Source organism: Schistocerca piceifrons, chromosome 1, assembly GCF_021461385.2.
Source record: "Schistocerca piceifrons isolate TAMUIC-IGC-003096 chromosome 1, iqSchPice1.1, whole genome shotgun sequence".
Taxonomy (NCBI): Eukaryota; Metazoa; Arthropoda; class Insecta; order Orthoptera; family Acrididae; genus Schistocerca; species Schistocerca piceifrons.
This window is the reverse complement of record NC_060138.1, coordinates 1176582115-1176726293: the sequence shown is the minus strand read 5'-3', so window position 1 is coordinate 1176726293 and position 144179 is coordinate 1176582115.

Below are 144179 nucleotides of genomic sequence, written 5' to 3'. Positions count from 1 at the left end.
TTTGCTGCCTATTATTCAGATTTGGGCAGTCCGTTTCGCGTCATTTTACCACATCACCTGTACCACACTTACAATTCTCCATTGACTATTTATCTGCCCTCATTGGTGTATGGCAGTCCTTTATATTATGACTCATATACTGCCCACTTTGATTTTTGACAGTCCCATCTTTTATTTGGCTTGCAGCATTTACCCTTTCTTTTCAGCCCTTTTCTCCATACATCTTTACATTTACAGTACATTTGGTAATCTGAAACTCACATAAGTACATTAGCACACTGATATTGGTACACGTATATTTACAAAGATTAGTTACATTTGGAATAAATTAGTTTCAGCATAAGATACATCACATTTACTGCAAATTGCTCTCTGAGAGTACTTAGGTCACTCACTCCTAGGAACATACAGTTTCAGGTGCACAACATTTCTTACACCTAAAGGTCTTTTGGATTTTGGGTAGATCAGGTAGTAAGCATTATCGTGTGGAATGTTTTGTATTATATATGGCCCATTATAAATATATTTAAATTTGTAAATTTCATCGTTCAGTTCACTAGACTTTTCGTGGGTTTTTAAAAGAACATAATCCCCAATTTTAAATTTTGAAACTTTCAGATTTTTATCATGTCTTTTAGATCTAGATTCAGCTTTTTGCTTTGCCCTTTTTCTGACTAATTCTTTCTTTTGACTCAACCCCAAACTTCTAAAAGGTGGAAACTCTAGTTTTTCTTCAATTAAACTTTTGCTTCTGCTGCCTAACAAAATTTCTTAAGGTGGGAACCCAGTAGATTCATGATGTACTGTGTTCATGACGTTCTCAAAGTCCAATATAAATCTGCCCCAGACTCTAAATCATGCCCTTCCTGTTTTTTCCACAACGCACCTTGGTCGACTGTGACATTGTCCTAAGATACGTTCCTGACCCGTGAACCATTTCTATCTGGCGGCTTTTTCGGTTTCTGGAGCTCAAAGTCTTTGCTTACTTGAACTCTTTGCAAAATAAACCCTGAGTCGTCAGGTGGCTCTTTTTTTCTGTGTTCAGTCTCAACATCTGGGTTTTGTTTTGAAACTTCATCATCAATAGATACAATATCGCAATTAACTGTATCCCCATTATTTTCGCTAGTACCGAAATATTCGTCATTTGAACTATCGTCAGAATCCGACCATTCTGTATCGCTTTCAGGTTCCAACACAAAAGCTTTTCTGAGACAGGCACTAAGTTCTCCCTCTGCATTTTCGTCAGGCTTTAATTTTAATTCAATATCCTCTTTTGGCGAAACGGCCTCATTCTCCACTTTACTCACATCCACTGTTACTTCATATTTAGTGTAATCCTCGTGGACTTCACTTACTTTTAGGTAATTATCTGCCCCTACTCCACGGTGCCTTTCGGTAGCAGCTTGTACTGTTGGCGGATCATTAACAGAAGTTACTTCCTCGTCAACGTTTAGGATTTCATCCTCCAATTCCTTCCTATCTTTAACCTTCGACCTATCGGCAGCACGCGTACTTTGCGCGGCGCTATTTACTCTCTCCTCTTCAAATTCGGGCCACGTCACCTTATCGACGTCTCTACTATCTTCTTTTCCACTAACTAACTTCCTTGTCTCATACTCCTTCTTAAAATCCTCGCATTCACATCGCTTTAGGCCCTTGTACAGATCGTCGATCTGCACACGCCAATCAGTTACTTCTGCTAATTCATTCTCGCCATTTACTTCATTGCTAACACTGCTAACCGCACCTCTCTGTGTATCCACAGTTTCATCTTTTATTTCCTTCGCCACGGAATTACCACTCGTAATGTATTCACCAATTCTTACGGCAATGTTCGTACCTAATGCTGCCGCATTGCTAACGGCTTCTCTATGAACAGCTGTTCTGCTAGGCTGGGCCGTTGCCCTCTGATGCTCCACTCGCCTGTTAACATGCAGCACTCTGCGCAGCGAAGATGAGTCATCTGTGTGCGCACCTGACGCTTGTTCCGCAACGACACGTTGCGTCGTTCCACGCCTGTCTCTAACCTGTCTCATAACTTTACTGTCAGTTCGGTAACCTCTCTTAAATTGGGGCCGGTATGTACTGTCCGCTTCCGTTTGGCCCGCAACGTCCGCGGAAATCAGTTTCCTGCGTCGTCATTATTTTGCGTGGTGTACCCTCTACCGCGACCTGGATAACTTCCTCTTCCTCTTCCTCTACCTCTACCTCTCTGTATCATATTGACGCAAAACCCATCGCCGTCATTTCTCTCGTCATTATTACGGTTATTCCTGTTACTAAAATTTTGATGATTGGCACGACTTTCGCGCCAATGGTCTTCGTCTTCGACCCTTTCGAGAAACGCTTGGAAGCTGCGATGATTGATTCCTACGTATCTCTTCGAATCTTCTGGAAGCTTTTTATATAGCTCCCATATGATTTCCGAATCGGATCTTCTCCGTCTTAAATGCGTGAACTTCCGGTACCAATATTCGCAGAAATCTTTCAAAGAATTCCTGCCCCTGTTATCATGAAGCTTGGCCATGATAAACTCGCGCCATAAATGATCCTGTTTTTGTTCGGACCAATATTCTTCCGTAAACTTTTGCTTAAATTCTTCGAACGTCATTCGTTCGGTATTCAAATTAATTCCCCAGCGCTTAGCATCACCTGCTAAGGCGCTAATTACTACGTTTATCTTTTCCTGATCAGACAAGTGTTCAGGAAATCTCCTCTCGCAATTTTTGATGAAATCTGGATCGAAGCGTTCCTCACCTTCTAACAGCTTCGTAAGTGGTGTGCCACTACAGACAACACCAGGTCTATCTTTAATTTTACTCTCAAGATCGAATATTTTGCCTTGAATTTTCGAAGTATTTTGTTCACAATTTTGTACACATCCGGTAACTTTCTCACCTAAATCTCTATCAGTGCCTGAACTGCCTTTTTCAATTGTGAGATTCCGTGTTGACATTCGTTTACGATCTCAGTTTTAAGACCGAAAACTTTTTCGTCTACTTTTGTTTTAACCAGAGGCTCTACTTTCACTGGGATGTTGAGGATTTCAACATCAAATCTACTGTTAATGTTGTCAATTTCCCCCTGCATAGTATCCATGTTCTTGTTAATTGTGTCAATTTCAAATTTCATAATATTTACTACAGAGCTTAAATTACCCACTTTTTGTTCTACCTGTTCTGTTTGTTTACTAATTTTAATTCCTTGTTCTTCGTCCTGTGCTTTAAGCTGACCAACGTGTGTTTTAAGCTGCTCGTCAACGTGTGTTTTAAGCTGATTATTCTGCCCTGCAATTTGTTTGGTTAATTGTTCACATAAATCGTTCATGCTCAAAATTTTCACACTATTTTGTTCTATGGAATTGGTGTTTTCCGATCCTACTTCAAAAGTTTCTTTCGGTTCTTTCTTTATCTGTGGAGAATCAAACATGTCAGTGGACTCGTTCACGTACCCACTATCATCTACAAAGTCATCCTCTACTTCCAGTTTTAACCCTTGCTGTGTTCGAGGCAATCTCGACATTTCAATCTGTTCGTTAACATGTTCGTGATATTGTATATACGCCAATGGTCTACCGCTAACGCCATCTGTTATCTGGCTGCGTACACTCCTGTCATTGCCAATCGCATTTTCCATTTCGCTCGGCACATCTACTGTTTCTACGTTCTTGTCCATACTGAATGCATCTTACACCACACTACCGTACTTGACGTTCACTGCTATTTATTTTACTAATTATTATTGCAATTCGTGCCACTGAACATCCACTGTTCGGTATTCACATTAATTTGTGACCGACAACAACTGGACATTAATTTGTGACCGACAACAACTGGATGTCCTGTCACCGGGAGCCACGTGTAACACTACGCTAGTGCGCACGATACTTATTACAGCCAGTACTATGGTAAGTTACCGGGCTTCACCTTATAAGAAAGGATTTTGGTATATATTTTGGCCGCGTGTACCTGAATGGAGGCAAAATCAGACTTTCACCAACTCAGTAACAACAATGATACGTCAAGTAAGTCTGAAGTGCAACTACACGTTAGGACGGACAAGAAACAACACATCAGATTCTACCAATTTGTTAATAATACGGCCGCCTGCCTAATTAGGCATTAACTGAGTTTTTTCCCAGTACAAGTTGAAGACGTTCATACTAAACAACACGTAATAACACTGCATACAATGTTAAATTTTAGAACCAGAAAATTTACTGAACTAATGATTTCACTTTCTGTACTAATATGGACAAGCCATAAATACACAACAATACACTATAATGTTTACTACAAACTTCGTACTGTCTATTGATCTGATTAAAATGGGGCATAGGTCACCCTAGAAATAGCACTTTCGAAACACACATACAATATCAATTTTGAAAGAGGTAAAACTCTAATAAATTTTGGGTTCATATTGACTTTAACTTTGTTGGTCAAATCAGTTCAGTACACTTCAGAATTTAAATGAATAGAAAAGAAGAAAGGGGGGGGGGCCCTGAAACTGTTATGATCACTGTATTGAAAATATTGATTAAAGGATTCATTAAGCACTCAAGATTTCCAATAGGTGAGTTACTATTCTTTTTACCTCATTTCCTGCTCATTTAATTACCATTTTATCTGCCTCAAGTAATTAAAACTTCATTACTAAACCAATTTCAACATTATCTTCAAACTTTGCAAGACCTATATATTCATTAACAACAAAGTTCTTTAAACATCATTCTAACATAGATAGGTCTGCAGGTAAGTATTATTAACATAAACTTTAAATCTTCATCTCGGGACACTCGGATTGCACAACATGTGGAAAGGACCCTGTCTAGGTTAGTGATGAGGATAATTAAATGATAGGACAGTTCTGGTAAAAGTTAAGTTGTTATTGAACAGTCAGGAACAAAAGTAACACTGGTCCACACGAATACAGTACTAAAAGTTTCAACCTGTTCGTATCGAAACGGCGGTTGGCGGGCGGCGAGATGACGAGGCGCAGAGCACACATACAACCACAGCTATGGCTCTTGATGTATCGGCACTTTACTTCTTCATAGCGTCGCAATATTTTTCCATTTAGTGCCAATGGAATACTGCCATGCTGTATAGGCGTCGGAAACGGCACATCCGAGGCTCAACGAAATCACGTTTTCCAGGAGAGCCTCCTCGATCCAGAACGTGTTACTCAGACCGATGTCCAACTCCGACTACTACTGCTGAGCCCGTTATGCCGTGCAGCGCCCGTGTGCATTTTCCCGCGTTCGCCTGCCATCCACCTTTTACCGCTCCCCTACAGACAGGGTATTCACCAAAGGTTTTGCATTCTACATATCCTAATACATTGACTACGTATGGACCAGGCGCACAATTACAACTTTAACATCTTACAACAGTTTCAACATTTCTTACATTTCCATTTTGTTATAACATTGCTTGCAATTTAACGTAAACATTAATATTCTTATCGAAAATTGTTTACAGTTTCTTTAACATAATGACATGAAAAGAAAAAAGAAATGAAATCAGAACATCGCTAACACTAATTTATCGAAAATCAGAAGAAAAAATTATTATATGTACAGTTGCTGTTGTTACATCACACACCGAGAGAGGTGGGGCAGTGGTTAGCACAGTGAAGTTGCGTTCGGAAGGATGTCTTGAAACCCGCGTCAGACTATCCTGATTTAGGTTTTCGGTGATTTCCCCAAATCGGTATATGCCGCAATGCTTCCTTTGAAAGCCTTTCCTAATCGGAGCTTCAAGAAATGGTTCAAATGGCTCTGAGCACTATGGGACTTAACAAATGAGATCATCAGTCCCCTAGAACTTAGAACTACTTAAACCTAACGAATTTAAAGACATCACACACATCCATGCCCGAGGCAGGATTCGAACCTGCGAACGTAGCGATCGCGCGGTTCCACACCGAAGCGCCTAGAACCGCTCGGCCAAACTGTCCAGCATCGGAGCTCCTGCTCCGTCTCTAATGACCTTGTTGTCGACGGGACGTTAAACACTATCTCCTCCTCTTCCTCCTCTCTCTCTCTTCTCTCTCTCTCTCTCTCTCTCTCTCTTTCTTTCTTTCTCTCCCGTCGTAAGAGGTACTGTTGCCACATCTGTGTGTTAACCTATCGGGTGGAGAGGGGAGGGGTGGATACAGCCAAGTAGATAAGCTGTCTGTGAAATGTGTAAGATTTGTTCGTTTATGTCACCAGTGCTCCGGTTTAATTCTGTGTTCCACGATTCCTCTCCCTCTGCCAAACTCTTCATCTCATATCTCAAAGGAACATTACGCACAACGTCCTCCATTAGTTGTTGGCTGCTTCCTATCCCTGTCTAACTCTACAATTCTACAACCAATATCATGAAAGTTATGATGAGCTGTCTTAACCTATGTCCAATCATTCTGTCACTTCTGTCAGCGCTTTCCACAGTGCAAGTTTCATATCCATGCAATGCGGTTCCCCAGATGTACATTTTTCAGAAATTTCTTACTCCAATTAAAGACAGTTTTTTATACTAGTATACTTGTTTTGGCCAGTAATACTGATGCTAGTATGTTTCTTCTGTCCTCTTTGCGTCGTTCATCATATTTTATTTTCACATTAAAGGAGCATAAGTCCTTCATTTCTCCTCCTTCGTGGTCTCCAGTTTTGATTGCAAGTTACTCACTAATCTCGTTTCTGCCTGTTCTCATTACTCTTGTCTTTCTTTGCTTTGCTCTCAGTACATATTCTGTGCTCATTAGACTTTTCATGCAACAAGTCTTGTCATGGTATGATTTTCAGCGAATCTTATGTTGTTCTTTCATTCCGAATGTTAATACCATTCTTGAACTATGTTTCATTTTCGTAGTTGCTTCTTCCATGTGCAGAGTGAACACCACTTTTTAACTCGAGCACTCGGTTAATGGTCTTCCATTAATTTTTTCCTTCTTGTTTCCTGCACATATTTATAATTCCCATCTTTAAATACAGTTGACTCCTATCGATCTGGCATCGTCATACATTCTCGAACGCTTTCCCTAGATCGAGAATACTTATGTTTTGATGCCGTGATTTTCCTTAAGCCCAGTTGACATTATGATGCTTGTCAGCCTCCCATTCCTTTTTAAATTTAATCTGGGGAAATTACTAGTTTGACGTTGGCAACAATGCACAGAAAGTATTACCCTTTTATATCATAAACGAATATAAACACGATCTGGTTTCTTCCTTATGAGACATTCAGACGAAGTAAAAGCGTACATCGTAAAACTTTCAATTCAGTGTATCTGGAACACATGCTCAAGCAATACAAATATTACGTCGAATATGCTCGTACTTTACTAACACGATATGAAAGTGTATAGCATCCTCCCTTGCAGAGAGAACACGTGTTATGGAGATGCGGACTCCTTCTTGTATAAACTTACGATTAATTCCCGAGAAAAGATTAAGGAAGGCCCAAGACACATGTTGCCTTCATCGACTTAGAAAAAGAATTTGACAGGGTCGACTGGCGACATCTTTTTGATATGCTGAGAGAGATTGGCATAAAGTACATGGACAAAAAAATAGTCCAGAGACTGCACAGAATAGTGGTGTTTGTGATAAGATGTTGACAACATCAAGAAGAAGTTAGACGCAGCCCTCAGGTGGAAAAATCATGGTCACAGTGTTCTGGGACGCAGTTGGTGTTATTCATGTTGATTTTATTTAAAAAAACTTGTTCATCGTTGTCAGAAATGTATCCAATTGGCTGGTGATTATTCGAAAAATTGAGTATTGGTAATTAAAGATCACATTCTATGCATTATTTCTGCGTTTGATTTATTGAAATATTCCCATCCAAACCCAATTAACGAAGGTGGAGGCATTACTTTTCCTTCAACCCTCATATTAAGCAGAGTGTATGACAGGGCTACTCAATCTCTCCTAAATTGTTCAATGAGTACGTTCGGAGAACAATATATGATTTATATTAAAAATGGAAAATTCCTCCAGCTGTATTTAAGGTGTCGATTTTACTTTGGCAGCTAGTTTCAACATTGTAACAACGTAATCTTCAGTCCCATACACTTGTTGACGTCAACTGCGTGCGGCTGATGCCAGATGTCAGTGGTGAGATACGGACCGTGACAAGGTGCCCTAGATCGCGCGGATACATAGATCGTTTTCGAATAGTAAAAAAGCCCGCTACAAATTTCTCTCTTTCGCCAGCTTATTAATGTCAGGGTAGCTCTTGCGACGTACGACCTCAATTGCATGTTGGGTGTATTCAATATCTGCCTTCTTCTACAGTTTTTACCCTCTGTTGCTTTATGTAGTTCCCGGATAGTTACTCGCTGATGTCTCAACATACCTTCTGCCATCATGTGCCTTTTCCTAGTCCATATTTTCCATATATTCCATCGCTGATTATGTCGAAAGCTTATTCATTTTTTACTTTAGCAGTCCACCTAATTTTCAACATTCATCTGTAGCACCACATCTCAAACGCTTAGAGTCTCTTCTGTTCCATTTATCGCACATTGCTGTGCTCTAATAGTACACATTCAGAAATTTCCTCCTCATATTAAGACGTCTGTGAGACATGAGTACACTTTCCTTAGTCAGGAATGCTTTTTTTGCCGGTGCTAGTCTGCTTTTTGTGTCCTTATTACTCCGTCCATCACGAGTTGTTTTGCTGACAAGGTGGCAAAATTCCTTAACGTCGTCTGCTTCGTGATCCCCAGTTCTGATGTTAAGTTCTCGCTGTTCTCATTTCGCCTACTTCTCATTACTTTTGTCTTTCTTAGATTTACTCTCAATCTACATTTGATACTCATTAGACAGTTCGTTCCGTGCAACAGATCGTGTAATTCTGCTTCACTTTCACTGGGGATTGCATTGCCACCAATTAATCTATCACTGATATCCCTTAACCTTGAATTTTAATCTCACTCTTTAACCTTTCTTTTATTTCTGCCATTGCTTCTTCGTTGTGCAGACTTAACAGTAGGGGCGAAAGACTACTTCCCTGTCTCACACACTTTCTAATCCGAGCACTTCGTTCTTGGTCTTCCATTCTTATTATTACATCCCTCTTTGTTCTAGTACATATTTTACATTTTCGTCTTTCCCTGTAGCTGACCACTGTTTTTCTCGGAATTTCGAAGAACTTGTACGATTTTAAGTTATCGAAAGCTTTTATCAGATCAGCAAATCCTACGAACGTGCTTTGATTTTACTTCATTCAGGCTCCCATCATCAGTTGCAACGTAAGAACCGCCTCTCTGGTGCCTCTAACTTTCCTCAAGGAAGAGATCATCAATTGGCAGACCCTCAGATTTCTTTTCCATTCTTCTGTATGTTAGTATTGCCAGCAGTTTAGATATAAGGGGTGTTAACCTGATTGGGCGATAAGTCTCTCGGAGTTTCTGTGGATGATGTTTTTCAGAAACTTCGATGGTATATCGCCAGTCTCATATATTCTGCAGACCAATGTGACTTGTTGTCTTGTTGCCACTTCCCCGAATATTTTTAGAAATTCCGATGGAATGTTATCTGTTTCTTCTGCCTTCTTTGATCTTAAGTTTTCCGAAGCTCTTTTAAATTCTGATTCTAATACTGGACCTCTTATCTCTTCCCTACCAATGCCTGTTTCTGCTTCAATCACGTCAGAGGAATTCCCATTACACTCTTAATGTTACCGCCCTTGCTTTTGATTTCACCGAAGGTTGCTTTGATTTTTCCATTTTCTGAGTTCCGACAACCATTTATTTTAAGATTTCTTCACATTCTTAGTGCTGCCATGTGGTTTAGCATATCTGCACTTCCTATTTATGCACTTCATTGTTAAGTGACGAGGTAAGCAGAACTAAATTATTTCAGACCTTAGTAGTGAGAATAATGGAAAGACTTAAGTAAGGGGTCATCTAACACCTACTTTCTTTTATTTATACATCTTGGTTGTAATAAAACAATTGCAGAAATCTTCCGGAAACATTTTAAAATAAATAGCGCTACTGCAGATACAAAGCTGTTTGCAGATGACGAAGCTGCTTCAGCTAGGATCGGAAATGATATTCAACGTGGGTTTCACCGCCCTCTGACAGTAGTAAATTATTATAAATTAAATATCTCCACATCTAAAATAAAAGTCATGGCTCTCAATCACTAACAACGAATCAAATTATCAAGCTAACATGTCAACAATCTTCTTTACATAGGATGAAAAATTAATTGCATATAATATGTTGATGTAAGTAGAAAGCCACAAACTTTCCAGTACTTATTTGCACACTCAGACGACACTTTGAAACGAAGACACGAGATTTGTAGCTTAAATTATATCACGTGATGTCTGTACCGACGTCATTGTATGGGTGGAAATATTGGACACTTAACAAAAGATAGATCCAATGGATAGAAAGCGCAAAAAGCGAATTTTCTGAAGACAGTAGCTAGTCACATATTATTTGTTAGGCGTAAAAGGAATGTATCACGAAAGCTGAAACATACTTTACCTCAAAGAAGATATAGGGAAATACAGGAATAAACTGAACAATACTGAGAAAATTTAGAGAACCGGCATTTTAAGCTGACTAGAGAACGACACTACAGCCAACGACGTACATTTCGTGTAAACACTTCGAAAATAAGGTAAGTGGAGTTAGGGTCCGTACTGTGACACATAAACAGTTATTTTGCTCACGCTCTATTTACTAGTGGGACAGGAAAGGAAATGAGCTGTAGTGGTTCATGCTACCTTCTGCCACGCAACATATGGTAGTTTGCGGAGTACGTATGCAGATGTAGATTTTTACCAAGAATACTTGTAGGTCAGACGGGTCTACGGTTGTAAATCTTCCCGACGCTTACATTCCATTGTGGGATTTGCTGTTGAAAGTATTGAATTGTTCACAAAAAAGTGAAACTTTTTGAGAGACGTGTAGGCTGTTTTTAAATTGTGAAATAAACTATTTATTAACTAATTTAACAGTTAGCTAATGTCTACCCCTTGGGCATTATCACACTCTTTCACAGTATAATGCGTTTTGTACGAAAAACTCCACACATCCGTGTGATGGCATCCACAATAAAGGTTTCGCACCATCATGGCAGGCACAGGCATAAATGCATCAGACGTGAAGTCCGAAAGTAAAAGGAAGAAACCAAACCGCTATACGGGTTTTGTCACTGTATTGCCATACAACACAACACAATAAGTTAGTGTATTTAAATGAAGGACAAGTAGTATATCATGCTAAATACTTTTTTACTGTAATTTAAGTTGAAAATGCGTAGCGGGACGAAATCAGCAGATCCCATACTTGCAATGGCCTGTAATACAAATTTTTTTCTGTATGATAGTAGTGTTATATAATGATAACAGATAATGATCACAGATTTTTGTTATTCTGTTATTGTTACGAAAGAAAGAAGTTTCTGCAGCGTTAGTTTTGTAAGTTTGATGCTACTTCTCATTTTGTGGTCTTGTTATTACATATGTGTTGACCTGGATTTGTTCTTTCTTGTCCTGCCTCACTTTCGGCTTTTTAGAACACATTTCAATTCAGTACTTCTCTGTGACACACGCACTACGTAACAAACAAACGGAAATCGAACTACGCCGACACGTAACAACGCAAACAAAAGACGAACGGAAGACACGCCGCGACAGTTGGCAGCTATATATACAGTAAACACAAAAAACCAACACCCAGTGAAAGCGAAGTCTTCAACTTACATGCACGGAAATCACCGAAAACCGGTAGTCCTAGTGTATGCAGGCCAACTAATCAGGACTCCTGGACGCCACATATGCAATAATTCAATCACAGTACCGTAAATAGAACCAAATACTAATTTAACCTTACTAAATTTTATCGCCTGACTATAAGACAGAACAAAAAAAATGTAGTAACTTACCTGGAATCATTACATGGAAGTCCGTTTGGATGGCATAATCCTGAATTCTCGAGAGCTCTAAGGGGCTGCGAGCCAATGAGGCAGAAGATATAGCCTAAACAAAGTTCTCTCGAAATTTATATCAGTGGGGAAATGGCAATTAGACGTTTATTCATGTTGCTTTGTAAAATTTCATCTATTCAATTCCGAAAAGAACAAGTGCATATAACTGCGATAACCATCGTACAGTCAGCTCAAGCATCCAAGTTGCTGACAAGAAAACTATATAGAGGAAAGGAATAAACTGAGAAGTTCTTAGATGAAAAACAGTTTGCTTTGCGGAAGGTAAAGGTACCAGATAGGCACTTCAAATGTTACGCTTGAAAGTCGTTCCTTGCTAAATGCCTTCTATTGCATTTATTCTTACGTGAGATACAAGGTTCTGGTAAGGTGCAAAGACAAACTATACGCCGGCTTCGTCTGTTATGAATGCCACAGACGCTGGCGACATAGCTCAAGCACATATTTAAGCTATACTTTGGAGGCGCTGACTGACTGACAAGTCCTGTGTCAGACCATATGAGAATTAAAATAGAATGCATATGTGGAGTGGGAGACAAAATGCAAGCGTTTCTGAAATCGCTAGAGCGACACGCATCCGGAGGACGATGCACGGTGCCTTCATTTTCATGGTTCTACTGGTTCAAATTCATTGACTTTCTAATATTTCAGTTTCATGCCTCGCTGCAATCTATAACAGTTGCTGGTGAGAACGCTTTCCCCTCGCGCGCTTTGGCGTAATATTCTATTTATTTTTCAGCTTTATAGATGCACTTCCTTTGTGATCAAAGCCAGATCAGCTGTTCAGAGTGAGACATCAATATCAGTACTTCATTAAATCACCTGTCTGAGGTCGGAGTCCACCCTCGGGCATGGTTGTGTGTGTTGTCCATAGCGTAAGTTAGTTTAAGTTACATTAAATAGTGTGTATTCTTAGGGACGGATGACCTGAGCAGTTTGGTCCCATACGACCTTGCCACAAATTTCCAATTTCCATCACAGACAAAAAAAACCTTTGGAGCAATTAAAAGGAAAAGCATCAATTTTAAGAGTGCTAAAGTAATTCCGATGTTAAATTCAGTAGGAGAGAGTGGATGGGCCGAATACACAGAAGGGCACTACGAGAGGAGGAACATTGTGTTAATGCGAGTCAATATTGAGGACACAGGGGATCCAGTAGAGTTTAAGAGAGCTTCGGAAGACTTTTGAAGAGATAAGGCGAAAGCCAAACGTAACGTTCCTTTTGAATTTGTAAGATCAGTGGGAGGAAAGTGGCGATCAAACGACTCTAGCCACTGTTCGTCGTGAAAACGCCTTCCTTCTTGGACTTGAATCTTTCGCCGATCGAGATGTCATCGCCTACGAGACCTGGCATCGTGGAATAGATCCCAAAACCCTAAGTAGACCTAGTTATGTGTATAGTAATACGCCATTTACATTGTATACACGCTCTTGTAGAAAAGTTAATAATAGTGAAAAAAATACATTTATGGATGAAAGGACTTGGTGTACTTGCTTAAAATGTAACTGTACGAGTAACTGGCCTTGACTTCTGTAACCTGTAAGTGTACATCTGGTGAACTGGTGCTCAAGGATGCTGTGATCTGTGAGCTGTATATGCAACAACATTGAAGCACTATGCCTCGTCGACGTGTGTATCGTCATCACCGTCACCGCATGCCGGTCTACAAACACATTGTTAGCCTCGAGATTAAACTTGGAGGAAGTGGGACTGCCCAAGCAGTTATAGTGAATGGACCTATTTCATTTCCTGGCTGCGGGGTTAACTTTACTCTCGATGTCTAAATTGAAAGCCGTATTAGGGTTGATACAATGAGTCAATGTCTTACCACAAACTGAGTACGGATCGGTAATTAAAATTTTTATGGAACCCTCTCTGTTAGTGTCGCAACCAACTGATCCACAAGCTCTATCAGGAATCCACCAAGTCCCTAACGTTGTGTGCCAAGACAAGAACAGGCACTGAAGTAAATGTCGGTGCACTTCCCAAAATTGAGTGGTAGAAGACCACGAGTAACAATAGTCTGTCGGTTACTCAAATAAGATCAGGTGTTAATAATTACAAAGCCGCTTTGCCAAACCCCGAACAAGGGCATTGGCGCTATTTGCATAAATTGACAAAATCCGTGGCAAGTCATTGGTATCTTGGCGCCGTATGTAGCTGGCCTACTGATCGTATCGATGGCTCTGGCGTGCTGTGAAGTGTGTTAGCTGGCAGTAAATGAAATAAGAAAATAGTAATAGCATCTCCCTTCGCCGTCTCGTCAGCTCAAACCCCTTCCTAACTCAGCGCAGCTACTTGGTGTAGTCCTCGTTGGCGGTGCAGTGAGGGTGACGTCGAGGGGGTCGATGAGAGTAACGGGGGCGGCTGAAGCGGGGGCGGCGGGGATGGAGGGGGAGGCGTGGGTGGCGGCGGTGGCGGTGACGCCGCGGGCAGGTGGCCGCCGCGGCAGAGTGCCTGGCTGAGCCGACTGTCAATAACATATTTCTTGCGGAATTTCACGCTCCGCTTCTGCCCAACTTGTTTATTCAAGTCGAAATTTCAGCGGCGCGCCCACCCCACGGAGGGAGGGTAGGGGTGCTTTACATAACGCCAAGTTAACGTCGCGGAGGCTGGTGTTGCGCCCTCGTTGCCGCTCGGATGCGCCGCTAGACGGCTGTTCGCCAGCCGCGAGGGTATTTTTGCCTCCCATGATGTGTCCGCAAGACGTTCTCTCGCCCTGTCATACGAGGCCACAGCATTCCTTCTGTGAGGGCTGTCTCCCTCCCTCTCTCTCTCTCTCTCTCTCTCTCTCTCTCTCCTCTCTCCCTATCTCTCCTCTGCTGTCTGTGTGTGTGGCGGGGGAGGGGGGGGGTGATATGTGTATGTTTGTGTGGATGGGTTGTGGGGCGGCGATTAATTTTATTATTTACTGTTGCATAAATGTTTTAATGTTGAATGTAGAAACACTGCATTTCCCGGCCGATGCACCATATGTGGGGCGGCGAATTAGTTGTAAAAAATATAATGAATTGCTGTATAAATGCTTGCATGTTGAATCAGTTTCTGGCTTTTAGAATGTTGTTAATGCTGTCTTTCGCCGTTCTCAACACTGGCTCTCTATTTACTTTTTAGCACCCAGAAAGTGATTTAACAAAACGTGAAGCCAGTACTTAGAGATCCTAGTGCCCACTTCATCTGAGAATACCATTATAGCAGCAGCTTATAGCTCTGAGGAATTAGGAGATTGTCCGGGATTTCTAATCAAAAACGGTTTTCCAAAATTAGTTGAGTATATTCTGAAATTCACTGATAAAAAACACAGGTATCCCTACAACCTAACTAACAGAGCAGTTCAGAGTCTAATGCGCTGATGCAACTATAAATGTCCGAATTAAATGTTAAAAAGAATGCTCGCCATAATGTGATGAGATTATTTCATCAAACGCCACGCTAAATATCTGGTAGATTGTCTGTCCCGCGGCGGCACGTGAAAATACGACAATGCGCAAACTGAAGCTAGATAATGAAAATCATCCCAGAATTAACACTTCACTTGAAATGTTTTCATGGTTCCGCTTATCTCTAGTAACTTAATACGGCACCCGAGGCTGTTTGTAGCAGTGATACCGATGCGACGCGACTCCCGACACCGATGGCGTGTCATTCAGCGTCTGGAGAGAACTGGGGCCTTGCTTCCTCGCGCAACGTTCTTATATATAAAGCCGCGGTGCGGACGGCTAAGGGAACGCCTGATCAAATCGGCTCTCCCGACTAGCCGCTGGGCTAGTAACGCACCACTTCAAGTTACATAATAATTTATAGCTTCTTTTGCTGATGGCCGATGAAGCTCTTAATTTAAACGTGCATTCAGCACGCAGGTAAGTATTGATAATAAAATTCTGACGTGGCTAAGTTAAATATTTTGGGCGAGAGAATTAATTTAATTACACTGCACGCTCTGAACTGGCCCTTTTGAGATCCGCTATCGCTATAATTTTATAGGTATTCAAAAGAAACTTTTCACATCTTCATAGTCATAGCGGACCTCCAACCTATTTAAATCTAAACATCCTAGCCTTATTTATTAGCCTACTTAATCTATCTTGCTTCCTTCAGTTTTGAGACGAAAACCAGAAAATCATGAATTTCCACTAAAGTCTTAATTTGTGAAATCCAAAGTACTGTTTTTATTAAATCATTATGAAAGATGAATCTAAATATAAATTTTGAAGTCTCTAGCTCTTTTCTGTTGCGCCAATGATTTTTTCAGAAAAACGTCCAAATATCGAAAATGGCTGAAGTTATCGAACTGATATTTAACACACATTAATTTAGTATTATTCCTGACATGCTAGAAAAGTTTTAGGTCATTTGCTTGATTTTTAAGGTATTGCGCAACATTTATGACGTCAGAGCTAGTTACAGCAGACTGGCTGGCACACAATCGAAACTGATGTGAATTTACTACAGCGTGAGTAGGCTGCTTCCCTACAGGGTGTTTATTTGATGGTGTGCGCATTGCGCACCTGCTTCTACATCCTTATACTTTCAACACTGAGAAGTCTGTGTTTGCAATGCGAATGATGTAACACATATGAGATATAAATATAAAAAAAACTGGCATATTTTGCTTCATTATGTCATATGGTATCATATTTTGGGGTAACTCCACAAACAGAGAAAAAATTTTTAGAGTACAGAAGCGTACAATAAGAGTAGTGAGTGGTGTAAATCCAAGAACATCATGTTGTAGCCTATTCAAAGAATTGGTCATATTAACCACAGCTTCTCAGTATATTTATTCCTTAATTAATTTTGTTGTAAATAATACATCTCTTTTTCCAACTAACTGCTTAGTGCACAGTATCAATACTAGGAATAAGAAAAATATACATAAAGATTTAAAATCACTTACTCTTGCCCAGTAAGGAGTCCAGTATTCAGGAACGCATATTTTCAGTAAGTTACCAGCAAACCATTAAGAGTTTAGCTTCAGACAAGGCACAATTTAAACATAATTTAAAAGAATTTTTGGTGGCGAACTCCTTCAATTCCATCCATGAGTTTCTCAACAAGTGCCGTAGACCATTTGAATGAAAATTTATTATACTTTAATTTTTGACAATATTTGGTTGTAACAGCCAAATAACTACCTACTGTGTGAATGATGGATGTATGGAAAGCAGATGTAAGTCTTAAGTCTATAAATAGTGGAAGTTTAATTTTAAATCTTGTACATAATCTGACTGTTCTTAACTGAGGATCACTGAAATGAATAATTTACTTTAATTTTTGACAATACTTGGTTGCAATAACCAACAAACTAGCAAATGTCTGAATGATGGATTTAATGAAAGCAGATGTAAGTATTAAACCTGTAAATGTTAGAGGTTTAAATTTAATTCATGTACGTAATTTTACTGTTTATTGACTGAGGATCATTAAAATAAATGAAACTCAAGTTTTTCTAATTACATTTTAGTAATGTATTTATCTGACATGTTCCACACCCAGGAGGATTCCCTCTTTTATGGGTCTATGGAATGAATAATTAATCTAATCTAATCTAATCTAATCTAACAGAGGGAAAGACCATTTGCACCAGGTATTTGGGCTTCCTCCCGTTCCATTCACGAATGCGTGCTGTAATTACTCTGATCTTCTCTTCATGCTGACACTGTAGTACATTCCTAAGTTCACCATTTAAAGCTGGTTGTTGGAACCTTGTAAATAACCTTCCTCGGTATAGTTTGCAGCTAAGTACTACAACACCTTTTTCTAGGCCTATTTCGATTGAAAAAGTGAGGGATTTGTTGTGGGACATCGGAGAATATACCAGCTTCTGCACCCATCGTTCCATAAAGTTCCGATAGGTGACGGCGCCATACGTAGCCATTAAAAAGGCGTCTGTAACGAATGTCTGTTCCAAACAGAGATATATTATTGAGTTTCTGGATGTGGAAAACCTGAGCATAGTAAGTACTGACAGGCGCTTGCGGAATGTCTTCGGTGATCTGGCAGTGAACAGAAACACGGTGAGACGTTGGGCGACGCAACAATGTCTCGAAAACTTGCCTGATCGGCCGCGTGCCGGCCGGCCACACGCAGCTGTGACACCAGCATTGTTGACTATACTTGTGGTGGTCTCCACAGAAATGCAAACAAGCTTCTGCTTCTCCATGACAAAGCAAAGACTCAAAGAAGTCTGCGTACACGACAGGAGCTGTCAGAACTTCATTGGACTGTTCTTCCTCATCCAGCCAACCCGGATTTCGCACCTTCCGATTTCCATCTGTTTGGCCGAATGAAGAATGCACTCCGCAGGAAGCTGCACGTGGATGATGGGGAGGTTATTGATGCGGCAAGAAGTTGACTCCGGCGTCGACTAGCAGACTGTTACCATGGGAGCAACAGGCTTTCCTACACCCGGGCCGCTGAAACATGTCACTTCGAGGTCACCCCCCAAGCGTCGTAGAGTTGGTAGTATAACTAACAAACAAGTGGGGAACGGGAGGCGCCACGTCTTCTGAACCAATAACAGCACCGAACAAAAGCCGGTTCCGGCGTCGACGCTACCACGTTTTATGTACGTCTGCAGGCTTTCGTGGCCGTTGTCACTGAAGTTAAAATCTTCTGGGTTATTAGGCCGCGTCAAGTTTCTTCTAAAATGTTCGAGGTTTTGACCCCTCTCCTGGGATCTTCCTCAGGATCTTTTGGTGTCCACTACTGCTAGAACACTGTCAGAGACGAGTGTCGCGTCCACTTGTAAAGGGGGAATTTTCTGGCGTTCCTGCTGGAGAAGTGATAGTATTGATTAAAATTCATATGGCTACCACTGGTGGACCATAGTCATAGGCTAATACAGAAGAAGGGGCGTTGGTAGCTCATCTCCCGTGGATACCATTGGCGGTCAACGTCATCGAATAGAAAGGCACTATTCCACACTTAGCTGGAGAAGTGTTATTGGTGGAAATGCCTGCTACTGCTATTGGTTGGTCGTCATCAGTTGCTGGCATCTGTCTAAACACTGTATGTTAGTGTGCGAACGCCTGCTGTTGTGTTGTGTTACCACCACGACTACAGTTTTTGTTTGTTAAACAATGTCACCAAAACGAAGTCGTTCACCAAGCGACAATCCGTTTCGCCGTGGAGTGCCAATAAAAAGTCAGGCTTTGGAATTGCTAAGGAGGACTTATGAGTTTTACGAGCAAGAAAAAGAATTTGTTTCTCTTCATGGGCATGCGTCGATTCCTGGCGATAAAGTTATAGAGCGTACCCCAAAATCGCTAGGACTCAGTGAAAAAACAGTTATAAGGAAAAGGGTGCTACTTCAAGACTAACAAGACAGTGAAGTAAACAGTGTGGAGTAAAGCCCCTGTGGAAGAAACAGCGTGTTTTTAAGTACTCCGGGCAAGACAAAAAGCAGCCTCGTCCTGTTAAAGATATTGATTCCTTCCAATCCTATGCAATTCGTCGGCACATATACGGATACTATAACAGGAAAGAATACCCCGCAATTGCGAAGTTGCTAATTTCTTCAAAAGAAAGTGAACTTTTCTCAGGGGGGAAAACGTCACTTAAGATGATATTAAAGAGAATGGGCTTCCGTTTTAAAAAGTTAGATGGACAAAAACTGTTACCAGAAAAAGCTCATGACGTGGCAGCTCGTACCATTTTCTTACTCAAAATTGTAGGAAAGGACATATATTCAGTCATATGGTTAGAAGAAACCTGGGTTAACGCTGGAGAATTAGTTGAGAAATTCTGGACAGATGATACTTCGAACAGCAGCGGTTATCAGCCAACAGAAAGAGAGTCCTGATTAATAGCGGCCCATTCAGGTTCTTCAAACGGCTTTGTGCCTGAAGGGCTTCTAGTTTTTCGATCGAAAAAAACCAGTGATTATCATGCGGATATGGAGCACCCACGGTTTCTACAGTGGTTTAAAAATTTGTTGCTCCAGTTTAGTGTTCCGACAGGTTTTGTGATGGACGATGCACCGTTTTAAAGAAGGAACGTCGAACAGACACGCAGAACTATAGATCTACACTCCTGGAAATGGAAAAAAGAACACATTGACACCGGTGTGTCAGAGCCACCATACTTGCTCCGGACACTGCGAGAGGGCTGTACAAGCAATGATCACACGCACGGCACAGCGGACACACCAGGAACCGTGGTGTTGGCCGTCGAATGGCGCTAGCTGCGCAGCATTTGTGCACCGCCGCCGTCAGTGTCAGCCAGTTTGCCGTGGCATACGGAGCTCCATCGCAGTCTTTAACACTGGTAGCATGCCGCGACAGCGTGGACGTGAACCGTATGTGCAGTTGACGGACTTTGAGCGAGGGCGTATAGTGGGCATGCGGGAGGCCGGGTGGACGTACCGCCGAATTGCTCAACACGTGGGGCGTGAGGTCTCCACAGTACATCGATGTTGTTGCCAGTGGTTGGCGGAAGGTGCATGTGCCCGTCGACCTGGGACCGGACCGCAGCGACGCACGGATGCACGCCAAGACCGTAGGATCCTACGCAGTGCCGTAGGGGACCGCACCGCCACTTCCCAGCAAATTAGGGACACTGTTGCTCCTGGGGTATCGACGAGGACCATTCGCAACCGTCTCAATGAAGCTGGGCTACGGTCCCGCACACCGTTAGGCCGTCTTCCGCTCACGCCCCAACATCGTGCAGCCCGCCTCCAGTGGTGTCGCGACAGGCGTGAATGGAGGGACGAATGGAGACGTGTCGTCTTCAGCGATGAGAGTCGCTTCTGCCTTGGTGCCAATGATGGTCGTATGCATGTTTGGCGCCGTGCAGGTGAGCGCCACAATCAGGACTGCATACGACCGAGGCACACAGGGCCAACACCCGGCATCATGGTGTGGGGAGCGATCTCCTACACTGGCCGTACACCACTGGTGATCGTCGAGGGGACACTGAATAGTGCACGGTACATCCAAACCGTCATCGAACCCATCTTTCTACCATTCCTACACCGGCAAGGGAACTTGCTGTTCCAACAGGACAATGCACGTCCGCATGTATCCCGTGCCACCCAACGTGCTCTAGAAGGTGTAAGTCAACTACCCTGGCCAGCAAGATCTCCAGATCTGTCCCCCATTTAGCATGTTTGGGACTGGATGAAGCGTCGTCTCACGCGGTCTGCACGTCCAGCACGAACGCTGGTCCAACTGAGGCGCCAGGTGGAAATGGCATGGCAAGTCGTTCCACAGGACTACATCCAGCATCTCTACGATCGTCTCCATGGGAGAATATCAGCCTGCATTGCTGCGAAAGGTGGATATACACTGTACTAGTGCCGACATTGTGCATGCTCTGTTGCCTGTGTTATGTGCCTGTGGTTCTGTCAGTGTGATCATGTGATGTATCTGACCCCAGGAATGTGTCAATAAAGTTTCCCCTTCCTGGGACAATGAATTCACGGTGTTCTTATTTCAATTTCCAGGAGTGTATATCTCTAACGTCGATCAGTTGCAGAATTTTGCAACAGGTATTATGTTCGAGTATAATGACTTTTCTGGAGACTAGAAAACTACTCTGTGGGAATCAGCATGGGTTTCGAAAAATACGGTCGTGTGAAACCGAGCTCGCGCTATTCGTCCACGAGACTCAGAGGGCCATAGACACGGGTTCCCAGGTACACTCTTTGACATAAAACTTGACCGGCGGCCGGCCGCTTCAGAGGCTAAGTCCGCGCCGATCGCGACATGGGACAAAAAAACTGGCCAACTCGCTAATTCTCTAAGTCCGGTTATCTGCACAATCTGGCAACACTGTAGACTGCGGCACTTCCTGGAGGAAAACTTGTCCTATGATAGAGAAACTCTAGGCTGATTACGCCTGTGGTCTAGCGGTAGCGTGCGTTGTTTCTGTTCATAATGTCAGTGGATCAAGAGCATCTGGCATAAAATGTTTTTATAGCCTCTTCTGTCTGAATGCTGAAGACGTGAATGTAATGGTAACGCAGATTCAATCTATTTCGCTTTGTGACACACCGATATCAAAATTTTATCCAGTAACGATTTTGCGGCAGATTTCCTGCAGACTGTCCTCCTCTGGGCGCCGTATGCGGCAAAGCTCCGGGATCCATTTGCTGGCTACTGGCAGCGGCCGTGGCGACAGCAGCGGCGCTGCACTCCCCCGTTCTTTAACGAAAGCGCCTGCTACCGCTCATCGCTTTTGATGATTTAAAGCGCTTTATTATTAAATGTTGCTCCACAGAAAATTTCTACAATTTCCATTCACGCTCAAAAGCAACGGAGACAGACGCCCTGATTAGTAGGCGGGTATTATATTACATTAATCGGCAAGAGCTGAGTATGGCCCGAAATTAATTTTATAGACTGGGACGAAATGAAACCACCTCACTACATTCGATGAATTTATAAATGCTTCATACCTCTTTTCTTTTCCTTTCAAACTCAATTATTTGTGCAACTTTTGGTCAATGTTTGGATGTTTTCGTCAAACCAGAGTGAGCGTCTGTGGTGTAAAGTGTATTACAGTTCTTGTTTCATTCCTTATGGTAAGTCTATGCGATAAACTGTGTGAATACCTTGCAATGCACGCTCTGTAGCAGTGCAGGAACACTGCACATTTGGAGTTCATGAAGTATTTATTGTTGATCGGAAGTGATAGTTAAGGTCATCAGATTTAAACCAGAAAAATTTGTCGTTTTGAAGGTTTCAGAGAACGGAAAGGAATTGCTAACGCCGGTGTTAGAAAACGTCTACAGTTAAATGCTATTGCAAAAATTTAGAAGAAGGGAACTGTATTAATGAACATGTGCACTTCATAAACAACCTTCTGACATGTTAGACCTATATGACGAACAAAGCTCAAATTTATATCGTTGACAGTCGGTTTGAATCTTTTCAGGGTCTATTTTACAGTGAAGCACCTTGGAATTTGCAATGCAGAAATCCATGATATTAACTTAATTTACTAAGTCGAAATCGGAGGAAGATTGATGTTTAAAGGCATTCTTCAGATTTCGCATAAGAAATTTTTACTAGCAGTTTGCAACTCCATTAATTAAAATGGAAAATAAAAGGTTGTAGTCAGCGGCTTCTACCGTGATTCGAACTGCTATGTCTTATAGTACAAGCACTGCAACGCACAAGGGAACCTCTGAGCTTACGACACACTGGCTGCCAGAGGCGGGCTATAGTCACTGCGATGTTGCCTGAGCCTCAAAACGCAACCTTAAACACACGAACAGAGGAGGTGGAGATTACTGTTTTAACGTCCCGTCGACAACGATGTCATTAGAGACGGAGCACAAGCTCGGATTAGGGAAGGATGGGGAAGGAAATCGGCCGTGCCCTTCCTAAGGAACCATCCCGGCATTTGCCTGAAGCGATTTAGGGAAATCACTGAAAACCTAAATCAGGATGGCCGGGCGCGGGATTGCACCGTCGTCCTCCCGAATGCACACACAAACAGGTGTTACTTATGTGAAGAACGCCGTTCTTGGAGTCCAGAAATTAAATATACTTTCTAATTGTGTCATCTTGCAGTGGATTATATCGTACGAGTCTTCGATGTGGAAAACGAATGTCAAGTGAATTTAGCCAGGTAACGCCGACCTACACCCGGAAGTAAATGCACTATGAGAGTGTTGACAAATACTTGCTACGACGCTGCCATTTCTAGGCTCTCTGACGAGGCAGCTCTTCAGCGAAATGCTTGCCGTGATTCTCCGATACGGTTCTTCAGAGTGGAGACGCGCGCGCACGTTTGGTTTTTATGCGGCGTTCTCCCCTGATGGTTTCTGACGTCGCCTTGTGGGCTATGTATACATATGAGACATTCAATTATCATTAATCCAGAATCATACAAGTTTCAGCTTCCGGCGTGGAAGAAGGTTGTTGACGCCGACATTATATCATTTCAACGTAGGGAAAGCAAAAAGATCATTCAATGTTTCTCATTCAACATAAAGAATGTGAGATAATTTTCCGTAACGTTCATAATCATCTAAAAATACAAACGAAGTAAAAATACACCGGAAGCTTATTCGAATTGAATATAACGCTTTGCACCTCGATGTCGAATTTGTCCACTTGCAATCTTTTGCAGCATACACATAGAATGTCATGATTACCACGAGAATGAAGAAATATGTTGGTAAGGATAGAAGCAAGAAGAGACGCAGTCAACAAATATTCTATTCCTCATGGCATTCATTTCATTTGACACGTAAGAAGAGGTAAAGCGGGAATTTACTTTCGTTAACACGAAAGATATGCCGCACATATTGATAACGAGGAAGTCTGCGTCTTCATACGTTTCCTCCTTGAAATCTGTATGCTCTATTATATACTAAGTAGCCCGATCATTGTTTCAGTAATGTTACCCTCTTGTTTGACCCCGTAACGATGAACAGATTCCAAATGCATGTCTCCCTTCCTGGGTTGTTTTTTTGTGTTTTATTGCTTGGAATTCCTGAAGCAGACCACTGTGCCTTCCCCCCCTCGTGGGTTAGGTCTCAAAACTAAACCGCTTTGTATCCAATGGCATAATTTATTCAGACAGCATCAGCATAAGACTATCAAACAAAGCCTTCCATTTAGAGTTGCAGCACTCTAACCAGCACGGACCAAAGTGTAATCCACGGTCATGGTCCTAAATTACCAGCTGTCTGCTACTGTGGCAAAGTCCGTACTACACTTTCGATTCCGCAGCACCATTTTATCTGGTAACACTGTGTAGTTGCACAGTTGTGCTACCAGGTCTGTCCTCACACTGTCAACTTTATGTATCTCACTTCTCCTGTAGCGTAGATCACGAGGAGCCGAAGTAAATGAGTGTATTCTGCATGACGTAACATTCAGTATTCCCTTCTTTCATAGCCACTCTTCATGTGCATCGATACCAAATAGGAATGCGAAAACTCTTGCGAGTGAGAGAATGACAATAACAATCGTAACAAGAACAAGCAAATAATGAATGATGTTTATTCCAACACAGAACGAGAATGGCTTTAAATATAAAAGTCTATATCTATATCCATATCTATTGATCTTTGAGTTGGCACAATGCAAATATATTCTGAGCATTTAGTTACTGAATTTAGTTCTGGATGTTTGCAGAGAAAAGGAAAAGTCGGTACTTCTCGCTAGTGTAATATAATGTGAACCAGCAACTACCCTTTCCTTAGAACACGACTCAAGCAGGTCCTCAAGTAGGTAGCAAGGCACTGCTGCATTCTGTTCCCTGACATTGCTCTGATGACGGTTATTGCAGATAGTTCCGATTATGAAATACAAAACGTATTGCAGGTTAATTCCTAGGATAGTAACATTAAATTTGCGTTGTAGACGGCACATGAACGTGACGACTATCCATATTACTCATCAATATAAAAAGACAATATTTTGGGAATTTAGCAGGATTACTCAAAATGAATTCTGAAATTGGGTGACTGACTGCACAGGTGCTAAACGTCGTCAAGAGTATACGATGTCCTAATCGCATTAGGAATATGAAGATCGTCTTCGACAGCTCGCAACTTTCACATTGCTATCTCCACCCTACTCCAGACAGCCCTCGGTGGAGTTGCACTACGTTGCCGATGTTATGGAAGGCCTTCAAACCGACAACAGACCACATATTGAAAAATACAAGCGAATTCTCTTGCAGCGTAAGCTTATTGTAACTAATCTAAAAATTATTGGAGAGGAACATTGTCCTATTCAAAAAAAGTAAAATGTTACACACTGTTGACGTCAAACGGACATTATCTATGTCCTGTCTTGTGTCCTACTCATCTATAATATCAAGTGTACTATGAAAATGATTATATATAATGGATGATAGGGTAATGCATTGATACCAGATGGTGGGGGCCGGCCGGTGTGGCCGTGCGGTTCTAGGCGCTTCAGTCTGGAACCGCGTGACCGCTACGGTCGCAGGTTCGAATCCTGCCTCGGGCATGGATGTGAGTGATGTCCTTAGGTTAGTTAGGTTTAAGTAGTTCTAAGTTCTAGGGGACTGATGACCTTAGAAGTTAAGTCCCATAGTGCTCAGAGCCATTTGAACCATTTGAACTATTTAACACAAAATGACATTAAAAATTAAAGTTATTCACGAGCAGCTAGTTGAGAATATGTATGAACATTAAATGACACGACGAACTGAAATAATATGACGAAGAGTTCAGCGCTCACTGGGAATAGAGCCCCACACATATCGTTGTTGACTACACACAAAGAGACGTCAGCTACCGAATTTTTCTCCACCAGCTGCTCAGAATAGCATCTTGAACTTACAGACATCTCGCAAATAGTTCTGTGTCTCACTGGGAGTTAAAAACGTCAGATATCGTTAGTGTTGACAACGAATGAAACTACATTAAAAATCAAAATTATTATCCACCAGCAGATAGGTGGTCTCCTGATAGAGCTTGATAATACATAATTAAATCTTTAGTGCCGGGCCAGGATTCGATCCCATTCACGCGTAATATGTGAAGGTGTTGAGGAATCTGCAGTTTTGAACAAACAACAAATTGTAGCCGAGCTGTATTGCCACGAAGGGATCAAATTCCGCGTTAGGGGCGGTCTGAGTTGCATTCCCAGTTTAGAACCAATTTTATCGACATACAGAAGCTCAAATAAAAGATGGAATAAGTGTCCTGTGACCATACATAGCGTTTGTGTCATCACTTGAAATAAATAACTAGTATAAGAAAGTTTACTGGTGATAGAGTTTCTACATGTCGCCACTCCAGACTTTATTGTGGTTCAACCTACCGTCTACGTGGTAAAGAAGGAATATCATCTTTAATGTGAATTTTCAGACCACGCAGCCATTATATCTCCTTCACTTGGTGTAGCCAGGAGAGAATGGAATCTGTCTCTTCCTATCTAAAATCATTGACGGAAGTGGGAATCGAACCCAGACCATAGGTATAACAACCTACCATCCGTCCAACAGACCACGAAATCCTCTTCTCTGCGGGTCATTTTTCTATCGTAACGCAGTTGCGCCACACTGGATGAGAATTCTGACACACAGGCGTCCTGTAGTAATTTGCAGCATGTTCAGTAAATTCATTTACTTGGTTGACCGAATCACCATGAACTAGCTGCCTCGGCTACCCAGTGTATACATTCGACTATTTTGTAATCACAGAAATAAAATCACGTAACTGCCACCTACACACAACTGCCAGCAGTGTAGGATGCAGAAGTTTAAATAGGAAGTGTTCCTTTCCACTTAAGCTATTCTATTGCGCTATCTGTTACTAGAAAACGTCGTTCAGTCCAAAAGAAAAGCTGTAACTGTTTGTCTCTCAGAAGTCAAGACCTGGCCATATGCATAATCTCACAGTGCTGTGGAATCCAAAAGTTCTGGAGGAATAGTTGCCGAGCTCTGGAGCTTATGTAGCTACGTGTCAGCTTGTAGCATAGATAAGATGTCGCGAGTTCGAATACATTCAGTGCTACATTTTTTAAAACCCAATTCTGCTCTCTGCTGAAGGTATCAATCTAATGGAACTTTGAACATAATTCCCTTCACTTCTCAACCCAAAGTAGTCGCATGTGGAAAAAGGGCTAACTACTGTGACATTTTGTTCTATTCAGGTTTAATAGACAGCAGGCAGCAGATGCATCTCGAAGATGTGCAGGGAGAGCGCATCGTGCCATAATATGTCAGAAAAGTATTTTCTACATTAGCCGTCGTGTGGTAGTGATATTTTATTCTTCTTCAAACTTTGTTTGACAGCTTTAACTCAGAACAAGTTTTCTACATGCATGTAATCAATAAACTGCATGTGCATTGTCAGACTGTCATAGGTAACATCAGAGAATTCGCATATATCGTTGATGATTAATTTCTCTCTCATGTTTACTATTGTTTTAACAACACTAAAGGAAACCTTACGAAAATTGTGCACTGTATTATAAGAAATGAAATAAAACTAACCATGATAACCTTACGACGAAAGTATCTGTACACAAGCATGCCTCTATCGACACGAATTAGTAAACTACTACTCACTTAGATTTTGATTGGGTCTGTGTTTAATTGGTATGCTGTGTCATACTCAAGAGGTATGCAAATGTGGCAATTCATAAATATAGTTACGTATTCCTAGAAACCCAAAATTCGCTTGGCAGCAGCGGAAAGAGGCCTTACCTGTTGTGCAGCATTGTAAGTTTTTCAACATTGCACTATGAGCTGAAAGCATTTTCTTGCGATTTCCTTACTGATGTTTGATCTGACTGCTTGTAGCTCTTTCACAGAAGGGATAAAAACGTTACAGTCAGTGAGACTGGAACTGCGAACCGTAACAGACGCTTTTTCAGAGGTCAGCACGTTACCACAGAGCTGGCGAGGAGGTATGGGTCTGAGCTTCCTATTACGAGGGCAATAGGAACTCGAACTCGTAAACCGCTATTTGAAGGTCGAGATTAGTTGCGGTTTCCACCTGCAACGACTTTCCTGGGCTGAAAACCGTAAATTTTCAATCTTTTGTTACCCTTCAAGCGATAATAACTCAGATTATTCAATGGAAATGACAGGTAAAATCAAGTGAACTTTGAGGCTCAATTCCGTGCACACCAGGAAGTAACTCGTCGATCACAGAGTTGCCAAACATACGTTGCCTTGTTGCCAAATCTCAGTTACAGTACCAGCAGGAAGAAGACGAACCGATGTGATCCTACAGCGGTCTGGGAAGTGACCATAGCTGGTGTCTCCAAGTCGCGGCTGCTACGGCCTGGAATACGTAATGCGTCTGATTCGCTTTCTGTAACTAGGTTTAGGGACTGGAGCGTAGTTACTAACAATACTCAGAACTGACTGCAAACTGAGAATCATAAATCAGTAACTCTCATTGTTGTTTTGATATTTCTTTCATAAGTGTACTCAAAACTGAGTAAGTCATTCACAGGCGTTTTCGTGCCTCGCCGATAGTCGAGCACAACATACAAATAAAAATAAAAAAGAATGTGTGTGTGTGTGTGTGTGTGTGTTTGTGTGTGTGTTTGTGTGTGTGTGAGAGAGAGAGAGAGAGAGAGAGAGAGAGAGAGAGAGATAAGTAAAAAGCAATGAGAGAGAGTGTAAAAAATTGTTGTAAAGAAATTGAATCATGGTATTTAAAGAAATCTTTCATTAAAATGACACGTTCCACATCATTACGAAATGTCGTATTCATGATCTATGGAACAAGAGTTAATCTAATGTAATCTAATCTAATCTAATCACATCATATTGATGATTAGCCATGAAGAGTCATGAATTACCGAAATTTTGTCCCATACCAGTAACCAAATCTAAACTTGAAAATAAAAGACGACAATTTTTGTAATAAACCGTGACTCCTATCAAGACCCTTTCGTCCCTGTTATCTAACCACGAAAGATGTCTGATATACCTCCATTCTGAAGTAACAAAGTGTGCATGCATTTAAAGATGAAGTGCATGATGTGAAGTTCTGTGACGGAGATACGAACCCAACACGTAATCCGATTGTTAACTAAGAAAAATCAAATGTTACGTATCGGTTTTTCTTACGAGCCGCTAGGTGTCTGAATCTAAAATAAGGATACAAACTTTTGTGCCTAAGCGACAATCGAAGTGCACACCTACCGTGCATCCACGAATATAGCTTAAGTATCAGCGGATTTTCTCGAACTAAGAAATTTGCTGAATTTGTGAAAAATCAAAATGGCTTCACATCCAGCCTATGATGCCTAGAAGAGTCTTTACATCCTGCTGACATGAGAATAGCATAATCTCTGCGTCAGAAGCTTGCTTCTACTTGACCATTTAATAGACTCGCATTTTTTCCACCGTGACTAATTTTGTAAGCTAAGCACATCATCCGTTGCAGCACACTCTTGGGGCTGGGTAATGTGGCCACAATGGTATGGTGGAACGAGCTATCACAGGTGCAGTGCGTGGGTTCAGGCATTTACTTTTAAGAGGCACAAACAGATTTATTTTACCTGTGGTAACCTCAAGAGAAAGACGTTATAATCCAGAATCCGCATTAAACATCATGTTCCTTCATTACCAACTGGGCAGAGCCGGTTTACGTTGGGAAATGACACAGCGGAAGTCATGGTAAACAGAAATACAGTCGCCAGTAAGCTTACTTACATTAGAAAATTTTATTTTATTTGATGAACCGATAGCCATTTAAAGGGACAGGGCTCTTATTTTACTTGTACTTGATTGAACTAGAGACGTTTAAAAATTTGGTGCTGGACTGTGATTCGAATTCGTATCTCCTCTTTCGAGGATCTGAATCTCTCGGAACAGTATAGTTCAGTCATTTCGTTCCTTTTCCCAAGACTGCAATCTTCTCTAGGTCTCCTCCAAAGGTAAGTATGTGGGTCTGAAACCTGATCCAGTACAAAAATATTCATAATTTCATTTCTAGCTTTATCAAGTGCACACCCACCTGCTAGTGAAAATTAACGCGCAATTTCAATGTCTGTTCATGCGTTTCCAACAATCGCAACAGGTGTCGTTATTTCTGGTCAAACACGCACACATCTTACTGTTCATGAGTAAGCAACTGATACTTAAGCTATATTCGTGGATGCACGGTAGGTGTGCACTTCGATTGTCGCTTAGGCACAAAAGTTTGTATCCTTATTTTAGATTCAGACACCTAGCGGCTCGTAAGAAAAACCGATACGTAACATTTGATTTTTCTTAGTTAACAATCGGATTACGTGTTGGGTTCGTATCTCCGTCACAGAACTTCACATCATGCACTTCATCTTTAAATGCATGCACACTTTGTTACTTCAGAATGGAGGTATATCAGACATCTTTCGTGGTTAGATAACAGGGACGAAAGGGTCTTGATAGGAGTCACGGTTTATTACAAAAATTGTCGTCTTTTATTTTCAAGTTTAGATTTGGTTACTGGTATGGGACAAAATTTCGGTAATTCATGACTCTTCATGGCTAATCATCAATATGATGTGATTAGATTAGATTAGATTACATTAGATTAACTCTTGTTCCATAGATCATGAATACGACATTTCGTAATGATGTGGAACGTGTCATTTTAATGAAAGATTTCTTTAAATACCATGATTCAATTTCTTTACAACAATTTTTTACACTCTCTCTCATTGCTTTTTACTTATCTCTCTCTCTCTCTCTCTCTCTCTCTCTCTCTCTCTCTCTCACACACACACACAAACACACACACACACACACACACACACACACACACACATTCTTTTTTATTTTTATTTGTATGTTGTGCTCGACTATCGGCGAGGCACGAAAACGCCTGTGAATGACTTACTCAGTTTTGAGTACACTTATGAAAGAAATATCAAAACAACAATGAGAGTTACTGATTTATGATTCTCAGTTTGCAGTCAGTTCTGAGTATTGTTAGTAACTACGCTCCAGTCCCTAAACCTAGTTACAGAAAGCGAATCAGACGCATTACGTATTCCAGGCCGTAGCAGCCGCGACTTGGAGACACCAGCTATGGTCACTTCCCAGACCGCTGTAGGATCACATCGGTTCGTCTTCTTCCTGCTGGTACTGTAACTGAGATTTGGCAACAAGGCAACGTATGTTTGGCAACTCTGTGATCGACGAGTTACTTCCTGGTGTGCACGGAATTGAGCCTCAAAGTTCACTTGATTTTACCTGTCATTTCCATTGAATAATCTGAGTTATTATCGCTTGAAGGGTAACAAAAGATTGAAAATTTACGGTTTTCAGCCCAGGAAAGTCGTTGCAGGTGGAAACCGCAACTAATCTCGACCTTCAAATAGCGGTTTACGAGTTCGAGTTCCTATTGCCCTCGTAATAGGAAGCTCAGACCCATACCTCCTCGCCAGCTCTGTGGTAACGTGCTGACCTCTGAAAAAGCGTCTGTTACGGTTCGCAGTTCCAGTCTCACTGACTGTAACGTTTTTATCCCTTCTGTGAAAGAGCTACAAGCAGTCAGATCAAACATCAGTAAGGAAATCGCAAGAAAATGCTTTCAGCTCATAGTGCAATGTTGAAAAACTTACAATGCTGCACAACAGGTAAGGCCTCTTTCCGCTGCTGCCAAGCGAATTTTGGGTTTCTAGGAATACGTAACTATATTTATGAATTGCCACATTTGCATACCTCTTGAGTATGACACAGCATACCAATTAAACACAGACCCAATCAAAATCTAAGTGAGTAGTAGTTTACTAATTCGTGTCGATAGAGGCATGCTTGTGTACAGATACTTTCGTCGTAAGGTTATCATGGTTAGTTTTATTTCATTTCTTATAATACAGTGCACAATTTTCGTAAGGTTTCCTTTAGTGTTGTTAAAACAATAGTAAACATGAGAGAGAAATTAATCATCAACGATATATGCGAATTCTCTGATGTTACCTATGACAGTCTGACAATGCACATGCAGTTTATTGATTACATGCATGTAGAAAACTTGTTCTGAGTTAAAGCTGTCAAACAAAGTTTGAAGAAGAATAAAATATCACTACCACACGACGGCTAATGTAGAAAATACTTTTCTGACATATTATGGCACGATGCGCTCTCCCTGCACATCTTCGAGATGCATCTGCTGCCTGCTGTCTATTAAACCTGAATAGAACAAAATGTCACAGTAGTTAGCCCTTTTTCCACATGCGACTACTTTGGGTTGAGAAGTGAAGGGAATTATGTTCAAAGTTCCATTAGATTGATACCTTCAGCAGAGAGCAGAATTGGGTTTTAAAAAATGTAGCACTGAATGTATTCGAACTCGCGACATCTTATCTATGCTACAAGCTGACACGTAGCTACATAAGCTCCAGAGCTCGGCAACTATTCCTCCAGAACTTTTGGATTCCACAGCACTGTGAGATTATGCATATGGCCAGGTCTTGACTTCTGAGAGACAAACAGTTACAGCTTTTCTTTTGGACTGAACGACGTTTTCTAGTAACAGATAGCGCAATAGAATAGCTTAAGTGGAAAGGAACACTTCCTATTTAAACTTCTGCATCCTACACTGCTGGCAGTTGTGTGTAGGTGGCAGTTACGTGATTTTATTTCTGTGATTACAAAATAGTCGAATGTATACACTGGGTAGCCGAGGCAGCTAGTTCATGGTGATTCGGTCAACCAAGTAAATGAATTTACTGAACATGCTGCAAATTACTACAGGACGCCTGTGTGTCAGAATTCTCATCCAGTGTGGCGCAACTGCGTTACGATAGAAAAATGACCCGCAGAGAAGAGGATTTCGTGGTCTGTTGGACGGATGGTAGGTTGTTATACCTATGGTCTGGGTTCGATTCCCACTTCCGTCAATGATTTTAGATAGGAAGAGACAGATTCCATTCTCTCCTGGCTACACCAAGTGAAGGAGATATAATGGCTGCGTGGTCTGAAAATTCACATTAAAGATGATATTCCTTCTTTACCACGTAGACGGTAGGTTGAACCACAATAAAGTCTGGAGTGGCGACATGTAGAAACCCTATCACCAGTAAACTTTCTTATACTAGTTATTTATTTCAAGTGATGACACAAACGCTATGTATGGTCACAGGACACTTATTCCATCTTTTATTTGAGCTTCTGTATGTCGATAAAATTGGTTCTAAACTGGGAATGCAACTCAGACCGCCCCTAACGCGGAATTTGATCCCTTCGTGGCAATACAGCTCGGCTACAATTTGTTGTTTGTTCAAAACTGCAGATTCCTCAACACCTTCACATATTACGCGTGAATGGGATCGAATCCTGGCCCGGCACTAAAGATTTAATTATGTATTATCAAGCTCTATCAGGAGACCACCTATCTGCTGGTGGATAATAATTTTGATTTTTAATGTAGTTTCATTCGTTGTCAACACTAACGATATCTGACGTTTTTAACTCCCAGTGAGACACAGAACTATTTGCGAGATGTCTGTAAGTTCAAGATGCTATTCTGAGCAGCTGGTGGAGAAAAATTCGGTAGCTGACGTCTCTTTGTGTGTAGTCAACAACGATATGTGTGGGGCTCTATTCCCAGTGAGCGCTGAACTCTTCGTCATATTATTTCAGTTCGTCGTGTCATTTAATGTTCATACATATTCTCAACTAGCTGCTCGTGAATAACTTTAATTTTTAATGTCATTTTGTGTTAAATAGTTCAAATGGTTCAAATGGCTCTGAGCACTATGGGACTTAACTTCTAAGGTCATCAGTCCCCTAGAACTTAGAACTACTTAAACCTAACTAACCTAAGGACATCACTCACATCCATGCCCGAGGCAGGATTCGAACCTGCGACCGTAGCGGTCACGCGGTTCCAGACTGAAGCGCCTAGAACCGCACGGCCACACCGGCCGGCCCCCACCATCTGGTATCAATGCATTACCCTATCATCCATTATATATAATCATTTTCATAGTACACTTGATATTATAGATGAGTAGGACACAAGACAGGACATAGATAATGTCCGTTTGACGTCAACAGTGTGTAACATTTTACTTTTTTTGAATAGGACAATGTTCCTCTCCAATAATTTTTAGATTAGTTACAATAAGCTTACGCTGCAAGAGAATTCGCTTGTATTTTTCAATATGTGGTCTGTTGTCGGTTTGAAGGCCTTCCATAACATCGGCAACGTAGTGCAACTCCACCGAGGGCTGTCTGGAGTAGGGTGGAGATAGCAATGTGAAAGTTGCGAGCTGTCGAAGACGATCTTCATATTCCTAATGCGATTAGGACATCGTATACTCTTGACGACGTTTAGCACCTGTGCAGTCAGTCACCCAATTTCAGAATTCATTTTGAGTAATCCTGCTAAATTCCCAAAATATTGTCTTTTTATATTGATGAGTAATATGGATAGTCGTCACGTTCATGTGCCGTCTACAACGCAAATTTAATGTTACTATCCTAGGAATTAACCTGCAATACGTTTTGTATTTCATAATCGGAACTATCTGCAATAACCGTCATCAGAGCAATGTCAGGGAACAGAATGCAGCAGTGCCTTGCTACCTACTTGAGGACCTGCTTGAGTCGTGTTCTAAGGAAAGGGTAGTTGCTGGTTCACATTATATTACACTAGCGAGAAGTACCGACTTTTCCTTTTCTCTGCAAACATCCAGAACTAAATTCAGTAACTAAATGCTCAGAATATATTTGCATTGTGCCAACTCAAAGATCAATAGATATGGATATAGATATAGACTTTTATATTTAAAGCCATTCTCGTTCTGCGTTGGAATAAACATCATTCATTATTTGCTTGTTCTTGTTACGATTGTTATTGTCATTCTCTCACTCGCAAGAGTTTTCGCATTCCTATTTGGTATCGATGCACATGAAGAGTGGCTATGAAAGAAGGGAATACTGAATGTTACGTCATGCAGAATACACTCATTTACTTCGGCTCCTCGTGATCTACGCTACAGGAGAAGTGAGATACATAAAGTTGACAGTGTGAGGACAGACCTGGTAGCACAACTGTGCAACTACACAGTGTTACCAGATAAAATGGTGCTGCGGAATCGAAAGTGTAGTACGGACTTTGCCACAGTAGCAGACAGCTGGTAATTTAGGATCATGACCGTGGATTACACTTTGGTCCGTGCTGGTTAGAGTGCTGCAACTCTAAATGGAAGGCTTTGTTTGATAGTCTTATGCTGATGCTGTCTGAATAAATTATGCCATTGGATACAAAGCGGTTTAGTTTTGAGACCTAACCCACGAGGGGGGGAAGGCACAGTGGTCTGCTTCAGGAATTCCAAGCAATAAAACACAAAAAAACAACCCAGGAAGGGAGACATGCATTTGGAATCTGTTCATCGTTACGGGGTCAAACAAGAGGGTAACATTACTGAAACAATGATCGGGCTACTTTGTATATAATAGAGCATAGAGATTTCAAGGAGGAAACGTATGAAGACGCAGACTTCCTCGTTATCAATATGTGCGGCATATCTTTCGTGTTAACGAAAGTAAATTCCCGCTTTACCTCTTCTTACGTGTCAAATGAAATGAATGCCATGAGGAATAGAATATTTGTTGACTGCGTCTCTTCTTGCTTCTATCCTTACCAACATATTTCTTCATTCTCGTGGTAATCATGACATTCTATGTGTATGCTGCAAAAGATTGCAAGTGGACAAATTCGACATCGAGGTGCAAAGCGTTATATTCAATTCGAATAAGCTTCCGGTGTATTTTTACTTCGTTTGTATTTTTAGATGATTATGAACGTTACGGAAAATTATCTCACATTCTTTATGTTGAATGAGAAACATTGAATGATCTTTTTGCTTTCCCTACGTTGAAATGATATAATGTCGGCGTCAACAACCTTCTTCCACGCCGGAAGCTGAAACTTGTATGATTCTGGATTAATGATAATTGAATGTCTCATATGTATACATAGCCCACAAGGCGACGTCAGAAACCATCAGGGGAGAACGCCGCATAAAAACCAAACGTGCGCGCGCGTCTCCACTCTGAAGAACCGTATCGGAGAATCACGGCAAGCATTTCGCTGAAGAGCTGCCTCGTCAGAGAGCCTAGAAATGGCAGCGTCGTAGCAAGTATTTGTCAACACTCTCATAGTGCATTTACTTCCGGGTGTAGGTCGGCGTTACCTGGCTAAATTCACTTGACATTCGTTTTCCACATCGAAGACTCGTACGATATAATCCACTGCAAGATGACACAATTAGAAAGTATATTTAATTTCTGGACTCCAAGAACGGCGTTCTTCACATAAGTAACACCTGTTTGTGTGTGCATTCGGGAGGACGACGGTGCAATCCCGCGCCCGGCCATCCTGATTTAGGTTTTCAGTGATTTCCCTAAATCGCTTCAGGCAAATGCCGGGATGGTTCCTTAGGAAGGGCACGGCCGATTTCCTTCCCCATCCTTCCCTAATCCGAGCTTGTGCTCCGTCTCTAATGACATCGTTGTCGACGGGACGTTAAAACAGTAATCTCCACCTCCTCTGTTCGTGTGTTTAAGGTTGCGTTTTGAGGCTCAGGCAACATCGCAGTGACTATAGCCCGCCTCTGGCAGCCAGTGTGTCGTAAGCTCAGAGGTTCCCTTGTGCGTTGCAGTGCTTGTACTATAAGACATAGCAGTTCGAATCACGGTAGAAGCCGCTGACTACAACCTTTTATTTTCCATTTTAATTAATGGAGTTGCAAACTGCTAGTAAAAATTTCTTATGCGAAATCTGAAGAATGCCTTTAAACATCAATCTTCCTCCGATTTCGACTTAGTAAATTAAGTTAATATCATGGATTTCTGCATTGCAAATTCCAAGGTGCTTCACTGTAAAATAGACCCTGAAAAGATTCAAACCGACTGTCAACGATATAAATTTGAGCTTTGTTCGTCATATAGGTCTAACATGTCAGAAGGTTGTTTATGAAGTGCACATGTTCATTAATACAGTTCCCTTCTTCTAAATTTTTGCAATAGCATTTAACTGTAGACGTTTTCTAACACCGGCGTTAGCAATTCCTTTCCGTTCTCTGAAACCTTCAAAACGACAAATTTTTCTGGTTTAAATCTGATGACCTTAACTATCACTTCCGATCAACAATAAATACTTCATGAACTCCAAATGTGCAGTGTTCCTGCACTGCTACAGAGCATGCATTGCAAGGTATTCACACAGTTTATCGCATAGACTTACCATAAGGAATGAAACAAGAACTGTAATACACTTTACACCACAGACGCTCACTCTGGTTTGACGAAAACATCCAAACATTGACCAAAAGTTGCACAAATAATTGAGTTTGAAAGGAAAAGAAAAGAGGTATGAAGCATTTATAAATTCATCGAATGTAGTGAGGTGGTTTCATTTCGTCCCAGTCTATAAAATTAATTTCGGGCCATACTCAGCTCTTGCCGATTAATGTAATATAATACCCGCCTACTAATCAGGGCGTCTGTCTCCGTTGCTTTTGAGCGTGAATGGAAATGGTAGAAATTTTCTGTGGAGCAACATTTAATAATAAAGCGCTTTAAATCATCAAAAGCGATGAGCGGTAGCAGGCGCTTTCGTTAAAGAACGGGGGAGTGCAGCGCCGCTGCTGTCGCCACGGCCGCTGCCAGTAGCCAGCAAATGGATCCCGGAGCTTTGCCGCATACGGCGCCCAGAGGAGGACAGTCTGCAGGAAATCTGCCGCAAAATCGTTACTGGATAAAATTTTGATATCGGTGTGTCACAAAGCGAAATAGATTGAATCTGCGTTACCATTACATTCACGTCTTCAGCATTCAGACAGAAGAGGCTATAAAAACATTTTATGCCAGATGCTCTCGATCCACTGACATTATGAACAGAAACAACGCACGCTACCGCTAGACCACAGGCGTAATCAGCCTAGAGTTTCTCTATCATAGGACAAGTTTTCCTCCAGGAAGTGCCGCAGTCTACAGTGTTGCCAGATTGTGCAGATAACCGGACTTAGAGAATTAGCGAGTTGGCCAGTTTTTTTGTCCCATGTCGCGATCGGCGCGGACTTAGCCTCTGAAGCGGCCGGCCGCCGGTCAAGTTTTATGTCAAAGAGTGTAGATGTCGTGTTTCTCGACTTACGTAAGGCGTTTGATACAGTTCCCCATAGTCGTTTAATGAACAAAGTAAGAGCATATGGACTATCAGTCCGATTGTGTGATTGGATTGAAGGGTTCCTAGATAACATAACGCAGTATGTCATTCTCAATGTAGAGAGGTCTTCGAAGTAAGAGTGATTTCAGGTGTGTCGCAGGGTACTGTGGTAGGACCGTTGCTGTTCACAATACATATAAATGACCTTCTGGATAACATCGGAAGTTCACTGAGGCTTTTTGCGGATGATGTTGTAGTATATCGGGAGGTTGTAACAATGGAAAATTGTACTGAAATGCAGGAGGACCTGCAACGAATTGACGCATGGTGCAGGGAACAGCAATTGAATCTCAATGTAGACAACTGTAATGTGCTGCGAACACATAGTAAAAGAAAAATCCTTTATCATTTAGCGACAATATAACAGGTCAGCAACTGGCAGTAGTTAATTCCATAAATTATCTGGGAGTAGGCATTAGGAGTGATTTAAAATGGAGTGACCATATAAAATTAATCGTCGGTAAAGCAGATGCTAGACTGAGATTCATTGGAAGAATCCTAAGGAAATGCAATCCGAAAGCGAAGGAAGTAGGGAACAGTACACTTGTTCGCCCACTGCTTAAATACTGTTCACCATTGTGGTATCCGTACCAGGTAGGGTTGATAGAAGAGATAGAGAAGATCCAACGGAGAGTAGCGCACTTCGTTACAGGGTCATTTAATAATCGCGAAAGCGTTACGGAGATGATAGATAAACTCCAGTGGAAGACTCTGCAAGAGAGACGCTCAGTAGCTCGGTACGGGCTTTTCTTGAAGTTTCGAGATCATACCTTCACCAAGGAGTCAAGCAGAATATTGCTCCCTCCTACGTATATCTCGCGAAGAGACCATGAGGATAAAATCAGAGAGATTAGAGCCCACACAGAGGCGTACCGACAATCTTACTTTTCACTCACAATACGAGACTGAAATGGAAGGGAGAACCAATGGAGGGTAGTCAAGGTACCCTTCGCCACACACCGTCAGGTGGCTTGCGGAGTATGGATGTAGATGTAGATGTAGATGTATTATTCCGTGATTTTAGATAAAACTCCGACCACTAGTGACCGTAAAGAAACTATGGTGCAGTTGTTGCGGGCGAGAGACATTGCTGCGGACATGAGCATGAAAAAGCTGCTGTTATACTCGCTAGTGAAACAAAATAAGGTTGTGACGCCTAAATACGTTATAGATGAAATTGCAAGTGAACAGGGTCACTTGGTTATTAGGCTACCGCCTTGTAACTGCCATTTTAAACCAACTGAATTGGTTTGGAGTGAAGTCAAGGCGTACATTTGAAGTAACCACGAGACGTTTACTATAACAGAAGTGGAAAGACTGCTACGTGAAGGCCTTGCAACTGTAGACGATACCTCATGGAGGAAAAATGTAGACCATGTTTCTTAACTGATAAGAGAAGCACAGACTATAGTTGGCATTATAAATGAAAACGAACAATTAATTATTTCTCTTAACGATGTTGATGATGACGAAGACAACGGTTTTCGTGCCGATTCCGTAGATTGTGAAGGAGAACTGGATGGAATTGCGCCATTGACATAGTAAATTGGTGAGTTTAAATGTATACAGAATTAATTCTTTTTCCCTCTGCGATCGGGTAGGCTATGCCTGTTTTGCTTTATTTCTTTACATGAGTGCGGATGGCGTGTTATTTGGAATGCTTAGATTTACATTATTACACGACGTTTTACATACAGCTATTACTGCAACAGTTTGGAACGACTTTTCACAGATATTGTCATTAACTTCGGGGGTTTTTATTTCCCTGTTTCATATACTCTCAAACCCTTAGTCGCCGCCTTCGTTCTCTCCGTTGTTAGAAAAACGTACTTTGTTGCACTTACGTATAAACGTTGATTGTAGCTTACATTTACAAAACGTACTTCGGAGTTGTGGGCGTATGCAGTGGCAGCTATTGCAACCTCGCAATCGCAGTGTAGCCAACCACACGCGAGCTCTCAGGTGACATGTTTCACCGGTCCGGGTAAAGTACGGTGGCACAAGGTCGCCGCACTGGGCAGGGATTGTGTTTCGTAGGGTTTCGTAGCCCAAAGAGAGGGGGAATAATATGGTGTATTGGAATCCTGAATAAAACCAACTTGCTTTGAGAAAAAGAGTGTAGCATTACTTACGGAACTTCCTTTAGTATCTTAAATCGTCTGCCATTTAATTTTCCTCAGGTCCTTCGGAACAGCCTCCCTTGGGTCAAACAAATCTGTCACCGTCCGTGCTACCCTTAGTAGCGTATATTTCATAGTTGCTACGCTAAGCTGCATAAGTTCAGTATCCACTGTTCGTCCTAATTAGTGCGGGTCCCACACATTTGAGCAATTTGCTGCGATGGATCACACATGTAGTTTGTAAGCAAGTTGCTCAGGAGACATCTCATTTTCCTCGTATTTCTACGAATCAACCCATGTGACCAACCTGATTTACCTGTCTTTGCCTATGTGATCGGTCCATTCCCTATCACTCGAAACTGTAACGTCCAGCCAAGTGTTTGCTGTACACATATTCATCATGTACTCTTCTGCTCAATCACAAGCATATTTACGCAAGTTTTATATCGATGAAAGTTTTCTTTGCCTTTAGGAATGTTACAGCACGGCCACTCCTAGTTCCAACGCTACGTGTGCAGAATGCTGTTGAATAGGTTTTGCAGTATTAAGGCGAGTGAGAAGTCAAGAGTGATCACTCAACAGGTATATTATTACTTGATGCCTCACATGCCGCATTCCAGCGTCAATGTCCCAGGAGGTAGTCCTGAATAATAGGCAGGCTATTACGTCCCCAGCCGGACGCTGAGACAGGGTCGGCTGTTGACGGGCAGCAAATGGTTCAAATGGCTCTGAGCACTATGGAACTTAACATCTGAGGTCATCAGTCCCCTAGAACTTAGAACTACTTAAGCCTAAATAACCTAAGGACATCACACACATCCATACCCGAGGCAGGATTCGAACCTGCGACCGTAGTGGTCGCGCGTTTCCAGACTGAAGCGCCTAGAACCGCTTGGCCACAGCGGCCGGCTGACGGACACCGACCTTGCTGATGTACTAGGGGCGTTCAGTATGTAATGCAACACTTTTCTTTCTGCAAGAAGGTCCGTTTTATTCTGTGTTGCAGTACTGTGTATTATTCCCCACACTTCTGGCTACAAAACACTATTATTCAACATAATCTCCGTTCAATGCGACGGCCTTACGCCACCTTACTGGGGTGACCTCTATGCAGACCTGGTACCTGTCAACTGATCGACGTCGGAGACAACGTCTTACTGGAGCAGTAACCTTCCCATCATGCTCGTATTGCTTCTTGCAGAGTGCATCCTTCATTAGACCAAACATATGGAAATCGGAAGGTAATGTGGACGAAGGAGAACAGTCCAGTGAAGTTTTGTGAGCTCCTCTCGGAGGGCAGATTTAAGCGAGGGCTTGCGTTGTTGCGGGGAAGAAGTTCGTTCTCATTTTGTGTTGATTAACAAGGTGAAGTCATTTCTTTAGTTTTGTGAGGGTAGCAGAGTAAAGTTTAGAGTTGATCGTGGCACCATGAGAGAGGACATCAAGCAGACTAACGCCTTCAGCATCACAGAGAACCGCCTGAAGAAGCGGCTTTGAACATTTTCTTCAGAGGAGAGGTCGTGTGGCACCACTGCTTCGACTGCCGTTTTGTTTCCCGCTCGAAGTAATAAACACATGTTATACACCCTGCTAAGCCCGCAGGACAGGACAGGTAGTTTAAGTTGTGGAATGAGGCCAAAATAAGCAGCTGTCAGTTGCACTTGAAGATACAACCTTTTATTTGATCAAACATTACAAGACCCTAGAAAATTTTCTTTAAAAAAAAACACAGCCTCAGTTTTGGAATTTAATTAGCGGTTGAATGCGCCGTACAATCTCATGCCTTAAGGGAAACACCACTTCAATTTAAAAACGGCTGAAAGCCAATAACTTGAAGCTCAACCAAAATTCGAAATTTAAAAGGCACGCCTTATCTTAAAACAGTTCTTAAATTAGGTTCAAATGGCTCTGAGCACTATGGGACTTACCATCTATGGTCATCAGTCCCCTAGAACTTAGAACTACTTAAACCTAACTAACCTAAGGACATCACACAACACCCAGTCATCACGAGGCAGAGAAAATCCCTGACCCCTCGTAAATTAGGCTGTAGGCTCAAACCATCTGACGCCTTAAGGGGAAAGCAACCGTAATCTAAAAATCGGCTAGAAGCTATACAAGTGCAAAGAACAATAACAAACAAGAAAAGGCAGTACACCAAGGGCGCCCAGAAGTTCCAAAGGTCGCCCTGGAACTCAAACACTAATGCTCGCTTAGGTGAGACAGGAAGTCGGCCCAACCATTGTCTATCCGACGACAACCCATCTGACAGACAGTCAACGGACCCACCAACAAGATAACCTCCGCTACACCTGACCAGCACACAACAGGGAGTTCAATGGAACAACGTACAAGGTTTTGGTGCCCACAACCAATTATACATATAGATGTCAAACTACACACCATGCTGGACAGCGACAACACAATGAGGAAAATACACTGCCTGAATTTACGTCAACGGCCAGGGCAGGTAACCGTAACATTAACGGCAACATGGCACAATATTCCTCTGGTGCACTTCAATCCAAATAACCAAGTACAGTTAAACTCCACAAGAGGGTGGCTAAAATTTACCAACTTGAAAGCACACGTTGTTGCTTGCAGGAATTTCTCAACAGCCGACAATGAACTCCTAATGACACATTGTGTACAGTCGTGACTTACTGGTAGATTAAGTCAAAAAACAACTTTCCTGTCCAGGATCGGTGAGCCACGAACCTCGTAGCAATGGGAACAGCACCACACACTCCGACTTCACATAGAGGCCACCAGCGGGCCCGGCGAAACTACGCACTGTGGAGATTTCCTCGGTGCTCCACGCCAACCGCCCAAGAGCCCGCACACAGCCCAACCAGAAACTATAGGCGCCAGGCCAAAGATAGTCCAAGGTGCGAATAACGATACGCACCGCTGCTGCCACCCGCAGAAGGAGAGGATACAGCATAATCGCTATAACTGTGGGAGACTAAACACAGAATAGTAACCCAGGTTTAATGCAATGCATAGCAAGAGGCAGCCACGGCTCAGCATGTTTCATCGCCTGTGACGGTGGTCGACAGAAAATTGTCACGATCAGCCTCCTCTCGTGCAAGCAGTTCCGCACATTTCGACCTTCCCTTCTCTTTTTGGTCTGTTAGGTGGCGAGGAACCCAACGGGCACACTCCTCTCCTTTGTGTACCCCAAGTGCTGGACGAGTGGGTCAGCACTTTCAACAGAGACGTTCCATTATAGAGCGAGGTGTTTTATTGTGATCCGTAGATAACAACGAACAAGAGAGTCTGCGCGTTCCAACATCGGACCCTTTGGCGCGACGTTCTTGCGATCATGACAGACGCCTTACCCAACGGCTGTGTGTGCTTTTGATCGCTGGCAGGTCTCCCTAGACACTCTGCAAGCGTCTATGAATATCGGCGATGCTCCAGTCTTCCACCAAAGAAACTCAATGACAGACGACATTTTGAAGGCTCCTCATAGCGTCACTACCTATCGGAGCTTCGTGATACTAGAGGGGCTGAAACTGGAGTATTCCATGATGTCCCGCAACAGATTCTGCATTTTTTCAATCGAAATTCAGCCGAGAGAAAAATATGTTGCATTGCTTATTGGACGCCCCTCGTATTAGTCGCCTTGTCAGATTGGTGATGTAAGGCCAAGCTAGAAGGAGTCCCGCCGGCGATCTGTGGCGTTCGCGAGAAGTTTTCGGGCCCCACGTCGAAATCAAGACACTTGTAGAACAACTGCAGTGTGGGGTTATCTACATATACATGTGTACACCTACATGACTATGCTACAGTTCACATTGTCTGGCAGTTGATTCATCAAATGACCTTCAAGCTGTTTCCTACCGTTGCGTTCTCGAAAAGGGTGCGGGAAAAAGGCACGCACAAATATTTTCGTGCGACCTCTGATTTATTAAAATAATCCTCCTCCTTACGAATGAGGGCTTGGTGAAAAGTAATGTCTCCGATTTTTTATGTGAAAACTCTTAAAGCTTTTTGGATAAAACAAACGATTCTTCATGCCTACATATACGCAACCATCTGCAGCTAGAGGGCTCACATTGAAGCGTGCAACGTAACTATGTCGGTGTGCGAGAAAAAGTTCGCATTATTGTAGTTTAGAATTCGATGAGTTCGTCCACACATGGAGCGCCCTCTCCTTCAGCATGACATTGCTAGGCCACCTAGGAGCACTGTGGCATATGCAACAATCGGACGACTTGGATTCACAGTTATCAAAAACATTGCTCTAAGCACTATGGGACTTAACATCTGAGGTCATCAGTACCTTAGAACTACTCAAACCTAACTAACCTAAGGACACTACACAAATCCATGCCCGAGGCAGGATTCGAACCTGAGACCGCAGCAGCAGCGCGGTTCTGGACTGAAGCACCTAGAACCGCTCGGCCACAGCGGCCGATCTCCACAGTTATCGATCGTACTCCATACAGTAGCGATTTGCTCACACCAGATTTTCACCTGTTGCCAAAACTTAAAAAACAATTTCGATAACTTTATTTTGACAGTGATGAAGCTGTGCGAGCAGAGATGACGCTGTGGTACCGTGACCAACATATAGCGTCGGTATCGAAAAACTGGTCGTTCGTTGGGAGAAATGTGTTCGTCACCACTGTGACAATATTGAAAATTAAACAAAAAAAGCTTGTCTTATTGAAAAAGCTTCAAGAGTTTGCACATAAAACATTTGGACATAAAACATTTGGAGGCATTAGTTGGCAGCACACTCTTGTAAATTGGTACCAACTAATTTATGGGACAGTCTTAATTTATTCAACATGGCGGACCACCATCCATCCGTGTTCCCTACCCCCTGGTGTAGATGTAGCAATGTAGCAATGATGACGTCACCAGTTTTCCCTCCTCCTCTTCTCTAGCCCTCCCATGTCCACACCTTCAATATTCCACCCCTACCCACCCTTCCCATAAAAATATTGGTGGGAAGAGTTGCTCAGTCTGTTCTCAGCCATTGGAGTGCGATGGACATGAGTGGTTTTCGTCATTATGTTGCTGTTTATTTAACATTGGAAGGTGCAAGTGTTGTAAAATAATTTGAGACTATATTCGACCTGTTAAAAAATAATTGAATACGCAGATAGATCGCTTTTTCCGATCGTATGCGCAATACAGCCACGAAATCGGCATCAGCATCAGCATAAACACTCACGGTACTTAATTACACTACTGGAGGTCGCTATCGTAGCACTAAATATAGTCGGTCAAGATATATCAGGCAAAACGGAGATATTTTTGACGGTAAATGTTACATATCACAAAATAACTGGTAAACATCATTATCACTGGTAAAAATAATTGTGGGAAACTAAAGTGACACTGATGGTGCATGCAGGAATTGGTGGGAAATCATATGTATTAGAAAAAAACATACAGTGGAAAACATAGTCACAGGTAGAAATAATCACAGGAAACTGAACTGACACTGACCATACATGTAGAAATTGACAGTTAAAACCAGTGCAATACACCATGTTAAACATGTTCCATTAAATTTCGGGTGCGTCTGCACACCCGAAACTTAATGGAACAGTCTTTGCGCCGCCAAAACCTGAATATTCACAATGTTAAACATGTCTTACATACTGCATTCTGTGCATCGTACACGCGCGTGTGATCCCGTTGACTGTTCTGCACCGTGTGTGACCTTGTGCGCCCAGAGTGCTCCCAATAGGACTTGTCTCGCCCACTGCCAGCCAGAGACTGACAGACATGCACAGAACCAGCGCTGTGACATCATCCTAATCCAGGCGCGGTCATGTCAGAAACTACCGTGGCGTTCGTGTGGCACTTCACAAGTGGCTCCCCTTTGTTGGCCTCTTGTGGCCACTGCATGGGTCCCACTTTGATCCTGTCCGATAGCTTGTACTGGTTACATCAAAGGAGTGCTCACTTAACAAAATATTTCCAGTTGTTCTTCCTGAAGGATGTTCTTCACTTGTGGAAATTGTGATCTCCCCCCCCCCCGCAAACACCAAACGTGTTTGAGCCAGCAGATCTGTGCCAGCAGCTTCAGAGGCCTTCCTAGAAAGACAGACAAAGAATGGTGTGCTTCTCTGTTGTCACACACACACACACACACACACACACACACACACACACACACACACACACACATACACACATAAGTGGGTGCTTTGAGGTGTTTCTCACCTTATCCTATACTTCTCAGAAGGAAGGAGACCAGCTATGAACTTGGAAGAGTCTGAGAAGAGCACGAAGTGGTTCCTGGAAGGACAGTATGTTCACTGTTTCCACACACTACCGCTTGCTTTAAAGGCAGCTGGAAGAGTTACATGGCAAACACCAGGACGTTGACCTAGGTTTTGATGTACCCAACAACCGGTTTTCGGGGGTGGACTGACGAATGCCAACAAAGACATTCCTGCAATGTTGATCTTGGGAAAGCCACCTGTACCATGGATTTTGCGCCAGCTTTGAGGCAGCTGACAACGTTTGTCAGAAGATCTCACTAATCTCGATGGCAGCTGTCAACTGTGTAAAGCGTGGCATCTGATAATTTTGTTTAATATCTACAGAAATGGAACGTTTTATGAGTAGTGACGCGTCTGGAGACAATTGATTTGACATCTGAGTTTTAACTCCACATTCCGACAGAGAGCGCGCATGTGGACCACCTTACGGAAACGTATGCAGACCACAGATGGAGCAATTTGAAAGAGGGCGCGAAACTCAACAGAGATCGCTCATGTAGCAGATCCCTTTAGGCCTGCGTCTCCTTGCCATTTTTTGGTATAAAATTAGCGACGTGTACTAGCTATCTCTACTGCTAAACGCTCACCAGAAGATGGCTGAATCATCAGCCGAAATACCGTGACAAGAAGTCGACGTCATCAGCAAACATGAAATTGCATGGAATACTCTGTTCGACGGGAAAATTTCAAGAATCACATCAGATACCTCTTTGGGGAAAAGGCTTGTCACTCCTATGCCTAGAGCCTTGCCTTTAACTGATTTCATGAGGTCTGTTCCCTGTGTATATACCGATGGCTCCAAAATTCCGCAATAAGAGTGTACAGGATGCGCTTTTCTCTGCCCTCAGATCCAGATCCGCATACCTTGAAACTGCCTACGAGCACTTCTATTTTTACGGCGGAGACAGTGGCAGTTTTGGAAGCACTTAAGTTTGTCTCTAGCACTTCCTTCCCCAAGATATTGATAGTATCTGACTCGCAAAGCGTTCTTAAAAACATTCAGTACAGTCGATGGAACAAAACAACCAACAGTTATATCTTGGGCGTGATATCTGAATATATTCGCAGCACACGCACGGGCCGGACGATCCATTTGTTGTGGGTACCTTCCCACTCTGGTATCCTCTATAATGATGATGCATTAGCCAGACAAGCGGCAACCTTAGGCACCGTCCTGGATCTGCACCTTCCTTATACAGACTACTTACGTGAAATCAAGGATCACGCAAGACAATAATGGCAAGAAATGTGGAACGTTTCTCAACAGACAAAAGGCGGTTATTACGCAGTGCTACAACCTCGGATTCCTTCACAGCCGTGGTTCATGAGTACACATCTGGACCGATCCACGATTTCTACCATCATAAGACTCCGCTTCAATCATGCCTCTTTCCCAGAACATCTACATCGCATCAGCGTTTACAGTTCACCAGCATGTGAGTGTGATCCCGAGTCGGAAGCTGATGTCAACCACATCTTATTTATGTGCCCCAAATTTGACCGTGAACGGTTGGTCTTTCTGAAGACATTGCTGAGTATGGGCTACCATCTTCCTCAATCAGCTTCTTCTCTTTTGTGTACTAAAGACGTTCGTCTATATAAAGTGATAGTTAACTTCATCAAGAGTACTGGTTACAATCTGTAGGTTTTAATGGTGTACATAAGTTATAAATATGTTTTGCTGATGAAGATATTTCAGAATTGGTGTGAATTGTAAGCCAAGACACTTTTAATTATTTTCCAATTCAATTCCATTCAATTTTTAAAACGTTATGTACAAAACTGTAGCAGTTAAGCTTTTTATTCTTGTAAATATGCATTTCTGTATTTGTTTATTCAATTATGTGTACATTGTCACTATGTGATGCCGGTGGCTAAATTGAGTACACACTCAAAGGCCAAATAATAAAAAAAAAGAAGCTGTTAGCCTTCTTCTCACTGAACTGAACGAGAGCTCCACTTCAAAAGTGTAACATTTCTTCTGTGGAAATGGCTGCACTACTCAAGCTACGAGAAAATCCTCACATGGTGGTCCTTCCGGAGGACGATGGAAACGCCACTGTACTGTTACCACGTGAGACATATGACTAGAAGATTTATAGCTCGTTGAGTGACCCGACGATTGATATAAACACCACAGTGAGATTCGAAAGGATAACATCAGCGTTGTTGATTTCCTCTTCCTTTCTGCAAGATGTTGCGAAAAGATGAAGGCATCACAGCTTTGCTCCACAGAGGGCATATCGTCTTCCAAAGATACACTTTAATAGTGTGGCCCCACGGTGAAGAAGAACTGCCGCGCTTTCAACGCACGAGATTATCAGGATTTGCGATGTAAGTGGAGAACAGCGGATATCTTCCATTTCTGGATGTCTTGGTCAGTCGGAAAAGTGGATGGACCTCTGGGGCATTCCGTTTACAGTAAACCAGTTTACAGTAAACCTTTGTTTTCAGGCGACGAGCTGCCGCCACTCATCACGAACTATGGATCCATCAAACGTTGGTCCAGCGACCAAATGTTCTGCTTGATGGAGATAGCATTGCAAAGGATCAGGAACTCGTACAATCTGTATTTACAGATAATGGGTATGCTCCACATCATATATGCACAGTATTAAGGAAGAATAAATATGACTCTACATAAGATCAAGGTGAGAAGGAGCGAATCAAGTCCAGGGCGTTCCTCGCATATGTCGGTAATATTTCGTTGAAATTATGAAGAATATTAAGAAAACATCACCTGAAAGTAGCCTTCCCCCGAAATACAAGACTTGCGCTCTTATCGGTTCGGTTAAGGACGATCTGACATTGCGGAGGGCTGGAGTCTACAGAATACCTCGTCAGTGTGACAAAACCTACATTGGTCAGACAAAGCGTATAGTACGTGAAAGGTTCTTCGATCATGATCGGCATACTCGACTTTCGCAGCCCAGTAAGTCAATCATAGCCGAGCATTGTATATCCACATGACATTCGAAGGATTATTCTGCTATGTAAATCTTAGCGTCAACGAGGTCCTTCTAAGATTCAGTTATTAAGTAACTGGTGGAAATACGTTTGGCAGGGACCCAATGATTTCTTTAAAACCTATGGAAAGGAAACATTTTCGACTACTGACACGTCTAGTGACTGTTAATTTTATTAATTCAACATCTGAATTTTAACTCCACAAGCTCGCATGCCAACAGAGAGCACGCTTGTGATATCTCCATTACCCATGTGCCTGCGCGCCATGGATAGAGTACTGTTGGAAGACGGTGCGAAAACTCGACATACGTCGCTCATTTAGCTGATGCCTTTGCGCATACGTTTCCGTAGCCGCTTTTTGATATTTAGTTAGCGACGTGAACAAGTGCTACAATTCCCCCGACGGTGGCTGAATGACTGTCAGCCGAAATATCGTGGCAAGAAGGAGTCGTTTTCCGCGAGCAGTCACCAAATTTAATGGAGTACTCTTTTCGCCGGGAATATTTGAAGAATCACGTGGAGAAGAACTTTCTTCAGGGATGAGACCCGGTTCAAATTGAGCCCCAATTACCAGCGGGACGAGCCTGAGACGCACCGAACAGCTGTAGGGTAGCAACCAGTCAGTCGCCCGACGTCCGGCCCTACAACCAGGAGTGGTGGTTCATTTATTTATTTACTTACACGTCAAGTTCCGTAGGACCAAACTCAGGAGCAAATCTCCAAGGTCATGGAACGTGTCAGTACACGAAATTACAAATAATAACAGATAAAAATAAAATAATTATGAACCCGAAAAAAGTCAAGCCTTAAGTTTAAATAAACACAGTCATCAATACAAAAAGAATCAGCTTACTTTTTCAAGGAACTCCTCCACAGAATAAAAGGAGTGACCCATGGGGAAGGCGCGTGGATTACTGCTAAGATTTTTGAATTCAGCACAAGAGTTAAGGAAGGCCTATGCAAATGCAGGTTTGATTTCTGCCGAGTATTAACTGAGTGAAAGCTGCTTATTCTTGGGAATAAGCTAATATTGTTACACCCAGACTAGTGAACAGGTTTCGACAAGAGGTTCGTGAAGGTACACCACTTACTGCCCGAACAGCTCGTTTCTGAGCAAAAAGTTTCCTTTTAGAATGGGAAGAGTTACTGCAAAATATAATACCATGCGACATAAGCGAATTGTTTGCAATAATTGATGAAACATTTAGAAAGGACATTCAGTTAAACTCAACCAGTGATTTGGAATGAGTTTCTACTAAATGTGAATTTAGCAGTCGAGTATGTACAGGTGTGATACTCAATCACTTTGGTTTAAGGACCATACACATTTCTTGGATGCCTGTTTCTTACGTATTTGAAAACTGACTATGTTAAATTAATTAACCTCTTAAAACAGTTTTTCACTAGTCTCAATTTTCTGTTACCTGAATCATAGGAAGTACAATAAATGCACCTAAATACAAAGGAAATAAGTTTAATGTCATCCAGTTCTAGTGGTCAGCGGTTATCAGCTAATATTTCCGATCAGTTGTTCGAAAAACAAGAGAGAAATTTCAGTTGGGTATTAAAAGAAATAGTTCAACTGTTTGTTAATGGTAGCGCAGGATTGTGCAAAAAAGTGCCAAAGTAGTAGCAAATAAACTAAAGTAACAAATGTTGATGCTTATGACAACGCCTGCTTCAAGCTATCAGTTCTATGTATTTTGCATCCGATAAAAAGGATACACAACATGTCTCTAACTATTGGTCATAAGCAAACCAATTAAACCTTGCGAAAATACCACTCCTATTGAGGTGAGACACGTGCACATATTCGAAAAACAGAATGATGTCTCTTTCAATGACTATGGCATCCAACATTTTGATTATGAGTGGATAGCCAATGAACATTACAAAGATGAGAAAGAATTTCGAATTGTACCACTATACGTCACAAATCACCATCGTGACCCACATGTAAACCTAGTTATATTGCAGATACTGTGTCTGTTACAAAAACAGGTTTCAAAATTAGTACTTTATTTCATTACAAAGGAAATTTAGATGCACACTAGGTTGTATGTACACATTTTAAGCCAGTCAGTAGTACCATACCTGTGAAATTTAAAATTTTCCCATCTAATTAAATGTTCTAAGAGATATAGGGATTCTAGCCGGTCGCCATAAACTGTACTCCACGATATTTCTTCAGGAGAGCCATCGAAGACATCAGTTTTCGATGGCTCATCTGAAGGTGCCTGGCTCGTTTTCAGCTGAAATATCGCAGAGTGAAGTTTACGACCACCGGCTGCAATCGTGAAATCTCTTCGAACAGTACCATACTTAGTTGGAGGAATGAGTGTAGAGAATTCACCAAGTTTTGCTACAAACTGAAGCTGCCACTTATAATTTATGCTGACATGGAATTCATTCTACAACCAGTTGCTGATTGGAGTCATAGTAGTAACTCCAGTTCACACGTCTGACAAGTGCATTTACAAACTCCATTCAATACATCCTGTTACACACAGGAAGCTATAGCGAAGAATACTCAGAATTCAAACTGTGGAGAGGAAGTGTTTGCGTAGTATGCTTCACTCAACGGTTGGATGTGACTGCTAAGACTGTGAATAGGTTTTCATAGCAAAAGAAAGAAATGAGCATAAGTATCATAGGAGAATTAGCATTTTATTCACGTCAGCAGAGGTTAGTCGTATTTACTGAGTACTGTTTAAGGAAAGAGAGGTTAAACATAGAGAATGCTGCCATTTTTTGCTGGTGTATATTGTCATGTTGCACATGTCAGCTGCCACTTGGACTCTGGGTTACGGTTTATTGGCCCAGTAATATTTCACAGCCTGACCAATTATGTTGGCCATTACCTTACCACAAACATATTTGAGCAAGTGGTGATACATGCTGATGACAAAATGAGTATAAATCTGGGTCACATTTCTCACCATCATTGAACATCATTTATGAAGATTATTGCAGGAATGCACTGACTAATGAGAAGCAATATAAATTTCAGATTGACAGATTCACTTAACTTTTTTATATGTTTCCTAAAAAAAGTGAGCAGTGCATATGAAATTGTATGCATTCAAATTAGTGACTCACTTTTCTGACGATCACGAGAGTAATTTAGTCTGTCATAGTGACATATCTACGTATAGATGAGAAATAAGTCGTTTTTTCTAGAGCATCGATTACCTCCAACAGAGAAATTTAAAGATTTATTAGCAAAAGGGTAGTAACAAAGAGCTTGCAGTGCAAGACATTTATTCCAGAGAAAGACTCTAAGAGGGTATGCTAATTGATATTTGAAAATTAATGTGTTACTGCTTGCTAGTGTGTTCGAAAACTTTCCTAGCCTACGTCTTAAAACATGTGAACTGGAACCTGATCATTACATTACTTCACCTGGCTTAGTATGAAACGCTCAACTTCATATTAACAGAGCAAAACTGAAGCTTATTACTGACATCGAACAACTTTAGATTGCTGAAACAGGCATTCAGGTGATACCGTCGATTCTTCACGCAGCCATCCTGTTCCCAATAATAGGTTTGTATCAAGTTATGATGACAAAGCCGATGAATCCAACAGTATATACTACTGCAAGATATGTATTGAAGTGAATAGCTATACAGCTGTTCAACTTTATATTGCTTTCTCCAGGGATTGTTGAAACTTTTGATGTAAAAAATATACCAAACGATCCTGACATACGATAAATTTTAGAAGGTCATCAGGAATATCATGAGAGTATTTAAGATTTATGTAATATTTGGCCTATGTCCTGAAAAAATGACACCACCTTCTCTCAGTCATAAATCAAAGAAATTAATTTCTGTGGTTTTTTTTTTTTTTTTACCGTAAGATTGGTATGTGATTGTAAGGGAAGGAGTAGGACAAACGGTTACAGGAGAATATGGGCTTGGTAGTAGTAATGAGAGAGGAGTAAGACTAACTCAGTTCTGCAAAAAATTTCAGCTAGTTTTAGCGAATATTCTGTTCAAGAACTACAGTAGGAGATAGTGTACTACGAAAATTCAGGGATATAATGGAAGATTTCAATTAGATTACATATTGGTCAATCGGATACTCCGAAATCAGATATCGGATTTTAGGGTATACCGAGGAGCAGATATAGATTGTAATAACAACTTAATAATGATGAAGAGTGGACTGAATTTCAAGAGATTATTCAGGAAGAATCAGTGCCCAAAGAAGAAGTGGGTACAGAAATACTATGGAATGGAAAGATACACTTGAAGTTCCCTGAGGCTATCGATAGTGCGATAAGGAATAGTTCGGTAGGCAGCTCAGACAGAGCGGAATGGACATCTCTAAAAATGGCAGTCACACTATTTGGAAAGAGAAGCAAAAGTACAAGTAAAGTGACTGAAAAGATACCGTGGGTAATGGAAGAAATATGTCACCTGATCGATAAAAGAAGGAAGTGCAGAAACTTCCTGGGGAAGTTAAGAATGCAGAAATACAAGTCATTTAGAAATGAAATAACTAGAAAGTGCAGTGGAGCTAAGGCGAAATGAATGTGTGAAAACTGAAATTAAATCGAAAGATAAATAATCGTCGGAAAGACTCGCTCAGCATGCAAAAAAGTCAAAGCAATCTTCAGTGAAATTAAAAGAGAGGACAGTAACACAAAGAGTGTAGTGGGAATTCTACTGGTTAATGCAGACTGGGAGACTGGGTAGGTGGAAAGAGTTTTCTAAAGGCCTGGTCGATGGGGTGGGCCTATCTGATATGGTGATAGAAGAAGAAACAGGAGTCGACAGGGAAGATATAGGGAATCCAGTACTGGATTTTAAAAGGGCTCTGGAAGACTTAAAATCGAATAAAGCAGAAGAGATGGATAACATACCATCGAAATTTCTAAAATCAGTGGGGGAATGGCAACAAAATGACTAATCTCGTTGGTGTATGGTATGTTTTTCAAACTCTCCTCTTGCATTAGCAAGACCGGTCACAAAACCTATTGGAGACAGAGCGTCTGAACTCGGCAAGGTTGCTGATGGGGACATGCACGTCCGTCGTACCTCACTGTAGATATCTGAAATACGCTTACTCGCGTCTTTCAGAAGACCGTGTCTCCTATTCACAGTGGAAACACTGATCGTGGATTGACTGGACTCGGTATCTGGATGAATGGGTGTAACGGTGTAGAATAACATGATTTAGTGACCTTATAATACCATGCAAGTTTTTTAAGGGGTTGGCATTTTTAATTCTAGTAATTTCCTTTGTGGTGGTTTACAAACCACGTTTATAAAATCTGATTGACTTTTCTCATTTTATGAAGACAGAAGTAGCGATCTGTTTCACTAGCCAAAAGCTTTCAAAAGCCATGATCGCATAAATGTTTGTCTATTTAAAACAATCGGTTTTGACGTACATTGCTGTCATCTTCATGTTTGAAAATTTTTTTTTAAGTAACGTATTCATTTTAGGTTGGACCTGACGCCAATTTGTCACGTGGGACGAAAAACAGTAAATTGTAAACGATTTGGTCATAACTAAAACATTTAAAAACACGAAGTACTTTGTGTAAAAGGATATGTCCATAAATCTCTTTCAGACCCACTGCCTACAGTTGTGCACATTAATATGAAGTGTGCATCAGCTGTAAAAGAAATATTTTTCCTCAATGGAAAGCCCATGCACATATCTGTGCATGTTCAATCTTTCCATCTTGTGCAAGTGCTCCCACTTTTTGGGTCTCAGTGTAAAAAATCAGCAAGCGAATGTAGCAGTGTGCAGCAGCTAGTGCCCGTCAGAATTCACATAAGTTGTTGGTTGGTTATACTCCAGTGTTTAACTGAGTGTTATTATTATTATTTTCAATGTTAATTATTATGATACCAGTATATTTATTACAACAGTGAATCTTTCAGAATTACTTAACTTAGTCCATAAAAATAAGCCAATTGTTCAAAGTTTGTATTGAAAACGGGTACATATATTTGTATAAATCATGTCTCTAAAAACCTTCAAGAAAATCGCCTAAGAGCGTTACGGGATGAAGAAGAATTTCCTTCTTTCCGAAAAAATTGAGTTCTGAAAGGGTTAAATACCGCTCATAGATGATTGTTATGTCACAAAAACACAGTACGCAGTAGCACATCTGTTTACATAAGCTGGACATATCCTAAACACTGAAAATCCGCCTTAAACGGCATATAGATTTACACAATCAACTACATCCATCTGCACCGAATGCCGATTACAACATTTTTACACACGCGTACCTCGAAAAAACAATGGCAGTTGCATTTAAAAAACCGCAAACAGTATCACAATTTAACTAATAAGACATATTTTCCCATGGTCAACGGTATCTGCGCCCGACAGACAACCGTTCCCCTCTGTCGTCCATTCACGACTGCTGCTTTGTTACCTCGACACAGGATAGGAAAGTGCTTCCTTGCGTTTTGAGCCAATAAGGGCCCTTCGTTTTATTGCCTATGTGTATTTTGCCCTCTGGGGTCGACCAATCGCTGTCTACTTATGCCGATAACGTAATGTTACATCACTGGGGACTCTATGCAGGACGATCTCTGCCCCCAACTTTATTTACTCTCTCTCTCACAATCAAGTGGCAACATATTGCCCAACACTGCGTAATCTTAGGTGCCACTGATTGAGCAGGGCTTTTTACAGTGTGAGACTAGCTATATGCAACCAGACTTCAGGAAACTCGTCACCCACACTATTCCAAAGATAACAAGAGCTGACAATTACGAGAACTATAGCACAATCAGCTTAACAGCTCCTACCCCCTCGTTCCTTAGAAGAATAATAAACGGAAGAATGTAAAATAAAACTGAGAATCTGTTACACGAAGAAGAATTTAATTAAAAAGGGTTCAAATGGCTCTGAACACTATGGGACTTAACATCTGAGGTCATCAGTCCCCTAGAGCGTAGATCGACTTAAACCTAACTAACCTAAGGACATCACACACAGCCATGCCCGAGGCAGCATTCGAACCTGCGACCGTAGCGGTCACGCGGTTCCAAATTGAAGCGCCTAGAACCGCACGGCCACTCCGGCCGGCAAGAATTTGGTTTTAGGAAAGGTACCAGAGAGGTGGTTCTGACGTTGTAATTGATAGTGGAAGCAAGACTAACGAGAAATCAAGAGGCGTTCATAGGATCTGTCGGTGGGGAAAAACTGTTCGAGATGTTCGAAATTGCGAGGAAAATAGGGGTAGTTTATAGGAAAAGACGGGTGATATACAATATGTACAAGAGCCTAAGGGAATAATAAGAGTGGACGATCAAGAACGAAGTACTCGGATTAAAAAGGGCGTAAGACAGGTATGTAGTATTTCGCACCTACTGTTTAGCCTGTAGATCGAAGAAGCAATGATGGAAATAAAGGAAAGGTTCAGGAGTGGGATTAAAGCTGAAGGTAAAATGATATCATTGATACGGTTCGCTGATGACAGTACTATCCTGTCTGACAGTGAAGAAGAATTACGCGATATGCTGCATTCATTTCCGTGTCCGTTCACCATTTCCAGAAGGCTGCAACTCCGATGGCTTTGTTGTTTCCCTCGATCAGGTCCTGTGTTGAGCAGGGTTGTTCAGGTTGAGGACAAATTAGCAGGTGGGCCGGGTCTTGTGCTGTTCCGCACTTGCAGGATGTTCATCAGCTGGAAGAATGCCCCATTTTCGCATGTTGGTATTGCATTGAGGGACGCTCACCCTAAAACGATTGAGCGATCTCAAAATAGGATAGGGGAAATTTCCTTTACAGAGCTATCAGATGATAGTTTGCTCTTCCACCTGGTGATGCGGTTAGACTCTGGTGTTCCCTCTAGTGTCTGAGTCCTGGCGACGAAGCTCTTTCTCGACTTCAGTCGACGGACTACTGCCTGATGATGATGTTGCGGATGTCGGGGGTCATACGTTTGCTTAGCCCTCTCTACATCAGCAGCAGCAGCCCTTATAATCGTGTGGGAGAGCTATTCCAACAATCGGGTAGATATTATTGACTGCAGTTGGCTTCATACATCCCAACAAGATTCGGACGGTTTCATTGATTGCAATAACAACCTGTTTGGTGTGAGTGGATGCACTCCACAAAGATGAAGCATACTCTGCAGCGGACACACACAAAACAAGAGCCGAAATTCTCAGGACGGGAGGACTTTCTCCCCAGGCGATGGATGTGAGCTTCCTCAAGATGTTATTCCGTGAACTAACTTTCAGCCTGGTGTCATGGCAATGTTTCTTGAAGGACAGAGTTCAGTCAAGCGTAACACCCACATATACTGGTGTTGGACAAAGCTCCTGTCGTTTACCTTGCCATGTAACGTCCAGTTCCTGTCGAGCTTCTCTATTCTTCAAGTGAAATGTCCACACCTGAGTCTTGTTGGGATTTGGCTTTATATGATTAGCTTCATAGTAGGAGCCAAGCGTATCTAGCGCAGAAGTCAGCTTTTCCTCTACTTCTTCAAACGTCTTTCCTTGAGCAGCCGCTGCAGTATCGTCGGCTTAGATGAAAAGCTTGGAATTTTCCGTTATGGGCTGGTCATTAGTGTAAACATTGAAGAGCACAGGGGCGAGCACACTGCCTTAAGGTAACCCATTCATTTGTATGTACCATCTGGTCTTCTTACCGTGGAGAGAGACTTGGAATCTTCTGTTCTGCAGGAGAATACCAATAAGGGATGTTAGCTGGTAATCCTTGGTGAGTTGGTAAACTTTCCTGAGCAACTTCCTGTGGTAGGTAGTATCGTATGCAGCTGTTAGGTCGACAAAGGCAACTCCTGTTATCTTACCCTCTTCAAAACCATGTTCGATGTGCTGAGTGAGGTTCAGTATCTGACTGCAGCACGACTTTCCCGGTCTAAAGCCAGCTTGTTGAGGGATGAACTTTTCTTCGAGGATGCCTCTAATTCGGTTAAGGATAAGACACTCACAGACCTTGAAACAGTGGCATAACAGTGATACTGAGCGAAGGTTTTTAGGGTCGTTTGGTTACTTAGAAGGCTTAAGTAGTGCAACCACACGAGCTTGCCTTCAGAGCTTGGGAATATATAACCTTGATACACATTCACTAAACATTCTAAGCAGCCATTGCAGAGTGGTACGGTCGGACTTATTGATCTCTTCCACTTTTATATCATCAGTGCCATGAACAGTCTAATGAGTACAGAAAATGGATTGACAGTAAATTGAAAGTAATGAGAAGTAGTGGAAACGAAAATAGCAAGAAAGTTAAAACTGGGATAGGTAATCATGAAGGAGATAAATTTAAGGAATTCTTCTATGTAGGCAGCAAATAGTCCACACCGGTCCAAGGAAGAAGGAAATAAGAAGCAGACTAGCAGTGGCAAAAATGGCAATCCTGGCCAAGAGAAATCTACTAGTATCAAACATAAGCTTTAATTTGAGGAGGAAAAGCTGTAGGAACAACTATTCTGTGTGAAACTTCCTGGCAGATTAAAACTGTGTACCGGACCGAGACTCGAAGTCGGGAACTTTGCCTTTCGCAGGCAAGTGCTCTACCGTCTGAGCTACCCAAGCACGACTCATGCCCCGTCCTCACAGCCCTACTTCCGCCAGAACTTCGTCTACTACCTTCCGAACTTTACAGAAGCTCTCCTGGTTCGCAGGAGAGTAGAATAAATGATGTTATTGGCAAACGTAACATGAATATCAGGCATCCCGAAGCGGAAAAAGTGAACAAACTCTGGTACTTCTGAAGCAAAATAGCGCAAGACAGACGAAGCAAGTTTCACATATCAAAGAGGTTAGCACAGTCAAAGAAAGCATCTCTGGTCATAAGAAGTCTACTCGTATCAAAAATATGCCTTAATTTGAGGAAGACGTTTCTGAGAATGTACATTAAGAGCACAGCGTTGTATGGAAGTGAAGCACTGACCACAAGAAAACAACAAAAGAAGAGAATGGAAGCATCTGAGACTTAGGGGTGCAGAAGAATGTTGACAATTAGATGGACTGATAATATAAAGAATGAAGAAGCTATTCGTAGTATCGGCGAAGGAAATGACTTATGGGAAACTCTTACCAGAAGGAACAGGATGATTAGCGCATGTTTTAAGACGTCAGGGAGTATCTTCCACAGATGTAGAGGAAGCTGCAGAAAATAAAAGCTGCAGAGAAAGGTAGAGATTGGAATATATTTCACAAATAATCGAGGGCACTTGGTGTACGTTGGGAGAGGATGGGAAGTCGTGGCAGGCTGGATCACAGGACCGATAACTCCAAAAAATATATGTATAGAAATGATGAATCTCACTGAGTATTTTTCATACTCATTTTGGCGCAGCAGTAGATCGTAAATTGTGATGATTAAAGAAGTTACGTAAATTCGTTGATCTTTGGTTCATGTGGCCCTGCTGACTTTTCGCCCAGGGGAGAAGAGACTGCAGATGTCTTAGATGTGAAAAAGGCTATTTGTGGAGAAAAAGTTATGCACCTTACCCCGTGTGCCACGCAAGCTATTGTACACTGCGTGACGTAGGGCATACAGAACAGTGCAGCTAAGCTACGGATGACTTTCAGATACGCCGCCGGAGCGGAAGGGCCGCTCGCCGCGTTGGGGGGGGGGGGGCTTTTTAATAACAGCGGGAAACGGCCGCTCCTCGCAGGTGGGCGCAGAGGCGCGCGCCGCCACTGTACGGCGTGGAGACAAAGGTGGGCCAGGCGGGGAGAAGCGCGCCGCTCTCGGCGAGATGAGATGGCCGGGCTGGAGTGGAGGCGGGCGGCCGGGGGTGTGAGATAACTACTGGCGGGTCAAGGGCCGCCCCGGGCTCCACAAGCCAGGCACTTGGCGCGCGCCGCCAAAATAAACTCCGCAGGCCAGTCGGTGAGGGCGGAGGAGGCCGCGCACCTGAGACGCAGCGCGGCGGCGGAGCCTGCTGTGGCACAAACTTACGCTGCAGCTTCGATCGTATTCGTGTACACCACGTGCTTTACGTTTGTATTTAATTTTATTTCTGCGTTTACATTAATTGATATCTTTTTCGTTTCTGGAAAATGAAACAGCCTTCAATATCTTTGCAGTACATATCTCTCTCACTGTCTATTTCTTTCTTTTTCTCATGCTGCGAGTTAGTCGCAAGAACAGTGATCCCCGTGCGGTTCCAGGCGCTACACTCTGGAGCCGAGCGACCGCTCCGGTCGCAGGTTCGATTCCTGCCTCGGGCATGGATGTGTGTGATGTCCTTAGGTTAGTTAGGTTTAATTAGTTTTAAGTTCTAGGCGACTGATGACCTCAGAAGTTAAGTCGCATAGTGCTCAGAGCCGTTTGAACAATTTTTTTGAACAGTGATCTAGGAAGTACAGAAATGGTTTCTTTAATTCAAGTCTGTCACTGTATAATATTGTGGTCAGTCTATCGGTTTCGGTCCTTAGTGACCAACTTCAGATCTTTCACAAAAAAGGGAACCAAACACAACCGTTGGAAATCTACATTTCTTAGACAATAAATTATGGAGGAACAATCTACATCTACATCTACATCCATACTCCCAAGCCACCCGACGGTGTGCGGCGGAGAGTTCTTTGAGTACCTCTATCGGTTCTCCCTTCTATTCCAGTCTCGTAATATTCGTGGAAAGAAAGATTGTCGTTATGCCTCTGTGTGGGCTCTAATCTTTCTGATTTTATCCTCATGGTCTCTTCGCGAGATGTACGTAGGAGGGAGCAATATTCTGCTTCACTCCTCGGTGAAGGTATGTTCTCGAAACTTCAACAAAAGACCGTAGCGAGCTACTGAGCGTCTCTCCTGCAGAGTCTTCCACTGGAGTTTATCTATCATCTCCGTAACGTTTTCGCGATTACTAAATGATCCTGTAACGAAGCGCGCCGCTCTCCGTTGGATCTTCTCTGTGTAAGACGCGCCGGTAGGAAGGGATGGCCAATTTCCCTTTCAAAATATCAGCTATCTAAAAACATTACACGGAGTTGGCGTAGCTCAAAAGTTAAGCAGTCTGAATCTGGTAGCCTCGTGCTCTGTGCACCAACGTCCTACACAAGCCACTTCGTTGTGCTGAATGGTGACAGCTGGTGGTCTGTGAGTACGTGTGTGTAGGTTTACGATATACAGCGTGACCGGAGGTGCCATCTTTCTCCGCACCAAGAGGTCCAGGAACGGTAGCTCGCCGTTATTCTCTATCTCTACCGTAAACTTGATGTTCGAACGAAGAGTACTTTGATGTTGCAAAAATGTATGCAGCGATGCAGTGTCGTGGATGGAAGCCATATGTCATGAAACTAGCTAACTATTTCTGTGGACCTGAATGTAACTTAAAGTCACACAATAATCCATTATTAAGAAGTTAAAGAGAATGACTATTCATGGGCACTACACTTCCTCACAGAAGCACAAGAGACTGCTTGACCTGAAGTGCAAGGATACTATCAACAATGTACTCGTTCTAATACAGGAATAATATTTTAACGACAGTGAAATTTCAGCAGTTCCGCGTTTCCCAACCGAAGCCTCGAGGGAAGGAGTTTTTGTTTAACTTAGTGCACTTGACGTTCTCTGTAATCCCATGTACGAAGAAGAAAGTTATGGCAGTATTTTCCAAAAACGTGATGTGCTAGCACTAAAACCATCAGTCACTGGGTAAGCTAACCTTGAACTAAGAAATTTAAAATGAAGTGTCTATGGTATACCCCAATAGCTAATTCTTTCACTGCGTCGCCGTCTCAGCAAACGTTTAATTTGCAATGACTTAACGCTAGATTAGTGGGCAAAAACCTGAAAGGAATAAAATGGCCCAGGAAGACCAACTCCTCTTTCGGATGAATGAAGACTTAATCAAAAGCAATATAGGGAGCTTTTATTAGATTTTTAAACGGAGAATAAACATGTACAGCCCACCAACCCTACACCTACAAGGAAAATATAGAAACATTACCCATAACAACATGGATAATCGCAAAATTCTTACAGACGCCCCCATAACTTTAAAGAAACGATAAAAAACATGGGCTTTGACAACTCAATCATAAGAAAAACTTAATTTGGAAGCACCCTACATCAAAAAGATCCAGAAATGCATGTCGTATTTCAAGAACTGTAGGGCCTCAGGATAAATCCAAATCACAGTTGAGCTTTGTAAGAGGTCAAAAAAATTGATTAGTGTCTCTCGAAAACATGTTTGAAGAAATATGGATAAATCCCAAGTGAATGGAAGCTGGCCCTGAAGCACCAACTCCAAAACAGACGCCAACGACTACAAGGGATCCAACTCGTAGATTTAATATGCAAGATTCTCTTTAAACTCTTACTAAACAAAGCAGCTCATCACAGAAAGAAAAGACACCATATACAGGGTGTTCCATTGATAGTGACCGGGCCAAATATCTCACGAAATAAGCATCAAACGAAATAACTAAAAAGAACGAAACTCGTCTAGCTTGAAGGAGGAAACCAGATGGCGCTATGGTTGGCCCGCTAGATGGCACTGCCGTAGATCAAACGGATATCAACTGCGTTTTTTTTTTAATGGGAACCCCCATTTTTATTACATATTCGTGTAGTACGTAAGGAAATATTAATTTTTTAGTTGGACCACTTTTTCCGCTTTGTGATAGGTGGCGCTGTAATAGTCACCAACGAATAAGTACGTGGTATCACGTAACATTCCGCCAGTGCGAACGGTACTTGCTTCGTGATGCATTACCAGTGTTAAAATAGACAGTTTAACAATTGCGGAAATGGCGATATCGTGTTGATGTATGGCTATCGTCATCAAAATGCCCAACGGGCGTATGTTGTGTATGCTGTTCGTTATCCTGGACGACATCATCCAAGTGTCCGGACCTTTTGCCGGCCGCGGTGGTCTAGCGGTTCTAGGCGCGCAGTCCGGAACCGCGCGGCTGCTACGGTCGCAGGTTCGAATCCTGCCTCGGGCATAGATGTTTGTGATGTCCTTAGGTTAATTAGGTTTAAGTAGTTCTAAGTTCTACGGGGACTGATGACCACAGATGTTAAGTCCCATAGTGCTCAGACCCATTTGAACCATTTTTCCGAACCTTTTTCCGTATAGTTACATTATTTAAGGAAACGGGAAGTGTTCAGCCACATGTGAAACGTCCACCACGACCTGCAACAAATGATGATGCCCAAGTAGGTGTTTTAGCTGCTGTCGCGGCTAATCCGCACATCAGTAGCAGACAAATTGCGCGAGAATCGGGAATCTCAAAAACGTTGGTGTTGAGAATGCTACATCAACATCGATTGCAGCAGTACCATATATCTATGCACTAGGAATTGCATGGCGACGACTTTGAACGTCGTGTACAGTTTTGCCACTGGGCATAAGAGAGGTTACGGGACGATGACAGATTTTTTGCACGCGTTCTATTTGGCGACGAAGCGTCATTCACCAACAGCGGTAACGTAAACCGGCATAATATTCACTATTGGGCATCGGAAAATCCATGATGGCTGAGACAAGTGCAACATCAGCGACCTTGGTGGGTTAATGCATGGTGCGGCATTATGGGAGGGAGGATAATTGGCCCCCATTTTATCGATGGCAATGTAAATGGTGGAATGTATGCTGACTTCCTACGTAATGTTCTACCGATGATACTACAAGATGTTTCACTGCATGACAGAATGGCGATGTACTTCCAAAACGATGGATGTCGGGCACATAGCTCGCGTGCGGTTGAAGCGGTATTGAATAGCATACGAGGTGTGGCTAGAAAAAAAACGGACTAGTACTGGTGAAACAATAAAACGAATGCAATAAGGCTGAAAGTCGCGTGGCCTGTCACGTGACTCTCGCTCCGCCTACTGCTCGAGTTTCATCTGCCTCCTGCACTCAGTCTGCCCGTGGCGTCTGTTTTAAGTAGTTGACTTTTTGTCCGTGCGTCGGAAAATGTTGAGTGTACAGAAAGAACAGCGTGTTAACATCAAATTTTGTTTCAAACTAGGAAAATCTGCAAGTGAAACGTTTGTAATGTTACAACAAGTGTACGTCGATGATTGTTTATCGCGAACACAAGTGTTTGAGTGGTTTAAACGATTTAAAGATGGCCGCGAAGACACTAGTGATGACACTCGCACTGGCAGACCATTGTCAGCAAAAACTGATGCAAACATTGAAAAAATCTGTAAACTTGTTCGACAAGATCGCCGTTTAACAATCAGAGCAGTGTCTGAGTTAACAGGAGTTGACAAGGAAAGTGTTAGGCAGATTCTTCATGAAAGTTTCAACATGAACAAAGTGTGTTCAAAAATGGTTCCAAAGTGTCTCACAATTGAACAGGAGGAACGCCGAAGAATGATTTGTTCTGACATCCTGGAAAACATTGAAAGTGATCCCACCTTCTTACAAAATGTTATTACTTGCGATGAATCGTGGTTTTTTACTTACGATTCCGAAACTAAACGCCTATCGATGCATTAGAAAACTCCTGGTTCTCCACGACAAAAAAAAGTACGTATGTCAAAATCGAAATTCAAGGCAATGATGATTGTTGTTTTTGACATCAAAGGGATTGTGCACATTGATTGGGTACCAGAGGGACAAACAGTGAATCAGCATTACTACATTAGCGTCCTGGCTACCCTACGTGAGCGAGTACGGAGAAAACGGAACGATTTATGGAGAAAAAAGTCATGGATGCTTCACCAAGACAATGCCCCAGCACACAGTGCGTTGTCAGTGAAGACGTTTTTGGCAAAACACAACATTCCCATCTTAGATCATCCACCCTACTCACCTGATTTGGCCCCCTGTGACTTTTTTCTTTTCCCTAAAGTCAAGTCAGCTTTGAAAGGAACTAGATTTGAGACTGTTGAAGCAGTAAAAGAAAAAGCGACGGAAGTAATGTATGGACTTACCGAAAATGATTTGCAGCATTGCTATGAACAGTGGAAAATTCGTATGGAGCGGTGTAGAGACCGAGGAGGAGAGTACATTGAAGGAGATAACATGAAATTGTAAATAATTGTAAATAAATGTTTTTTCCAGCATCAGTCCGGTTTTTTTCTAGCCGCACCTCGTATTTTATGACAGGTGGATTGGTCGGCGCAGCACCATACCATGGCCCGCATGTTCACAGGATCTGACGTCCTCGGATTTCTTTCTGTGGGCAAAGTTGATGGATATTTGCTATAGTGATCCACCAACAACGCCTGACAACATGCGTCAGCGCATTGTCAATGCATGTGCGAACATTACGGAAGGCGAAGTACTCGCTGTTGACAGGAGTGTCGTTACACGTATTTCCAAATGCATTGAGGTTGACGGACATCATCTTCATGAAGACCGAAGATTATGAGCAAAAGATCCGAGACCTATTAGATCCGACGACGTACCGAAAACTAAGCGCAGATCCGACGCAACGTATCACACGGAATACGAATCGATTAATCAAGGCGTCTTCTCTGCCGGCGGACATACAGAGAAACCTGCGCAACACAGAAGCCCTACCACCTCGGCTGTATGGATTACCCAAGACCCATAAGAACAACGTTCCACTGAGACCGATCGTTAGCGCTCCTGGATCACCGACATATAAATTGGCAAAACACTTGGCCTCTCTGCTCCAACCACACGTGGGGAAGACCGATACATACATTATGGACTCTGGACATTTCATTGAGAAGCTGAAGAAACTGAAACTTGCACCAAACGACATCCTGGTCAGCTTTGATGTTGTATCGTTATTTGCGAAAGTGCGACTCAGTGACGCTCTGGAGCACATCGGTTCCATTTTCCCGTTAGACATCAGAAAGCTCTTCTATGCATGTCTCACCACGAGCTATTTCACGTGGAACAGCTGGAAGGCGTAGCCATGGGTAGTCCTCTCAGTCCAATGGTGGCCAACTTCTTCATGGAACAATTCGAAGCACAGGCACTGGACTCGGCGACTTGCAAACCTAAGGTGTGGTACAGATACGTCGATGATATTTTCGTGGTGTGGAGCCATGGTGAAGAACAGCTCGGTGACTTCCTAAGACACTTGAACAGCCTCCATGCCAACATAACATTTACAATGGAAGTAGAAAAGGACAAGAAACTGCCATTTCTAGATGTGCTGGTCACAAGGGACGGCGAAAACCTGGGGCACAGCGTGTATCGAAAACCGACTCACACGGACCGGTACCTGCACAAACTGTCTAACCACCACCCGAGCCAGAAAAGAGGCATGATTAGTAGGCTCGTAACGAGAGCAGGACGAATATGTGAGCCGCAACACCTCAAACGAGAAATGCAACACCTGGAAACTGTCCTGAGGAGCAATGGGTACTCCACAAATTATATTAGAAGTGTAACAGAGCCAAACACTCGGCGAAGTAAGGAACCAGAAAAAGAAATGTCGGGTACGGCCTTTCTGCCAGACATTCCCAGAGTGACAGACAGAATCGGCCGTATATTGCGCAAACATGGCGTAAAGACGATTTTCAAACCGACAAGAAAGATCAAAGAGTGTCTTAGATCGGCGAAGGAGAAAAGAGACCCACTTGCAATGTCGGGAATATACCGCATACCATGCACATGCGGAAAAGTTTATGTCGGAATGCCTGGACGATCCATTAACACTAGGATCAAAGAGCATAAGCGACATTGCAGGTTGGGGCAGGTGGAGAAATCGGCCGTGGCAGAGCACGCACTGAATGAGACCGTCCACGTAATAAAATTCGCCGACACGGAAGTTCTGGCTGTAGAGAAGCACTATCACACGCGCTTGTTCAGAGAAGCTGTAGAAATACAAAAACACGCGAACAGTTTGAACAAGAAAGAGGAAAGCCTTAAGGTAAACGGATCCTGGCTTCCCGTACTGCAGCGAACGACCGTCGCAGGTAGCAAAAGGAGAACCGCACCGGAAATGACCGCGGAGAAGCCCTCGGACGTTGGCGCGCCAGGTACATACACATAGTCTGCGCCCACGAGCTCGGCTCCAGTTCACCACCGGCAATGGAGGGTGAAGCTTTGGCAATGCCAGCCACTCGTGCTGGCGAAACGTCAGAAAAATCATTAGATGAACGTCGGCCGAAGAACCCGAGACAGAAGCCAATAGTCAGTTTGTCAACAAGTGGCCACGAAAGCCTCAACAGTTTTGTATTTATTGCATTAATGTGGAATTTACAGGTAATCACGCTGTAACAGCATGCGTTCTCAGAAATGATAAGTTTACAAAGGTACATGTATCACATTGGAACAACCGAAATAAAATGTTCAAACGTACCTACGTTCAGTATTTTAATTTAAAAAACCTACCTGTTACCAACTGTTCGTCTAAAATTGTGAGCCATATGTTTGTGACTATTACAGCGTCATCTATCACAAAGCGTAAAAATTGGTCCAACTAAAACATTCATATTTCTTTACGTACTACACGACTATGTAATAAAAAATGGGGTTCGTTTTTTAAAAAAATCGCAGTTGATATCCGTTTGATCTATGGCAGCGCCGTCTAGAAGGCCAACCATAGCGGCATCTGGTTCCCTCCTCCAAGTTATACAAGTTCCGTTCTTTGTAGTTTTTTCGTTTGTATAATTAAGACGAGACGGCCAACGATCCCTTTAGTGTGGACGCTCATCAGGCTCTACCGCTTATGGAAATCGGCGAAATGCTTGTAAGTAAGAAACTTCCTGGCAGATTAAAACTGTGTGCCCGACCGAGACTCGAACTCGGGACCTTTGCCTTTCACGGCCAAGTGCTCTACCAACTGAGCTACCCAAGCACGACTCATGCCCCGTCCTCACAGATTTTCTTCTGCCAGCACTTTCCCGCAAAAGGCAAAGGTCCCGAGTTCGAGTCTTGGTCTGGCACACAGTTTTAATTTGCCAGGAAGTTTCGTATCAGCGCACACTCCGCTGCAGAGTGAAAATCTCATTCTGGCTTGCAAGTAAGTTGGAAATTTGGATCTGACAGGGGTATGATAGGGTAGTCTGTGCAGTTGCGATGACCTCTGTGTCCGGATGGCGCAGTTGTCAGCGTATCTACGTACTAAGCAGAAGACCCGTGATCGAAAAAATCGGAGTCAGCGATAAATTTTCAACTTTCCCTGTGGATTTAATCTATTCCCGCTCACAGCCAATGTCTGCAATGTCCGAAAGAACAGACACCGTATATATACACAACGTCACGACAGCTCTGTGCCCACTTCCTTCACTTCACAGTCCTTCCTCCAATACCTTAGTCCTTGAAATACACATTCCACCTTCGATAGAGGCGCGTTCGTGAAAGGATGGCCACACAGCTCGACAACTGACGATCAAGAGTTTAAAGCGAGCCTCGCGGCTCATCCTTGTCCATTAGAAACCATAGAACCCCCTCTTGGCATAAAGATAGGCAGCCAAGGAACCTAGGCTACATTCCACCCTTAACACGACTCGTGAAACATAGCTAAGATTCGAGTTCGGTGTTTAAGATGAACAGGCTGACGAGACTGAACACTCAGGTTACCTTGCAAGGAACAACAAAACGAGGCCCAAACGTGCATGAAATTGCGGACAAGAACCTTATCGTCCACCAGTACTCTAAAGGTGCTCAGCCCGTCATTATCCTGCCACACCTACCTCTAGTGTGTGAGCTCTATATTTTTCTAGGCCAATTTCCAATTCTCTTGGATACCCTTTGGTGTCACCTTCTCGGGGAGATCATTCAGTGAGCACAAGTTAGCCTAAGGGGAGTTGAGGGTATAGCCCAACAAGGATGCTGCCGGAGCCTTAGCAGCATCATGTGGGGTACAGTTAAGCGCAGAATTCAACCAGGGAGCCAGTGCATCCCATTTATGCAGTAGAAAATAATTTGAGCAAACTTAAAGAGTTCAGTTAACGGTTTTTATGAGAAATGGTTGTGAGTAATAGGGTATGGCTGTGGAGTGACATATTGTATTTCTGAAGCAGAATTTTAGAAATTACCGTAATCTGCAGAGAACCAAAGACGGAATATATATTAGGCAAGTGACTGGTAGTCTAACACCACGCCAGGTAGCAGCCATACAAATCTCGAGGTTAGTGGTAAGGACCATATATAAACAATAAATAGCTTATTCATGGTATCATTCTCCTTATAAAAGAGCAAAAACCCAACACCTCCTTTCGACAGTCCCAACTGGACTTAGCTGCTTTAGACTGAACCGACTGCTGAACTAATTTCCTGATATCCTTCCACAGTGTAGACCAGGCGAGACACTCTTTAACCTTCATAATAGTTTTAGCAACACTGAAATGGACCCCAGTCACTAAGTTATGGAAATATCGAAAAATCACTTGCACCATCTCAGCAGTCCCACAAATCTTGCCTATTTGTTCACTCTTAGCGTGGTAACATTCTCTGTCTTTTTCCGTACTATACCTAGGCACTTGTTTACCCATAATGAATTCTTGCTTGATTATCTTCAGCGGTTCTAGGCACTGCAGTCTGGAACAGCGAGACCGTTACGGCCGCAGGTTCGAATCCTGCCTCGGGCTTGGATGTGTGTGATGTCCTTAGGTTAGTTAGGTTTAAATAGTTCTAAGTTCTAGGGGACTAATGACCTCAGAAGTTGAGTCCCATAGTGCTCAGAGCCATTTGAACCATTTATCTTCAGCGCACTGTCGTGGCTGTGTCTTTCCCCGAGACTGGAAAAAAGCTCTGTAACTTCGATGAACACTACCATAACCCAACTCGGGCTCTCTACTTGCTGCTGATCGCAACTGCTCCTGTCACTCTCCTTAATCATCTGGCTCAAGCCATTCGCTATCGAAATCTCGGTGCCTCGTATACATCTCACCATCAAGGAGAAGGCCGAAATACGAACCACCTGACTTTCTGGGCCGGAGGATCACCCAACGCTACGCCTGATTATCGGTTTCGAGAGTAAACAGCCTGTGCTGGAGGTAGAATTTAAACTTCTCCAGGGCTAAGATCACCACCAGGGTCTCCCATTCTTAAACAGAATATTTCACCTGCGCAGAAGAGAAGACCTTCGAGGCATAAGCAATAGGTCGGCGTTCGCTCTGACCTTGTAAGAAAATGACAGCAACACTTGAATTCGAGGAGACGGTCTGCGCCATGAAACGTTTTTCAAAGTCCGGAATGGTGAGACCGGGAGGATTTGCTAAGGCTGTCTTAACTACACCGAAAGATAATTGCTGTGTTTTCCCCAGTGGAAGTTTTCACCCGTTCTGCACATCTCATTCAAGTGAGCCAGCAACTGGACCACATTATGAACGAATCTACTAAAAATTTCATCATTACCACAAACTGGGCCACTCTGTCCTTAGTCTTGGGTGAGGTTAAGTTCTAAAAGCCCCTGGTCCGCCCCTGACCAAACCTCAACCTGCTATCCGAAACCAAATTACCTAGGAAGGAAATGTCCTTCCCAAACAAATTTATTTTTTATGCGTAACGGTCAGACTGGCAACGAAACGGAGTAAGAACTTTCTTGAGATGCTGTAGATGTTCTTCAAAGGTGGCAATATGCACCGTCACATGAACCAAATAACTACACAATGATTTAAATTTGACGTTCCCAAAAATATTTTATAGAAGTCTGGACAGGATGGCTGCCTCATTAGACAAGCTGAAAGGAACACGTTGAATTCGTATAGGTTCCAATTGGTGCAGAAAGCGCTCACATGATTAGAATTCTCAGTCAGAGTAATCTAGTAAAACACTTGATTCAGATCAGACATGGTGAAGAAGAGTGCACAAGGTACAGCAAAGATGCAAGTCCGGTAATGGAAGCGTTACTAAGATAACCTTCAGATTCAGAATTCTGTAGTTCACTACCAGATGACTACCCGGTCCCTGAGTCTAAAGGACGAGAAACATCAATAAAGAACAAGGAGAAGTGGAAGGCCTAATGACGCTGTCCCAGTGCATCTGGTTCACTGTCCCAATGCTTTCATCTTAGGCGACAACAGACTCTATGGGGGTTGCGAAATATCACCAGTGAGTGGAGTTTTGTACTAAATCTTGTTGGTAACCCCTAATTCACTAGCTAGAATATCCGGCAACCGACTAAGGACCTGCTGTACTACGTTAGCCTCAGCCTTCCCTAAATAGTTGAATTCAGAATCCACCACCGGAACGTCATGTATCCCTTTGGACCGAAAATCATGGACTTAATCTGAAACGTCTCCCTGGGCAAATATCACCAGTGAGTGGAGTTTTGTACTAAATCTTGTTGGTAACCCCTAATTCACTAGCTAGAAAATCCGGCAACCGACTAAGGACCTGCTGTACTGCGTTAGCCTCAGCCTTCCTTAAATAGTTGAATTCAGAATCCACCACCGGAACGTCATGTATCCCTTTGGACAGAAAATCATGGACTCAGTCTGAAACGTCTCCCTGGGCAAAACGTAAAGGAGAAAGCTTTATCGGCATACCTTAAAACCAACCCCGTACGTTGAATGAATTCCGAAGCATATAATACTTCAACGATAACCTCTTAACCACCACCGACAACAGCCAGTCAGAGGCAACAGCTGCCCATTGATAATCTGATAAGCTTGTGATGTGGGTTGCAACGGAGTAAACCTACAAATCCCAAAGTTGCTTAGTAAGGGTGAATATTAATAAAATCGACAAACTGCAGGGATGGATTCGTAACTGCAAATGGGGGAAAAAGAATCCTGTGAACATGTCTCTGGAAATGGATAATTAGCCCCAGAACACAGTACAGAGCTGCATGCTTCCACTTCACTACAGATGTTCAAAGTGGCCTCCATGGGATTGCTGGTGATGGCGACAGTAGTCATTGTCATGCAGGGTATACATAATCGTACTTTGGCTTACACATTATTGGCAGGTCACTTGCCATGAGCTGCACTAGGGTTGGTCTCAATACCATCTAGAACCTGATCCTCCAAATCCTGTGTATGCAAAGACTCCCACGTTTCTGCACGTCTGAAAGGTCTCGTGACCAAACAGACACACAGAAAGGGCTTGAAAAGTTATGCGATGTGGTTGGTGTCTCTGAGGGTACTCGTTTTGGTATAGCCGTGCTGCCTCTCCACGGTTTCCATCTTGGCTGTACGTAAATATCATCTCGCCTTATTCTCGACGTGAATCCGGACATTTCTGCTACTTATGGCATGCTGCGTCACGAACAGAGCCTGCAACAACCAAGGAACACAAAGTACGTGGTCAAAAGAACTGCCATTCGTCAGCCCCATCCACTGTGGAAACGATGGATGTCTGGACACGTGTGCATATGATCTTTCTCCCTCCGTCCCTGCAGTTTGTCGTTTTGTTAATGTTCACCCTGCATACTACTAATTATCTAACAGACAAATATTACTGTCCGAGACTATTTGTCACATAGGCTCGTGGTTCAAAGCTGCACAAACGAGGGATAGAAACTGATTAACTATTGCCCTGATAAGATTATATCACCCTAATGGGTGGTGAGTTCTTATGCGACTTATCCTGCTTCAGGCGTCAATTACTTGGACGTGGATTATGCTGCATGGGCCACCGATGGACAAAATGCTCTGAACTGCGGCAACGAAAACATGCCTTTACCATAAGCATACCTGCCTGAAACCCCATCACCTTCCTGTCGCAGCCGAGTAATGAACTTTAAAGATTCCTATGTTTACAGTGGTTTTAGGTACAGACTTGATCTTTATTACTTATTCCTGATTGAAACACACGTATCCACTGCGTTATGTGAAATTTTTGTGGCTTTCTCAACAATGATAGATAATATGACAGTTACATCGAATCTCATAAAAAATTTCCAATAACTTCTTAAACTGTCCATAAAGCAACTTTAATATTAGATCTTTCTGTGGTGTTCAGCATTTCCTGTTTGAGCCCATTTCCAACTTTATTATATCTCAGCATTACGTGAAAATGTAAAACTACTGAATAGACATTGTAAACGTAACTTTCAAATCCATTGTGAACACGACAGTAAAATAAAATTATTTTCTGGTCATAGAACTGAAAATTAACAACATGCAGTATGTTTAAGAGTTCCCTCGTGCTTCATTATGTGGGATATATCTCCATTCGTGACACTGAACAGTTTTCTCAGTAGCTGAATCCTACTACACGTTCTTAAGTTATGCTGCTACAAAGTTACTAACAAATTGTTTCCTTTCATGTGCAATAAATACTGTGTGATTATGTGTGAAACGGCCCCACTAAATTATTCACTATCACATCAATGATCAGATAGATGTAAAGCAAATTTTTCTAAAGCTTTTACTACGAGAATATAATATTACACCTGGAACGATAGTGAAATTCTATTATATGTGATATGGAATTCTAGTTCTGATCAATATGTACACCTAGGGTTTTTGAACAATACATATTAAACATAACCTTTCACCCGTACTGTTTTGCTATGACGGGTAGTGGCACATTAAATAGGGAGTTTAGGAAAGAACGTCTTAGCACTAGAAGTATTGCTACTCAAGAAGCGTTATGACCGACAGAAAAGTCTACATAAAAGAACATATGTAAAATATGGGTATGATTGATAGACAATTTAAGTTCTTGGACCAATAAGAGGTAATGGTACCAGTACGATTTCCTGGACGATGAGTGTTCATTAGTGACAAAGTTATCATCACAATTGGACGCTTCAACTGAGATATGACCGCTATGGTTCTTTACACACATAAAGTATCTGATAGATAGGGTCAGCAGAAATCTCTGAGCCGTGTGTCGGCTCTCAACATACACTCCTGGAAATGGAAAAAAGAACACATTGACACCGGTGTGTCAGACCCACCATACTTGCTCCGGACACTGCGAGAGGGCTGTACAAGCAATGATCACACGGACGGCACAGCGGAAACACCAGGAACCGCGGTGTTGGCCGTCGAATGGCGCTAGCTGCGCAGCATTTGTGCACCGCCGCCGTCAGTGTCAGCCAGTTTGCCGTGGCATACGGAGCTCCATCGCAGTCTTTAACACTGGTAGCATGCCGCGACAGCGTGGACGTGAACCGTAAGTGCAGTTGACGGACTTTGAGCGAGGGCGTATAGTGCGCATGCGGGAGGCCGGGTGGACATACCGCCGAATTGCTCGACACGTGGGGCGTGAGGTCTCCACAGTACATCGATGTTGTCGCCAGTGGTCGGCGGAAGGTGCACGTGCCCGTCGACCTGGGACCGGACCGCAGCGACGCACAGATGCACGCCAAGACCGTAGGATCCTACGCAGTGCCGTAGGGGACCGCACCGCCACTTCCCAGCAAATTAGGGACACCGTTGCTCCTGGGGTATCGGCGAGGACCATTCGCAACCGTCTCCATGAAGCTGGGCTACGGTCCCGCACACCGTTAGGCCGTCTTCCGCTCACGCCCCAACATCGTGCAGCCCGCCTCCAGTGGTGTCGCGACAGGCGTGAATGGAGGGACGAATGGAGACGTGTCGTCTTCAGCGATGAGAGTTGCTTCTGTCTTGGTGCCAATGATGGTCGTATGCGTGTTTGGCGCCGTGCAGGTGAGCGCCACAATCAGGACTGCATACGACCGAGGCACACAGGGCCAACACCCGGCATCATGGTGTGGGGAGCGATCTCCTACACTGGCCGTACACCACTGGTGATCGTCGAGGGGACACTGAATAGTGAACGGTACATCCAAACCGTCATCGAACCCATCGTTCTACCATTCCTAGACCGGCAAGGGAACTTGCTGTTCCAACAGGACAATGCACGTCCGCATGTATCCCGTGCCACCCTACGTGCTCTAGAAGGTGTAAGTCAACTACCCTGGCCAGCAAGATCTCCGGATCTGTCCCCCATTGAGCATGTTTGGGACTGGATGGAGCGTCGTCTCACGCGGTCTGCACGTCCAGCACGAACGCTGGTCCAACTGAGGCGCCAGGTGGAAATGGCATGGCAAGCCGTTCCACAGGACTACATCCAGCATCTCTACGATCGTCTCCATGGGAGAATAGCAGCCTGCATTGCTGCGAAAGGTGGATATACACTGTACTAGTGCCGACATTGTACATGCTCTGTTGCCTGTGTCTATGTGCCTGTGGTTCTGTCAGTGTGATCATGTGATGTATCTGACCCCAGGAATGTGTCAATAAAGTTTCCCCTTCCTGGGACAATAAATTCACGGTGTTCTTATTTCAATTTCCAGGAGTGTATATCGCGCTGTTAAGATTGTTCTGAGTCCTTCCATTCCATCGTTAATTCATTCTTTCATATTTATCGTTATACTGCGTACGATTCTGTTGAGATTCCTCTCTGGCGGCGTGTCTGGTCTTATCGATTTTCGAGTCTTTGCTTCCTGTTAGCCCTGTGTAAGGGAATAAGATCTTTGGGGGGATGGCAGGTTGGTTGCCTAGTGGTGGCGAGTCGGTCGGTCGGTTTTTCAAATCGGGAATTAGAGAATGACGTAGGATGTGACAGCGGCGTGGCGTGGCGGCATAGAGTTGGCTGTTGTTCCGAGAAGCTGCCTGGTTTATCCTGGCGGTGCGAGACGAGTGGGACGGGTTGACGGGAAAAGGCTCTAAGCTCTTGCTGTGAACACCCGGGAGCCACGGCTGTGGTTCCGAGTCACTACTTGGTGGGAGCGGCAACGGATGTCTACATTTTCCGTCTGGAGGGGGGAATGATGGACTAGTAACTCGCCTAACCTGAGGAGTGGTATTTCGCCGCCGTGGGTGCAGAGAAGACGAGGGCCCCGGTGACAGAGCGTGTGGCTGCGTGACTGCCCAGTTAGGTACGCTGGCGACGTGGACACGGTCTGGTGTGAGGAAACTTTGCATCGGAGTTCACCTGTTGTTTCTCTGATAAACTGCAAGTTAAGTTGGTTAAAGGTTTAGATGATGATTGAAGAATTTTTGTCTGTGCAACCAGCGTCTTTTCTGCCTTGTGGCCTCCTGCGTTCGGATTTCCTGTCCCTGTCGCCGCTGTAATTATAGACAGTGATCTTTTGACTTCTTATTCGTACTGCCTGGGAGGAAGTGCGTTTTTGGGCAGGGATTATGGTTCCTGATTTGATTCCTCCTCCTCCCGTGGCCTTGCGTGAGGTCGATGTGATTACAGAATGTGAGGCGTTGTGGGTCTGTTAGTCCGCTTCTAGCCTGAGCATCCTTAGGGAGACAATTGTGGCCGCCCTTACACCCGGTCGGTTAATTATTTCTATCCCAGGACATTTTGGTGGCAGGACATGGTATTAAAGTTGTTAGTTATTGTAAAATGTTAAGTGGTTGTATTTTACTGTGATTGTTTTTGGCCACTGTATATAAGGTTAAGTTTGCCTTTGATTGGTGTTTTTTTAAAATTACGTGCCTTTAAAATTGTTAGTTATTGTAAAAGGTGAATGACTGTATCTTTACTTTGATTGGTTTAATCTACTGGGCATTCTTGAAAATGCTAGCTCTGCCCCCCTGTTAGCGAGCCCTTGTAATTTACTATCTTGTTGTGCAAAGTTTAAAAGAAGTGGTTCCCTACATGTTCGGTAGCGAAATTGTATGCAAATTGGTGTTTTGTTTCATTACTTGGAAAGTATTAATTTTGTTATTAAATGTTTTATTAAACTCTGTTTTAAGTAAAATGGTTTGGCTATTAACGGTAAAGTAAAGTTTTTTATTTCATTATTTGTAAAATTTTGATTTGTTATCAAATGTTTTATCAAAGCCGCTCTTAAGTAAAATGGCTTGGCCGTTAACTGTAAAGTAAATTGTTTTGAAAAGGCACTCTGCCTGATGGCTTTTTGGATCTGTTCCTGGTCAAATGATAAAGAAATGACTTTTAATGTTGAAGTAATCAATAAAGAAATTGTAAATTGCAACCCGACAGTAACCAACTAGTTTGGGCCCGTTTTCCAACTGGGGGTTTTCTTTGATTAATCGTAACACACGTCTCAAACTCCTACTATTTGCTGCTGACCCTATAGCGTACGGGGCCAACGGTTACTGTCAGATCACCGATGTTAAGTGCTGTCGGGCTGGGCTAGCACTTGGATGGGTGACCGTTCTGTCTGCCGAGCGCTGTTGGCAAGCGGGGTGCACTCATTCCTTGTGAGGCAAACTGAGGAGCTACTTGATCGAGAAGTAGCGGCTCCGGTCTCGGAAACTGACGTACGGCAGGGAGAGCGGTGTGCTGACCACATGCCCCTCTATATCCGCATCCAGTGACGTATGTGGGCTGAGGATGACACGGCGACCAATCGGTACCTTAGGGCCTTCGTGGCCTGTGAGGAAGGAGTTTACTTCTATAGCGCACGGGAGATGGTCGACTTCGAATGCTTGAAGGAGAATGCAGGTGACTTGATAGAATTTCTGCAATGATGTGCACAACTTAAGAACGGAAATAACTTTCGCATGATGCGTCACATGTCATCAGCAAGTAAAGTAAGTCGGTGAAACTTGGACCATACATAGAAAGAACCAGCACCGTATAGGACAGAAGCTGACTGAAAGAAATACACAATTAGGCGAATAGAAATGAAAGTTTTATTCAAAGACTATAATTGAACTTATACAGTGAGAGATATGATGATCCCTGGACCTTTGAAATGGTGGGACTTGGTTCTTAAAGGCGGACGGCAGTGCATACGTTTCACGAGGCGTCCAAGATGGACACAAGAATGGTTTCTTGAGGTAGGGCGTTCCATTCCTCCACCAGTGCCGTTTGATAACTGACAAATTGTCGGCAGTATATGTGTAATGTTTACCTGGTGCAATACGCCCCCCCCCACTTCCCCCCAACGCATCCTACTCGTCCTCAGTGCATTTAAGTCAGGGGAACGGGAAGACGAGTACATTCGTCGAATATCCTGTCGTTCCAGCGTATTTGGATGTGGTCACGCATTGTCATCCATAAATATTAGGACCGGGCTGCACCCTTGCACATGGGGAAACAGTACAGTGCCAGAGTGACTGACAGATGAGGTGACTGTGTTGAAAGATTTGGAGGTTGTAATCTTCCCCTTCCTAAGTGGCCTACTGGATTGCGATATAACTGACCGTGATCGCATATGCCTAATGGAATTTTACAGTGACTAAGGCTATCGTTACCGATGGGAAATAACGCCGGTTAGTTGGAGGAAAGTGTACAACAGACTCTCCTGAAGAAAGAACCTCTTCTAAATTTAAACTAAAGTTGGATGATGATTTTGAAATGGGTGGAATATAGTACAATCGCTCACAACCCGCTCAGGGAGAAAGAGTACCACGTAATATATACTATAAAAATCACTGCTAACACAAAGAAAACACTGATAAGGGATACTTGCCGGCTAGGGCAATGAATCTCCGGAGTCTTGACAGAGGTCATTGCAAAGAAATTTAAGCAAATAATCACAGGCGTAGCAACAGAAGGTTGACAAGCTTTTCCACAGCACAACAGTTTACGAGAAAAGAAATGAATCAGAAAGCACTGAATTTGCAGTTACTTATTTTGAACTACTGAATTTCGAAAGTCACATTAAATTAAATTACTGGTTAAATAAATTGTACATAAGCTGTATAGGATTCGATGTTGGTAACGTCACGTAGCGCTCTGTATGAAAATCACTGGCTGTGCTGTGTGCAGTCTGTGGCTGGTTGGCATTGTTGGAATATTCGCTATTGTAGTGTTGGGCAGTTGGCTGTTAACAGCGCGCAGCGTTGCGCAGTTGGAGGTGAGCCGCCAGCAGTGGTGGATGTGGGGAGAGAGATGGCGGAGTTTTGAGAGCGGATGAACTGAACGTGTGTCCATCAGAGAGAGTAAATTTGTAAGACTGGATGTCATGAACTGATATATGTACTATGACTTTTGAACACTGTTAAGGTAAATACATTGTTTGTTCTCTATCAAAATCTTTCATTTGATAACTATGCTTATCAGTAGTTAGTAACTTCAGTAGTTGGAATCTTCTATTCAGCTGGCAGTATTGGCGCACGCTGTATTTCAGTAGTTCGAGTAATGAAGATTTTTGTGAGGTAAGTGATTCATGAAAGGTATAGGTTATTGTTAGTCAGGGCCATTCTTTTGTAGGGATTTTTGAAAGTCAGACTGCGTTGCGCTAAAAATATTGTGTGTCAGTTTAGTGTTGATCAGAATAAGTAAAGAGAGTAATGTCTGAGTACGTTCAGTTTTGCTCAGCTGTTTGAAAATCAAATAACATATAGGTTTATCAGCACTGTAATTCATAAATTTTTGTAAGGGGAAGTTTTTAAATGACTGGCTTAGCTTGAACTTTGTTATGTAAAAAAATAACTTTCAGTAACGTCCGTGTATCGTAATGCAAAATTTAGAAAAAGGTAATCATTTAACTTTAGATTAGGGCAAAATTGTACTGATTTTACTTTAAGCAAATGAGCAGTTGATTACACTTTTAAAATAACAACAATAAAATATATGCCTAGCCAGCAGAGGTCACTCACAAAGGTAAATACAGAATAAATTAAATTTCACACTCTTAATTTGTGCTGCACATTTAGTTATTGGTTTTGCCTGTGAAAGTTTACTTTAAGTAGCCTCTGTCATTCAATTCAAGAATGAACAGTTACTGAGGCAGAAAATTTAGACTGAAACTAGTCAGCACGAAACACAAGAAACTGGCAGTAAATATCAATTAATTTTGATATCATTACGCCACTTGATGATTGCAGGGAAAGGGATTCTGCCTCGTAATAATGTCTGAGGACAATGACAAGGCAGATGCCCTTCAAGTTTTAACTATTGCAAGTTATTATTCAAGTTACTCATACATTCTGAAAGGAATGTTGCTGGGAAAAGGCTCTACATTACTATGTTTGTCAGTCAACAACCTTAGAATGTTGTAGCTCTGCGGGCGACGCAGAATGTAGCCGACGACAATGCTGAGCTGCCGTTTTTGTTGTTGTTGCTGCTGCTGCTCGATGAGAAGAACCCCGAATCGTCTCCAGAGCCAAGGATAATTGTGGGACAAGCAATAGTTGGGATTGCAGCTTCCTCTGCCCGTCCACTTCTACCGTGCTCTCAATACTTGTGGGGTACCAAATCAGGCACGCCTACATTGGCGCGAGCGTAGCTGCACACCGCATCGGCTCAGCTCCAGTTCACCACCGGCAATGGAGGGTGAAGCTTTGACAATGCCAGCCACTCGTGCTGGCGAAACGTCAGTAAAATCATTAGATGAACGTAGGCCGGAGAACTTGGGACAGAAGCCAATAGGCAGTTTGCCACTATTAAGAAAATTGGTACGCAGCTCGTGGTCTTGCGGTAGCGTTCTAGGAGCCGGCTGCGGTGGTCTGGCGGTTCTGGCGCTGCAGTCCGGAACCGCGGGACTGCTACGGTCGCAGGTTCGAATCCTGCCTTGGGCATGGGTGTGTGTGATGTCCTTAGGTTAGTTAGGTTTAAGTAGTTCTAAATTCTAGGGGACTTATGACCTAAGATGTTGAGTCCCATAGTGCTCAGAGCCATTTGAACCATTTGGTAGCGTTCTAGCTTCATTCCCACCGGGTCCTGGGTTCCATACCCGTCGGGGTCAGGAATTTACCCTGCCTCGAGATGACTGGGTGTTGTTCTGTTGTCTTCATCATCATCATTTATCCCCATTACGGTCGGAGGAAGGCAATAACAAACCACGTTGCGTAGTCGGCGGTGCGGGTCTCCCGCATCGTTCCCTACGCTCCTCGTAGTATGGGACCTCGTCATCATCATCATCAACATCATTGAGAAAATTAAGAGAAAAGGCGTTTGCGATGGACTGCAGAACGATACTACTGTCACCTGTATATATCTCACGTAAGTACCGTGAAGACAAGATAAGAGAAATCAGGCCTCCGTTTGCGAGTGGGACAGGAAAGAGAGTGATTGTTAGTGTTACAAGGTATCCTCCGACATGCACCGGAGGGTGGCTTGCGGAGAACGTTTGCAGATGTATTGAGCAAGTGTTCACTTTCGTTAATATGTAACTGTGCACTTTTATGGCGCGAACTTGAAAGCAGTTTCGGGGCTACAGAAACTGTCGCAGCTGCTGGAGTGGATTCCGGCCCGGATATCGGACGGGACGGGAAAGCGGAGTGCGCATGCGCCGTGGCGGCCAGAGGCTCCGGGTCCCGGCAGCACTCAGCGTGCGACATCTGCCGGCTGTCTGCGTAATTGCATTAGCGTCGCAGGGCGTCCCACCGCTGCGGCCGACGCCGTTTCCCCCGCCACGTCCCCGCCACTCACGTACTTCCCGCGTTCTCGTATACTTTCCTGTCGCATTGGGAAATATCGCATCTTACTGGCATCGTAAGGAAACACCTAAGGGCTTTACTGAAATAATGAAAGGCAAGGAGTGCGATGAAAACGCAAGAACAGTGTCCGACGATACCGAGAGTCACGTAGAAAAAAACAAGGGCGTAACGGTAGTGGAAGAAATCAGTAGCAATGGAAGGGTAAATGTGGTTATTGTAGAGTAAGTTTCAGAATGCAGTAATTTCTTATTATATGAATCACTGTGACTTTTTAAGCAACAAGTGGGTAGTCCTCCATACGAAATATCGCAGCAGTGATGTGATACAAGCACATTATCTGACGTCATCATAACAACAGAACTATGATGCTGCACTCTCAGTGTCGGTTCGAGTAATTTTTTCCCATAAGAGCGATATGTCATTACACGCCCATTATCCCCGTCCCCACTTTCTCTCGTACACTTTCAAAATTAATTTTTGCTGCTAATGTGATAAGCGCTGTTTACGAATCTTGCACTAGGGTTCCTCTGGCGACCCTCTCAGCTTGGCGCAAAATGCCAGCTTCGGTCGCTTAGCGCTTAAGCCGGTCCTGTGTACACTTAAACACATACTATATACGATGCTTGTGACGTTAATGAACGATCATCGTTGTATCATAAAAGAAAAGCTCTCCATTACGCATTCGCTTCGTGAAAAATTTTGTAATACACACATAAAAAAGCGTTTTGCATCAACCCAGTTCCCAGAATTCCGGAAGATAGACGTTGACTGTGGATACCGTATCACAGACACAGTCCCTTTGACTGTTCGGAGATGTCACTAAACCCGTTCAAAGATGTAGTCAACCATGCAGAAGCAGCTCCTATTAGACGGAAGGGTCCGACAGCCGATCAGTCCCAGTCATTTCACCAGGAAGGAGGTAAACGGCTCTTGTTGTCTGTATTTCAACCATGCCTAAACGGTCAATATCTCGGTTCGATGGCGACCGCATTGTTACTTTGTGCCAGGACGGGCTCTCAAAGGGCGAAGTGTCCAGGCGCTTCGGAATGAACCAAAGAAATGTTGTTCGAACATGGAGGAGATACAGAGATACAGGAACTGTCGATGACGTGCCTCGCTCAAGCCACCCAACGGCTACGACTGCAGTGGATCACCGCTACCTACGGATTAAGGCTCGGAGGAACCCTGACAGCCACGCCACCATGTTGAATAATACTTTTCGTGCAGCCACAGGACGTCGTATTACGGCACAAACCGTGCCCAGTAGGCCGAATGATGCGCAACTTCACTCCCGACTACCATGGCGAGATCCATCTTTGCAACCACGACACCATGCCGCACGGTACAGATGGGCCCAACAACATGCCGAATGGGCCGCTCAGGATTGGCATCACGTTCTCTTCATCGATGAGTGTCGCATATGCCTTCAACCAGACAATCGTCAGAGACGTGTTTGAACGCCTTAGACACACTGTCCAGCGAGTACAGCAAGATGGAGGTTCCCTGCTGTTCTGGGGTGGCATTATGTGGCGTCATGGAAGGCGCCGTAACGGCTGTAAAATACGTGAATGCCATCCTCCGGCAGCATACTACTGAGAAATTTGTCTTCATGGACGACAATTCGCGCCCCCATCGTGCACATCTTGTGAATGACTTACTTTAGTATAAAGACATCGCTCGACCAGAGCAGCCAGCATGTTCTCCAGACGTGAACCGTATCGAACATACCAGGAATCAGTTGAAAAGGGCTGTTTATGGACAACGTGGCCCGCCAACCACTCTGAGGGATCCACGCCGTATCGCCGTTGAGGAGTGGGACAATCTGGACCAACAGTGTCTTGATGAACTGATGGATAGTATGCCACGACGAATATAGGCATGCATCAATCCAAGAGGACGTGCTACTGGGTGTCAGAGGTACCGGTGTGTACAGCCATCTAGACCACCACCTCTGAAGGTCTCGCTGTATGTTGGTACAACATGCAATGTGTGATTTTCATGAGAAATAAAAACGGCGGAAATGGTGTTTATGTTGATCTCTATTCCAATTTTCTGTACAGGTTCTGGAAATCTCGGAAACGAGATGATGCAAAACTTTTTTTCATATGTTTATCAATAGTATGAAAGAAATCTTAGGAATCAGGCACAGAAGTATACGGACTGTTGTGGATGAGTGTGTGTGTGTGTGTGTGTGTGTGTGTGTGTGTGGAGGGGGGTGGGGGGTGAATGCATCATTTTCAAGATCTTTGTTCAGCGACGCTGTAAGTAGGCTGTTTAGTTTTTTTTTATTGGTAACGCCACCTCTGTGTGAAAATCACTGGCTGTGCTGTGTGCAGTCTGTGAGTAGTTTGCATTGTTGTCTGCCATTGTAGTGTTGGGCAGCGGCAGCTGGATGTGAACAGCGCGTAGCGTTGCACAGTTGGAGGTGAGCCACCAGCAGTGGTGGATGTGGGGAGAGAGATGGCGGAGTTTTTGTAATTTGTCATGAACTGCTATAAATATTATGACTATTGAGGTAAATGCATTGGTTGTTCTCTATCAAAATCTTTCATTTGCTAACTATGCCTATCAGTAGTTAGTGCCTTCAGTACTTTGAATCTTTTATTTAGCTGGCAGTAGTGGCGCTGGCTGTATTGCAGTAGTTCGAGTAACCAAGATTTTTGTGAGGTAAGTGATTTCTGAAAGGTATAGTTTAATGTTACTCAGGACCATTCTTTTGCAGGGATCTTTGATAGTCAGATTGCGTTGCGCTAAAAATATTGTGTGTCAGTTTAAGGACAGTCGTGTATAATTTTTCTAAGGGGACGTTTCAACGCATACGGAGGAGCTGTGGTGTTAGTGATTCATTAGTCACAGTCATCAGCAATTCAGCAATCAGTTGGTGCTTACGAGGCCCGTCTGTGCACCCTCTGTTTTGCCTCTAATGGAAGGAAGTTTGCTGATTTAGAGGTGCTGTTTATAACATCCACTCTACGGTACAACCGTATCCGACCGAAGAGTATGGACTCCTGCTTAACAGCTTCAGTCGCATGAACGGTGTCACATTGTAGGCCTGCAGAAAGGTGGATGGACGTATCGACGCATTGTTGCACATGTTAGGCACAATGTGTAGTGGCGTGTCGTTGTTTCAAACAATGGTTTAAGTAACTTTTAGGCACTTGTAGACCAAGCTCCAGACGTCTGCGGTGTACAGATGTACGTCACCTCGTCCTATAGTGGCAGCAATGGCCGACTGGACTCACCCAGAGACGCAATCTGACCACATGTTGGACCCGCTGTGGCATCAGAGCTCATTGCTTGAAGCAGAATTTAGATCACGTGTGCCTCTGGCCAGGCTACCGCTGACACCGGGACAACTCCAAGCGTCCTTGGCGATGTTGCATTCATTGCAGTGTATATAAAATCCGATATTACATAATGATGGAAAAGGCTACAGGTTAAAGATATGCTAAGAAGAACATGAAACAGTTGACTAGAGTGTGGATGGCGCTCTGTTGTCTTCTATGACGAGAGCAGGTTCTATGTATATGCAAATGATGGGCGTAACTCTATGTGGCGTATACTTGGTGAGCTGCATATCTGAGAGTGCATTCGCCCACTACACGCAGGTCCCATTCCAAGCTTCACGGTGTGTGCAGGCCATCAGCTGAAACTTGCGGTCGCACTTGATGTTCGTGTAGTGTAGTGTAACCAGTACCCGCTACACTGCACAGCCTGTTATCCCTGTGCTGCTACAATTTTTTTCGAAAGACAGGTGATGTGCGTTTCCAGCAGGACAGTGCACGTCCGCATTATGCCGCTGCAACGCAACGAGCTACTCATGGTGTGCAATTACAGCCCTATCCAGCAAGATAACCAGATCTCTCGCCATTTGGATACGTATGGGACAAGATGATGTGAGAACTTATTTGATCTTCAAGGCCTGCGAGAACGATTGCCGAACTGCCACAATGCTTGGGGCAGTCTATTGCAGGACACCATTCGGCACCTTCATGATCATTTACATGCGTGAAAACGAGTCTGCGTTGCTGCCAGATGGAAGTACTATTCGTAGTGATGCGGCTGTTTGGGGAGCCTTTACAGTGACACGTGCGTTTCATTTGGTCGGGATTTGCTATCGTATATTGCTGCAATGATCTAGTACTGCCACCTCACTTGTCGGTAAAATGACCTTGTCCTGAAAATGTTGCTTGTAGGGTATAGAAAAATTTCCGTTATCACCACAATAAAAGGTTATTTATTCATCACAGATAGGTTTCGGTCTTGTGGCCTATATTCAGGTCCATAAACACCTGAGGAAGGGCACAAGCCAGAAATCCGTCGTATGACGAATAGATAATCTTTCATTGTGACTGGTAGCGGCCGGCCGAGGTTGCCGAGCGGTTCTAGCCGCTTCAGTCCGGAACCGAGCGGCTGCTACGGTCGCAGGTTCGAATCCTGCCTCGGGCATGGATGTGTCTGATGTCCTTAGGTTAGTCAGGTTTAATTAGTTCTAAGTTCTAGGCGACTGATGACCTCAGATGTTAAGTCCCATAGTGCTCAGAGCCATTTGAACCATTCTTTGACGAAGCAGAAATTTTTTTACACCCTATAAAGGAACAGTACGAAGTTCAACAGCATTCACTATGGATAAAATACACTGAACGTTGCTTGCATTTCAGGCACTGTATATATATGACACGAGAATCAAATATTATCTAAAGATGAAAAAGAATACACGTTACAGGTATGCTAAGAAGAATGTGGTATCGAACAGCACATGAGAAGGGGAAAGTACTCACGATAGAGATATAATAAGAATAACGTTTGCTGATATGGTGAGTAATAATGAGGTATGAAAAGTAAGAGGTGAGGGAAGAAGGGTAACAAAATTGTAAAATCATCGTGTCTCTCTGTTTGTCTGCTTGAAGATCTCCAAAACTATTAAGCGAATTTTCATGAGCTTTTCACAGGTAACTTGATCGTAGCTTGCGGAAACTTTAGGCTTGTTTACATCAAAATCGGATCACAGAAAATAAGGTAAGTTTAACGCGACATAGGAGAACATATTTAATCGTTGAAAAAGTTGTTTACTCTTCCACATTTGAATTGTATCATACTTGTGAAAATGCTAGGATGATATGTTGTACGTAAAACGATTCAATGTAATGGACCTAGTGCTTATACAAGCCTCAATATGTTGGTGGCGGTAATTTTCTACGTGACGAAACTGCTGAGGTCATCGGTCCCCAGGGCTGACACACTACTTAATCTAAAATTAACTTACGCTAAGGACAACACACACGTCCATGCCCGAGGCAGGATTCGAACCTGCGACCGTAGCGGTCGCTCGGTTCCAGGCTGAAGCGCCTAGAACCACTCGGCCACAGTGAACGGAATATTTGTTAAAAATAATTACATTTTTCGCATTATGTCGACGTTGCATGAAGTACAGTTACTTCAGTAGCATGATGCATGTATGTGCTCTCCTGCTCATATCCCTCCACATGCACCACTTGGTGGCGACGCTGCTTGTGTCACCATGTCATGCATTGGGACAGTGGAATGTTGGTTGAGGGGAGGGGGAAATGCTGTGCTTGCCGCAGTAGGCAGCAATGTGAGGGCAGTTGACATAATTGCTAATACAACAGCTTCCTTACTCATCAACTCTCATAAATACTGTGACGCGAGTGCAGCAGTAGGTAGCAGCTGGTTACAAAATATGAAATTGTGGTGTCCGCCGGTAGATAAGGTACACAACCGTACACAGAGAGGACGCCACACAGTAAGGCCAGCCACCAGCGTGTCGCGACATAGTTGCAGCCAGACGCCATAGAGGATGCACACAACACGGACCACGTTGATCTTCTGCCTCACATCATCGAACTAGGTAGTTATCAAGTGCATACCCATCCAGCAAATGTGATAAAGCAGATGCACAGCTGCACTCTGACAGGCTGTCAACACTGTGCCTCAACACTGTCGTTTATTGCTCATTTGTGTTGACTTCAGTTTTGCAGTTCTTCGCCTATGCCTACTTGGCCCTGTGTCAATTTCCTATAGGTGTTATACGCTAAGCCGGCCGAAGTGGCCGTGCGGGTCTAGGCGCTGCAGTCTGAAACTGCGAGACCGCTACGGTCGCAGGTTCGAATCCTGCCTCGGGCATGGATGAGCGTGATGTCCTTACGTTAGTTAGGTTTAAGTAGTTCTAAGTTCTAGTGGACTGATGACCTCAGAAGTTAAGTCCCATAGTGCTCAGAGCCATTTTTTTTTTGTTATGCGTTATCAAGCCACCTTAATAATATGAACTACTTTTGGTGACAGGCGGTTTTCGTTCCTGCAACATTTGTATTAGAATAATTGTTTATTTGGTAAACGCAACAGAAAACAAATCAAAGGCAGTGTGCTTAGTTGTTAACTTATAATTAAGCGTCTGAATTTGCAGTCACAAAATACCTAAGACTACACTATGCAGATATATACTAAGATGGTATCTGTTCTTTCGGACTTGTCCGAAAAAACAGATACCATCTTAGTATATATATAGTTAAGGCTCACCGGCCACTTGACCATCTTCTTCTTCTGTGTGAATGCAGAAACAGTGCCCGAACTCTTGCGGGAATCGGCACGCGCCGCGAGTAATGAGTATAACGGGCGGGGGTACTACGAATGTAGTGCGGGACAATACCTTGAGAATGTGGGTTTCGCGGGAGGCGTGCCAGAGATAAATCACTGCAGTCGCGCTGTCCTCTGTGCCCTCGGTGGCTCAGATGGATAGAGCGTTTGCCGTGTATGCAGGAGATCTCGCGTTCGAGTCCCGGTCGGGGTACACACTTTCATCTGTCCCCGTCGACGTATGTCAACACCCGTAAGCAGCTAAGGGTGTTCAGTTCATTGTAAACTATGCAAAGACAAATTCAGGTTAAACATCAGAACGCCCGAGTACATCCTTCGTTAATGTTCTGAACGCTGATGCTGACATAGAAGCTTATCAGAATAGAGGAAATCAGCCTTGAATTTCCGGAAGCTGGTTAATCTTACTGTATTTGAAAACGAAGTTTTACTGAAGGATGTGAAAGACGCTGCACTAACACTAGTACAATGACATTTCGCTAGGTGGAAGGGAATACTATCTAAAGTATATCAAGCAGTGCATTACACAATAAAGCCTTCACTAACTCTAATAATTAGCTATTATTTTTGTAGTGAAGCTTCCCCGACCTACTGAAGTACGCAGAAGGTAAACCTCTCGTCAAGAAGGGGGCGAGTGATGCTCTAGGACACTATCTCAATATTTCTATCTTATCAGTCTTGTTAATGACTAGGAGATAGTAACTTAATTACCATGTTCAAAATATTATTATAAAATATGCTATTGAAACTAACCTACTTAGATGCCAACAATGGAAAATGAACGTTTGTGCAGTAACAACTAGGCCGAAGACATGAGAGAATCATTAGATAGTATGAGTGCAGCTTCAGGAATCTTCTGCCACCTTACAGAGGTATTCAGCTCCACTAACGATGCCTTCATTATCCAGAAATTAGATGAAAATAAGATTAATGGGAATGCTCTGCACTGGGCTACATCATGCCTGCATGGAGAAGATATAGGGAAATTGTCGAATAGAATGTTGTAAATTGTTATTCTAGAAGGACTACAGTAATACAAGGTATTCCCTAAGGTTACATCACAGACCAAAACCTACACGAATGGCAAACTCGTAAACACAAATTTTCAACTGCTACACCTACCTAACGGCGTGTAGGGCCCCCGCGAAAACGCAGAAATGCCACAACCTGACGTGGCATGGACTCGACTAATGTCTGACGTAGTGCTGGAGTGAACCGACACTATGAATTCTGCAGGTTGTCTATAAATCCGTAAGAGTATGAGGGTTATGTTTGCAGATAAGATCTGTATTAATCGGAGGTAGTGATACAAAAAAAAATTTTTATCTCTACTGTGAACACCCTCAGCATCCAAGAAGACTCATTCCAGTTACACGCATTAGTACTGAACCTTTCAAAATCACTTACTGTATACTTCAAAACCAATATTAAAAGTGTCTCGTGATTATATCATTAAATCAACTTCTATAATCCAGTTGCCTGCACTGAATTTGGGCAAGAATTCAAGTTAGAATAGTCATGTTGAAGTCATGGCTACTGCAGTGCTAGTACTGTACTAAAAAATGCTGCTGACGCCAAAAAACGAGAAAGAGAATGTCATATTTATTTTTAATCTGTCGTAATGCATCGTATTATCATTTGGACAACTCCAGTTGTACAACTCGGACGCCAAAGCTATAGCTAAAATTGTAAGATATGTATGTACAGAATAGCGAGAAGAATCTTGTCGCCAAGTATTTCGGAAACTGAAACACCTAAATAGCTCATCCTTAAACGTTTATTGAATAATAATCTATCAACACAGCAGTCTACAGTAACCTAAGGGAATTTATTTTGGCCCCATTTACAACACGAAGCAAGAAAGCTCGCGTCATACTTCCCACAGACACATTAAACACGTAGCAACGATTTCACAGTATCTGAAAGTGAATACTACACTGACAAGGAAGTACGCTAATTGTAATCTCGCAGCTATCTAAAGCCAAGGCTTGGAATAATTCCAGTTTTGTCAGTTTTGTTTATGACAAGAGCCGCTCGGCTTCATCTAATCTAATGAACCATCATGTGATGTAACAAGACCCGCTCATTCCTGAAGAAGTAATTTTTAGAAATATCTATACCTAGGTCAAAGGCTAACAAACCTTTGTTTTGCAACTGGTTGGCTGATTTTTTTCAAACTCTTCAAAACTAAATTCATTATAAAGATAGATGCTGTAAGGAAAAGTTACCGGATGTTATGTGGGCGGAATGCTACTATTCAGTACAAGAGTTCATTAGGATTACCTCATAATTTAAGAAAAGTGTTCCGTAGTGTTAAATCTACTAAAGAATGCAACTCTATTGATTAATGTACTACTGTCAGCATTTGTTGTATTTCATTGTGGTAAGATTCACGTAATTACAAATACTTTTTCAGTTCTCCTGTACTCTCAGAAAAAACGAGTTAGAAACTGCATTACAAAATTGTGAAATAACAGTTCAGATTTCCTACCGATAGAAGTAGCAATTGGTCAACCACTGGATAAGGGTGTCCATGCGTAGTCAAGCTTTCGTTGGGTGGAGGAATAAATTCAAACGAATGTAGATGCAGAAAAGATTAGAAAGTGTGCTTTTTTCCAGTCTTATAATTCGTTTCATATGGCCCGCCTCTCCCGTGCATTACTTTTATCTCAGAGTAGCAACTACAGCGTACAAGCTCAATTACTTGCTGGAAATATACCAGTTTCTGCCTTCCTCTACCGTTTTTACCCTCTTTAAGTGTCTCTAGCCCTATGGCAGTTTTACCCGTTGACATAACAGATGTGCTATCATCCGGTCCCCTCTTCTTGTCGTGTTTTCCATACATTCGTTTGCTCCCGGATTCTGCTGAGAACCTCCTCATTCCTTACTTTATCAGACAACCAAATTTTTAACGTTCTCCTGTAGCTCCACATGGGATATGCTTCAGGTGTATTTCGTTTCGCTTTTCCCACAGTCCATTTTTCACTACCATTGAATGCTGTGCTCCAGACGAACGATCTCAGAAATTTATTACCTAAATTGAGGCCTATGTTGATCCAAGTAGATTACGCTTGCCCAAAAACGCCCTTCCTTCCAAAGCTAGTCTGCTTTTTGGGTCATCTTTGCTCCGTCCATCATAGGTTATCTTGCTGACCACGTGGCTGAATTCCTTATCTATGTCTACTTTGTGATCTCCAATTTCTCATTATATTCGTCTTTCTTCGATTTACTCTCAGTCCACATTTTGTAGGCGTCAGACTGTTTATTCCATTCAGTACATCCTGTAGTTCTTCTTCAGTTTCAGTGAGGATAGCAATGAAATCAGCGAATCGTATCACTAATATCGTTTCACTTCGAAATGTAATCCCATTCTTGAACAACACTATAATTTCATTCATTGCTTCTTTGCCGGCCGCTGTGGCCGATCGATTCTAGGCGCTTCAGTCCGGGAAAGCGCTGCTGCTACGGTCGCAGGTTCGAATCCTGCCTCGGGCATGGATGTGTGTGTTGTCCTTAGGTTAGTTAGGTTTAAGTAGTTTTAAGTCTAGGGGACTGATGACCTGAGATGTTAAGTCCCATTTGAACCATTTGAAGCTTTTTTGATGGATAGGTTCAACAGTACGGGAAAAAAACTAGGTCCCTGTGCTACACCGTTTTTAAACAGCGCACTTTCTTCTTTGCCTTCCAGTCTTACCGTTCCGTCTTTTTTCTTGTACATATTGCATATTACCCGTCTTTCTCTATATCTGACTCATATTTTTATCAGAAATTTGAACAACTTGTATCATTTTACGTGACAAATGCTTTTTCCAATTCGACAGATCCGATGAATGTGTCTTCATTTTTCTTCACTCTTGCCCCCTATTATCAACTGTGACGTCAGAACCTCCTCTCTGGTGCCTTTACCTTTGCTAAGGCCAAAAAATCGTCTTCGAAGAGATCCTCAATTTTCTTTTCGATTCTCCAGTGTACTACTTTTGTCATTAGCTTGGAAGCATACAACACTAAGCTGATTGTGCCGTAATTCTCGCCCTTGTCGGCTCTTGCTGTCTTCGAAATCGCATGGATGAGGTGCTTCCGGAAGTCTCATGGTATACCACCAGTCTCATACATTCCAGACAACATCGTGAACAGTCGTCTTGTTCCGCTTACCCCAATGATTTTAGAAAAAAACCCGAAATTCCCGTTCCTTCTTCCTTATTTGAACTAAAGCCAACCAAAGCTCTTTTAAATCCTGATACTATTAATGGATCCCCTACCGCAACTCCGTCGATCCCTGTTTCTTCTTCCACCACGTCATGTTACAAATTCTCCCCCTCATAGAAATCTTCTATGCAATCTTTAACTTACCTGCTCTCTCCTCTGCATCTAACAGTGGATTTCCCATAGGACTCTTAAGTTACTGCTCTTGTTGTGTGTGTGAAATCTTATGGGACTGAACTGCTAAGGTCATCAGTCCCTAAGCTTACACACTACTTAACCTAAATTATCCTAAGGACAAACACACACACCCATGCCCGGGGGAGTACTCGAACCTCCGCCGGGACTAGCCGCACAGTCCATGACTGCAGCGCTCTAGACCGCTCGGCTAATCCCGCACGACAGCTCTTGTTATTAATATCACTAAATGTTGCTTTGACTTTTCTGTATACTGGGTCAGTCATTCCGACATTTCGTTTTCGATTTCTTCACAATTTTCGTGCAGCCATTTCGCCTTAGCTTCCAGCACTTTCGATTTTTTTCATTCTTAACTGACTAATGTTCCTGTTTTCCTGGCTTCTTGTAATTCCTTCTTCCGTGAATGATGTGATGTATTTCTTATATGAACGCGCGGTGCCTGTTCTTTCGGACATACGAGGTAGAACCCGCATCTGTGATACATATTATGTTAGTGGAAGGCGGAGCGGGGAAAAAGCAGCCGGCCGCAGTGGCCGTGCGTTTATAGGCGCTACAGTGTGGAACAGCGAGGCCGCTACGGTCGCAGGTTCGAATCCTGCCTCGGGCATGGATGTGTGTGATGTCCTTAGGTTAGTTAGTTTTAAGTAGTTCTAAGTTCTAGGGGACTGATGACTACAGAAGTTGAGTCCAATAGTGCTCAGAGCCATTTGAACCATTTGAAAAAGCAAAGGGAAGAGAATGTACTGTTGATGTTGGCTGCATCGGGACTTCATGCGGTATCAGCTGCACGAGTCAAACTGCGTGCCAGTTGCGTTAACCACAGTACAATCCGGGCACAGTGTTGATCGCACTTGCGCGGACTATGTCCACACACCTCCCAACCGACTTAAATTCTCATCCATCGCTGCCCATTCACATTCCCTGTCCATATCCTCAATGATCGCTTCTCTGAGATTCAGAAAGAACAGACACCACGCATTCATATATCTGATTCGCCTCGATGGTTAATGAAACTACCATCTTCAGTGAAATGCTCAAGTACGTTCGACCTCCTGGGGGAATCTGAAAGTATCGTGCATTGTTGACATGGACGTGGTTATGCGGCGCTTGGTGGGTGTTTGGATCGGCCGGCAGGCATGCCGGGATAGTCCGCCCAACTACCATAATGACTATGTCTGGGTGGCACAGTGATTAAGGCTACTGTCTAGTGAACAGAATATCTTGGGTTCGAATACCTGCGCGACACATATTTTCACTCGTCGTCGCTGATTTTGGGTGAAGTTTCTTAAACTTCACCCTACCGTTCATCATTAAATTGCGATGTGAGTCTGTATGTGCTTTTTGGTACCTTTTACAGTCCGGTATCTTACTTCGGTATCTCTGCCGGGCTATGATCTAATCTTACTGGAATGTTCCCGTAAATCCCAGCCTTCTGCAAATATACCTTCTCCCCTTGAGATTCTTGAACAGAGTATTATCTTGTACTAGCTGAAATTTGTTGCAGAACTTAGTTAGCCTTCCCCTACCCCCCCCCCCCCCCCCCCTTATTCCAATTAACAGGCCGATATCCTCTGGTAAGCTTTCCTTCCACTCCATTACCCTGCAATCGAATTCCATTCCCTCATGAGCATTTATTTAATATTGTCTTATACTTCCTCTTCGAAAAGTAACGTCGGCATGTATATCTAAATGATTTTTGTCTTCGTTGGTTTACTGTTGATTCTGATGAGAATAATGCTATTACTGAACCTTTCACAGTAATTCAACGCTTTGCCCTACCTTCCCATTAATAACCAACCCTACTCTAGTTACATCATTTTCTGCTGTTACTCACCTGATCAGAAATTCCTGTCTTCCTTCAATTTCATTACACTGATACCCACTACACATAGAAAGAGCTTTTTCATTTGCATTTTCAAATTTTCTAGCTTCCCTACAACGTTGAAATTTCTGAAATTTCTGACATTCCATGCTCCAGTTCGTACTAAGTTGGTTATGCAATTTTTTCTCATACTTACCCGTAGCAGTCCCCTCCTGGACATCCGAATGGCGGACAGTGAGATCATTATAACACTTTTTGAATTACAGGTCACACGACCTGTGGATATACGTCTTGTTTCTTTAATTCAGTAGTTTTCATTGTCTTCTGCGTACTCATGCCGTTGATCATAGCTGATTCTTCCGCCTTTTAGGGACAGTTTCCCCAGCTCTAGTTAAAGTGAGTGCCCTGAACACCTGTCCGCTCCCCTGCACTCGTTGACCCCCTCCAACATTTATATAGGTTAACTAATTTCTTACACGGTTGGGCAAACATTTGGTATGTGCCTTTTTCCGAAAGATAATACATTTGTGAACAGAGAGATTTGCACTTTTTCTGACAGTTAAATTGGCTTGATGGACATTATAAAACAAAACTGGCAGCACTTCTTCATTAGAGGGCAGTTTTGAACATTTCATTAGATGTTTGACGGCAGCTATTAGAAATATACGCTTTTGTAGAACTACTACGTAATTCCACTTACATGTTTACTGACTGACAACAACACATTTACTAACAGTGTTACAAACACATCGACGTGGGAACGAGCGTTTTCGTTATTTAACAAGTACCGCCATTCTGATATGTTTCAAATACAAGACGGCACGACTTTCGAGGTATTACGTTTCAGAAATTTTATACATGATTGTACCGACATCGTAGAAGTACAAAATGAGATTACGCATAGGTAAAAAGACTTCGATTTTTTGGGACACCCTAATGGAGAATCTCAGCACATTCTACAACCGTCTGCCAATCTATGCTGTCGCATTACAATTCGATAATGCTCGTATGAATATTATCCTGGCCTAGAGGCGTCATTCGTATGAAAACCTCCGGGGCTAAATTAATAACACTCCGCGCGGATGCTGCATAGAATCTCAGCTCCGTGCTCAGCTTGGTAAACCGGTTGTTGTTTAGGATTCTTTCTGTCTTAAGCGTACTGAAAGTTCACAAGCGCTTCGTTGCAGACGCTTTTCACTTTTATTGAGAAAGCATCGTAAGTGGTAATATTGTAAGCATTACATGCAGATTATTTTTGTTATTCTTTAGCTTCCTCCCCCCCCCCCCCTCCCATGAACCATGGACCTTGCCGTTGGTGGGGAGGCTTGCGTGCCTCAGCGATACAGATAGCCGTACCGTAGGTGCAACCACAACGGAGGGGTATCTGTTGAGACGCCAGACAAACGTGTGGTTCCTGAAGAGGGGCAGCAGCCTTTTCAGTAGTTGCAAGAGCAACAGTCTGGATGATTGACTGATCTGGCCTTGTAACACTAACCAAAACAGCCTTGCTGTACTGGTATTGCGAACGGCTGAAAGCAAGGGGAAACTACGGCCGTAATTTTTCCAGAGGGCATGCAGCTCTACTGTATGGTTAAATGATGATGGCGTCCTCTTGGGTAAAATATTTCGGAGATAAAATAGTCAACCATTCGGATCTCCGGGCGGGGACTACTCAAGAGGACGTCGTTATCCGGAGAAAGAAAACTGGCGTTCTACGGATCGGAGAGTGGAATGTCAGATCCCTTAATCGGGCAGGTAGGTTAGAAAATTTAATAAGGGAAAAGGATAGGTTAAAGTTAGATATAGTGGGAATTAGTAAAGTTCGGTGGAAGGAGGAACAAGACTTTTGGTCAGGTAAATACAGGATTATAAATACAAAATCAAATAGGGGTGGTTCATGGTGTGGGTTCCTGTAGTCATGTCCTAGTTCATGAACCACGGGCAACGTATGAGTGGCCAAGTAAGTGGTCCCGACAGTCGGGATACCAGTTACTTTGGAATAAGGCTGGGCATCTCGGACATATTCTGAGTCGTGGTCACCTTTCTGCTCATACGGCAAAGACTACCAAATCCACCGGTTAGTCCCTCAGCCGTTAGGGGTAAAACCCAATGGGACTCGGGGCAAGTAAGGCTAGCAACCTGCTTTCCTGGTACTTTAAATATGATGCTGGCAACAATCAGAGCAAAATGCCTCGGACCTTTGGAGGTGACGGAGTCCCACCTCTAACTGACAAACCAGGGACTCCTAAGATACGACTTGGCAAACAAATGGTAATGAGATGGGGAGCTATTAATATCAATGGGGGCTACTCTTGGAAGAAGGTAGAGCTGGCAGAGGCTGCAAGTAAGATGGGGCTGGACGTTTTAGCTGTTAGTGACATTCGGGTAAGGGGTGAGAAAGAAGAAGAAGTGGGAGAATACAAGGTCTACTTGTCAGGAGTCAAAGCAGGAATAGCACAATGGGGTGTAGGGCTTTACATCAGGAAAGAAATGGAACCCAGCGTAGTTGCAATAAGGTAGGTAAACGAACGACTGATGTGGATAGATTTGACAGTGTCTAGCAAGAAAATTAGGATTGTGTCAGTATATTCGCATTGTGAAGGGACTGATCAAGATAAGATGGATAGTTTTTATGAGTCACTCAGTGATGTAGTTGTTAGAGTAAAGGACAAGGACAGTGTTCTGCTCATGGGTGATTTTAACGCCAGGATTGGAAATCGAACAGAAGGGTATGAAAAGGTTATGGGTAAATTTGGAGAGGATATGGAGGCCAACAGGAACGGGCAGCAACTCTTGGATTTCTGTGACAGTATGGGCTTAGTAATCACAAACTCCTTTTTTAAACATAAGAACATTCACCGGTATACTTGGGAAAGCAGGGGAACCAGATCTGTCATTGACTATATAATAACAGATCAGGAATTCAGGAAGGCTGTGAGGGACACACGTGTATTCAGGGGATTCTTTGGTGACACTGATCATTATTTAATCTGCAGTGAAATTGGGATTGCGAGGCCGAAAGTGCAGGAGGTCAGGTCCATATGTAGGAGGATAAGAGTGGAGAAACTTCAGGATAAAGAAATCAGGCACAAGTACATATCAGCGATCTCAGAAAAGTACCAGTTAGTTGAATGTAGTCAATTACAGTCATTGGAAAAGGAATGGACAAGGTACAGGGACACAGTACTAGAAGTGGCTAAAGAATGTCTTGGAACAGTAGTGTGTAAAAGTAGGAGGAAGCAAACAGCTTGGTGGAATGACACAGTCAAGGCAGCCTGTAAAAGGAAAAAAGAAGGCGTATAAAAAATGGCTACATACTAGAACTCAGGTAGACAGAGAGAGTTATGTTGAAGAAAGAAACAAAGCCAAACAGATAATTGCAGCATCCAAGAAGAAATCTTGGGAAGACTTTGGAAACAGGTTGGAGACATTGGGTCAAGCTGCTGGAAAACCATTCTGGAGTGTAGTTAGCAGTCTTCGAAAGGGAGGTAAGAAGGAAATGACGAGTATTTTGGACAGGTCAGGAAAACTGCTGGTGAATCCTGTGGATGCCTTGGGCAGATGGAGGGAATATTTTGAAGAGTTGCTCAATGTAGGTGAAAATACGATCAGTAATGTTTCAGATTTCGAGGTAGAATGGGATAGGAATGATGATGGAAATAGGATCACGTTTGAGGAAGTGGAGAAAATGGTCAATAGATTGCAATGCAATAAAGCAGCTGGGGTGGATGAAATTAAGTCGGAACTCATCAAGTACAGTGGAATGTCAGGTCTTAAATGGCTACACGGGATAATTGAAATGGCCTGGGAGTCGGGGCAGGTTCCATCAGACTGGACAAAAGCAGTAATCACACCAATCTTTAAACATGGAAACAGAAAAGATTGTAACAACTACAGAGGTATCTCTTTAATCAGCGTTGTGGGTAAAATCTTCTCAGGTATTGTTGAAAGGAAAGTGCGAGTATTAGTTGAGGAGCAATTGGATGAAAATCAGTGTGGGTTTAGGCCTCTTAGAGGTTGTCAGGACCAGATCTTTAGCTTACGACAAATAATGGAGAAGTGTTATGAGTGGAACAGGGAATTGTATCTATGCTTTATAGATCTAGAAAAGGCATATGACCGGGTTCCTAGGAGGAAGTTATTGTCTGTTCTACGAGATTATGGAATAGGAGGCAAACTTTTGCAAGCAATTAAAGGTCTTTACATGGATAGTCAGGCAGCAGTTAGAGTTGACGGTAAACTGAGTTCATGGTTCAGAGTAGTTTCAGGGGTAAGACAAGGCTGCAACCTGTCTCCACTGTTGTTCATATTATTTATGGATCATATGTTGAAAACAATAGACTGGCTGGGTGAGATTAAGATATGTGAACACAAAATAAGGAGTCTTGCATATGCAGATGACTTAGTTGTGATGGCAGATTCGATTGAAAGTTTGCAGAGTAATTTTTCAGAGCTAGATCAGAAATGTAAGGACTATGGTATGAAGATTAGCATCTCCAAAACGAAAGTATTGTCAGTGGGAAAGAAATATAAACGGATTGAATGCCAAATAGGAGGAACAAAGTTAGAACAGGTGGACGGTTTCAAGTACTTAGGATGCATATTCTCACAGGATGGCAACATAGTGAAAGAACTGGAAGCGAGGTGTAGTAAGGCTAATGAAGTGAGCGCTCAGCTACGATCTACTCTCTTCTGCAAGAAGGAAGTCAATACCAAGACTAAGTTATCTGTGCACCGTTCAATCTTTCGACCAACTTCGTTGTATGGGAGCGAAAGCTGGGTGGATTCAGGTTACCTTATCAACAAGGTTGAGGTTACGGATATGAAAGTAGCTAGGATGATTGCAGGTACTAGTAGATGGGAACAATGGCAGGAGGGTGTCCACAATGAGGAAATCAAAGAAAAAACTGGGAATGAACTCTGTAGATGTAGCAGTCAGGGCGAACAGGCTTAGATGGTGGGGTCATGTTACACGCATGGGAGAAGCAAGGTTACCCAAGAGACTCATGGGTTCAGCAGTAGAGGGTAGGAGGAGTCGGGGCAGACCAAGGAGAAGGTACCTGGATTCGGTTAAGAATGATTTTGAAGTAATAGGTTTAACATCAGAAGAGGCACCAATGTTAGCACTGAATAGGGGATCATAGAGGAATTTTATAAGGGGGCCTATGCTCCAGACTGAACGCTGAAAGGCATAATCAGTCTTAAATGATGATGATGATGATGATAGGGGTAATGCAGGAGTTGGTTTAATAATGAATAAAAAAATAGGAGTGCGGGTAAGCTATTACAAACAGCATAGTGAACGCATTATTATGGCCAAGATAGACACGAAGCACACGTCTACTACAGTAGTACAAGTTTATATGCCAACTAGCTCTGCAGATGACGAAGTAATTGAGGAAATGTGTGATGAAATAAAAGAAATTATTCAGATAGTGAAGGGAGACGAAAATTCGGTAGTAGGAAAAGGGAGAGAAGGAAACGTAGTAGGTGAATATGGATTGGGGCTAAGAAATGAAAGAGGAAGCCCGCCTGATAGAATTTTGCACAGAGCACAACTTAATCATAGCTAACACTTTGTTCAAAAATCATAAAAGAAGGTTGTATACATAGAAGAAGACTGGAGATACTGACATGTTTCAGATAGATTACATAATGATACGACAGAGATTTAGGAACCAGGTTTTAAATTGTAAGACATTTACAGGGGCAGATGTGGACTCTGATCACAATCTATTGGTTATGAACTGTAGATTAAATCTGAAGAAACTGCAAAAAGGTGGGAATTTAAGGAGATGGGACCTGGATAAACTGAAAGAACCAGAGGTTGTACAGAGTTTCAGGGAGAGCATAAGGGAACAATTGACAGGAATGGGGGAAAGAAATACAGTAGAAGAAGAATGGGTAGCTTTGACAGATGAAGTAGTGAAGGCAGCAGAGGACCTAGTAGGTAAAAAGACGGGGGCTAGTAGAAATGCTTGGGTAACAGAGGAAATACTGAATTTAATTGATGATAGGAGAAAATATAAAAATGTAGTAAATGAAGCAGGCAAAAAGGAATACAAACGTCTCAAAAACAAGATCGACAGGAAGTGCAAAATGGCTAAGCAGGGATGGCTAGAGGACAAATTTAAGGATGTAGAGGGTTATCTCACTAGGGGTAAGATAGATACTGCCTACAGGAAAATTTGAAGAGACCTTTGGAGAACAGAGAACCACTTGTATGAATATCAAGAGCTCAGATGGAAACCCAGTTCTAAGGAAAGAAGGGAAAGTAGAAAGGTGGAAGGAGTATATAGAGGGTCTATACAAGGGCGATGTACTTGAGGACAATATTATGGAAATGGAAAAGGATGTAGATGTAGATGAAATGGGAAATATGATACTGCGTGAAGAGTTTGACAGAGCACTGAAAGCCCCGAGTCGAAACAAGGCCCCGGGAGTAGACAACATTCCATTAGAACTACTGACGGCCTTGGGAGAGCCAGTCCTGACAAAACTCTACCATCTGGTGAGCAAGATGTATGAGACAGGTGAAATACCCTCAGACTTCAAGAAGCATATAATAACTCCAGTCCCAAAGAAAGCAGGTGTTGACAGATGTGAAAATTACCGAACAATTAGTTAATAAGTTACGGATGCAAAATACTAACGCGTATTTTCTACAGACGAATGTAAAAACTGTTAGAAGCTGACCTCGGGGAAGATCACTTTTGGATTCCGCAGAAATGGTGGAGAACGTGAGGCAATACTCACCCTACGACTTATCTTAGAAGCTACATTAAGGAAAGGCAAACCTACGTTTCTAGCATTTGTAGACTTAGAGAAAGCTTTGATAATGTTGACTGGAACACTCTCTTTCAAATTCTGAAGGTGGCAGGGGTAAAATACAGGGAGCGAAAGGCTATTTACAATTTGTACAGAAATCAGATGGCAGTTATAAGAGTCGAGAGGCACGAAAGGGAAGCAGTGGTTGGGAAGGGAGCGAGACAAGGTTGTAGCCTATCCCCGATGTCATTCAATCTGTATATTGAGCAAGCAGTGAAGGAAACATAAGAAAATTTCTGAGTAGGTATTAAAATCCATGGAGAAGGAATAAAAACTTTGAGGTTCGCCGATGACATTGTAATTCTGTCAGAGACAGCAAAGGACTTGGAAGAGCAGTTTAACGGAATGGACAGTGTCATGAAACGAGGGTATAAGATGAACATCAACGAAAGCAAAACAAGGATAATGGAATGTAGTCGAATTAATTCGGGTGATGCTGGGGGAATTAGATTAGGAAATGAGACACTTAAAGTAGTAAAGGAGTTTTCCTATTTGGGGAGCAAAATAACTGATGATGGTCGAAGTAGAGAGGATATCAAATGTAGTCTGGCAATGGCAAGGAAAGCGTTTCTGAAGAAGAGAAATTTGTTAACATCGAGTATTGATTTAAGTGTCAGGAAGTCGTTTCTGAAAGTATTTGTATGGAGCGTAGCCATGTATGGAAGTGAAACATGGACGATAACTAGTCTGGACAACAAGAGAACAGAATGTTTCGATATGTGGTGCTACAGAAGAATGCTGAAGATTAGATGGGTGGATCATATAACTATTGAGGAAGTATTGAATAGGATTGGGGAGAAGAGACATTTGTGGCACAATTTAACTAGAAGAATGGATCGGTTGGTTGGACATGTTCTGAGGCATCAAGGGATCACCAATTTAGTACTGGAGGGCAGTGTGGAGGGTAAAAATCGTAGAGGGAGACCAAGAGATGAATACACTAAATGGATTCAGAAGGATGTAGGTTGCAGTAGGTACTGGGAGATGAAGAAGCTTGCACAGGATAGAGTAGCATGGAGAGCTGCATCAAACCAGTCTCAGGACTGAAGACCACAACAACAACAACACTCTTTTGCTTAGGGATGGCTAATTCTAGACATAACTGCCAGTCTTCTGTGTTGAAATGGGTCAAATGGCTCTGAGCACTATGGGACTTAACATCTGAGGTCATGAACCCCATAGAACTACTTAAACCTAACTAACCTAAGGACATCACACATATCCATACCCGAAGCAGGATTCGAACCTGAGACCGTAGCAGTCGCGCGGTTCCGGACTGAAGCGCCTAGAACCGCTCGGTCACTGCAGCCAGCTAGAAATAAACAATCAATCATGCGAAAGAGGTTGCTATTTTAGCATAATACAGCGTACTGTAAATACATTCTAGTTACAAAGTCATGACAACGATCGGAAATTACCCTTATTTTTAGACCTTTCTTCAAGCAGATGTTGAAGCCTGCTGGGAGAATCGAAAGTAAGTGATGAGTAGAAAGCAAATGGCGTATAAACAGTACACTACAAACAGGCATGGCTAGTTTAGTTAATTCTCTGGGCTTGCAGAAAAGTAGAAGTTGAGTGTCGTATATATATTACATAATGACTGAAACGTTAGCATAAATATGAAGAGTTATACGTGATTCATAAAGTTCCGCAAGGTCAAACGCCTTGAAGAAGAAATACTTGATTCAATGTTTTGGAATTTCTTTTGTATCACTAGTCGTCATGAAATAAAAACAAACGAAAGTGATCCTCCAGATATTGGCACCCATGATGGAACTCTTGCGGTTACTATGTAACTCGTAGTGACTTGTCGTCCACCTGAAAAATTCTAATCATCTTTTCGTGTCACGCAAGTTAAGAAACAAGAAAAATATTTTTGATTAAGTTAATTGATGAATAAAGACCCATAAGTTTAAAAAAACAGGCCTTGCAATTATGAAGAGCAATGCACCAGATTAGGTAGTTTACTATTCTGTGCGTGCAACGTGGAGCATAAGTAAGGACACTTCGCAGTTAATTTAAAAATGTTAGAATAACACCAAATAAAAAAGAGAACATGATACTGTTACTAGTAGTTTAGAATATTTATAACGAGATTACGAATAACAGTATAATCAAAATTTGTTTTCATCTTCTGTGTTTAATTAAGGAAATTCGCATAAACATGTGTATATTTATGTATATGGCAAATGAACATGCTGGGCGAAATAAGAATTAAATGACACTGAACACATTTTTCTTCACTCGGTAAACTGACTGCCGAGACCACGCTATACTTTTCTGTAAGTTAAAAACACTTTTTAATTTCGTTAGAGTTCATCTGTGATGATGCTAGTCAGTGTGTCATATATTACGTACGAACTGGAAAGTTTGTCAACATTAAAAGCGACATTGGATAAAATTAGATAACTGGTAGTAACGTCAGTTATCCAACACGCAGAGCACACAGTTTATGAAAGAACTCTTCTAATGTAGATACTTTATTTCAGTAGATAGTGAAATAATCTGCCTAGACGAAAGTTCAAAATCTCTAAGTCAGAATGGTGAATTGTTACCGTATTCCACTTTCTCCGTCAAAATACTGTTTTTTGCCACCAAGCATGGCGATATGTTAGACTGTTTATTATTTTAATGTTTCTTACAGTTACTGAAAGGACAAACTCGACAATAAACTTAACCAAAATGCTACAATAATAATTTAGCTGTTACGGATTTATATCAGTTGACATCATGTCAGCCTTTCATAAATGTTTTCTTTGACTGTTTTCACTTCTATGGTATCAGATATGGGATAATGTTTATGCACACTTGAAGAAAAGAACTGTCACGATCATTTGCCGTGTGATTTCTTGGAAATATCGTTCATGGGTCTCGCAACTGTCATACTTCCATTCTAACATAAATGTACCATTGTATTTTTAGTTAGTATGGAAACAATTTGTGGCATCCATTCTGTGAAAATTATAATATACAAATCTACACGTTGATATTTGACTATCTAGTAGTACGTCGGGGAAGTCAGAAATAAACGAAAAATGAAGTTTGTAATCCACGGGTTTTCAGACCTGATAGAACAGCTTAACAGCTTCGTTATAGGAGTGTTTTCCACAACAGCACTGACAGTGATGAGGTAATAACAAATTTAATAGAACTATTACTGTGGCAGATAAACCTTATGAAAGACATCCAAATAATCAACTTCGTTCTTGATAAACATGATGTGGCGTTCGCTGTGTTATTCAGTGGTTTGGTATTTAGCAAATTTGTAAATGAAAATGATAATCTTATTTTATTACATTGAGTAATTACTAAATAATTTTTCTCCCGGCTAAAGATTTGGTCAAGTTGCTAAAGAACTCCAAGTTAACGTTGTGTTAAAGTGTTGTCTGTAAGTTGTGTGTCACTAAATCACAGTTCAAACAACAGATTCTACACAACTATTGGTTATGATGGAAAGAGTTATACTCAGCAAAATGATCGTTAAATCCACCGAATATTAGCCGCGCACAACACTGACGTATGTTCCCTGAAACAATATTCTTCGCAACTCGTGCGTAATTAATTTCGGCTCCATACATCAGCTAGGAAAGTTTGTTATATGGATCGTGCTATGAGCACTGTTTTTAAACAACCAATCCGATTCGAATTATTTCATTAAAATGAGTTCGGGACCACCGGTGCACATTCATTTTTACCCATTTTTATTACATTCGTCATTTATGTCTGCAGAGTTGCGTAATTTGAATTTGCCGCTGAGATAATTGTTAAGATGGCGGCAGACAATTGATAGAGACTTTCTATTGTTAGAGCAAATAGGATGAGTATTTGAAATGCTTATTAAACTTTACTTTCGTATTGTGCACTATTTAGACTTCATGAAGCAAACATTTGATTTATTTTCTAAGGAAAACACCGACAAAAACGCGATACAAATCGCTATCATCAATGGCTGCGTTCGTTGCAGCGGAAAGAAATAATTAACGCAGATAATGCTTACTGAGAGAGGAATTAAAGATACCAACAATTTTTCACTCATATTAATAATAATAATAAACTCTATTCTCAAGTAATAATTAACAAATAATTACAATTTCTTAACAGACCTCAGTTTGATACGCGTCTTGCGTCCGCAACCTAGGAAGGCCAACCAACAAAAGGTAAAAACAAAGGAAGACAAAAGCAGATCATTAAAGGAATTTACAATTATCATTGTCTTTGTATGACACATATCGATATGTCCAATTACATCATAAAATATTATATAAATAATTAATATTTATCATCGTTTTCACTGGTTTTTCATAGGTCGAATAGATAATGTTTATAACTGTTAGAGGCATAATTTCATATCGTTGCACTGTAGCTAAAATTTATCTCGTGGATGTTACGATGATCTCCATCACCACTTAAGCCTTTTCTTCAGTGTCACAAGTTTCTGAACACAAAAATAGATTTCCAGGGTTATGATATAATATCAAAGCATTTTCACGTATGTAGGCGGAAGCATACCCACTACATATTTAGCTCAAATTATATCTCTGTCGAATAATTTTCGAAAGTATTAAACCGCGAAGCTATAGTAGTGATTTTGCTGAAGTAAAAGGCTAACACAGAAACATGCAACTTACCAAGGCAAGTTCGGTTTTTTGTCTCTATTATTTGTTTGCTTCAGAAAAGTATTCGTTAAACGAAGTCACAAGAACGGAACGGATTTAATGAAATGCTTAATGTGTTAAAAAAATAGAAACAAGTGAAAGCAAATGTGAAAAGGAATGATGACGTATGAGAATAATAACTTTCCGATGGCTAACATCATAAAACTCCGTTGGTACATTGATAGAACCACTTCGTTAATGGGTTGGAGTTTTGTGAGACTTTCCGTGTCGGAAGGGAAAGGATTCCGTTACGACTGGGATTGAGTATCTGCCGCCTGAGATTAGCTGACTTCGCTGTTCTGGCCTGTCGATGTAATATCTCTGGCTCTGCTTGTCCTCAGAATACGGTAATGAGAAAACTTTTCCGCTGATTGGGCAACTTACTTTTTCCGCTCTTGTGCAGCTCCCAGATAGTTCGTCCTCCACTGACTTCCCTCTCTGTTCTGCCACGCTATAGCCTCCCGTTGCTTTTCTTAAAGCATTCCATTCATCAGCACTGAAGATACTGTAACGGTCCGTCAGTTCCCGCCTGATCTATTGAGATTCCGTTATACACGAAAACACAGAGGGTAGTGTACGTATTTACAGTTTATTGTTTAGATGTGATGGCTGCAGGAATGATCCCTGCTTGCACCAGTGAGGCAGGCAAGGATTTGCGGCAATTTTCTGCTTAACCTTCCCACCTCCCTCCTCTTCTTTCGTATTTACAGTTTCTTGTTTAGTTGCGACGGCTGCACAAATGATCGCCGCTTGCGCCAGTGAGGCAGGCAATGATTTGCCGCTTATTTTCTGCGTAACCCCCTCCCCCTTTCCTTTCCACGCAGTCCCCCTGTTGGTGGTACACGTCTGGTCGCCTCATATTGAATTCCAGTGGGACCGCCCACAGGACACTACTTCGGTATGCCAGTGGAATGTTTGAGGGCAATCGGTTATCGACAGGGGAGGTTCCGTGGAGACATATTTGCCCCCGATTTTCATATGTCTGGAATTTACTTTACTGTTATTTGAGGAATTGCAATACCTCAATATTCGAATACCTTGCGGTAGGTCCACATTTTCCGAAACATGCAAAATTTCCGCGATTGATGTGAGACCTGAATGTGAAATAGCGTTTTATTCGAAGTTATTAAATGACTTATATATGCATCAGCTTAGTTTCACTGAGTTTGACGTACAACTGTACATGTTTGTCCTTAAAACTACTAAGCATTAGCTAAATGCTTCACAGAATAGTGACGTATCTCGAAGGGAAAAATGAAGATCTTTTAGCTTTGACGTAAGTCCGGAAAGCTACGTTATCTGACTGAAGGCATCCTGACACACTTACTTAAATGGAATTGACAATTACACGTCAAAAGAGGCTGACCCGCTAGTAAAACAGGAGTCAATGAGTAGAGTGTGTCGTCAGCAGAGATGCGGTCACAACAGAAATGGTCAGTCACTTCGGAAGTTGTCTAGTCATTGTATGTCATCGGAGTAACAAGCCTCCCGAATATTCCACTCCTTCCAAAGCTGCCCAAGTCAACTGTTGGTAATCTGATTGTGGAGTGAAAACGCGAAACAGCAAACACACATGAACGAAGACCTAGTAGACCTCATGTACTGACAGAAACGGACCGTCGATCATTGGGTTATGTGGCTGTAAAAAAGTCATGAAGTCAGCCGAAGGAATCACTTGGGCGATCAAAAGTGCAACCACCATTACAGCTAGCAGAACGACTGTCCGTAAGGGGTTAAAAAGAATTGTGTACAGTGGTTGGCCAGCTCCTCATCAGCCACACATTTCTGTAGTGAATGCTGAGCGAATCTTGGGGCGGTGTGGAAAACGACCCTAATGTACGCTGAAGAACCAAAGAAACTGATATACTTGCCGAATATCGTGTACGGCCCCCGCGAGAACGCAGAAGTGCTGCAATACGACGTGGCATGGACTCGACTAATGTCTGAAGTAGTGCTGGAAGGAACTGACACCAGGAATCCTGCGGGGCTGTCCATAAATCCGTAACAGTACGAAGGGGTGGAGAGCTCTTCTGAACAGCAAGTTGCAACGCATTCCAGATAGACTCAATAATGTTCACATCTTGGGAGTTTGGTGGCCAGTGTTTAATCTCAGAAGAGTGTTCCTAGAGACAGTCTGTAGCAATTCTGGATGGGTGGGGTGTCGAGTTGTGCTGCTGGAATTGCCCAAGTCCGTCGGAATACACAGTGAACACGGGGGGTGGATGCAGCTGATCACACAAGATGCTTACGTACCTGTCGGTGTCGTATCTACACGTATCAGGGGTCCTATGGAAGTGAGTGATATGGAGTGATATGGGACCCCTGATACGTCTGAATACGACTCTGACGAGTACGTAAGCATTCTGTCTGATCACTTGCATCCATTCATGTCTGTCGTGCATTCTGACGGACTTCGGCAAATTCCAGCAGGATAATGCGACATCCCACACGTCCATAATAGCTACAGAGTGGTTACAGGAACACTCCACTGAGTTTAAATACGCCCCACACCATTTCAGAGTCTCCACCAGCTTGAACAGTTCCCGGCTGACATGCAGGGTCCGTGGATTCATGAGGTTGTCTCCATACCAGTACGCGTACATTCGCTCGATACAATTTGCAGTGAGACACGTCCTGCCAGGCGACGTGTTTCCAGTCATCAACAATCCAGTGTCGGTGTTGACGGGCCCAGGCGAGGCATAAAGCTTTGTGTCGTGCAGTTACCAAGGGTACACGCGTGGACCTTCGACTCCGAAAGCCCATGTCGTTGATGTTTCGTTGAATGGTTCGCACACTGACATTTGTTGATGGCCCAGCACTCAAATCTGCAGCAATTAAGGAAGAGTTGCGTGCCTGTCACGTTGAACGATTCTCTTCAGTCGTCGTTGGTGCCGTTTTTGCAGCATCTTTTCTGGCCGAAGCTATGTCATAGATTTGGTGTTTTATCGGATTGCTGACATTGACGGTACACTCGTGAAATGGTCAAACGGGAAAATCACCACTTCATCATTACCTCGGAAATGATGTGTCCCATCACTCGAGCGCGGACTGTAACAGTACCTTCAAATCAAATGGTTCCAATGGCTCTGAGCACTATGGTTCAAAATGGTTCAAATTGCTCTGAGCACTATGGGACTTAACATCTATGGTCATCAGTCCCCTAGAACTTAGAACTACTTAAACCTAACTAACCTAAGGACATCACACAACACCCAGTCATCACGAGGCAGAGAAAATCCCTGATCCCGCCGGGAATCGAACCCGGGAACCCGGGCGTGGGAAGCGAGAATGCAACCGCACGACCACGAGCTGCGGACTGAGCACTATGGGGCTTAACATCTGAGGTCGTCAGTCCCCTAGAACTACTTAAATCTAAGGACATCACACACATCCATGCGCGATGCAGGATTCGAACCGGCGACCGTAGCGGTCGCGCGGTGTTACAGAGAAGTGCCTAGAATCGCTCGGCCACACCGGCCGGCTTGAGAAGGTGGTTTCTATCACAAAGTCACCTGATTTTCTACCGTTGTAAGTAAACGACCTTCAGGAAATGTAGAAAAATATTTTTTCTATACCGTCATTTTATCTTTAAATGAACAAATAATATAAAAGTAAGTGTACTAGTTGATTTGATTTGTATTCTAATCTATGCCTAAACGTAAAAGAGAAGGTGCAATTCTGAAGAAAAACGGCGAAAACAAACAGAACAACGAAAAAAGAAAATAGACGAAGAGCGGGAAGTGCGTTTAAGTTCCCAAGGAACGACAATGAGCACCGTGAGAAGCATAAAAACCGGAGACAACGAGATGAGCTGATAGAAGAATAAAGAATTGTGCGGGCCATTACACCACGATTCGCCGCGTACGAGTGATAGAAAATGTGCCAAAAAATACCCAGAACTATACTTGGACGACAGAAAAACCGGAGTTGACTACTATCCCAAATACAAAAATCACCAAAATACGATGGCTTTACAGCAAAAACACGAATACGAGGCAACGATGAACTGGAAATGAGTACTATCATATAACACTTTACTTTCCAAAATATTTCAAGCATATAGAAACGTAGAATACTCCAATTCAGTGGAATCCATCAAATATGTCTGTAAATACACTCCTGGAAATGGAAAAAAGAACACATTGACACCGGTGTGTCAGACCCACCATACTTGCTCCGGACACTGCGAGAGGGCTGTACAAGCAATGATCACAAGCACGGCACAGCGGACACACCAGGAACCGCGGTGTTGGCCGTCGAATGGCGCTAGCTGCGCAGCATTTGTGCACCGCCGCCGTCAGTGTCAGCCAGTTTGCCGTGGCATACAGAGCTCCATCGCAGTCTTTAACGCTGGTAGCATGCCGCGACAGCGTGGACGTGAAGCGTATGTGCAGTTGACGGACTTTGAGCGAGGGCGTATAGTGGGCATGCGGGAGGCCGGGTGGACGTACCGCCGAATTGCTCAACACGTGGGGTGTGAGGTCTCCACAGTACATCGATGTTGTCGCCAGTGGTCGGCGGAAGGTGCACGTGCCCGTCGACCTGGGATCAGACCGCAGCGACGCACGGATGCACGCCAAGACCGTAGGATCCTACGCAGTGCCGCAGGGGACCGCACCGCCACTTCCCAGCAAATTAGGGACACTGTTGCTCCTGGGGTATCGGCGAGGACCATTCGCAACCGTCTCCATGAAGCTGGGCTACGGACCCGCACACCGTTAGGCCGTCTTCCGCTCACGCCCCAACATCGTGCAGCCCGCCTCCAGTGGTGTCGCGACAGGCGTGAATGGAGGGACGAATGGAGACGTGTCGTCTTCAGCGATGAGAGTCGCTTCTGCCTTGGTGCCAATGATGGTCGTATGCGTGTTTGGTGCCGTGCAGGTGAGCGCCACAATCAGGACTGCATACGACCGAGGCACACAGGGCCAACACCCGGCATCATGGTGTGGGGAGCGATCTCCTACACTGACCGTACACCACTGGTGATCGTCGAGGGGACACTGAATAGTGCACGGTACATCCAAACCGTCATCGAACCCATCGTTCTACCATTCCTAGACCGGCAAGGGAACTTGCTGTTCCAACAGGACAATGCACGTCCGCATGTATCCCGTGCCACCCAACATGCTCTAGAAGGTGTAAGTCAACTACCCTGGCTAGCAAGATCTCCGGATCTGTCCCCCATTGAGCATGTTTGGGACTGGATGAAGCGTCGTCTCACGCGGTCTGCACGTCCAGCACGAACGCTGGTCCAACTGAGGCGCCAGGTGGAAATGGCATGGCAAGCCGTTCCACAGGACTACATCCAGCATCTCTACGATCGTCTCCATGGGAGAATAGCAGCCTGCATTGCTGCGAAAGGTGGATATACACTGTACTAGTGTCGACATTGTGCATGCTCTGTTGCCTGTGTCTATGTGCCTGTGGTTCTGTCAGTGTGATCATGTGATGTATCTGACCCCAGGAATGTGTCAATAAAGTTTCCCCTTCCTGGGACAATGAATTCACGGTGTTCTTATTTCAATTTTCAGGAGTGTATGTGAAAAAAAAGAGAAATGATCATATGGCATTGTTGACGGTAGGCCCCATTCGGGCAGTTCGGCCGCCGTATTGCAAGTCCTTTTTAGTTGACGCCACTTCGGCGACTTGCGAGTCAGTGATGATGAAAATGATGATGGAGAACACACAACAGCCAGTCCCTTGACAGTAATCGAACCCGGGCCCCCTGCGTGCTAGACGACAATGATACCGCTACGCTACGAAGTATATGAACAAAGGCAGTGACATGGCTGTATTTTTGACAGCCAAAGACAGCGAGGAACAAAACAGAAGCGACGAGATCCTCGTGTGCCAAATGGGATGATACATCAACAGTAACGAAACAGTGTGGCGGTGTGTAACATCTAGCAGTACATTTGGATAACGGACAGAGAGTTTACTTCACAAAAGACACAGCCAGAAAAATTGCAAGCGAACCACCTCAGAACACAACATTAACAACTTTTTACCAACTATTCCAAACTGATCCATTCGCGAAAACATTACTATAAGTCGACGTGCCTCTCTATTACACGTGGAACACAAAAAGAAAAAGCTGTGAACCACGAAAAAAAGGAATCCCAGTAGAAGATCGTCCAGGAATCATGAAAAGTGGCGCACTGAGCCGAGTGTACGTTCATCCGATACATCCGAACAACGCTGAATGTTTCTATCTCCGGATATTCCTACATGAAATACGGGGACCAACAAGTTTCACAGATCTCAGGACTGCTAACGGTTACCTAAGCCGGCCGAAGTGGCCGTGCGGTTAAAGGCGCTGCAGTCTGGAACCGCAAGACCGCTACGGTCGCAGGTTCGAATCCTGCCTCGGGCATGGATGTTTGTGATGTCCTTAGGTTAGTTAGGTTTAACTAGTTCTAAGTTCTAGGGGACTAATGACCTCAGCAGTTGAGTCCCATAGTGCTCAGAGCCATTTTTTGGTTACCTAAGCCGGACATACAGAGAAACATGAGAACGCTTAGGACTACTGGTAAACGGCAATCACTGGGAACTAACATTACATGAAACCTATCTCGCAGCCTCCGCCGAACAAATAAGGCACTTATTTGCCACAATTGTAAGAAGGTGTAACCCATCTAACCCAGAACCGCTATGGGATTCCTTCAAAGGGAGCATGAGTGATGACATACTGTACCAAATCCTACAAGCCCATCCTGAAATGACCATCGAATTCATCGACGGCATCTTCAATGAAACACTCATTTGCCTAGAAGATAAATGTTTAGCGATAAAAAATCAGAGCTGCGTACAACTAGGAGTGCAAGCATCAGGATAAGATGCTGTCGTTGTGCTAATCTTCGAATTCACAAAGAAAAGAACCTACAGCATCAACGAACTATTCCAATATTTGCTCACAACAAAGCACTCTCCAATGAGATCTGCTCATACTCTTAGGAGAATTTCCACAAACACTTCCAGTTATCCCCAAGTCAACACCAGCAGAGAAGATCAAGCAAACATTAAAAAAATCACATCTCTGGCTACACATACAAATATTGTGACTAACAAAAAATATGAGAGTTGAACTATAGAAATACGAAGCAACAGCACAGTTTGCTCAACAACTTTTACAGATTTAAAGATTAAAAACAGTCTTCATCGCAACTTTTTATTTCTATTGGAGTGACCGATTTCGATTCTATTTGAGAAACATCTTCAGGCTCCAGAACGGTGGGTGGACTCCGTGGAGCAAGTTGCGCCCACCCTCGACGCTGTAATAACTGGTGGCAGTAGCGTAATAAATCAGTTTTTGCCCAACATTTGAAAGACTACGAACATTCAGAAGGATCCGTTCAAAATAATTTAAAAATTCTTAATATTGCCCCAAAAAGACCTTTATTAAATTCATTGCAAGAAATATATATTTATGCACTTTATAAAAACAAGCCTCCAGCCTTACTCAACGACTTCAGAGAACAATTTTTCTTTGATCTTTTTGAAGACTTATTATAAGTAACACTGCTCTTTCGTTCCTAAATACGTTGTGTCCTTGCTCTTTTTACAAATCATTTTGACTCTTGATTTCATTATTAGCGATTTTATGATGAAGGACATAATTTTGTTTGTACACTTTTTACATATTCCATACATTATATCTTGATATAACCGTTGCTGTTGTCTCATTACGTTCATGATAAAACTTGGATTAATTTTAAAAAAATAAATAAAAGAAAGAAATTGAAATGAAATTTTACAGATATGCCAAGGCATTTAACCTATTGACCAGATTAGCGGCCTCATTAAACTCTACAGCAATTTCTGCAACTGGCCACTGCTGAAAACGAACTCATCAACCAAATTTGTCAAAACATTGTCCACAATTATACAAATCCGGACTGGCTCCTGAAGGGGCAGTTCTGGCAACTAAAAACAATATTGTCGACGATATTCAATATTCGAAAGATAGTTCCTGGTGAAGAGGGAATAGACAAATCGACCGACACAGCGATAAACGTTCTTCCTCGACCTAAAATTGGATCTCGGATGATACCACACAGAAGTCTCAGATAACCGAAACTGTGTAATGGAGCAAGGATGATCGTTAAACAGATGTCGAATAACGTAATCGAAGCCGAACTTACGAGTGGAAAGTACAAAGGACACACTATTTATTCCCAGAATGCCACAGATCACTGCTGAACTACCATTCTAATTTAAAATTACACTATATTTTTACAATTAAAAAGTGCAATAACAAATTTTAAAATACTGCGGCATCAACGTCAGAGACTCCTGCTTCTCTCACGGTCAACTATACGTAGCTTGCTATCGAATAGGAAATTCGAAAAATTTATACATGTACACCCCGGATAATGAAAAATATTGTTTATAAACAAGTATTGTAAATAGGTAGAATACGGTTTCAATAAAAAAATTTTAACCTCTATGACTGTAAAGTTTATCCTTTTATTCCTCCTACCACACAATCTCATATCAACTGCCTCAGCGAAGTCGGGTACCCTAGTTAGTTCAAATATAAGTATGTTGATATACAGGTGTGTTCCTAAACAACAGAAGCTGGACCTCACGTTAAACAGTGTAAAGTTGCTACAACTTTGAATATCTCCTTTGTGTGGAACTAAAAGCACATGTAATCTAACCTAACATCAACTGCTGATCGGAGCTCAGGTGGCTGCTGGTTTATTATAGGCCTTCGTATAAGTTATCGAAAAAATCGTATACCTTTTTTTTTCTGGCGTGTTACAAAACGCAGACAAACTCCCCTATTTTGGTCTATGGAACAGATGTCCAAAGAGATCTGACACATTTTATGCGTTTAAATGATCTGATCTGACGCAAAGACATAACTCTTCGCACATACGGTTTGTACCAATACACTTGTGATAATCGTGCTCCGAAGCATACGTTGCTCTGCGTCTTCTCATGGGCAGTAGCTACTACGTACCACGTGGAGATTTACGGCGGAAGTGCTTAGCTGTAAATTCTCAGCGTGCCAGAAGGGCTTAATGGACTATTTCCGCTTTGCAGAGGCTTCTCCTACCAGGCTCCCGAAGGGCGATGCAACTAACATTGAATACAGATTTTCAGTCTTTAGGTAGAAGACTATTCTTGGCTGGTTTAAATTTTATTGAGCTATTCCACAAAGATATATTTTCTACAGTCCTGAAAATAAAGACAGCACTTTATAATCGTCTCAGAGACGCAATTTATTGTAATTCCTTAACTAGTATTACTTTTATTTATCAAAATTTATTGGTGCGACGGGACTTGGAGCATACTGCAGCATCTGTAAACTGCAGTTTATATGAAGTGCGAACACGTTTCGTTCTTGAGTGAGCCGGTCTCGTTGTGTTACACAGTATTCTTGTTGCCCATGTTGTGGGACTGTACCCTTCTTTGGCACACGGGTCACAAGAACAGACTCACTACCATCGCTACACTCTAATCTGGAATCAACATTTGATATTCTGGTAAAAGGTAGGCACCTGCTAACGGCAGCCTGTTGCCAAACGCTGTATATTAATAAATACTGGAATATAAACGTGACTGAAGCCAAGACTTCGTAATTCTCAAATTTCACAATACAGTCGCTGACCACAAGGAAGTCCATGCTACGCTTGAGGTCTTCAAAAAAATTCTTCTCTCTGATTTAAATTTTACCTGTCCATGATTTAAAATTCGTCTCAGATCTTATTTTATGTAAGCCTCGGTTAATTGTCGACATTTAGTTAGCAAATTTTAAATTGACCTCACTTTAAGTGTGTCCCTTTAATGCTATTACTGTTAGCTATTAGCTGGCGTAATATTTTTTGACAGTTGGGACTCTAAGGTTCTATTACCTTCCACTTGTTTCAATAGCGGGAAGCTTTGAAATAGGATTGCCACATGTGTATGTTCTTTTAACTGATGACTCTGGCTTGTTATTCCAGTCGTCATATACATCTCCACTAAATTAAAAACTTGCGTGCCACTCGTGGAAAGGGAAAAGATTCATTGAGTTCGTAAGTAGGCTGTTTAGGTTTTTATGTTGGTAATGCCATGTAGCGCTCTATATGAAAATCACTGACTGTGCTGTATGCAGTCTGTGGCTGGTTTGCATTGCTGGAATTGGCTATTGTAGTGTTGGGCAGTTGGCTGTGAACAGCGCGTAGCGTTGTGCAGTTGGAGGTAAGCCGCCAGCGGTGGTGGATGTAAGGAGAGAGATGGTGGAGTTTTGAGAGCGGATGAACTGGACGTGTGTCCATCAGAGACAGTAAATTTGTAAGACTGGATATCATGAACTGATATATATATTATGACTTTTGAATATATATTATGACTTTTGAACATTATTAGGGTAAATACATTGTTTGTTCTCTATCAAAATCTTTCGTTTGCTAACTATGCGTATCAGTAGTTAGTGCCTTCACTAGTTTGAATCTTTTATTTAGCTGGCAGTAGTGGCGCTCGCTGTATTACAGTAGTTCGAGTAACGAAGATTTTTGTGAGGTAAGTGATTCTTGAAAGGTATAGGTTATTGTTAGTCAGGGCCATTCTTTTGTAGGGATTTTTGAAAGTCAGACTGCGTTGCGCTAAAGATATTGTGTGTCAGTTTAGTGTTGATTAGAATAAGTAAAGAGCGATATGTCTGAGTACGTTCAGGTCTGCTCAGCTGTTTGAAAATCATATAACGTAAGGGGTTTACCAGCACAGTAATTCAATAATTTTTCTAAGGGGACGTTTCAAGTTTTACGATTCGTGCATAAATTTTATGTCGCCGGCTCCCACTTAGTTTTACTAGAGTTATGTACCGCCCTGTTCAATTTTTTCGTTTAGCACGTTTTTCACGTAATTCTATGTAATGTTTTCTTTCATTTTGAACGTAAATCACCATTAAAACTGTGAACGCTTTCTTCTTCCCGTTGACAGATGGCAATACTTTTCGACATTATGGTTTACCACTTTGTTTCCCCCTTCGCATACGCCACTTGCCACTTCGTGCTCTGCAGTAACACATGGCGTCCTGTACCAGTCCATCGTGGCGCACGGGGCACAGAACGAACTGTAGGTGTCCTAGTATTCATTGCATATTTTTCTACCCAGACAGCCGTCCGTAGTATTGTATGGTGCCACTTTGCCAATGTTTTACAGCACCTAACCCCACCGGTGTTTCTAAATTTTTTTGTTAACCTTTTTGTTGTTTCTTGTTTTTTTATTAGATTGCTGCGTGTAAAAACTATTGTTATCTCGCGTCTCTTGCTATTTTCAGAATAACACCTGGAGACGGGCGTATAGGAGTCCGAAACCGGTTCTAAATGAAAGAACCTCACAACTGTAGCGGTGTTTTCAACCTCTGCTGTAATGCACAGTCGCGGATGCTCCTCCGACAGGACATTTTAGAAATTAGACCTAATAACTTGATGTCGTAAAACCACCAGTGCTATAACTGTAGAAAAATAATTGTTAGCTAAGCAGGCAAATAGGCAGACTGAATATAGATAATTATGCTTACTCACAACAAACCCTCAAAGCATGTATTTCCGTTCTTTTAAATAGTTCCCAACCACCAATTTAGGAGTGACAAAGATAAAGCATCGTGTTATTTACTAAAAAAAGCATAAACAGTGTTATTGATTTCCAGTTGTTGCTATTCAAATGGTTCAAATGGCTCTGAGCACTATGGGACTTAACAGCTATGGTCATCAGTCCCCTAGAACTTAGAACTACTTAAACCTAACTAACCTAAGGACATCACACAACACCCAGGCATCACGAGGCAGAGAAAATCCCTGACCCCGCCGGGAATCGAACCCGGGAACCCGGGCGCGGGAAGCGAGAACGCTACCGCACGACCACGAGCTGCGGCCGTTGTTGCTATTACTGCAAATGAAAATGAAATGATACAGTTTCATTGACTGTACTGGTCTCGTACATATATGATGTTATGTAGACAGACTAAAGGGGCCAGTTAGAATTTGTGCGAAAGCTGCCTTACTAGGCACGTATTCTAGCCAATAAACCACCTTGGAAAAGCTGTTTGCACAACTTCATGCATTACCATGGCACGCCTACCTCCTGTATTCTTATTCTCACTGCCGCCACAATCTACTTTATTTTCCCCTTACTCATGAACAGAATAGCCGAGTCTCTCCATGTTCTGGAACAGCACCTCAGTGTCGACCGTAAATGGGGGATCGAGCCTGAAATCCAAGGAAATTACGCAATTTCAGACTCTCTATTGGTCTTATACACATACGATTTTATGGCAGGGTATTCCGTGCAGTAATGCGAACCGTTGTATCTAGCTGACTTAGTGACTAGCACACTTGCCTAGTTAGCAGGAGAGCCGGCTTCGATTCCCGCCTTTGGTGAAAATTTTCACACTCCACTTCAGTCTCTATACATGAAATCATGTCTGTATGAGACCAGTGAAGTCTCTGAAATTGTGTCATTTAATTTTTAAATGAACCTGCATCTGGGTTTCAGGCTGGATCCCCCCTTTACGTTCACCGAGCGAGGTGGCGCAGTGGTTAGCACACTGGACTCGCATTCGGCAGGACGACGGTTCAATCCCGTCTCCGGCCATCCTGATTTAGGTTTTCCGTGATTTCCCTAAATCGTTTCAGGCAAATGCCGGGATGGTTCCTTTGAAAGGGCGCGGCCGCTTTCCTTCCCAATCCTTCCCTAACCCGAGCTTGCGCTCCGTCTCTAATGACCTCGTTGTCGACGGGACGTTAAACACTAACCACCACCACCACCCCATTTACGTTCGATGCTCGGTAACTCTGTTCGTGTGTAAGGCGGAACTTAAAGTACGTTGGGGCGACGGTAAGAATCTGGATCGAGGAGGGAGCTGTGCCAGAGTAATCCGTGTAGTTGTGCGAACTGCTGAGCCAAGATAGCTTGGTGGCTAACGCACCTACCTAGAAAGTATGAGACCCGGCCTTGGTACAAATTTTCACTCACTGCTTCTATCTATATACATACTGCAGATGACAAGAGCCCACTGCAGGCTAGGTACAATAACATCAGTTTGCTGTCAGAAGGCTCCCTAAAAGCTTTACAGACTGCGTTTGTCTCTTATAATTCGCGTATCATGCTCACAGTATTCTAGAAAACACGTCAACAGCGGGGAAATAGTGATGTTCATATGGCAGTGGTATCTAAATACGAAAAATAAGTATTCAGTCTGAGCAATTGAGTTTCTGGAAACTACAGCACACGATAACGAAACCTGTAACCAACTACACCACCACAAACACATATTGATTGCACTGACTTAGAAGCTTAAATATTTTTACACCCTCACCAATAGCGACCATAGACTTCAGTATTTGACATAAATATGAACTTGATACGTCAACCTCTTCCAGTGAAAAAAGACGGATAGAAGTCAGAAAGATAAAAAAGACAATAAATTATTAAAGCAATGTAAAATCCAAGATGACAGTATTATGGAAAGGACAGCAGCTTCATACTCACCATATAGCGGAGAAGGTGAGTCGCAGATAGACACAACGAAAAATTACTACACACGAATGCTCTCCGCCAGGAGGTCTTCTTCTGAAATAGAAAACACACACGCACGCACGCAAACACACACACACACACACACACACACACACACACACACACACACACACACAGTTACGCAAACGTAGATCACAGACACATATGACCATCATCTCTGGCAGCTAAGGCCATTTTTACCACTGACACAGGCTATTTTTATTACAAAATTATGTTTCATTATTTGTTATTAATATCATAGTTTGGTAATAAATACATAATTCAACTGAAAGTAAATAAGAATAATTGGCCTAGAGAAAATCATACATGCAGCATCCCCAGTTCTCTCTTTTTTTTGTTATTATTACAGATAAAGAGGGAAACATATCAATGTTATGTTGCACAGTTGGTTGCCTGTGCTAAGAAAATAAAAGCGACACATTGTACAATAACGAAAAATGGAAACAGACCCCTCTCTTTGCGTGTTTTGAAACAAAAACGCCCCACACCTCCTTTTGCTACATTCTAATGGTTACAAGGCGATCGACTCATCCAGCAGACGACGGCCGGGTACGTCATCTCGATCAATGGTGCCATATGTCCCTGTCACTGTTTCTCTGCTGAAAATTAGACATTCACTGTGAAGTTCCTTTCTCATGCCCAGCACACCCTATATGGAGGGAGGGTTCAAGACCACATTGCCGATAACACGATTGGTGCTGTAGACGAGTAAGGCGTTCCACGAAAATGTAAATATAGAGTTCTATTGGAAGTTAAAAAAAATAATTTAGTGTCTAGCGAGAGTCGAACAGGGTACCCTGCGATTTGAAGACTTATTATTGTTATAGATAAAGAGGGAAACATATCAATGTTATGTTGCGCAATTGCTTCCTTATGGTAAGAAAACAAAAACGACACATTGTACAATAATGATAATCAGCAATAGACCGCTCTCCCTACGTGACAAACAAGAGGGCCATACCCCCACTGCTAAACGATGGTATTTTACGAGGTGACCACCTTGCCTTGCAGACGAGGTCCGAGCACGATGACTAGAAGAAAAATGCTGTATGTCCCTGTCACTGTCCCTGTGCTGCCAATTTACTATGAAGTTACCTTCTCATGCCCGGAACATCCCAGCTGCGGGGATGGTCCCAGAACACACAGCCAAAAAAACTAGCATGGTAACGCCTATAGAGCGAGTGGTGCTGAAGACGAATAAAACTTTCGTGTAGAAATGTCCAAAAATCAAGAATGCCCACTTTTCCTGTTGTCCCTTATCTTATCACTCAGGGCAAAGAAGCCGACCGGAGTGGCCGAGCGGTTCTAGGCGCTACAGTCTGGAACCGCGCGACCGCTACGGTCGAAGGTTCGAATCCTGCCTCGGGCATGGATGTGTGTGATGTCCTTAGGTTAGTTAGGTTTAAGTAGTTCTAAGTTCTAGGGGACTAGTGACCTCAGGTGTTAAGTCCCATAGTGCTCATAGCCATTTGAAACATTTTTTTTTTTTCAGGGCAAAGACGTTTAGCTACTGACGAATACAAGGGGGGGTGTTCGGAAATTCCCGTTACAAACATCAGCATATAATATTCTGAATAGGACTCCATGTCCGGAAAAGTCATCCATAGACGTTACAGATAGTGAAAGTTATAGGTGATGCCGCCTGTAAATGTATTATATACGGGGTGATTCTAAGATGATGTTAGAAAGTTGACTTGATGATAGATAATGATAGGTGTATGTAGCTTTCAGGTGGACCAAAACAAGAAAAAGAAAGGCAGTAAACGTATGCATTAACATGCACGATTGAGGAAATACGAGCATCTGTTCATATTTGCTAGTGTGAAACACATTACCTCTATCGAACAAGTGCTCATAGCTCTTAAGGCATGCATTTTAGAGCCCATGTTTAGTAGACAACTTTTCTTACTTTTCTGCACACTACCCTCTCTGAAAGTTTGCTACCCTACAATCTTAGAAACGAGAGTTCGTTACATGCATTCCACTGTCCCAGGTATCAGAACAATTTCCACTTATAACCTTCGAATCATTCGTTTCCGTCACAGTGACCCTTACCTCAAATTGATACATTTATCAGTCGCCATTATCCTCGAAAGTTTGTAACAACATTACGGAGTCACCCTGTATGTACACTAATTTACAGGCGCTGAGCCTTTAGCGTCTTTGGATGATGTTTCCGGACTTGGATTCCTATCAAAAATATTATGTATTCACCACCTCGAGAAGTCGTAGCAGACTGTAACGAGAATTTCCAGTCACCCTGTATATTCATTCCTTATTCCCTCCTGTCTTGGGCATCCGTTTACTGGTCTTAAAGATTTTTTGTATGTGTATTGTTCTTTTTTCCCCCGTCACCCATTCTTCGCTACCATGGTTTAAACTAAGGTCTGCCACTATTGTATAAAACATAACACTATCACTTAATCCTTCATATTTCTAAAGCGCTCCTTGGTCTGCTCCTTAACTCAGTCACTAAGGAACTTATTTCCCGCTATTCCAAACTTACAAGCTAAAGTGAATCTAGTATTCTTAATACTATCCCTTTGTGCGTTCAGCGTCCTTCTGCTGCTTTAATGCTTGAGGTATCCAACCCGCTGGAATCACAAAAATGCCTGGGTCCAGGCTCAGTCTTGTGCTTCGTATTCTACGTACCAAAACAAGGACTACACTCAGTAGATCAGATGTCGCTACTGTGGTTGATATCACGATAGTCAACCATGTCTCTTTCCAGAACTGATTTTCCTGATATGGCATTTTAGTCTAGTCAAATAGTAGATATACCTTGCAAAAGGTGGGGTAGAAGAGTTTATTTTTTCAGCTCGTTTATATGGTTCGAAAGATTAGAAACCCGAGTTTTGCCAACAAAATTGCGCTTGGGAAAACTTTCTGCAGTCAAAAAACTTCGAGAATTTCGGACTTTTTTCAGTTTTTCAAAATATCTCAGTTTCATTTGCTCCTATCGCTTTAACGTCTATTTTCTTTTTTAAAGAGCACAGAATTCTCTACAAATTTGATTCTTGCCATATTTTTCTACTCCCAATATCTAAGGCGCTACAGCGCCTCAAAAAATACCAATTTTTCAAATTTTGAGCATAGTGGCAAGACACCTTATTTTTGAACACTATTTTTTCAGTTTCTGTTTGTGTAGTATAAATACGTTATACATCATGTTATAAGTTGGAATTTACCACCTCACTTTCAGGTATTCAATTTCTCTGTATGCAACATGATGATTGCTGGGCACCCAACTATTGTGATTCTTACATCACTACCTGATGTTCACTATGGGCCACCTCAGCCCTGATATTTGTAAAACTATAAATATAAAAATACATCATTAAGAGACATAAACACACACACACACACACACACACACACACACACACACTCACACACACATACACACGCACACAAAATAAATTGTCTCAGGGAACTGAACTGTTATTAGCTGTAATAGGCAACCCAATAAGGTAGATAATTATTCTTGTGTATAAAAGCCACACAGTTGACATTAAAAATAAGTAGCTTTATTACAATTAAAATGCATTGTCAGTTACTAAAAAATGTTGACAGTTCTGGGTGTGTAATACTTGTAATATTGCACTTAAGCGCACTTGAGACAGATATGAGCATCACTTCCAACGTTTTGATGGGCCAGGTTCCTCAGTGTCACCAGAAATACCTTGAGGTACGGATTCAGGGTCCCAGATTGACCTCTTCTTTAAACAGCGAGTCAGCCTCAGCAAGTTCGTTGGTTTTGTCAGTGGTTTCCTCAACATCCTCCATAACATCTTCTTCACTGTCTTCATATAAAAATTTTGGCACGTTTTCACAGTTGACCCCAATACATTTCTTGTAAATTGAAGAACATTTCAAACCCACTTTTCTGCAGGAGCACGTTCCGCCACAGTTCAGCTTGCATGAGCATGAAACAATGTGAAGAAGTGCTTCAGGTGCTGGATCTTGGCTCATTATAACGGGTATTGGACCGTGGTCACTGATTCCAGCCCCATTTCTCAGGAGGTACCCAGTTTCCCATCCAACTTTTGTGGCAGACTTGGCGAATAGCTGGTACCGCAAATGGTCTAGTGTGTGCGAACTGCTGACACCTCCACTATACAATGCGATAGTAATCTGTTCTCCTGCAGTTATTATATTATTTCTTCACGAGTAGCATGTGGTTTATTGAACATGAAAAGCGCTGAGGTTCTTTTTCTTTTGGTCATCAGTCTACTGACTGGTTTGATGCGGCCCGCCACGAATTCCTTTCCTGTGCTAACCTCTTCATCTCAGAGTAGCACTTGCAACCTACGTCCTCAATTATTTGCTTGACGTATTCCAATCTCTGTCTTCCTCTACAGTTTTTGCCCTCTACCGCTCCCTCTGGTACCATGGAAGTCATTCCCTCATGTCTTAGTGGATGTCCTATCATTCTGTTCCTTCTCCTTATCAGTGTTTTCCACACATTCCTTTCCTCTCCGATTCTGCGTAGAACCTCCTCATTCCTTACCTTATATTCCACCCAATTTTCAACATTAGTCTATAGCACCACATCTCAAATGCTTCGATTCTCTTCTGTTCCGGTTTTCCCACAGTCCATGTTTCACTACCATACAATGCTGTACTCCAGACGCACATCCTCATAAATTTCTTCCTCAAATTAAGGCCAGTATTTGATATTAGTAGACTTCTCTTGGCCAGAAATGCCTTTTTTGCCATAGCGAGTCTGGTTTTGATGTCCTCCTTGCTCCGTCCGTCATTGGTTATTTTACTGCCTAGGTAGCAGAATTCCTTAACTTCATTGACTTCGTGACCATCAATCCTGATGTTAAGTTTCTCGCTGTTCCCATTTCTACCACTTCTCATTACCTTCGTCTTTCTCCGATTTACTCTCAAACCATGCTGTGCTGAGGTTAGGTGTTCATTTTTCGCAACAATATTGCAGCACTTAATTTTTCCTTGACCAAAAAAAGCAGATGTTGTATCACATCCGCTAAAGGCGTGAGTGAACAGAATATATTCACTGTCACACTTGTAAGATGCAGTGAGAACCACTTGTCTGCTGCATTTTCTCTTCCTGGCTTCAAGAAAAATAAGTTTTCAATGCCTTGCCCCAAACCGGTCATGAGCACAAGCAGGTCAACATTTTTTCCTACAATGACAACACTTGCAAAATCTTTGGTTCTTGAAATGGCAGATGTTACAATTATAGCGTCAGCATCTTCTTGTGCCTGGTGCACTTCAATGCTACACTCCTGAAATTCCATTTTAAGAAGTGTGATCAAACGCATCTTGTTTCGTTCGTTGTACAAGAACTTGTCCTGAGGGACTTGGTTCACCATCTCTGATTCAACCATAATGTCAACTGAAGAATGTTGTTTGGACCTACGAATCCTCTCAGCACTCTTTGTGTTACATTTGTCTCCCTCACATGGATACCCATCAAAGACAATAGCAAATTGAGATCCAAAATGACGTTGCAGGTAGGAAACATAGTTTGGGCTATTGACTTGAAGCAAACATTTCGAGTCCAAGTCACTTTGTCGATAAGGTACCCTCCATCAATGACAAAAAATTTACTCGGTCCACCTGGCTTCACATGTTCCACTGGAACGAAGGCATTGTAGAATGAAGATTTTGTTCCTTTTCGCATGCCTTTTTCTGAGAATAGGGACATGGGGTAAGGAGCAAGTTCATATTTCAGAAAGGCTTTTAACTCTTCTTCACTTTGTTTCATTAAACAAATCCTTTGAAAAAGAGTTAAAGGATCAACAGGAGTAATTTTAGTGCTCCCAGCTTTTACAGAATTGAACGCAGAAAGGAGAGTCACAACTTTATGTTTTCTACGGAAATTTTACATCATGGAAATTGTCACCAACTATTCTTTGCTCGCAATTTGAAAAATTTGTATTTTTGACGCGCTGTAGCGCCTTAGATACTGCGAGTAGTAAAAAATGGTAAGAATCAAATTTGTAGAGAATTTTGTGCTCTTTAGAAAAGAAAATAGACGTCAAAGCGATAGGAGCTAATGAAACTGAAATATTTTGAGAAAAACTGAAAAGAGTCCAAAATTTTGGAAGTTTTTTGACTGCAGAAAGTTTTCCCAAGAGAAATTTTGTTGGCAAAACTTGGTTTTCTAATCTTTCCAACAATATGAACGAGTTAAAAAAATAAAATCTTCTACCCCACCTTTTGGAAGGTACAGGCTTTTTTTCTGACAGTTTGACTAGACTATTTACTGTTGACGTCGTCACTACCACTTGGTATGGTCCCTGATACTTCGCAAAAAACTTCTTTGTCTTTCCCTTCGGCGTATACGAAGTTGATAGCATCGCCCACTGGCTAACCTCATACTGCGGCATTGTTGCCATGTGGTCCACTGCTTCTTCCTTGCTCTCCGCACTCTATTCCAAATTTCCCTAATCACTCTGCAAATTCCAAGCATCTTCCCGGTTGCCCTATGTTCCGTTTCAGTTCTTCTATTGGATTGTGGATGGAGAAAACTCATCCTTGACTTGTTCATACACAATAACTTACACAATTCCTTGCATGTTTCACATGAAGTTCATTCCCTGGTCTGTTACTACTGCTTCAGGCACTCCAAAGTTCAGCGCCCAATTATATATGTGTGCAAGATGCAAAACATGTTTTCTTTTGAACCACTGTAATTTATATACAGCTGCTGCGAAAATGGCCAGCAAAAGAAACTTGGTATTCACCAGTGCTTGTGCCACCGTTGCTGCCTGATGGTATGGCATAGCGACCATTCCTACATATCTTCAAAAATGATCTATGTTTATGACTACGTACTCTTGTTCGACACAAATCCACTGTCTGTGGGCACCGTATGCAATTCTGCACATACTGGTGGTGGTGGAGGTTAGTGTTTAACGTCCCGTCGACAACGAGGTCATTAGAGACGGAGCGCAAGCTCGGGTTAGGGAAGGATTTGGAAGGAAATCGGCCGTGCCCTTTCAAAGGAACCATCTCGGCATTCGCCTGAAACGATTTAGGGAAATCACGGAAAACCTAAATCAGGATGGCCGGAGACGGGATTGAACCGTCGTCCTGCCGAATGCGAGTCCAGTGTGCTAACCACTGCGCCACCTCGCTCGGTGCACATACTGGTATATGTACGTCTGCCTATTCCTCCAACAGTACCTTCCCACACTACTTTTCTATTGGTAAATCTGCAACCTCCGTAAGACGCTAATATGTGGTCAGGAGGTTCTTGTAGCACTCTGTCGATTAGCTTCACTGGTACCAGTGCCTGTGATCCCTACTAGGTTTCTCTGCACAGCAACCAACCCTGCATAAAAAATTGACTTCTTAAAACAATGTTTGCATTCGTCACCCGCTCTGTGCAGTCTGTCATTCTTTACGCTCATTACAACCAATGTATAATACTGCTGCTTTTCTACTTAAGCGATCTGCATTTCTGTCCTTCTTCCCGGATTTAAGAGTGACTTCGAAACCAAATTCACTTAGTATTACTGTCCCTCACCCTCCAAGAATGATCCTTTACCGCCAATAACTATTTTAATACCGTATGATCTGTTATTACTCTATACTTTTTACTGTTCAGATAACATTTGAAATTCTTGAGTCCGTAAATAAAGCTTAAAACCCCTTTGTCAGTTGTGGAACAATTTCTTTCTGCAGAATTCAGTTGTCTTGACGCGTAAGCTACCTGATGTTCTACACCTTTGTGATTCTTGTGACAACACACAGCCAAGTGCATGGTTTCATGTATCACATGATAAAACAAATTCTCTATTAAAATCCGGAAATACCAGCATCAGACTCGATGTTAAAGATTCTTTTAGCTCCTCAAAAGCGTGATGGTACTCTTCTGGTCACATAAATTTAGAATCCTTTTTTTAACAACTGTGCCACAAATCATTTTACGGACTGGCGGTAACAGTTAGCGACTCCTAAGAGTGATTACAAATTCTGGTACTGGACATTCGCGTACAGCCCTAATTAATCTTGGGTCAGTCTTAGCCCCACATTTACTGACGATATGAACTCTTCCTTCAAAAAATTACGCTTTTCTGTATTTAATGTTAACGTCGTTGCTTTTAACCTTAGGAAAACTTCCCTTGATCACTGCACATACTGCTCCATACCACTCCTATAGACGATTATGTCATCGAGAAACATAAGCATTGATTGGTTTTATACCTCCTAGTACTCCGTCCAACAGTCTCTGAAACGTTGCAGGTGCACTTTTCAATCAAAATGGCATTGGTGTACCCTCGCTGGCTTGGAACATAATCTCGGCCATATGTTGGAAAATGTGTCCAACAAGACTCGTACGACCAAATGACTTCCTTCCTCTATTCCATAGTACAAGTTTATCGGTTTTGACACCACGTATAGTGGCCATTTGTATCACTGGTGAGTGGTCTGGAATTCTACCTCGCGGTGCAATTCTCTGCTTAAGCGGTTCTCTTCGTGTTGTTTTGGCGCTGGTCGGGTTCGCGAGTGCGACATTCGGTTCTGCAGTGATTTTGCACATTTGTCCTCCTGTTTTCCGTCATAATCCTCTTCAATGAACGTCTGTCATGATCACTCAAAAAATGCTTTCGTCCGCGTTGTGACGTAAGTTGATGTTTTTTTTTCGTTTTCCCTGATTGTCGTGTAAACATTCGGTTGGTGCCTCTCAGACACTTCGGCTCACCTGGTTACGGATTCATCCCCCATATGAGCAATTTGTCCACTTTAGAATTCATGTAAATCCCTTCTCTACCACAACTATACAGAATACTGTTGTGACAAGGACTCACAGGACATTGCACACGTGTCGTTCACGGTCAACTACAACAGCGCAATTGGCAGGTTAGGCTAGTATCTTTATGGCTAAGCATGTATTTCTCACGATGTTTCAGTATTTTTGTCCAACCCTTTTTATGGTGGAAATACCGAAGTACCAATTTGATAACTTGCTGCCCAGGAATTAGTAGTGTAACACAGCCCATTCCCCTCTGTGTAAGTTCACAGCAACCGCCTACACCATCTGCTCGCAACTGCAGCAGTCGGCAGTTTTTTCCGCTGTTGTTGTGTTGGCTCGTTCCCGCACGACTACACGCGGAAAGTGCCGTTAATACCGACAGAAAGGTTCGAAAATGAAAACGAATGTTGTTCCCTGATTTAGGTTTGTGGAGGGGAGCAGTTTATCCCGTCGCATCGTATATCAGCAAAGTCCCCCGAGGGGAAGCTTCGTTTGGCAGTCACGTAAGGAATCGGCGCCGAGCGCGTGCCCGGAGTCCTGAGTGGAATTTAAAGCACCTTACATTTCAAAGTTAGATTACGGCAGCACGCGGCTGCAAAACGCCCTTGGACTGGCCGGCAAGTTGTGAGGAAGCAAACACAAGTGTCCAGCACGACAGAAAAAGTCGTTAGTTTACCAAACTCGATTGTCGCTATGTGATTTTACATTGGACGTAAAACACACAACACAGTAATGGAGTACAAATGGAGTACAACAATATTATAAACTTAGCGCTAAGCCAAAGATCGTATTTCATTTGGCTGACACTCCAAATACGTGACTGCTCGATTATTTGAAAACAAGCTGTCGTTTGCTGCAGCCGCCAGAAAAAAACTAAAAGACAAATATATTCAGATTTTGTTGGTATACAGGAGAAGAAACGATACAGCCATATTATGGCTCAGTGATGGTAAGGTTTTGGTTTCCTACATACCGAGTGAGACTAAAAGTATGATTCTTGTATGTTCGCTTAATAATACGGATTTCATTGATTGTGAACATGGTGAAAAATCACTACAGTGACAGCCAGTTGCAGAGCAACAAAACATGGCGTTGGTACTGGAGATCTAATGAGTTATACAGCGTGAGACAGAATCCTAAACTCTCTCCAGAAATCGTCATAACTATGTTTAATGTGTGTGATATCAGTTCTCAGGCTATCCTCCTCGGAAATCAACTGGAGGAATTGCTTAAAAAGTTATACCTAAAAGCGTTGTCCCGTCAACTGGTTCTTGGACAGCTACACCGAAGAAATATGAAAAGATGTACACAACATTCAGGGAAAGCGAAAAAACATCAACCAACGTCACAACGCGGACGAAAGCATTTTTGAGTGATCATGACAGTTAGCATCTTTACGGCTAAACACGCATTTCTGACGATGTTCCAGTATTTTTATCCAACCCCTTTTATGATGGAAATACTGAAGTATTAATTTGATAATTTGATGCCCAGGAGTTCTTAGTGTAACACACCTCATTCCCCTCTATGTAAGTTTACCTCAGCCGCCTACACCATCTGCTCGCAACTGCAGCAGTCCAAAGCAGGTCGATATCTCCCCATAAAAAACTGAGAGAAATCACACATTCCCAAAATCACAAAAGATTTCGAAACACCACCTTCATCACAGAAACGGATGTCAAACCAAATTGCAAAAAATAACCAACGCCACTCCGTGTCCCATGCACATACATTATCTGACCAAAAGTATCTGAACATCTTCATGTAATGCGGAACTGACTACTAATTGTCACTAGAGGAGCAACCGCCACTATTAAACGCGACGGGCTATAGGATATTGGGTGTAAAGAGGAAATAATAGCAGAATGGGTGATTGACTTCTGGTGCACATTCGTCACTGGATGACATCCAGGTAACAAATCCATCAGGTACATTTCAGCCCTTCTAAAGCTTGATTCTTTCTTTTTTCTTTCTGACACTGGTGGCTTGTCCAGCAGTTGCGCAGGGTCGGCATGGTTAGGATCAGATTTCGAAAGGTCAGTTTTTAAGGGGTGGCCAGATGCCCTGTCTGACGCCAGCCCGTACCCCCTGGAATGGAATTAGTGTACCCCACCTGTCTGCATCTATTGTACTCTATTGAATAGTGCGAACGTGTACAGATATCTGCGAGTCGTGTAACTGAGGCGGTACGTGGAGACCAGCCCAGTATTCACCTAGTGGGATGTGGAAAACCACCTAAAAACCACATCCACACTGGCCCGCACACCAGCCGACATCGGTAATCCACCAGGTGGATTCGGTCAGGGGCCTGCGCGCCTACCCGAGTCCAGGAAGCAGCGCATCAGCGCTCTCGCCTAACCTGGCGGGTCCTTCTAAAGCTAGATTATGATATGTAAATTATGATTTGGTACAGACTAATTGAGCAAGTGTAGATTGTGAGGTATGTTTTATGTGCACTGCTTGCGTGTAGTTATACTGCCTTTGTAAAATGGAAGGTTTTAATGGTATTTTTCTTTATTGGTTTTGGTTACTTAATTTATTTTTGAGACAAGAGTAATAGAAATTATCGGTTCACATGGCTTGCTCTCAGAGGTTATATACACTCCTGGAAATGGAAGAAAGAACACATTGACACCGGTGTGTCAGACCCACAATACTTGCTCCGGACACTGCTAGAGGGCTGTACAAGCAATGATCACACGCACGGCACAGCGGACACACCAGGAACCGCGGTGTTGGCCGTCGAATGGCGCTATCTGCGCAGCATTTGTGCACCGCCGCCGTCAGTGTCAGCCAGTTTGCCGTGGCATACGGAGCTCCATCGCAGTCTTTAACACTGGTAGCATGCCGCGACAGCGTGGACGTGAACCGTATGTGCAGTTGACGGACTTTGAGCGAGGGCGTATAGTGGGCATGCGGGAGGCCGGGTGGACGTACCGCCGAATTGCTCAACACGTGGGGCGTGAGGTCTCCACAGTACATCGATGTTGTCGCCAGTAGTCGGCGGAAGGTGCACGTGCCCGTCGACCTGGGACCGGACCGCAGCGACGCACGGATGCACGCCAAGACCGTAGGATCCTACGCAGTGCCGTAGGGGACTGCACCGCCACTTCCCAGCAAATTAGGGACACTGTTGCTCCTGGGGTATCGGCGAGGACCATTCGCAACCGTCTCCATGAAGCTGGGCTACGGTCCCGCACACCGTTAGGCCGTCTTCCGCTCACGCCCCAACATCGTGCAGCCCGCCTGCAGTGGTGTCGCGACAGGCGTGAATGGAGGGACGAATGGAGACGTGTCGTCTTCAGCGATGAGAGTCGCTTCTGCCTTGGTGCCAATGATGGTCGTATGCGTGTTTGGGGCCGTGCAGGTGAGCGCCACAATCAGGACTGCATACGACCGAGGCACACAGAGCCAACACCCGGCATCATGGTGTGGGGAGCGATCTCCTACACTGGCCGTACACCACTGGTGATCGTCGAGGGGACACTGAATAGTGCACGGTACATCCAAACCGTCATCGAACCCATCGTTCTACCATTCCTAGACCGGCAAGGGAACTTGCTGTTCCAACAGGACAATGCACGTCCGCATGTATCCCGTGCCACCCAACGTGCTCTAGAAGGTGTAAGTCAACTATCCTGGCCAGCAAGATCTCCGGATCTGTCCCCCATTGAGCATGTTTGGGACTGGATGAAGCGTCGTCTCACGCGGTCTGCACGTCCAGCACGAACGCTGGTCCAACTGAGGCGCCAGGTGGAAATGGCATGGCAAGCCGTTCCACAGGACTACATCCAGCATCTCTACGATCGTCTCCATGGGAGAATAGCAGCCTGCATTGCTGCGAAAGGTGGATATACACTGTAGTAGAGCCGACATTGTGCATGCTCTGTTGCCTGTGTCTATGTGCCTGTGGTTCTGTCAGTGTGATCATGTGATGTATCTGAACCCAGTAATCTGTCAATAAAGTTTCCCCTTCCTGGGACAATGGATTCACGGTGTTCTTATTTCAATTTCCAGGAGTGTATTTTACCACTCTTTTATCAGTTCAGTAATTAATCACTTGACAGTGTAAATTTTGTTATAAGAGATCAATTTTGTAAAGATGTTTGTGATAATAGGACAGTGGGTTTCACTTTCTGCAATAGAGCTTTTTAAAGGTTAGTTTTCATTGAGTCGTTTAGCGAGTTGAAATTCCACCGCCGTCTGCTCACGAAAGAATTTCATGTTTTCTGATTGTGTGTGTCGCCTCATTGCACTCTGCGGAACAGTCGTTGAAACTGAACCGTTATCTACTCAGGAAAGTTGTATTCCCTCGCACTGCACTGCACAACGGTTTCTTTCCTATTTATCTTGCTGGCTGTTGCACTGCATATTTTATGCTTATCACTTCTGACAGTACCGAGTTTCCATTGTCACAGGTAAGCCACAAGTGTTTGTTAGGCATACTTACAGTACAGTCAGGACACTGTGACACCGAGCGAGGTGGCCCAGTGGTTAGCACTCATTCTGGAAGACGACGGTTCAATCCTGCGCACGACCATCCTGATGTAGGTTTTCCGTGATTTCCCTAAATCGCTTCAGGCAAAAGCTAGGATGGTTCCTTTGAAAGAGCACGGCTGAATTCCTTCCCCATCCTTCCCTAATCCAATGAGACCGATGAAGTCGATGTTTGGTCTCTTCCCCCGCAACACAATGAAATCATTCATACACTCTTGCTCATAAATTAAGAATAATGCTGATACATGGTGAATTAACGGTTTGGTGGTCGGTTTGCGGGTTTAAATCACCTCGGGGTATGACCATGCGGTGCATTTGACCTGTGGTCGTCGCACGGTGGCACTGACCGCAATCCACATGATAAGAAGTGTATTGGTGCATGTCAGTGCAAGGTGTATCAAGTAAGTGTGTAGAGGTTTTCAGACGTGCTAATTGTTGTGGACTGGCAAGACAGCCAATCCACAATGACGGGTAGCCGAAAGGCACGCGTTTAAGCTCACGCAGGCTGGCGTGAGGTCTGGAACAGTTAAAGGAGTTATACTAGCAAGAAAAGTACGTATCTGTTGGAATACTTAACTTTAATCCATAATTGGTGAACATCGGTATGACGGTACTTGCATCACAAGATAAATAGCAAATGATAATGGCGCCTTGCTAGGTCGTAGCAAATGACGTAGCTGAAGGCTATGCTAACTATCGTCTCGGCAAATGAGAGCGTAATTTGGCAGTGAACCATCGCTAGCAAAGTCGGCTGTACAATTGGGGCGAGTGCTAGGAAGTCTCTCTAGACCTGCCGTGTGGCGTCGCTCGGTCTGCAATCACTGACAGTGGTGGTGACACCACACTAATGGTGACTGTGTGATCAAAATGGTTCAAAGAACACATATTGATGACGTTATGAGGGGTATAATACTAGGACGACTGGAGGCTGGTCAAACTCAGCTGGTCGTAGCACGGGCCCTCCGTGGGCCACAAAGTGTGATCTCAAGATTATGGCAACGATTCCAGCAGAAACGAAACGTGTCCAAGCGCTACAGTACGGGACGTCCACAGTGTACAACACCACAAGAAGACCGAAATCTCGCCATCAGTGCCCGCAAACGGCCGCGGAATACCGCAGGTAGCCTTGCTCGGGGCTTTTTCGCAGCCACTGGAACAGTTGTCTCCAAACACATAGTCTACAGACGTCTGAACAGACATGGTATATTCGCTGGGAGACCTGCATAGTGCATTACACTGACCCCTGGCCACAGGAGAGCCCGTAAAGCCTGGTGTCAGGAGCACAGTACATGGTCATTGGAACACTGGTCCCAGGTTATGTTCACGGACGAGTCCAGGTATACTCGCAACAGCGGTTCTCGCCGGGTTTTTATCTGGCGTGAACCAGGAACCAGATACCAACCCCTTAATGTCCTTGAAAGGGGCCTGTATGGAGGTCGTGGTTTGATGGTGTGGGGTAGGATTACGATTGGTGCACGTACACCCCTGCATGTCTTTGACAGAGGAACTGTAACAGGTCAGGTGTATCGGGAAGTCATTTTGCACCAGTATGTCCGCATTTTCAGGGCTGCAGTGGGTCCCACCTTCCTTCTGATGGATGATAACGCACGTCCGCACCGAGCTGCCATCGTGGAGGAGTACCTTGAAACAGAATATATCAGGTGAATGGAGTGGCCTGCCTGTTCTACAGACCTAAACCCCATCGAGCACGTCTGGGATGCTCTCGGTCGACGTATCGCTGCACGTCTTCAAACCCCTACGACACTTCAGGAGCTCCGACAGGCACTGGTGCAAGAATGGGAGGCTATACCCCAGCAGCTGCTCGACTACCTGAACCAGAGTATGCAACCCGTTGTGCGGCCTATGTACGTGTGCACGGTGATCATATCCCATACTTATGTCGGGGTACATGAGCAGGAAACAGTGGCGATTTGTAGCACATCTGTGTCATGTGTGTTCCCTATGTGCCTTTGCTATTAGCGCCAGTTTTGTGTAATGCCACGCTGTGTGGCACCACATTCTGCAATTATCCTTAATTTATGAGCATTAATGTAGTTAGGCGTATCTTCTTATTTTTCAAAATTATTGTTAGGTTTAGTACAGGTAAAGTACAGCTCGGATTGCATTTCTTGTCAGACAATTATTCTCTCAGCGCATTGTTACATTCGCGTGTGTGTAAATCAGTGTTCAGTAATTTGTTTAGTTGGTTCTGAGTACGTAAATTTACAGGTCATTTTTATAATAGCATTTTGGATTTTCGTTCTTTCAAAATTCGATTAATAGCTTATGTAGCATTTTTACTCTGTTAGCTCGTGTGTTGGAATTACAAGTCACGCATTTTGACCTCACGCACGGTAGCACTGTTCACTGTAATCTACAACAGGATTTCACAGGACAGCTTATTTAGTTCACAGTCTTGGCCTTCTAGTTAATTTGATTGAAGTTAATTAAAATATAGTTATAAGTTTCTGTTTTGGCGACTCACTATATCAAATAGCGTTTCCATAACTACATGTCTTCTATTGCTCAGCATTACAACATGAGTAAAAAGAATAACAGGCTAAGTTCACAAGAAACATCACAGTTGCCGGCCGCGGTGGTCTAGCGGTTCTGGCGCTGCAGTCTGGAACCGCGGGACTGCTACGGTCGCAGGTTCGAATCCTGCCTCGGGCATGGGTGTGTGTGATGTCCTTAGGTTAGTTAGGTTTAAGTAGTTCTAAGTTCTAGGGGACTTATGGCCTAAGATGTTGAGTCCCATAGTGCTCAGAGCCATTTGAACCATTTTTTTGAACATCACAGTTTGATAAATTCACACACTTGTACCAAAGAGGTTCCTTCCAGCTGACTTTTTTTTCGCGTAACTTTGTCTTAATGTATGGTGTCTACTGAAAAGTAAAACTATTTGGTAGTGGTTTAAGTATGCCGTACCTTTTATTGCTTTTGTGGTTATTAATTTTTTTAGGTATTCATTTTGGTATGAACCCCGCTAGTTACGTAATAGAAGTCTGAGATAGCAAGTGATTTACCGTGTCTTCCTGTCAGACGCAATGACTCTGGAGTTGCTACAGTTGCGACCGAATTATGATTAATTTCCAGGCTAGCTAGCTTAAGTTCGTTCGGTTGATACTACGAAAGCCTGTAATATTTTTGTAGGAAACAGCTGATGTTTCCCGCTTTTCCTAACATGAGACCTTTAACTGGAAAATAGAAATTCGTTTGAACCATCAGCTGCCTTTGATGGATAATGCTTCAGAGTGTTTCCGTAGGAAATACCATTCTGAACTACAGTAAGGCATTACGCATTACACTCATGTTATGTCTGTAACATTATGCAAACAAAACAGCTATGCAGCCAGTTTTAAAATTTCTATCAAAATTTTACCAAGCCGGGCACAACGTGGTATGCTAACAGAACAGTGCAAGTCCGTCCACAGTATCTGAGTGGTCAGTGCGACAGGCTATCAGTCCTGAGTGCCCGGGTTCGATTCCCGGCTGGGTGGGACATTTTCTCCGCTCAGGGACTGGGTATTCTGTTGTCCTGATCATCATCATTTCATCCCCATCGACGCGCAAGTCACCAAAGTGGCGTCAAATCGAAGACTTGCACCCGGCGAACTATCTACCCGACGGGAGGCCCTAGTCACACGACATTTATATTTATTTAGAGCAGTGGAGGAAGTTGAACCCGATTTGATGTTTCTGATTTGTTGTATCCACAATGGATATACTGAAAGTATCTGTCCTTCACGAATACAGCGTGATATGACATTTTTCATGTTAACTCATCCTAGTGAGATGTTTTATTACAATGAACTGTGTACGTCGGCTTTAAAATGTACTTATCATCTATAAAGCACTTTCAATTTAAAGCAGCTTATGGGGTAACATGAATTTCTTGTAGCACACGGAGCAAAAGAACTGAAGGGTCACGTGTTTGAAACGCTGTCACATTCCTCTACTGCGACACAGAAGACTGCAATATGACTCGGAAATGCCTGCAACCTTCCACTGTAATAATACAAAAGCATGCCGCCCTCGGGCTCGGCAACGCTTCGAACTATGAAGTACCCTAAACAAAGACCAGACCTCAGACGTTCATGTGAGGTGAAAGATAAGTTGGTAAGGTCATATTGCTACCAAATGTTGACAAAGATCTGCCCAACACCTTCGTGGAGGCGTCACACAACAGGAAGGCCCTCACACGATCCCTTACCAACATCTCACAAATTCTCTTGATGTCTCTGTGATGGAGGTCAGATCCGCGACATCCAGAATGAAAATTACTCGGTTGTCTTGTGGTTGGCCGAGGAAAGCACCTGAAACACACCGCCGCATCTGTGCGGCTGGTCCCGGCGGAGGTTCGAGTGCTCCCTCGGGCATGGGTGTGTGTGTTTGTAGTTAGGATAATTTAGGTTAAGTAGTGTGTAAGCTTAGGGACTGATGACCTTAGCAGTTAAGTCCCACAAGATTTCACACACATTTGAACATTTTTTGAACACCGCCGCTTAGAATCGTACCGAAAATTCCTGGGGAGGTGTCACAGAGGATGTCAGTCAAACCACCTCTTCCCTTGGGACGTTCATGTAGACATATTTAGCTGTCAAAAACGACACTTTGCAGTGCGATGTGCTACAGAACGGCGTCCTTGACAACCTTACACATTTTTGAAATCTGTCGGACGATTCAACCCTTCCCTAAGTACGTCGTGGGCTGCAACCCAACTGAATGTAATCTAGTCCCTTTTAAATGTAGAGCAACAGTAGTTTTCGCTCTGGTATAACAGACGGAACCACTAGAGACCAACAATTCGGCGAAATCTGACGGTAATCAGAAGCAGAAAAGTGTGTTTGTGCCCTTTCAGCCATCCAGTTTCGCGCCCACAGGTGGACTGAATACGGAATACGGAGGGGGGTGGGGATGGGGGAGGGGGTGTGATACTGATACTGGTACATGCATGAAAAAAACGGCTAAAGGGTCCCTCTAGGACCCTACAGTTTGCCAACTCTCTCACTGCCACCTGCGCTCCTTTGTTGAGCACTGTAGCAATGTACCTGCGCAAAGACAAGTCATGCCGCATTACTGGGCGCCAGTGGGATGTGACCTGTCTCTTCAGTTTCTTTTAGCAAGAATGTCAGATATTTTCCGTTCTTAGTATTTTTGCTGTCTCTCGTTTCACTTCCATGTATTACTCATGTTTGTTACCATGTTTATTTGTTTACCTACCTTTCTATCGTTCTTCAAATAGTTCAAATGGCTCTGAGCACTATGTGACTTCACGTCTGAGGTCATCAGTCCCCTAGAACTTAGAACTACTTAAACCTAACTAACTTAAGGACATCACACACATCCATGCCCGAGGCAGGATTCGGACCTCCAACCGTAGTAGTTGCGCGGTTCCAGACTGAAGCTCCTAGAACAGCTCGGCCACCGCGGCCGGCTCTGTCGTTTTTCTTTTTGCATTTACCGCTTCCTTGTTCGTTTTATAACATCAATTTCGTTTCTTCCAATTCTTTTTACCAGTCGCATGTTTTGCAGCATCTGTCATCCTACCCTTCTTTCTCGCCCACCTCGTATCATTATCTAACTCTTCGTCATTCTGTTACTTTGGCATAGATGTCTCAGACTTATTCCGCACGGCAACATGGTCTCTTCGCGCTATCTTAATTTCATACATAAGTAATGATGAAATTGTGTTTTATATTTCTTTATATAAACATAATAGAGCTGCACATCACGTTACGAGAGAAATCAAGACTAACAGATCTAATCGAAGAAAATGAGCCTCTAACACAGTGCACTTGAAGAAATACAGAAGTAAGTTATCACAAAACCTCAGGGCCTGAATTTTGCACAATCAGGTCACTGACAGGTGCCCCAGTTACTGACAATGCTATTTTATTCATCTTCGTGTTTTCAATCTTCCTCTTCTAGCCTCTTAGCTTTGTCTTCCTGAATATAGTTTTACCCTAAAACGCCAGCGTACTGAAAACTCCAGTTAAAAAATTTTGTTTATCGCCGATAATGAGGAAATAAATACCTATTACGACCTAACAAAACGCTTGACTTATAACAAGGTTAGGGACACTTAGCAAACTGCGTAGAGTGATTACAAATGAATACGTAAAGTAGTGTGAGGGATTGTCTCAATAACTACTTGTAAAATGGATAAGTCCATGTACAATAACTGAAGAGCTTGTTTAGTCAGTTTTGGAAAAGAAGTTGCTGGTGACATTCAATGTGAAACTCGACAGTGCTGACACAATTGAAGCGCAAAGAGTAAAGTTCATGTGACGCCAAATAGAAAGCCCGAAAGATGAGTTAAGACTGGTAAAGAAATTTGTTTATTCATTTATTTGTTTATTTTTTAGTCATCAGTTCCGGCTGGTTTGATGCGGCCCGCCACGAATTCCTGTGCCAATCTTCCCGTCTCAGACTAGCGTCCTCAATTATTATTTGATGGGTACTTTCCAATATCTGTTTTCCTCTACAGTTTTTACCTTCTTCAGCAAGTTATTGTCTGATGGGTTAACAGATGCCTGTCCGTACTTCTTGACTATGTTCTCCATATATTCCTTTCCTTACTGATTCTGCAGAGAGCTTAATCATTTCGTACAGTACTGGTCCACCAAAGTTTTAAAATTCCATTATAATCTGAAACGCCATAACTGTCTCTCTGGTGCCTTCACTTTTCCTAAAACCAAACTGATCGTCATCTAACATATCGTCAGTTCTCTACTCCATTCTTCTGTATATTATTCTTGTCTGCAACTTCGATACATGATCTGTTAAGCTCACTCCACGATGATTCTCGCACTTGTCGACTTTTTCAATCGTCGGAGTTGTGTGAATGATGTTTCTCCGAAAAACTGATGGTATATCGCCTGTCTGATACATTTTACAAGCTAACGTGGATAGTAGTTTTGTAGCCACTTCTCCCAAAGAATTTAGAAATTCTAATGGAATATTTCTAACCCTTGTGTCTTATTTGATCTTAAGTCTTCCAAAGTTCTTTTAAATTGCAACACTGCACACTCTGTCTTCCCTATCAACTCCGGTGTCTCCTTCTACGACGTCATCAGACAAGTTCTTCTCTTCATAAATGCACTGAATGCACTCGTTCTAGTTATCCGCTCTCTTCTGTGTATTTAACAGTGGAACTCCCATTGCACCCTTAATGCAACATCCCTTGCTTTTAATTTCACCGAAGGTTGTGTGTATACTAAGTGAAACCAGGTTGGTAGGTATTCAGAGAGCGCACAGGATAAGATTATGATTGTGGATGGGGCTGTAAACAGTTACTGTGAGTTGCACTATCAAACACACAACTTTATTCTTCTGAGAACCACTCATTTACACTTTGCTTTCAAATATCACAACTAAACAATAAAGCTTAAGCTCTAATTAAACAACTTGATATGCTTTCTGGGCTGAAGGCTCAAATCCACACCAAGAACAAGAATGGCTGAAGGCTGGGCTTAGAAATCAAAAGCAATTAAAAATAGAAGGTAATTTTTTTTCCTCTTAAAGAACTTGCAGTTGAAAACAATTAGCGGCTGGAGGCCTATACTAAACGTCTGAAGGACAACTATAATTCAAACACATTAATAAACAATTCTTCAAACCAAGAAATTTCTTTTTAGACTTAAACACAACAGCCGATAGCCTAATTAAAGAAATATAAACTTATTTCATGGCTGAAGGCCACATACACATTGCAAACAACGGCTAAAGGCCTGAACAACAAATCAGACAAACAATTTAAATTAATCCTCTTCCTCCTTGCAAAAAAAATTTCCTTCAATAAATAGACGCGGTTGAAGGCCTTATTAAAAGGGGTTCATGTAAATCCTTAGCTGAAGGCCATACATAACACATTGGACAGCTAACAGTTTAGGGCCTGGATTACAAACGATTTCAGATAGAACCAATTTTAAGGAATTTTTTTCCTTTTTTGAAAATAAAATCAATCTTCAAAATTTTAATTTAACACAGCTGAAGGTCTTTTATGTAAAATTTAAAAAGAACTGAATTAATACATGGCCAAAGGACTCACACAATACTTCAAACTAAAATGAAAATAACAATTCAAAACAAACAGAACAAGTGGTGCTCAGAAGTGTTCCAAGGGTCGGTCTGAGAAGGTAGCTCAAACTTAAGGTGAGGTGAGACAGGGAGCTAAGAGTTGAAGTTAAATAATCGGATGGCAAGAAAAACTAGGGATGGCCCAAGGACCGACCAACAATTTAACCAATTCCATTCCAACCAACCAATGGTACAACAATGGAAAATGTCGGCCTAGGACGAGGATACGAACAGCACTGCATCTTCAGAAACTGGCGTTGAAAAACAGCCAAGAGAACATTAACCACTCTAGCAAATGTGAACCAAACAACTTAAAAGGCTGTTAAGCTACATGCCATGCCGGACATCATCAACACGATAAGGAAAGGCACACTGTCGGAAAATTACACTAACGACCAGTGCAGGTATATGGTAAGTAACAGTCAGTTTAGTAATTGATCACAATATAGGAAGACAGCTGCAAGATTTCACCAACCCCAACACGTCATACATTGCTGCTAGCCCGAACGGTCCAAGGAGCAACCTGCAAATGAATGAAGAGATGTCACAATAGTTGAGGTTCCATAACAGGTTAACTGATAACTGAACTTCGGTGTCCAGGTTCAGTGGGCAACGAACTTTGTCGCTCTCGCAGCTAGCACCTCACGTTCCGACAGCGTGTGGATGCCGCCAGCGGTCCCGGCCCGGAGTCACGAGGAGACTTCTTCGCTGCTCCGTCCCAACTGACTGACTACGACACACACCACCACCACCACCACCACCACCCGGAAGTACTAGCGGTCACACCAAAGATGGTGCGACAGTACAAGTGTCGATAAACGCTGCTGCTGCCACTCAAGGGGGCAAGCCAGCAACTTCGTTACGCTAGTAAGTAAGGAAGAAACAAGACGCCACTCAATGTGACAAAATTCCAAAGAACAAACGGCATGAATGAGAGCCACACACGGCTCACTAGGGCAACCCTTCCGACGTCATTTCTTTTTTGATGTTTTCATGCAGCCAACATTTCCTATTTATTTCATTCCTAAGTGACTTGTAGTTCTGTATTTTCGAGTTACCCTAAGCATTTTTTAACTTATTTCTCTTTCGTCGATGCTGCGAGGGTAGGACATGTCTGAATTTCATAACCTCTAATTAGAAATCCCATTCGCAACGTTCTTTTCTCCGACATATCGAACAGGAGATGATTCAACGCGCCACCGTGGCCGTGTAGCGAACTACAACGTACGTTAACAGGTTGTACACTGCGACCGGAGCTCACGTTGTGCAGACATAACAAATAGCGGCTCTAAGCGTTACAATACATGCGCTGTGTTTAATGACTGCGCACCTACCTATCATGTAGACAACATACGTACAAGTGGACGATGAATTTTGTAACCGCGTAAGAAAAAACTGAACTGATGTTGATTTCATAGAATGTAGGATAAATGTTGAGACTGCTGTTGTGTTGTATGCCGAGCACTTTCCGGAGAAAGCATGCTCTCTTTCGTTCTTTTACGAGAGTGTGAACATCTTTATGTCTGACGGCAGCTTACAGACAGGCAAAAGGAAACGAAGCAAACGTGTTACAGAAGAAACGAATGAAATAGTCGTACTAAAGGCAGTGCACCACAACCCACAGATAAGCGCTCGACAATTAAACCGCAATTCCGATGTGCCCACAATTAGTATTGTCGCAATACTGCGTCATCGCGTTATCCATACTATGTTTCACTGCATAAAGAAATTCATGGCGCCGATTTCCAAAACCAGGTAGCGTCTTGTGAATGAGGACGTCAACGAACGCCAAAGACCCCCACGTTTATTGCCGAGGCACTGTTTTCCGACGACTATGGTATGCGTTAGTCCTGACAAAACTCTACCATCTGGTGAGCAAGATGTATGAGACAGGCGAAATACCCTCAGACTTCGAGAAGAATATAATAATTCCAATCCCAAAGAAAGCAGGTGTTGACAGATGTGAAAATTACCGAACTATCAGTTTAATAAGTCACAGCTGCAAAATACTAACGCGAATTCTTTACAGTCGAATGGAAAAACTGGTAGAAGCTGACCTCGGGGAAGATCTGTTTGGATTCCGTAGAAATATTGGAACACGTGAGGCAATACGGACCTTACGACTTATCTTAGAAGAAAGATTAAGGAAAGGCAAACCTATGTTTCTAGCATTTGTGGACTTAGAGAAAGCTTTTGACAGTGCTGACTGGAATACTCTCTTTCAAATTCTAAAGGTGGCAGGGGTAAAATACAGGAAGCGAAAGGCTATTTACAATTTGTACAGAAACCAGATGGCAGTTATAAGAGTCGAGGGACATGAAGGGGAAGCAGTGGTTGGGAAGGGAGTAAGACAGGGTTGTAGCCTCTCCCCGATGTAGTAAAGGAGTTTTGCTATTTGGGGAGCAAAATAACTGATGATGGTCGAAGTGAGAGGATATCAAACGTAGACTGGCAATGGCAAGGAAAGCGTTTCTTAAGAAGAGAAATTTGTTAACATAGGGTATAGATTTAAGTGTCAGGAAGTCATTTCTGAAAGTATTTGTATGGAAGTGAAATATGGACGATAAATAGATTGGACAAGAATAGAATAGAAGCTTTCGAAATGTGGTGCTACAGAAGAACGCTGAAGATTAGATGGGTAGATCACATAACTAATGATGAAGTATTGAATAGAATTGGGGAGAAGAGGAGTATGTGGCACAACTTGACAAAAAGAAGGGACCGGTAGGTAGGACATGTTCTAAGGCATCAAGGGATCACAAATTTAGCAATGGAAGACACCGTGGAGGGCAAAAATCAAAGAGGGAGACCAGGAGGTGAATACACTAAGCATATTCAGAAGGATGTAGGTTGCAGTAGGTACTGGGAGATGAAGAAGCTTGCACAGGGTAGAGTAGCATGGAGAGCTGCATGGGAGACCAAGAGATGAATACACTAACCAGATTCAGAAGGATGTTGGTTGCAGTAAGTACTGGGAGATGAAGAAGCTTGCACAGGATAGCGTAGCATGGA